General features: G+C 32.7%; 2 protein-coding genes and 1 long non-coding RNA gene across 3 annotated transcripts; 1 reads left to right on the top strand and 2 right to left on the bottom strand.

The window, feature by feature from the left end:
- Positions 1–20,857: 20,857 nt before the first annotated feature.
- LOC143244559 (uncharacterized) lies at positions 20,858–23,541 on the bottom strand. The gene is made up of 2 exons (XR_013025204.1): positions 22,527–23,541; positions 20,858–21,951 (listed from the first exon to the last, which is right to left on the bottom strand). It is a non-coding gene; the product is annotated as an uncharacterized LOC143244559 (long non-coding RNA).
- Positions 23,542–47,249: 23,708 nt separating this feature from the next.
- Positions 47,250–91,541, top strand: LOC143244556 (glycerol-3-phosphate phosphatase-like). Its single transcript, XM_076489477.1, is given in 9 exon segments — positions 47,250–47,402; positions 64,044–64,111; positions 67,709–67,723; positions 67,725–67,802; positions 72,309–72,446; positions 74,162–74,230; positions 86,307–86,457; positions 87,195–87,339; positions 89,867–91,541. Coding segments are annotated over 9 exon segments (933 nt in total). The 5' UTR covers positions 47,250–47,320; the 3' UTR covers positions 90,054–91,541.
- LOC143244550 (rab GDP dissociation inhibitor beta-like) lies at positions 90,479–120,187 on the bottom strand. The gene is made up of 10 exons (XM_076489467.1): positions 119,761–120,187; positions 109,102–109,309; positions 106,437–106,571; positions 105,329–105,527; positions 104,968–105,099; positions 101,762–101,930; positions 95,714–95,816; positions 94,298–94,442; positions 93,661–93,715; positions 90,479–92,783 (listed from the first exon to the last, which is right to left on the bottom strand). Exons 1-10 carry the CDS (start codon positions 119,803–119,805, stop codon positions 92,649–92,651), a joined length of 1,326 nt encoding a protein of 441 aa, XP_076345582.1. The 5' UTR covers positions 119,806–120,187; the 3' UTR covers positions 90,479–92,648.
- Between the last annotated feature and the right edge of the window lie 6,318 nt (positions 120,188–126,505).

The raw sequence follows: 126,505 nt of genomic DNA, 5'->3' as shown, positions 1-126,505 counted from the left end.
AAGGTTGTAACCTACGTATATAAGTCAACTGTGATGTTATAAATTATAATAAAAGGCCAAGTAATTATGAAAGGTATCCATTAAACTAGGTTACGTTTATATTATAGTAAAATACACAGTCAAGTGATATCTAATAATCAACTGATCAAATTAACGAAAATTAAAATAGTCTGAAATTAAAATAAAATATATTTGTGTTTGTTTTTCAGCCACCGTTTCGCCATTACGACTTCGTCAGGACTAGTAGCACAATAATTACTTTTTCGTAATAAGCCCACACAATGTTCGTACCTCCATCGAACAACGGGTTTCTTGTTTGTAATCCCATCACAAACAGTCTCTTTAATTTGTGCAACATAAGCTACAATTATAGCTATAGAGATGTTATGTTGTCAAAAGGTTAATGAACAAAACATTCAGATGCAAATAACAAGCGAAGAAATATTCAGTATTTGTAGACTTGTTCTTGTTTGTTTAGAATTAAGAGCAAAGCTTCACAATGAGCGATCTGCGCTCTGTCCACCACAGGTATCGAAGCCTAATTTCTAGCGCTGTGAGTCTGCAGACATGGGGGGGGGGAGTTACACATGTTTATATCTGTGTTAATGCAATTATCCTTTAACTTATAACTTGATTGTCTTAATTAGCGCAATTTCTACCAGTTTTTACGGGGAAAATATTTATTTTGGACAGCATTCTATTAAAATGTGTGAAAACAAAAGAAAATCATAATTTACTAAATAATTTAAACAAATAAAAGGGAACTAAATTAACAAATTAGTCATTTTTAAACCATACACTGATTTTTAAGACTGTCTAACTGAGTCTAAATCGCTTCGTTCTCTTCAGAAAGAGATAGTTTTTGATATCAAAAGACTATGGTATATATATATATACATATATATATAGTAATTTCACCTATTGCAAAAGCCAGTATATAAATGGTTTTATAGCTGTCACGTTTTTCTGAGACCCAGCATGGCCTGGTGGTTAAGGCGCTCGATTACCTGAGGTTCGCGGGTTCGAATCCCCGTCACACCAAACATGCTCTCTCTTTCAGCTATGGAGGCGTCATAATGTTACAGCCAATCCCACTATTCGTTGGTAAAAGAGTAGCCCAAGAATTGGCGGTGGATGGTAATGACTAGCTGCCCTCCCTCTAGTCTTACACTACTGAATTAGGGACGGCTAGCGCAGGTAGCCCTCGAGTAGCTTTGCGCGAAATTTCAAAAGCAAATAAAACAAATAAACCTTCCCAAAAGTAATCAATTTTCTATGACATCGTACTACCTAAAAAATACCAAATAATTTCGAACTGTAGTTCTGATATATTTCTTTCCACCGCAACTTTATACTGACTGTAGTTGTCACGGGACTTACTGATTTCCATATTCAGATTCGTTTTAATATATCGTATTCAACCCTCTGTACTAAAGAAGTGAATAGAGAAGAAACAGTGAACTGAGGACGTATTGTACGGCCGGCTATGAATCGTACAATCTTATAGAAAGAAGAGATTGATAACTCAGAAAGAAATTTGAATACGAGTTGTTATGACGTGTAAGCATTATTCAAATATACATTGATTAAAGCCCGTCTTTGAAGCTAAACAATTTTATTTTTATTATAATTTAATTGTATATTAATGAGGCCGTCTTAGAAATCATGTATGGCATATTATTCCTTTCATAATTTTTACATAAATAGTTATAAATCTGTGAGGCTGATTTTTTCAGCATGAAACCTCAGGATACGTATTCACGTTTGTTAGATTAACTAATCTCGTATTATCTTAGTATTGCTATATAACCGCATTACGAAAGCACTTGTCTGGAAGTTTTATGAAAACAGTTACAAAGCTAATTAGTTTTAAAGAAAAGCATTAAACTAAGATACTGCGGCAGATGTTTTTATATATTTTTATGTAATCTTTTACATTTATGTTATAACAAATATTTCGTCTTGCTCAACAAAATATAATGTTCTGTCTGAAGAGGCAAGTAAAACGATCATCAGTAAATGTTGTAGAAAAATTCCTGGTAAAAGTAAATAAAAGATGCCTTTGTGACAAATACTAGCAAAACGGAATCCCGAATGAGGAAACTGTTTGTTTGTTTTGAGTTTTGCGCAAAGCTACTCGAGGGCTATCTGCGCTGGACGTCCCTAATTTAGCAGTGTGAGACTAGAGGGAAGGCAGCTAGTCATCACCACCCACCGTCAACTCTTGGGTTACTCTTTTACCAAAGAATAGTGGGATTGACCGTCACATTACAACGTCCCCACGGCTAAAAAGGTGAGCATGTTTGGTGCGACTGGGATTCGAACCCGCGACCCTGGGAGTACAAGTCGAACGCGATAACACGCTTGGCCATGCCGGGCTATGAGGAAGCAATTAACAACAAAAGTAGAACAATCAGAAAAACGCTGTGTTTACGTTCAAGTTGTCGCATTTGACGAAGATTGTTGTTGACTTGACAAAAGCACAAAGCTGCACAATGGACTATCAGTGCTCTGCCAAACACGGGTATCGAAACCCAGATTTTAGAGTTGTTAGTCCGCAGACATACCGCTGAGCCACTGGAGGGCGTTTGACGAAGAAAATATTAATAGCTTAACCATTTATTTAGTGCAAATGGAGAAAAGTATATCGCAACTCAAAGTAACATATAAAGTTTAGAGACGGCTCGAAACAACTGAAATACGTGTCGACAAGGTTTTGTAATCACCAGGTCTTATAATAAATTTGTAATAGTTTTTTTTCGTTATCGGTCAAAGCCGTTACTAATTTTGTATCTTGAAATGGGTTGCTCATGGTCAAATTAATCTTATACACATCCTATATGATTAAGACTTTCTAATATAGCAAAAGGCTTAACGTCTCTTGGTTGGTCAGTACTAACTTCATCACCTCATAATACTAACACTTAGAGGCCCGGCATGGCCAAGCGTGTTAACGCATGCGACTCATAATCTGAGGGTCGCGGGTTCGCATCCCGGTCGCGCCAAACACGCTTGCCCTTTAGCCGTGGATGCGTTATAATGTGATGGTCAATCCCACTCGTTGGTAAAAGAGTAGCCCAAGAGTTGGCGGTGGGTGGTGATGACTAGCTGCCTTCCATCTAGTCTTACACTACTAAATTAGGGACGGCTAGCGCAGATAGCCCTCGTGTAGCTTTGTGCGAAATTAAAAAAACAACAAACTAATTAACACTTAGGTTCGATTTGCTGCGGTAAACAGAATATAACTAGTTTTACAATAAAAATATGAAGTTACATATATTGTCCGACATTTGATCTAATTTTACATTAACTACTGTATAATTTAGTGTTTTTTGAATATATTATAAGAACAATGACATGTCAAGAAAAAGGTAAAACAAAAATATGTGCTTTGACAAGCAGGTGTGACTTATAAAACACAAAGTTATTGTTATTGTAAGAACTTTTTAAAAACATTTTTTTTGCATCATTGTAAACCAATCAGTAATCGGTATGAAGAGTTAAGAGAGGAATAATGTCTTCATCTGTAAACTTTGAATGAATGGGTATGTCGAACGTTCAATGCAAATATATTATACAATTAACAAATAACAAGAAAATAGAACTAATATTCTTAGTGATCGAACACCCTCTATTTAAATATTAAGGTAAAGCTGTAACTATTAATGAAATGTAAGTTATGTCTCTCAGATATGCTCTGGTAATTATTGACGTGTACATTTGATAAAGTATTTGCAAATAGCTTCGGAAAATTTAAATTATGACTTGTTTAGATTGAAAATGCTGAAGAAAATGAATTAATTAAACAAATCATTTTTCTCGAAGGCTTGAACGAACATTTAAAATAATGTTTTTTTTTTCAGTAAATAGAGGAAAAAACCTTTGAAATATTGAAACAAATCGTTAGGGTTATAAAAATGAACGCATTTGGTGCATTAATTATCCGTAAATACATTGAATAAAAAAAGTAAAAAGATAAAAATTTTCAAATTTAATCGCATAACGAGTTTTATTTGACAAAATATTTTGTTTTTAATAAATGAAGTGTCGTCAGTTTCGAAAGTTGCCAAAAATAACATCTTTGTGGCTGAAGCTGTTTGTTGGTTTTCTATTAAACAAAATATTTATGTCTTCCATTTGTGCCAACCCATGAAAAATGGAGTCATTAAATTGTTTCTGTCAGCGGAAAGCTACACAATAGGTTATCTTCGTAATGTTTTTTACGAAGAATCGAACCCCGATTAGTTCAGTAAATGACTCACTGGGGGACAAATGAATTGTTATCTAACAGTTTAATATCAAATTGTATATAAATCGTAAATAACATTGAATTAGATCTTGTGAGTTGTAAAGACCCTACGCATCTAACATTTCATAAAATTATTAATCGAATGAGAAGCAAAATATTAAAAACAACAGCGACCTATATGATGACAATGAAAAGAGTTCTAGAATTTAACCGTTTAATTCAAGATTTAAGACTTTAATGTTTGAAATCAGTTTAGTTGAAAGTGAAAGTACAAACGATAATTTTAAAAGTTGCAATAAAAATTATTTGTTTATTTGTAGTTCAGCACAAAGCAAAATTATGGGATAACTGTGCTGCGTACACCACTAGAATTGAAACCCAATTTTTGGCATTATAAACCCACAGACTTAACACTGAGCCCCTAGGAAGTTGAAAAGAAATAGGAGAGGTTAATAAGAAAAAGACAGAAACGCCGAGGGTTTTATGTAAACCAAGTAGTCAGGTTATGTAATGTTTTAACCTTAAATGTAATATAAATATTGTTCAATAATCCTTAAGCAGAGCGTCATACCAACAGGTCTAAGGTTTATTTGTTTTACCGAATCTACACAAGAGCCTCTCTGCGCTTTGTCAATAACAAAGAATCGAACCTTGGAATTTCGTTTTGTATATTAATAAACGTATCGCTGACTCACTGGAGAGAAGGCATTTTTTCGTTAACATATATTTCCAAAACTTCAACTGGTATCTGTTTATAATTAAACCAATAATGTTTTTTTTTTTTTTTGGTATGTTGGTTGAGAAACAATCAAAAGTTATCTTGAAAAACGTTTCAGACATTCCACTGTACTGCTTTATAGTTTGCTATAACTCACATAGTTTGGTTCTGTTTATATTTTAACACAGTGGCTGCTAACATTTTCATACGGAAATGTAAACGTTCCATGCTTCGAAATTACGAAAATATTTCATTTTTGTCGTCTTCTTAGAAAACGACCAAATAATCTGTATCGCTTAGTATACATTTTTGTGAAAATAATACAAAATATTTTTAGTAATATATAGCATTTTTATACAAAATAAATATTGTTTATTATATAAAAACGGCCACAGTTAAATACAAATATACATCAGTTCTAAGCCTGTTTCAGGTGAACGTTTCAGCATCCATGGTTAAATTGCTAATATGTACTTCCATCATTAATAGAGATTCTGAAACAAACATTGAGAAACTTTCTTCTTAAAATAATTTACTATGGGTATCACTGATGTATGGGTTTAACTCAGTGCGCATGTCAACAAACACTCCCCTTTCTTCCACACAAATGATTGGTTTAAGTAAAAGTAATAGGTAACTCTACTTCAACAATTTATTTTGGTATCTTAAAAATACAGAGTTAATTTTCTAAGGTTAGTTGAGTTTGTTTGTTTGTTTAGGAATTTCGCACAAAGCTACTCGAGGGCTATCTGTGCTAGCCGTCCCTAATTTAGCAGTGTAAGACTAGAGGGAAGGCAGCTAGTCATCACCACCCACCGCCAACTCTTGAGCTACTCTTTTACCAACGAATAGTGGGATTGACCGTCACATTATACGCCCCCACGGCTGGGAGGGCGAGCATGTTTAGCGCGACGCGGGCACGAACCCGCGACCCTCTGATTACGAGTCGCACGCCTTACGCGCTTGGCCAAGGTTAGTTGAGAGTAAATTCGCTGGCTCTACTTTGTTGCGTGCTCTCTATAACTGTTACATGTTGTAAATAAGCAACAAATTGTTTAAAACTGGGAACTGATAAGAGTAACAAGTGGCGAGTTTTGTGACGCTTATTAAATCAAACATGTCAGCACATGAAAGCAAAAGACTTTTTACCATTCAGTATTTCACAGTGTTTTAAAATTTTTAATAATATGAGTGATAAGTAGAACTTACCTCAATACCTTCACCCACTGTGGAAGACGAAAATGATTTTGGATTGAGTTTCGAACATTTTTTTTTGTTTTTTATTTCTCGCAAAGCATTGTTTTCGAATTTTGCACAAAGCTAAACGAGGGTTATCTGTGCTAGCCGTCCCTAATCTAGTAACGTAAGACTAGAGGAAAGGCAGCCATTCATCACCAACCACCACAACCTCATGATCTGTTAATTTATTAATGAATAAGGGCGAGCCTGATTGGTGTGACAGGGATTCGAACCAGAAACCTTAGAATTACGAATCGAGCGCTCTAACCACCTGCTTATTCCGGATTGTTCTTGAATATTTTTTAAACAATATTAGCAATAATAATCTTTGATTAAAATATACATTCATTAATAAATTAGCACAACCACTTCATTTATAAATCATATAAAACATTAAATGAGATATTCATTACCTATTAATCCACTAATATAATATACCAACTTTATGGGTTTGGTACTAAACATCACAAAAAATGTTACTGGCATACTTCAGTAAGATACAGAAAAAGAAAGAAAAAAGTAAAAGACAAGAAATACATAACAAAAAATCCTTACACCTTTCAAAAACACCCATCACCGAGAAAATTTAAATGTTAAAGCGCTAGGAAATATAACAAAAAACGTGCTTCCATGTTTCTAAATAAACGATTTACAGTTCTGCTATAAAAATTCTATTTTAGTGGAACAACTTTTAAAATGCCAAAAAATTTAGGATAAAATTTCTCAACAGCTTACAATACAGTAACTAACTGAAAATCTAAAAAAAAACTAATGCATTGTAAAGTTACACAAAGGCAGATAGGATATACCTTTACAGAGTGAAGTACATAGGTACCATTGGTCCCGTGAACGCTACAATAGTTTAACGGGCCCGGCATGGCCAAGCGTGTTAAGCTGCCTTCCCTCTAGTCTTACGTTGCTAAATTAGGAAGGGCTAGCGCAGGTAGCCCTCGAGTAGCTTTGTGCGAAATTTTAAAACAAACAAAGAAAATATGATAATATTTGGTATAACAAATTGTGCGAAGTGTTCTATTTTGGTGATGATGTGTTTTTTTTAATTAATTAATATTAACGCCCAGTAAGATTAAGTTATTTACTTAGAGCGAAATTAAAACCCAGGTTTGCGATAATTTTATTACTTTCCTAGTTTTGAAGATTAAATAACTGAAAGCGATACGAATGCATTATTTCATAAGTTGGGTCCCATTTCATACATTTTGAGCTTAATATCTTGAACGAACTTTCACATTAATCTCCAAAGCATAAAATATATTATTTGTTTTATCTTGTGAACTTAAAAACTGTTTTGAGTAACGTTAAGAATACAAGTGATTAAATTTTTTTGCCTCTGTTTGATAAGCAGTCATATTTTTTGTTATATTATGAAGTTTAAATCTAATTGTGTTTTTATAATAATTTCGAACCTTCTGTGTAAAGTTTACATAATTTTAGTTGATTTGTTTTTTCATTGCTCCTGGTGGTGTAAAAGAGACTTTACATAAGTTGCACATTAAAGAAAAACTGGTGTCTGGGGACAGCTTTTTCATGTCTGAAGGTTTAAAGTTAATATATTTATAAAACTACAATGTAATTCTTTGATAAACTCAAGCAACAGGAAGATGAGTAATCTAAAAAGCTGAAATCATATAAATACCTCGGCAAATTCTACACCCAAAACTATGCAGAATCACATTTCTACGATGTGTTTATTTGCCCTAAGTTCGAATCTGAAAACCATCATTCACGACATTATGGAACATCCAAATCAAACGTCAAGGTTTGATTTTCCAGATTATAAAAATATAGTTTAAAATGTTGTTGGTTTAATCAAATTGTAAAGGGCAGAAGAAAATTTTACAAATTCTTATAAATTGATCTGCAAGTAAAAACTGTCTAATGTTATCAACTACGTTTCTGGACAATGTGTAAGACTCGTGCACTAGCTTTGCAAGATCAAAAGTTTGGGTTTAGAGCCAGCGTTACCAGTTCTTTGGACTTTGAAAAACAAACAAAAGGGAAATTACAACCTTGGTGAACAACCATGACCATGCAAGCTTCCAACGTGCTTTTCACAATGTGGTACAGCAGCGAATCGGTCCTACTGATTTGATCTTTAACACACTGTTGATTTGAATAAAAAATACTGACAATGCGCCTCTTGAAACGGAAGGGGAAGGAATGTGTACAAATGTATGTGAAATCCCCCGAAAATTTAGTATTCCGCTCATCCACAGTGTATTATATTAAAACTGGTGAGGTAATGGTAAAGGTAACTTTTTCCCATGCTAAGAAGATAATACTTACTTACAAAAGATATGAATACTTATCAACATTTTTAGATAATAAAAATTCACATATTTTGTTTTGTTTTTGAATTTCGCGCAAAGCTACTCGAGGGCTATCTGTGCTAGCCGTCCCTGATTTAGCAGTGTAATACTAGAGGGAAGGCAGCTAGTCATCACCACCCACTGCCAACTCTTGGGCTACTCTTTTACCAACGAATAGTGGGATTGACCATCACATTATAACGCCCCCACGGCTTAAAGGGCGAGCGTGTTTGGTGCGAGGGATGTGCGAACACGCAACCCTCAGATTATTCACATATTTTATTATTTCCTGTGGTGACAGCTCCCGTTTATCGATGCCTATTGCTTGGTTCTAGTATTGGACATACTGATCCTGAATTTACAATTCTCCCTTTGGTATGGATGGTGCACCACAATGTACAACCACAGTGGGTCATGAAAAGTATGCGTCAATATGTCAACCATTGAACAAGTGCTTACTTTGTTCAGTTGCAAAAACGATGTAGGAACACGTAAATATTTATTACAGAAATAAAATCTGTGTCGATGAAATTGTGACGCGAAATCACACACATTCAGACACATTTCCTTCTGCACCTATAGTTATCAGAAACAACATTTGAAAACATGATGAAATATATGTGTAGTTTCTTGGCAGGTCTCCTGAATGAAAAACACTTATTACACAATACGGGTGATGCCTGCTTCCAGTTTGCTGTCAATGATTCTATTAACTGTGGAATCACTGAAGAATGTGTTATGTCTAGGTTTGTGAGATGTAGCAGACGGCAAGAAAAATGGTTTGTGTTCCCTGCTTGTACCAAAGATATCATGTAAATTGTACCAGAGCTCATGTTGTCTTAATAATAATTAAACTGAGAAGTCATAGCTAAAGTGATCACTAGAATACTGTTTACATTACATCTTGTGTTGTAAGAACATCATAGCTAAAGTGATCACTAGAATACTGTTTACATCACATCTTGTGTTGTAAGAACATCATAGCTAAAGTGATCACCAGAATACTGTTTACATCACATCTTGTGTTGTAAGAACATCATAGCTAAAGTGATCACTAGAATACTGTTTACATCACATCTTGTGTTGTAAGAACATCATAGCTAAAGTGATCACCAGAATACTGTTTACATCACATCTTGTGTTGTAAGAACATCATAGCTAAAGTGATCACCAGAATACTGTTTACATCACATCTTGTGTTGTAAGAACATCATAGCTAAAGTGATCACCAGAATACTGTTTACATCACATCTTGTGTTGTAAGAACATCATAGCTAAAGTGATCACTAGAATACTGTTTACATTACATCATGTGTTGTAAGAACATCATAGCTAAAGTGATCACTAGAATACTGTTTACATCACATCTTGTGTTGTAAGAACATCATAGCTAAAGTGATCACCAGAATACTGTTTACACCACATCATGTGTTGTAAGAACATCATAGCTAAAGTGATCACCAGAATACTGTTTACATCACATCATGTGTTGTAAGAACATCATAGCTAAAGTGATCACCAGAATACTGTTTACATCACATCTTGTGTTGTAAGAACATCATAGCTAAAGTGATCACCAGAATACTGTTTACATTACACCTTGTATTGTAAGAACATCATAGCTAAAGTGATCACCAGAATACTGTTTACATTACACCTTGTATTGTAAGAACATCATAGCTAAAGTGATCACTAGAATACTGTTTACATTACATCTTGTGTTGTAAGAACATCATAGCTAAAGTGATCACTAGAATACTGTTTACATCACATCTTGTGTTGTAAGAACATCATAGCTAAAGTGATCACTAGAATACTGTTTACATCACATCTTGTGTTGTAAGAACATCATAGCTAAAGTGATCACTAGAATACTGTTTACATCACATCTTGTGTTGTAAGAACATCATAGCTAAAGTGATCACTAGAATACTGTTTACATCACATCATGTGTTGTAAGAACATCATAGCTAAAGTGATCACCAGAATACTGTTTACATCACATCTTGTGTTGTAAGAACATCATAGCTAAAGTGATCACCAGAATACTGTTTACATTACACCTTGTATTGTAAGAACATCATAGCTAAAGTGATCACTAGAATACTGTTTACATTACATCTTGTGTTGTAAGAACATCATAGCTAAAGTGATCACCAGAATACTGTTTACATTACATCATTTGTTGTAAGAACATCATAGCTAAAGTGATCACTAGAATACTGTTTACACCACATCTTGTGTTGTAAGAACATCATAGCTAAAGAGATCACTAGAATACTGTTTACATTACATCTTGTGTTGTAAGAACATCATAGCTAAAGTGATCACTAGAATACTGTTTACATTACATCTTGTGTTGTAAGAACATCATAGCTAAAGTGATCACTAGAATACTGTTTACATCACATCTTGTGTTGTAATAATAATGTCAGGGTTTGGAAAAAACTTGAATGAACTATTTGTATCGTGTTTCCATACCTTTTTTTTTGTAGAAACAATACTGTTAGCAAATTCTGTGGGTATGTGTATTTCTGTAATATGATATGGAAAGAAACTCGCAGTAGTTGTAAAAAAAAACAGACAAAGAACATTATTTCATTAAAGGATAGCGCATAGAATAATGTTAAAGAGAACAGTTTTTAATGGATAGTTCAAACATAGATTTGAAACCAAATTTAGAAAGTCCATTAACAAGTATGTTTTAGCAAAGAGATTAAACAGTGTAATGCTAATAGTTTCGTCTAAGTGAAAATTATTATAAAGAAATTATTATAAAATTGATTCTCGGAAAAATTAGAAGTCGGGTGTTGTAAATTCGTTCCATGTTAAAGGTTTTAAGATTATATCGGTTTTATGGCTTTTAACTTGGGTATTTGAGGTGAACGAATATTCCAAGTTTTTAAAATGTTCTTCATGAAGGATAATCAAAAAGTCGTATATAAACATATATCAAAAAGTGTCTGTAAGTGTAATTCGACAAAGGTTGAAGTCGAACCATCGATTTAAGAATAGAACATTCCGACTTTGACCTTCGGGACTCCCTGGTTGACTTGTAAAGAGGGTTAAGGAGTTCCTGTACATGTTTAATAGTGAACATTCCTGACTTTAGTGCAAGGTTTCTTCGGGAAAACCAGTTATTAATTTCGATTTCATGACTTTAAAATTGTATCAATGAAATATTATTCCGCGAATTTTTATGTTTATCAGTTGTCGGGGTGTCTGGGTCAGAGAATAACTGAGAAAAACAAACAATAAATACATGAGTCATAATAAAATAATTGTTTTGCGATTCATCAATGGAAGGCCCGGCATGGGCAGGTGGATTAAGACGTTCGACTCGTAATCTGAGGGTCGCGGGTTCTAGTCTCCGTCGCACCAAACAGGCTCGCCCTTTTAGCCGAGGGAGCGTTATAATGTGCTGTCAATCCCACTATTCGTTGGTAAAGCCCAACTGTTGGCGGTGGGTGGTGATAACTACCTGCCTTCCTTCTAGTCATACACTGCCAAATTAGGGACGGCTAGCGCAGATAGCCCTTGAGTAGCTTTGCGCGAAATTTAATAAAAACAAAACAATCATCAGTGGAATTTTTTTGCAGTCGATTTAAATACAATTAGTTGATACAGAATTAATTTTATAAAAACTTAACGCCGTATTAAAATCATTAGCACGGTCAAGTCCTGACGCGGCATTGCGATTAATGTGCTCGAACTGTGTGTGACTCCAAGGGTTTAAGATTTGCGTCCCTTTGCCGCAAAACAGCACTTTACAGAATTTCATAGAAACGATTTAAGAGTGATGATCAATTCTCATTATTCTGTCAGGCGATAATAATGAGAGATTTTGACGACAGGTGCTATTGACTCTGTGCTTTCTTATTGGTCGACCATTTCAAAATTAGGGTCGTCTGTGTGCAGATAAGCCTTGTGCTGCTCTGCTCGAATAGAGAAAAATATATAAAATGTACACTTCGCATGTGCCATTATTTCTGTCTTGTCTGCTATAATCTATACTGTTGAAATGTATGTCGTCTTTATTAAATGTTTAATGAATATTATTTTGTGGAATACAGATTCTGGTTAAAGCTGACATCTTTATAATTTATTGTTTGGTTTGAGAACTTTATTAAATGCAACCGTGGAATGCTTGATAATAAAGCAACAACTATGAACATATTTAATTTATAATTCTAGGTTTTGAACTTAAACACGAAGCTTAGAATGATTTCGTTGAAAAATAGGCTATTTTTCGTCGATTTCCGTTGTACAAGAACAAATATCAATATTAAAAGTAACGTTGACTGTTTTCACGGCTAAAACGTCTTACAAAATAGTTGCAACGCTGTTTGTTAGAAAATTTGTTTGTTTTGGAATTTCGCACAAAGCTACTCGAGGGCTATCTGTGCTAGCCGTCCTTAATTTAGCAGTGTAAGACTAGAGGGAAGGCAGATAGTCATCACCACCCACCGCCAACTCTTGGGCTACTGTTTTCCCAACGAAAAGTAGGATTGACCGTCATATTATAACGCCCGCACGGCTGGGAGGGCGAGCATGTTTGGCGAGACTCGGGCGCGAACCCGCGACCCTTAGATTACGCCTTAACGCGCTAGGCCATGCCAGGCCCTTGGTAGAAAAGCCAATAATAGTTATATATGTGTTTTAAAATACGTTTCGTTCTTGGTGATTCAGCGTTCAATATGTTATCTCATAACGCTAAAATTGGGTTTCAACACCTGCGTTTGGCAGAACGTAGATAAATTATCGTATAGCTTTGTGTTTATTAACAAATTTCACTTCGTTTCAGAATGCATATGTCAATTAGCATGCTTAAGAATTAATATTTCAAGAGCTTAGTTTAGCATGTCTTTTTTTAAGCTACGAAAACGAGATTATAATCGGTTATATTTGTCGTAATGCAATTATATCAGTATTTTAGTTTTTTTAAATACAATATCGCTTATGCGGTTTCTTTAGGGTTTTCTTTTTCAAAAAGATTATAGGATATTGTTTCAACCATATTCTGTACCCCATATGCAGGAGTGGGGCGCTAACGGAACACGGTCGAAGGGCCCACATATCCACAGTGCGGCACGTTAACCAAGGAGCGAAGCTGAGCCCTATAATTAAATAATAAAATTTAATCTATTTCGTTTGTCGTGGTGCATAAGACAAGCATCGACCCAAAGTATGATCACAGACATATTGGACGTTTTTTTTATAAATTAAACATTTCTTATGCATTTTATTATATGTTTCACAATGGATTTCCGCTGCACTTTCGTGTTAGTAACCTACAGACATCAATATGTTGACGTTAGAAGGTTATTAACCTGTTCAGTGCCGTAGACGAGATAACTCGTCCAAGCCGATCGGTAACACAGTGCCTCGGACGAGTTATTTTGTTCTTAATAATACCTAACTGCAACGCTAGATGTCAGCACCATACATGCATTTGACCTACTTACAAATTGTTTCACTTTCGATCCAAAATGGCGTCACGAAAAACGTTACAAAATGAAAAAGCATTAGAGTTGTATTGTAGCAGCTGAAATACTTGGCAGTCAACATGTTAATGCTAGATGATCGTGAATATTAAATAAATCGATATTTTTCAAGCGATGTAATAAATTATATTTCCATTAAAAGTTTCATCAGCTTAGATTTTTCCAAAGATGGTTTTCATCAATTTTAATTAACTGCATACTACACGAGAACTTGTGTATTTTATTTTTACTATTATATGATGCTACTTTTGTAAACTAGCCTAGGTGTGTATCAACTGTAATATCTACAGCTGTCTCAAATGTTTAAGTTACATATTTATTTCCATTTAAGTTAGTATTTTATATGAACATATTGTATAGTTTTATACGCATAATGATATACAGATGTATCTATATAAATACTTCTACACTGATTTTTAATAGAACACAAATTATGTTTAACGAGAAAAGTAATACATATAATATGCTATTGTAAATACTGTGATATTAATTTAGCGCAGGAAACTGTTTTATTCTATGTATTTATTGCAAACGTAATATAAAACACAATTATGGGCAAAATATACCTGCCGAAAGTGAAGAGTTTTTCATAAAATTGAACCCCCAGTGGTCCAGCGGTATTTTTGCGGTCTTATAACGCTAGAAACAGAATTTCGATACCTGTCAAGGGACGAGCAGAAATAGACCATTGTGTAGCCTTGTGCTTAACTATAAATGAACTTAAAATTGAAACGAAATTCATTATTAGTATATATTGTATCAGCAATGAAACTTGTTTATAAATTACACATTGCTCTTGAAATGGAATTCTGGGAATTATTATTGTTTATTTTCACTATTTCGTGCCTAAAGTTCATTGAATCTGTCGCAATAATTTTTTTATACAATTTGTGACCCTTAACCTTAAGCGTTTACGTTTAAAAGTGACATCCAATTATTTTCTTTTAACCTGCGACCGCATCTTCAGTACTAATACTATAGAAATTCTCCTTATATTCGTTGTGGTCTCTTACGTGCTTATAAACCCTAATTGCCTCGACAAAAATAGTTGAGTTAAAACGGCTTTTTTCTAAAAAAAATTAATATCTTTAGAACTAAATAACACTAAGAAACTGTTTTTACTTTCAACAGTAATTAAGGTTTGACAAAAACAGAATACTAAAAAAGGTTTAATAGATTTAAACCTAAAGATTTGTTTCCAAAAACATAATTGTAAGATTTCAACTACTCGTAATGGTAGTTTTTATGCGATGATGTAATAAGAAAATTATGTCTGATACAGAAAATGTATCGGGAAATATCAGAGAACAAAGTCTTTAAATTATTTATGAACAGCTGCTGCGTCAGTTTGGCAAAATATGGCTAGGTAGCCTGTTTATTAAGATAATATATTGCTTTATGCTAGAAAATAACAAACAAATAGAATATAATTAAACATCTATAGAAACAACCGTCTGTACATGACCAATGGGAATTCGAGATCAAGTAGTGAGCCAAAGATCCTTATACGAATGATCGATATGCGTGATACATTATACCGTTAGTGGGTGATAAAATATTACAACGACAATTGAAATCAATTTAATCGTGTGTATGTGTGTATATATATATATATATATATGTATGTATGTATGTGTGTGCGTGTGTGTGTTTTCTCATAGTAAAGCCACATCGGGGTATCTGCTGAGTCCACTGAGGGGAATCAAACCCTGATTTTAGCGTTGTAAATCCGTAGACTTACCTCTGTACCAGCGGGTTACCAGTTTAATCGTTGTGTATTTAAGGGTAATAATTATAAATCAAACTGTGTTCGAAATGAAACTGTGTAGTCACCTTTCTTCCATTATGTATGTATGCTGAGTAATACTTTATGCGTTTAATAAATATGTAGTTTATCAAACATAAAGTTTAACGAACCATTGTTTAATCTGCAGTATCTTTTTAACATGTTAAATCACGAGCATATATCTTGATCACCTAGATATATATATATTTATCCAGCATTACAGTTTTTGTTGTTTATAAATGAACACAAAGCTACGCAATGGATTATTTGTGTTCTGCTCACCACAGGCATCGAAACCCAGGTTCAGCGTTGTAAGTTCGAAGACATACCGCTGTTCCACTGGGGGTGGGGAAGCAGCATAACATAACACTAAGCTCAATAAACGGAGGAAAACTAACAAAACTAAAGATACCATAATGTTTCTGGCCAATCATGAGTTACTACTAAAAATTAGAAGTCAATTATTCTTGAGTTTTTTAACTAATCTAAACACTCTTGTATCACAATCAAAACGTTAGTCACATGTTAATGTAAAAAGAGTAGCAGTTCTCCTTGAAAGGCTCATAAATAGACAAAATAATTAATTTGCTTGAACTTTCATGTTTTGTTTATCAAAAAATATAAATCAAAATTACATTTTTCTGAGACGATTTGTAAAAAGTAGATTGATATTTGTAAGGTTAAAACAACGCATTATGAAATTGCGTTTACTCTTAGCAGTGATTATGTTTCCGTATTTTCGACGCCAAAATCCAGCGTTCGATTTCCCACGGTAAAGAGGGTGCATATTGTCTATTGTGCAGTTTTGCGCTAAAAAGACCAACTGACATTTACAGTCTGATCTATAATCCAGTCTTCTAACCACCGACCACAGTCGTCCTTTGTAGCAACGTTATAATGATAATAAGTGTTTCTTTCTTTGTAATAAAACACAAAGCTACACTAAGTGCTGTCTGTACTCTGCATATCACGGCTATCGAAACCCGGTTTCTAGCGTTGTAAGCCTGCAGACATGCCTCTGTGTCACTGGGGGTGCTAATACGTTATTTAGTACGTTTTTTTGCTATTATATACATATATATAGTTCGTTTTTACATAAATAAAAGCAGCTTTGATGTAACATATAAAAAATGACTATGATTTAAAATATTTTAATGGTCTTCTAAACTACTATATAGTGTGATATTAGAGTACGATTTATTTATTTCATATTGTTTTTATAAATAACGAAATATATTTATATTTCATAAATATTAAAATGTTCTGGGAACAATAATAAGAAACAATTATTTCAACACATAAATACTTTAAATGACTGTTGGTTCATTCAAGTGAGTTACCAAAACTTTTTGTGATTTTCAGTCAAAATTTTTCGTTTTTTATTTGAGATATGATAAACCTGTTCATCATGGATATAGAGATTATTTTTAAAAAATTAACAAAAATATTTGCAAATGGTTTTCTTGCAGTTGAAACTGCCAACACTACCAAAAACATTATTATTTTAAAGAATTATTAAGAAAACCTTTCAACAAGTATTGCCCCATTCCTAGTAGCAGAGCATTATGTCTGTGAATTACAACACTAATATCCCCTTCTGCAGCTTTGTGCTTAATTACAAACAAACAAAACTTTCATATTTTTTGTATCACTAAAGCTGAGCTTTAAATTAGAGTCTCTTGTAAGCGAAACTGGACTTTTAAACTCAATAATATCGTCTTTTATCTTCAAAATTATTCAATCTTAAACATGCATTAGATCCCAATTAAATAAACCAGAAACTTTACAAAATTGTAAAGAAGGCTATAGTTTCATAGAAACGAAACACAATAGAAAATTTCAAAATATTTTCTTAATTCATAACAATTTCTGATCAGAATAAGTTACGCACTTAGATCGAAACTAAAAATAAACTTGGCAATAGTTACGTACTTAGATCGAAACTAAAAATAAACTTGGCAATAGTTACGTACTTAGATCGAAACTAAAAGTAAACTTGGCAATAGTTACGCACTTAGATCGAAACTACAAATAAACTTGGCAACAGTTACGTACTTAGATAGAAACTAAAAATAAACTTGACAACAGTATATATAGTCAATTAAAAATGTTTTTTTACTTATAACATTAAAATGCATTGTTTCATCAGTTGGATGCTCGTGCTGTTAACAATATGTTCCACTGTAACCGCAGTGATATTTAACGACGTTTGGCTATGTGAAAATATTTAGAAAATATGAGTTATATGAACTGTAATCTATATAACTCCTTATTCTACAATTTTCATCTTTATTATCTAGATATCTTTTTCTACTTTTGACTTACATTTTGTTATTATATATTTCATTTTTTCGCTATCAGTGAATAGTATTCTACGACCACACAGGCTGTAAGTCACTTTCACTGATTCTTATGGGAATTTTATTAGTAACTGTTTTCCTGGTCTCATATTCATTTTCTCTTTGTTTTCCTTTATTCAGTTTCCTAATTCTTTGAATACTGACGTAAGTTACAAACTTCCTGCTAACTTTGTTTTAACTCTTTTCGTTGTTTCAAAGTTTCACTTTCCAGTTCTATGCTCTTCTGTAACTCCTCCATTCTTCTATTTAGTTCTAATACAGTATGTATACATTCATTAACTCTGTTTAATGTATCTTTGTTTGTATTTATTTTTTCATTACTGCATATTTTATATATTATTTATGTATTTCGTATTCCAGTGAATCAGAGAGAATGTTAAATTCTGGGACTTGGTTTCTTGTTATGGACACAATGAAGGTAACTAATGCGTAGCTTTTTCGTTCAAACAAGCTGAATGCATTTCATCACATTCTTTCTATTGCAATAGTGTTTCATTTTTTTTAAATTTCAACATTAACCCTAATAGTCTTATACTCTTTTACTTGGTAATTTTACTTGTCGTTTTTTTACTGAATACATTTACATTTTGCTTCGTTTTATTTTGTTAACTTACAATATTGATTTCCAACAAATCCAGCACAAACGGTGTACGTTTTTATATTTCTCGGAGGAATACGTAACAAAATATGTTAATTCAAGAACTCTTCCGCGAGAACCATACAAGTAGCCAGTAATTTTTTTTCGATTAATTCACTTTGTTAAATATAGTTGCTACAAAAGTGTCAAAGTTGTTTAAAGCGAGAGAATAAGTCACTTAATATTCAGTGAGTGGATCAGTCTACTGGAGTCTGATATTAAATATGGAAAGAAAACGTTAAACAGAAATATTAGTATACTAAAAGGTGCAGATCATGGTAAGCTCGTGACTTATAAACACATTATCCACAGCCAGAAAGTTTCCAGAATATTCACATACGTTACGTAGTGATTTCTTTTTCACCAAAATATTTCATTTTAATCGTCTTAACACTTTAAATATTTTTTTATTATAATTTAACAGACCCATTTTTAAGGTGATCGTTTCATAGTCTTGTTTGTTTGCAGTTAAACACAAAGCAACACGATCTGTGCTCTGCCCACCATAGGTATCTAAACCCGGTTTCTAGAGTTATAAATCCTCAGACATACCGCTGGGGGGCCGTTTTATACACAGAAAAGTATCAAAGGTCTCAAACTAAGATCGGCTATAGCTACCTTTAATTATGTCTCTCAAGTCAAAACGTTTATATAATAATATATGTCTAACCATATATTCAATTTGAATATATCGTCCAGATTTAAATATATATATATACTATTAACAGATTATGTAACAAATCAATGAATATAAAATTCGTATTTTTTTCATAGAAAAGACGGTGGTTTGTTTTATGTTTTGTTTTGCTTTAGCCAGGGTATACTTGATTCATCTGTAGAATTTCTCAGAAGACATTTATGTCGAAATTTCTGTAATGAATTTAGTTTTCCGCTCATATTTTGTACATTAGACATATAATCAACTGTAGTGAGTTGGTATTTGAGATATTGTGTTTAGTTCCTTCTATATATTTGTTAATACTGCATGGATAGTTATTCTATAGAAAGCCACTGTATAATGCGCTGTCTCTCATCCTTTACGAAACTTCTGTCACATATGTCTTAAATGTTTTGTCTATCTCTGAGATTCGGTTATCCATAAGCCTTGTAAATAGATATACTGTCATGAGAATGTTCAAAAAATTATACTATTTTATCATTTTCCTTGGTAAATTGAGTTCTACGGTCTGTAGAGTTTTGAAGATCTCAGAAGGAAGTTAGGTGTTCGTATCTATACGATTATATGGCAAATGTGTCGTCAACAAAGCGTCTATAAAAGCTGGGTCGTTTGTCTGAGGAGTTGACGTCATATGTTCGAAGTCGTTGATGTAAATATCCCCTAGGACTAGAGACACTTGAGATCCTATGGCAAATACATCTATTTGACCAAAGAATGTGTACTTACATCGTTAGTAGGTAAACTGAACACACATTGTAATTACTTCCAGGATATGGACAACTAATGTCACTCCGGTTGAGATGGAATTGTCGTTTAGTAATCATTGAAGAGCAGATGAATAATTTTATTTAACTGAAACAAATTAAGTGAATAGATAATTTTTAATTACCTTAGAGCTACATAATTTATGAGAAATAACTACATGATTTAATATTTTTATTATTCTCAAAATAACTGCGTCAGTCAGTCTATTAAGTTACAAATTAAATATATATTAGAGGAAATAATACTTGCATATACTACATGAAGTTATTTTTCTAATCTCACAGTTAAAAACGATTACTCGCTTGCAAAAGATAAGATAGTTTCATAACAACACAAAACTAATAGCGAAACAACCTTTCGTGTGCAGTATATAAAGACTTAATAATAAGGCAGATAGATATCCAGTAGGTATACGTTTGTCAATAACTAAAATAAGCTACCTTGAAAACAATGAAATATATCTTGAGTAATGACTGATAGCCTTTTATGATTTTGCTGAAAATCATGTTTTCAAAGCAATATTTTCATTTTTTTTCTGTGATGCCTCCAAAACTTACATGAACATAATTGTTGTAAAATAATGTTGGACATGATAACATTTTAATACATTTTTATTTGTAATAGTTCTACTCCTCCTTCGAAGTGCAACATTTTTAGTCAACAGATTTAACTATGATTACCTTAAACGTAATACATGCAACTTTCAGTTCTATCTATGTGTGATGTGCCTTCTGATACCAATAACATGTCGCTACCTGTCTAGCTTGTTTCACCAGGATAAAAAACACGGATATTTTTATTTTTACGTATGGTTATAGCTGAAGTAAAGATGTTTGTTTTGTTTGTTTTTCAATTTCGCACAAAGCTACTCGAGGGCTATCTGTGCTGGCCGTCCCTAATTTAGCAGTGTAAGACTAGAGGGAAGGCAGCTAGTCATCACCACCCACTGCCAACTCTTGGGCTACTCTTTTACCAACGAATAGTGGGATTGACCGTTACATTATAATGCCCTCATGGTTGCAAGGGCGAGCATGTTTGGTGCGACGGGGATGCGAACCCGCGACCCTCAGATTACGAGTCGCACGCCTTAACACGCTTGGCCATGCCCTGGTAAGTTTCAGCTGTAACATGGGGTTCTGAGGTGCCCAGTAGGAACAACTGTAGCGATTAACTGAGCCATTTAATTTAAATGTGGCCTGATGGCTATAGATAATCTTGTTTGGAAACTGTGCATCCTCTGCAGATTTTGCCAGGTACCAGTCACAAAATTCAACTTTCCAGTCAGGATCATCTTCATTGAGGGTGTGGACTAATGCCGGAATAAAACTTTTTTCCAATTAACGCGCTTCAACATGCGATGGACGCTCGATTTTCGGATTCCTGTCTTACGGGCTGTTTGCTGAACAGATTTTCTTGGAGATCGGTAGAGACTTTCCAACAGATCAGCTTCTTGTGTAGAACTGGTGGACGGCTGCGGTGTTCCAGAACGCCTTGAACAGTTCCATTTGTTTCAAGCTTATATCTGATGTGAGTAATGGTGAGTCGTGATGGTGAGTATGTTTGAAACTCCCTTATAAACCGTCTTTGCACTTCAGCTACGTTCTCACACTTCCAGTAGCACTTTAAGATAAATTTTCTTTTATCAAATCTTAGTCTTGCTTCTGCTATTGGTTCAAATCAGATGAACCTGTAAAAAAAGAAAGTTTGAGCGAGTTATAATCATTCAAATCAGCTTTTCTACTATAACCATTCATCAGTTATTCTAGCATATCCCTCCATCAACTATTCTAGCATAACCCTCCATCAGCTATTCTAGCCTAACCATCCATCAGCTTTTCTAGTATAACCATTCATCAGCTATTCTAGCATAACCATCCATCAACTATTCTAGCATAACCTTCCATCAGCTATTCTGGCCTAACCATCCATCAGCGATTCTAGCCTACCATCCATCAGGTATTCCACCCTAACCATCCATCAGTTATTCTAGTATAACCCTTCAGGATTGTTAGATTGAGGTTAACACTCTCCAATCTTCAGTTTTGTGAATGTGTTTCATTATATTTTTTTCTTTCAGTTAATAAATTTGGTACAACGTTCTTCCTGAAAATAAAAAAAAAGTTATGTGCATAATTTTATCTTTATTTGTACCATAGCTTTTAATTCATCTGACTTCTATTAAAATTTGATAAGTTTATAAGTATGACATACATTCTAAGGCAAACGTTATTACATTTTCTCATAAAAAATAAACATACATACACTTGTTTATTATCAGTTGCTGCTGTTTTCTAGGCCTAAGGTGAATTCGCCTGTGAATCGAAGTTTACTTACATACTTGCACAAGACAACACAACGTAACACACGTCCTGGGGCAAATTATGTCAGATCTTTTTAATTTTTTCCAATGAAATTATCCAATTCTCTGTTATGTGTAACTTTTTGTTACACAAAAGGAATTACCTGTTCACATACGAGAAAATAGAACACAGAATAGGTTCTGAACAAACTTTATTAGATTTTTCAATTTTGTTCTGTGATTACTTTTGGAAGTTGGCTTTGTATTTTCACAGATGACCCGCAGCTTGTCTTTTGAAGAAACAATAGAACACAGTTTAAGACCTGGGGCGACACGTATTATATTCATTACACATATACGACAGTTATATGTCAATCTTAGTGTTCCTCCTGCATTTGAACTTTAACACTGTTATTGTCTGATTTTCAACATGGCTGAATAGTGTAAGCCATCCTGAATGCAATGTATTCCAACCTTATCATCTAGTAAATAGACAAATGATTGCCATTTTCTTTCAACATGGACGGGCATGGTCAGGTGGTTAAGGTATTCGACTCGTAGTGTAAGGGTTATGGGTCCAACTCCCCGTCACACCTAACAAGCTCGCCCTTTCAGCCATTGGGGCGTTATAATATGACGGTCAAACTCACTATTCGTTGGTAAAAGAGTAGCTCAAGTGTTGGCGGTGGGTGGTGATGACTAGTTGCCTTCTCCCTAGTCTTACACTGGTAAATTTGAGACGGCTAGCTCAGATAGCCCGCGTGTAGCTTTACGCAAAATTCATAAACAAAACAAACAATTCATTCAACACTGAGAATGCTCAAAATGTTCCTATTTTAATGTTCAATATGTAGAAGCATTAATTTATCTGCACGAGACATTTTCTTTATTTCTTTATTCATTAGAATATTAGCTCTATGAAATAATCTTTACTTGCAGTTATAACCTAAGCTTTAGGTGTAAGGTTAAGAACTTATCTTCAGTACTTATTAAACTGAAACCTTGGCTTTCTGCCTTATATACTTGCTTGGGAGCATACATTTACACATATATTTGTTTCTTTATCAAGAAGGTGTTCAAGTGGCGACTATGAATAATCAAATACATCATGTGTTTATCTTACTTCGGTCTAAAATGACTACTTAATTTTGGCTGTTTTGCTCATTATTTGTAAATACTTGTAAATATGGGTCAGCACCAAAATAACTGTCACGAGACCTTGTAATTCTTTGCGATATTTTAATTTTTCTTTAACTATCTTGTTTGGTAAAGATAGAACTAAATAATGACAATCATTAATTTACACGTGAGCTAAATTTTACCGTTTGAATGACACGACACTGTTCAATATTTAATCTAGCACACAGCTCACCACTGTCATTGTGTTTGTTTGTTTGTTTTGGAATTTCGCACAAAGCTACTCGAGGGCTGTCTGTGCTAGCCGTTCCTAATTTAGCAGTGTAAGACTATGAGGCAGCTAGTCATCACCACCCACCGCCAACATGGGCTACTCTTTACCAACGAATAGTGGGATTGACCGTCATTATAACGCCCCCACGGCTGTGAGGGCGAGCATTTAATCTCAGATTACGAAGCGCACGCCTCACCACTGTCATTGTGAACTTCACATTTCTACCACGTCTGTGAGCCCAGAATGAACTGGAGTATTGCAACTGTTTTCATTATAATAAAGAACTGTATGCTTTACAAAAAATATTTTCTAGAGTGACAGATCCAGTACTCAAGAATTTACAATAAATCTAGGAAACTACAATTCTAATGAAACATCGCGTGAGATGAAAAAAATGGTTTGAATTGGTTACTTAAATGTCCCACGTCTCAACAATTAAACGTTTTCGTTTCTGTCTGAAATTATATTAAATATTTGAAATGTATACGTATACATACTTTATGAGATACTTAGCAATCAATCAGAAATCTTATCTATTTCAGAATCTACAACTGTTTAATATATTGCAAATATATTTATATCTAAATATGAGTTGTTTCAATACCCGTGATGAGCAGAGTACAGATACCATATTGTGGTGGGGAGTGCATTTCATGGAGATGATTTGATCTATTTCAGAGAGGACTGAACATTGCTCAGTGGTTAGCGTGCCCAGACTATAAATCTAAGGGCTCGCTGCTTGCGTCTCATTGCCGCAACGCACTTCATAATTTGGAGCCGTGTGCTACAAGGATCATTGTCAGCTTCTACTATTCGATCATATAACACTAGCCCAATTATCCCTAGTAGATAATGATGACCAGCCGTCTCCTTTCCGGTTTATCTAGTAAAAAAAAGGAGATAAAAGGTTTCTTTAGATAGCTCTTGTGTAGCTTAAAATAAAACAAACTATTTGACAACAAAACTCAAAATATTTCACTAAGAACAACACTAAGTTATTAATGAAAAATTGCCAAAAAACAATAAACTTCACTGACAGTTAATTACAAAAAAAAACAATCATTATTTTATCATATATATATAAGGTTTTCCTTACAAAATATAGTTCATATCATTACTGTCTTATAAAATTAACATGAAAAAATCAGGACCTTAATATATATTTATGTCTGTGTTTTCTTATTGCAAAGCCATAGCGGGCTATCTGCTGAGCCCACCGAAGGGAATCCAGCCCTGATTTTAACGTTCTAAATCAGTAGACTTATCGCTGTAATAGCGGGGGGCACCTTAATATAACCTGATATAATGTTTAGTGATATCAAGGGACGTGTTGATTCATTTCGACTATCTCATCCTGAAAGCCAAACTAAAGATGTTAAATAAATAAAACGTAAAACCATCATTTACACATGTGTTGAGCTTTCTTTTCAATTCAATCCAACTTACTGCCTTCACAATATTCGAAGTCAATCCATCCCAAGGCCAACCACCTTATTCAAAAAATAAAAAAATGTCTGAGCTGATGAGATCTTCTACTTTGCCCCGGCCCGGCATGGCCAAGCGCGTTAAGGCGTGCGACTCGTAATCTGAGGTTCGCGGGTTCGCATTTCCGTCGCGCCAAACATGCTCGCCCTTTCAGTCGCGGGGGCGTTATAATGGGACGGTCAATCCCACTATTCGTTGGTAAAAGAGTAGCCCAAGAGTTGGCGGTGAGTGGTGATGACTAGCTGCCTTCTTTCTAGTCTTACACTGCTAAATTAGGGATGGCTAGCGCAGATAGCCCTCTAGTAGCTTTGCGCGAAATTCAAAACAAAAGAAGAAGCTGTGTGATACCTCCAAAATTAATCGCTTTTAAGAAAAGCATCTTAACTCTCTTTCCAAAACAATATATTCATTTATTCAATAATAAATATTTGTCCAGGTAAAGTATTTAGAATGTCCAAAATATGAGAAATCTCTTGCACTTAACTGTATTGGACAATAATGGTGTGGGTCAACTTGGGGTACCAAGACTGTCCAGAAAGAATACTTGCAACATATTGTACCTTAGCTGTGGTAAGCAAAGTGTGATGTCTTGTAAAAGATAAAAATCTACGAACATAAATTAAAATTTATAGCTCATGTTAAAATGTAGCTTTGTATAACCTTAGTCAACTACATGACTTCATTTCTCTGTCAATTTTTTGTGATTGAAAAATATTTTAATTTCCTAAACCTAATATTTTGCTTCAGTCTTTGTTATCTACTGGTAGGAAGAGATTACACTTTCGTATTTAAAATAAATATAAAACGTAGCAAATTTATTCTTAAATGTAAATTGTTGAATTTTTAATTTTCAACTTTAAGTTGTGATAATTCACGTCTTAGTGAACGCTGGTAAACAAATTTCGCCACTTTATGACTATAACTTACGCTTACTGCTAAACGAGAGAAAGCCCCCTAATGCACCATAATGACAATTAATCACACTGTAAACTACAAGCACGTGATTGTACATTTATGTAGTTCATTTTCACACGCTTAAGAAATACCATTCCCACACTATCGCTTTTCGTACAAATTACCGTCACTGTTTCTGTAATTATTACCAACACTATAAAAGAATGTTTTTCGCTTACATAATGCTAAAAATAATTTAATCTCAGTACTTCCCTTTAGAGAAAATAATATTAGCGAGTTTTGTTTTATTTGATATTCTATGAACAATGACACTTCACAATATTCATTTAAAAGCTACAAAGTTAACTGACTTTATCTTTAGTTAAATAACAAATAGTTGTGTGAAAACGTATAATTTTGGCCACTAGCAAATTAGTTTTTATTATGTGTGTGTTTTCTTATAGCAAAGTCACATCGAGCTATCTGCTCAGCCCACCTAAGGGAATCGAATCTCTGATTGTAGCGTTGTAAATCCGAAGACATACCGCTGTACTGGCGAGGGGCGTAGTTTTTATTAATTTGTTCTCTATATAATTTACTTTGCGAAAGTCAAAATATAATAAATTTAGATTTAATATGAAACAAATAATTATTGTGTAAATATAAGACAATTATACTGGGCACTTAGAGCGTTTATAATCAATAGGTTATATTCACTAATAGAGTGTTCTTGGAACAGTTATCTGTCGTGTTTTAATATACGGACCGTAATTTTATATGTCTGTTTTTTATTAATACAATCCACGAATTTTAACAATGAGATGCAACTATAAAAGTTTATTAATCATATTTGATAATTTTAAATTATAGGTAATTTGAACTTCATGAAATGAAGTCATGTAGTTGACTAAGGTTATACAAAGCTACATTTTAACATGAGCTATAAATTTTAATTTATGTTCGTAGATTTTTATCTGTTGCAAGACATCACACTTTGCTTACCATAGCTAAGGAACAATATGTTACAAGTACTCTTTCTGGACAGTCTTGGTACCCCAAGTTGACCCACACCATTATTTTCCAATACAGTTAAGTGCAAGGGATTTCTCATTTTTGAGACATTCTAAATCCTTCATCTGGACAAACATTTACGATTTCAATAAATGAATATATTGTTTTGGAAAGAGAGTTAAGATGCTTTTCTTAAAAGTGATTAAGTTTGGAGGTATCACGATACGCCGAACAATGTCCAAATTCAATTTTGATAGATACCATTTCCCTGTGACTTTTTATCAATATTGAGTTTCTTGTGACTTGCAGATTTACATATTAATAATAATTCAAAAATGACGTACAACTCTCTAACTTTTCTCTAGCTTTATTAGTTGTCACTTGTCATTACAATGTTATATATATTTTTGAATATACGACAACCAGGCTGGGTTCAATTAAATTGAATATACGACAATCAGGCTGGGTTCAATTAAAACTAGGATGGTTATTTTAACGTAATTATTTTAATCAATGTGCTATCTAGCATTTTTGTAACACAAGTTTTGGTTTTCAAAGTTTTATTAGCTTCAACATATATTATTCTAGAAATACCACTTGTTATACTGTAATACATTATTCAAGAAATACGACACACAAGTGTTTCACAAAATATCAGCTGAGAACTACAGAGACAAAGCAACTTCCAAAGATGTCCACTCGGACTTACATCAGAGAAACCTGAGATGACAACAGAAGATAGTGTAATACTTTCTGCAACAAATTTAGGCAACTTAAGAGTCCTAAATAGGTTTGTTTGTTTATTTTCAATTTTGCGCAAAGCTACTCGAGGGCTATCTTTGCTCGCTGTCCCGAATTTACCAGTGTAAGACTAGTGGGAAGGCAACTAGTTATCACCACTCACCGCCAAATCTTGGGCTACTCTTTTACCAACGAGTAGTGGGATTGACCGTCACATTATAACGTCCCACGGATGAAAGGGCGAGCATCTTTGGTGCGACAGGGATTCGAACCCTCGACCCTCAGATTACGAGTCGAACGCCTTAACCTATCTGGTCATCCTGAGACATTCCTGAATATGATCAGAAGCAAAATTTAAGTACAATTTTCTGTCGTCTTTAAACACCGTGTCAATGAAACAGTTTTTGATAAAGAAGTTGTTGTCAGATGACGATCTATTATCATACACGTTCAGTGTATTAGAGATCAATGCTTTTAACCATTTTCTTGAAGGCAAATTTAACTGGAAATAAAGGGCTCTAACAATTAGCTGGCTTGTTGTATAATTAGTTTGTGTTGGGTATATACATAAATAAAACTGGATGTTACAAATGGATGTTTCTATGGAGGGTGTTATGAGAAACTTACTACTTAGTGTTTTTACCAGCTAAACTATTTGTATTTATATATTTTTCAGTGTAGATATTGTTTGTTTCTTTGTTTTTTTTAATTTTGCGCAATGCTACTAAAGGGCTACTGCGCTTGCCGTCCCTAATTTAGCAGTGTAAGACCAGAGAGAAGGCAGCTAGTCTTCAACACCCACCGCCAACTCTTGAGCTACTCTTCTACCAACGAATAGTGGGATTGACCGTCACATTATAACACTTCCACGGCTGAAAAGGTGAGCATGTTTGGTGTGACCGGGATTCGAACCCACGACCCTCTGATTACGAGTCGAACGCCTTAACCCATCTGGCCATGCCGGACCTTAAAACTACACAAGACGCTCTGCCCATTACGGGTATCGAAACCCAGTTTTTAGCGTTGTAAGTCCGCAGTCATACCGCTGAGCCACTGATGGGGTGATATTGTTCAAACCGGCTAACTTTATCGCTAACATAAATGGTTGTTAGGAATAAAACTGGTAAGACAATGCAATTCTATTTCTTTACATAATTAAAAGTAATCGATCAAAGTCATTCCTATAACGGAACCCCATTTAATATTTTAAAATACTTTAGCATTGCCATGACTTATTAATGTCTTCAAATCTTCAGAAATTTTTGGTGATGTGTAAAAAAAGTTCCTTTGTAATATAACCTTACTCATACGTTTACAACAAATCTTCCTGTGATGTTTTCGGATAAATTTCTTTCAGTTGAATTTGGGGATTAAGTTTTATCTTTATTTCGTTAACAATATCACTTATATTGGTTTGTTTTGAATTTTGCGCAAAGCTACACGAGGGTTATCTGCGCTAACCGTCCATAATTTAGCAGTATAATCCTAGAGTGAAGGCAACTAGTCATCACCACTCACCGCCAACTATTGGTTGGACTACTCTTTTACCAAAGAATAGTGGGATTCACCGTCCCATTATAACGTCCCTAGGGCTGAAAAGGCGAGCATGTTTGGTGCGACTGGGATATTTATGTTACGAACCTTTTAACACTTATGGAATGAAAAGTTCACGAACGGCGTCAGTATCAGCTAACAAGTTTTATGGAGGAAATATTAATTAAATAGAAGGTTTTACATCAAGAGTCAATGGAAACTGCTGACATTCAAACGTATTTAGATTATTTTGTTATTATTACTAAACATGACTCGTCGGTGATTTCTTTAGGCTTAGATAATCTCTGAAGCAAGCGTGTGCTCCAGATAAACAAAATTTAGACCTTCGAACATTAGGCTTTGTTTATCAGTTGAAACACAGCTATTAGTGAATGTAAACAATGACTTAAGAAAACATTTATTAGTAAATAGATTTGATCTAAGTTGTTCCCGTTGATATATAATAATGTAAACAGATTTATGTTTACGTTGTTGTTTTTCAGGCAAAAGTTTCCCTACGTTAACATTGCATAACGAGAAGTCGAGTTAGAATAACGGCACATTAGTTTATGATGTGGCTTTTAGCAATTAAGATGGTTGTAATGAATTATCAAAATACTTTAAAATGTATTCTTTATCATTATAAATGTATTTTTTCAGGCAAAACAACTATTTGACACAGAACTTTTTAGATATTATAAATATTTTTATTCTTGATGTTAGGACCATTTTACCTATAAAATTGTAAAAGATGGTTTACAATTGCTTTCATATAACTCATAATAAATTCAATTTAGCAACTGCATTAAAATCACTTAAATTATCATCGAATTGCATTCAGCAGGAATCAGAAAGGCCATGCAATCTTCACATTATAGGACACTGCCACAAACATACATGAAGAGAAACATAAGTAATATTGTGGGTTAAGACGTATACATTTCGTGATAAGACTCACCTCACGAGGGGTGAAATGTCTTACCCTATACCACTCATCATAAAACAATCGCACGTTATGAAAGAAATCAGTAAATCTTAACTGTATTTTTTCACAGAATATTCGTGTGTCAATAATTACTCACTGTTTAAAACCAACATCGTGAAATTTCCTTAAATGTCTAATTTGTAACCATAAAAATTTAAAAGTGCTTAGCTCAAAGTTCTTCAAAAACAAATATTCTGAGTAGCACGTCGATTGTTTAGATTCGCTCTCGTCTGTCAGTCTGTTTCGACATGGGTTCATGTCAGCAAAATCACTGCACAACAGAGTGTTTTGCTTCTTGAACACTGTTGGGTGTTCCTTATAGATTTTTGGCTGCTGATCACGAAAATCACATCCAAATTTACCCATCACGTACCGTTTCATCGAAATCTTCAGTTTTGCTACAATGGAAAAACGATATCAGAGCAACTGGAATCTGTCAATGCTTGGTGACTACTGTTGGACACTGCAACATGATGCACCGGACATTGAATACAATCGAAAATCAGGAGCAAAACACTTTTAATTATGTTGAACTTAATAGCGTATTAGAAACATAAACGCAATTAATTACGTTATTGCCGGTAAACAGTCAACTGTTATTTCTCAGAGTTCCTACGCGATGAAGCAAAACCAAAACTATACTTGTGCATACCCACCTGTCACAATCAGCAAACACTTTTCAGGAAGCAAAACTTTTCAAAAAAACTTGTTGTGCAGTGTAATTAAATATAATTCACTTAGATGACAGAACATCATAACTAATTATATTCAGTTTGCTTGTTTTAAATTTCGCTTAAAGCTACGCGACTGCTACTCTCTGCTAGCCGTCCCAAATTTAGCAGCGTAAGACTTGAGGAAAAGCAACTAGTCACTACCACCCACCGCCAACTCTTGGGTTTCTCTTTTTCCAACGAATAGAGGAATTGACTCACTTTATAACGCCTCCATGGCTGAAAGGGCGAGCGTATTTGGTATGACGGAAATTCAAACCCGCAACCCCCATATTACAAGTCTACTTACTGCCCTAACCGCCGAGTCGAAAGGAATTCCAACCCACGACCCAAGGATTGCGAGTAGAGTGCCCTAACCACTTGATTATGTCTGGTCGATTACACTCAGTGCGGTCGTTTTACAAAGGGAACAGTTTCACTTCACTTTTACTTGCAAAGCATAATATATTCGTTCATAAAAATCTATAAAGTTATATACCTCTAAAATTTAAATTCATAGCAATCTATCCATTTAAATTGTGACTAGAGAAAGATCAGTTTTTATTTTTATTTTCATCAATATCAATAGCAAACAGGATAATGTTTGCATACAAGGGAGCAGTTCGCACTTAATTTTATAAAATAAAAACATGATTAAAATTCTACAACAAATATCTTTATTACAGATTTCTTGGTCGTGTTAAAGCAATTACAAATTATACGATAATCATTATATCGTGGAATATCAGTCGTTGTTTTTTTGTCATACGATTCAAACAGTATAGTGCTCTTGAAGGGTGTGTGTGTGTGTGTTTTCTTACAGCAATGTCGCACCGGGCTATCTGCTGAGCCCACTAATGGGAATCGAACCCCTAATTGTAACGTTATAAATCCGTAGACTTACCGCTGTACTAGCGGGAGACCCTCTCAAAGGGTAAAAATAATTGTAATTTCTTATTTTGAATTAGAATTTGTCTTCGCAATAAACGAACCCTAATAGAAATGAAGACCTGGCATGGCGAAGCGCGTAAGGCGTGCGACTCGTAATCCGAGGGTCGTGGGTTCGCGCACGCGTCGCGCCAAACATACTCGCCCTCCCAGCCGTAAGGGCGTTATAATGTGACGGTCAATCCCTCTATTCGTTGGTAAAAGAGTAGCCCAAGAGTTGGCGGTGGGTGGTGATGACTAGCTGCCTTCCCTCTAGTCTTACACTGCTAAATTAGGGACGGCTCGGTGCAGTGGGCTAACAACCTACTCACTTAAATACTTGTTGAAGAATCCGCAAGCGATTGCGGCCCTATGTTCCTAGATGGAATCTAACGGTGATAACTAACTAACTAAACCAATAGAAATGAAATTAAACCCCAGTTACTGACAGTTCATCCCACACTAATTGTATAATAGCTTATTACTTCATTACAACCCTGATTTTATAATGTAATATTTTACATTTCTTTTACAGTCTTGCTCGCTAGTAGGACATTTACAGAAAGTTGTTACAAACAGATTAGTACATAGAAAATGGTCGCTGTAGAGTGATGAATTACACTAAACACTGGCAACGTTTACTTACACAGTTCATTCAGATTCAACACACGTATAATAACGTTAATTAATCAAAGTGTTTACGTGAACAATATGCAAATAAGTGTGAAACATCTTTGCTCTTAAATTGCAAAATTCACTGAGTATTTTCCATACCATTTGCATTTTGTGCAGGAATAAAATTTGTCAGAAGGTGTTGTTTATAAAAATACAGTGACACAGTTTCGTTGTTTTATTACTGTCATCTCTCAGACTGCAACTAATTCCGGAATTTCAGCTTCACACTTCTGATCCCCACGAAGATTGTTGTTTTTCTGTAGTGAGGCTGTTATCTCCATGTTCTGCAGTATCTTAATATCTGACCACAGTTTGGTGTTATGTGACACTCCAGAGTCATTCCAATTGTTCTTCAGTGATTCAGATTTACAATTAACAAATGCCTACCAACGAACCAGTTCATTCTCCTTTATCTAATCACTTGCTTCAGGAATCACCATCTCTTTAACTGTTTCCAAAATAAGTTGTTACATCTACTTTTGACTTCACAATGATCAAGTGTGATCACGATCTAAACATTAGGTTACAACATCGACTCTCAGAATTTCTGAGAAACAAACGAGCCATCGTATTTTTAATGTGTACACATAAGGAGTCCTACTATAAAATATATAAATAAAATTATAAAACGGATATACGTAAAAATTAAAAAAAATAATTACATCGTTTCGTCAAATTTAATAGTCATCATCAGGTACGTTGCACAAATGTGTGGCTGGAACATAGATATGAAAATATAACAGTTTGAGTGAGCTATTCAGATTTGTTTGTTTGTTTGGGAATTTCGCACAAAGCTACTCGAGGGCTATCTGTGCTAGCCGTCCCTAATTTAGCAGTGTAAGACTAGAGGGAAGGCAGCTAGTCATCACCACCCACCGCCAACTCTTGGGCTACTCTTTTACCAACGAATAGTGGGATTGATCGTCACATTATACACCCCCACGGCTGGGAGGGCGAGCATGTTTAGCGCGACGCGGGCGCGAACCCGCGAATTACGAGTCGCACGCTTTACGCGCTAGGCCATGCCGGGCCTAAAGCTATTCAGAAAGCAGCTGAAATACCATTGCTAATAAATAGTCTGTAATCAACTCTTTATAAAGGCTTATTTCTATTACTAGTAGTGCCTATTTGATTTTTATTGTATGGGTGTTGTTTCCCAAAAATTACGTGAAATTGAAGAGAAGAGATGTGGCGAGATTCCTGCTGATTTTGATAAACGTTAGACTGTGGATGAAAATGCTTGTTTATTGTCCTTGTTACTTTTACGTAGTTTACCGTACACTGACGATATCAGTAATCAAAAATAACGATACTAATATAGTAGCCTATCGCATAGGTTTGTGCAGGACAACAACCCAAACCGCACCTCTTACAGTTATTGTTCAAAACCTAAAGGTATTAATTTAATTACCTTGAGCATGATCTAATATACCAATATTGTGCTGTTAATACGCCTATACTTTAAAATAAATTTCAACCCCAATGATACTTCATAATATTTGTAGGTTTTAAAATTTATAATGTATATAAATAAATAAAAACTATTTAATAAGGATTTTGTTTCGTTGTACCAAATAATAATTACAATAAATTTATAACAGGCTCAACTTTCATTATAAAGTACCTAAAGTAATAATTTAAATTAAACTGCTTTAGGCTTGCAATCAAAATCGTTCTACACAGATTATTATTGTACACAGATTATTATTGTACATAGATTATTGTTATACAGAGATTATTGTTGTACACAGATTATTGTCATACACAGATTATTATTGTACACAGATTATTGTTGTACACAGATTATTGTTATACAGAGATTATTGTTGTACACAGATTATTGTCATACACAGATTATTATTGTACACAGATTATTGTTGTACACAGATTATTGTCATACACAGATTATTATTGTACACAGATTATTGTTGTACACAGATTATTGTCATACACAGATTATTATTGTACACAGATTATTGTTGTACACATATTATTGTTGTACACAGATTATTGTCATACACAGATTATTATTGTACACAGATTATTGTTGTACACAGATTATTGTCATACACAGATTATTATTGTACATAGATTATTGTTATACAGAGATTATTGTTGTACACAGATTATTGTCATACACAGATTATTATTGTACACAGATTATTGTTGTACACAGATTATTGTTATACAGAGATTATTGTTGTACACAGATTATTGTCATACACAGATTATTATTGTACATAGATTATTGTTATACAGAGATTATTGTTGTACACAGATTATTGTCATACACAGATTATTATTGTACACAGATTATTGTTGTACACAGATTATTGTTATACAGAGATTATTGTTGTACACAGATTATTGTCATACACAGATTATTATTGTACACAGATTATTGTTGTACACAGATTATTGTCATACACAGATTATTATTGTACACAGATTATTGTCATACACAGATTATTATTGTACACAGATTATTGTTGTACACATATTATTGTTGTACACAGATTATTGTCATACACAGATTATTATTGTACACAGATTATTGTTGTACACAGATTATTATTGTACACAGATTATTATTGTACACAGATTATTGTTGTACACAGATTATTGTGTACACAGATTATTATTGTACACAGATTATTGTTGTACACAGATTATTGTCATACACAGATTATTATTGTACACAGATTATTGTTGTACACAGATTATTGTCATACACAGATTATTATTGTACACAGATTATTGTTGTACACAGATTATTGTCATACACAGATTATTATTGTACACAGATTATTGTTGTACACAGATTATTGTCATACACAGATTATTATTGTACATAGATTATTGTTATACAGAGATTATTATTGTACACAGATTATTGTCATACACAGATTATTGTTGTACACAGATTATTGTTGTACACAGATTATTGTTATACAGAGATTATTGTTGTACACAGATTATTGTCATACACAGATTATTATTGTACACAGATTATTGTTGTACACAGATTATTGTCATACACAGATTATTATTGTACACAGATTATTGTTGTACACAGATTATTGTCATACACAGATTATTATTGTACACAGATTATTGTTGTACACATATTATTGTTGTACACAGATTATTGTCATACACAGATTATTATTGTACACAGATTATTGTTGTACACAGATTATTATTGTACACAGATTATTATTGTACACAGATTATTGTTGTACACAGATTATTGTCATACACAGATTATTATTGTACACAGATTATTGTTGTACACAGATTATTGTCATACACAGATTATTATTGTACACAGATTATTGTTGTACACAGATTATTGTCATACACAGATTATTATTGTACACAGATTATTGTTGTACACAGATTATTGTCATACACAGATTATTATTGTACACAGATTATTGTTGTACACAGATTATTGTCATACACAGAGTATTATTGTACACAGATTATTGTTGTACACAGATTATTGTCATACACAGATTATTATTGTACACAGATTATTGTTGTACACAGATTATTGTCATACACAGATTATTATTGTACACAGATTATTGTTGTACACAGATTATTATTGTACACAGATTATTATTGTACACAGATTATTGTTTGTACACAGATTATTGTCATACACAGATTATTATTGTACACAGATTATTGTTGTACACAGATTATTGTCATACACAGAGTATTATTGTACACAGATTATTGTTGTACACAGATTATTGTCATACACAGATTATTATTGTACGTAGATTATTGTTATACAGAGATTATTGTTGTACACAGATTATTGTCATACACAGATTATTATTGTACACAGATTATTGTTGTACACAGATTATTGTCATACACAGATTATTATTGTACACAGATTATTGTTGTACACAGATTATTATTGTACACAGATTATTATTGTACACAGATTATTGTTGTACACAGATTATTGTCATACACAGATTATTATTGTACACAGATTATTGTTGTACACAGATTATTGTCATACACAGAGTATTATTGTACACAGATTATTGTTGTACACAGATTATTGTCATACACAGATTATTATTGTACATAGATTATTGTTATACAGAGATTATTGTTGTACACAGATTATTGTCATACACAGAGTATTATTGTACACAGATTATTGTTGTACACAGATTAACCTTCTTTTTCAAGAGCAGTATAACATGAAATATTCGTCGATGGAAATGTCTGAAAAAAATATTAGATAGTAAAATTGTTTTGCTGGGGTTCAATAGTCGTTGTCAGATTATCAGTAACTTGTAATAAGCTAAGATTACAGAACACGGACTAAAAGTGTCTTATGACATGTTAAAATTAATTCTATATAACAAACCGACTGGAGGTGCATTAGATCCATGAATCAGAAATTTCAGTGTTTGTACGTCTTCACTAATAAATATAGATATTTTCAACCACATTTTAAATATCTGATACGCACACTCACATATAATATAAGATACGTTGTAAATACTGACATTAAAAACTTCCTTCAGTCGCACAGTTTGTGAGACTAAAGGAATAAATAATGTACGATGCTAACAAGTATGCATTAAAAGCTTGAAACAATCAAACACAAGTCAACAGAATAATTTTCCATTATGTAAGTAGCTACTATAATAAAGAAATTGTTTGTCTGTTTTCCTTGACGATCTTTGATCTCCATGTTATTGTACCAAAATTTCTGTGTCTCTTTAAAAATAAAATTATTTAAGCAAGAGTTTGACTTCTAATTGTATGATTAAAGAAACAAAGATGAAAGATGCAAGTCAATAAGTTCGTCATTTATTTATGTTTTCGAATATAACGACTTTTCTTTGTCTTGTCTTTCAATTCCTTGGCATCAAATTCTGATTTCAACAAAATTTCATATTCTGGAGTACACTGTTCAATTTCTTTTTTTTTTCACAATGAGTTTCATAAAACTTTCTAGCGCATTTATTGTTTCATAAAACTATTTTATGAAGGAAATTTCACAACGAAGAACCGACGTTCTTTGTTACACGTGTGTCTACTTTTTTTGCCAGCAGTCAAAATCAACAGATATCCCATAAAATGAGAGTAAATATATTTCAGTGTAAAAAAATAGAATGCCCATAGTTCAAAATGCATATAGTTGGTATAAAACAGCAACAAATACGAAGATATCCAACTTATTTATATTCTATCTAAAGAATTCACCAAATTCAAACTTTCAAATATTAAGAATCTGAATAGTAGAAAAAAGGCTTATTGGGACATCAAAGTAAAAATTACCTATTCATAAATTTCAACAATCCCGTTTTTGTTCAACTCAGAGATTTATTTATAGAAGCCTAGAAGATAACGGTCACATTTTTATATACCTTCATGTATATCCATCTTAAAAAGATATAACAATTTTAAATCACAAACGAATATAGTTGCTTATTCGTCCCATATCCTCACATGCCTTGACAAGTTGCTTTATACGATGTCATTAGTCCTTGGTAGTTGCCTTGATAAGATTGTATCGTATACTTGATGACAGAATGTTTAATCTAGTCATAAAATATACAGATAGTTGAACGAGCAGGCAGTTTGAATGTATCACTCATTAAGTCGGGGGATCATCGTAGCTCTTGCGAGGGCTTCGCGGAAAGACAGAATTACATTTGGGAAAGGCAGTAATAACTCTTTCCGAAGTAAAGAATTCTTGCACATAGGGCACAAAGATGTTTTCAAATCGAGGATTTAGAAGAGTATATCTCTTAAACTTAATGGCATTGTAAAACAAAAGAATATAGATAAACTTGACTCGTCAGAACCAACCACACAGTTTGTTTTGAATTTCGCACAAAGCTACTCGAGGGCTATCTACGATAACCGTCCCTAATTTAGCAGTGTAAGACTAGAGGGAAGGCAGCTAGTCATCACCACACATCGCCATCTTTTGGGCTACTCTTTTACCAACAAATAGTGGGATTGACCGTAACATTATAACGCCCCCACAGCTGAAAGGATGAGCAAGTTTGGTGTGACGGAGACTCGAACCCGCGACCCTCAGATTACCAGTTGAGTGCCTTAACTACCTGGCCATGCCGGGCCCATCCAACCAGACAGAAACCTGCAACAAGACGTATCCTAGCTGTGGTAAGCAAAGTCCACCGTCTTTTAACTAGTGAGAATCCACAAACTAAAAGTTTAGTGGTGGAAGCACCTCAAGTTCTCCATGCAACAGTATGCAACATAATTAAGAAATATTTCCGTTTATAAACGAGGTGAATAGAATATCGGTTCACCAAGATAAGGCTTTCAGTCATATCATACCTCAAACAATTTGGGAAATAAACAGGTATTCATGATATTCCATACCAAGAATTTTAGTATTTTGCAGTGAAAACGACGCTGTAGTCGTTATGACAGGACATGATGAGTTGGACTGTAACGACGTGGCTAAGATCCAAACTCATTCTAATTTTCCGTGCTCAAACTCTGTATTTTAACTGAATAAATACAATTTTAGGAATCAAATCGAAATAAATATCAGAGACGACAACGCTTGCTTTATAGTATTTAGATAACACAAAGTGAAGATTATAGATCATAATCCTCAAATTAATTTTCTATAACGAATGACAATTTATTAACGCCAACCTAATTGTAATTTAGCATAATCATCAGATAAATTTCAGTTAGGACGTTTTGTCATCTAGTAACGGCATCACCCTGAGGTTTTAACGACTAGAAGTTTTTAGTTCTATAAATTGATGTAACTTAAAATTATCCTAAGAAATAATGCAATTTTATGGCTTTGGTGTTAACGAAAACAGAGAAGTAATTTTAACATGACTCCAGCTAACACGGATGTTTTATGATTTCCTTACCGGAAGATCTCATTCAAGCGATCAAACTCCTCCTGGCAACAAGCAGCTAAAATTCGAAGGCACAATCATTTCCAAGTCGTCCTTTGTAATCAATATTAACCTGTTGACTGCCAAGTATTTCAGCTGCTACAATACAACTCTAATGCTTCATTTTGTAACCTTTTTCGTGATGTCATTTTGGATCGAAAGTGAAACAATTTGTAAGTAGGTCAAATGCATGTATGGTGCTGACATCTAACGTTGAAGTGAGGTATTATTGAGAACGAATTAACTCGTCCGTGGCATTGTGTTACCGATCGGCTTGGACTAGTTATCTCGTCTGCGGCACTGAACAGGTTAAAATTATTATATAACCATGGCATTTATTTGTTCCATGGGATAAAAAAACAGGTCTCATGATTTATGTCTCTTATTAATCACGTTAAGACGCCAACACGACTGTGAAGTATTTTATTAATAATAAAACACATTTATATCAGTATTGAAAAGACAGCCATTTATAATGCATATCAAATCAAATTATGCTAAGCGGATTCACTTCAAAGCTATTGAGTAAAATTAATTACAATAACAGACATAAATGGAAACGTGTTTGAATAAAAATGGATATATTAAATCTATAGGTGTTTCATTTATTCCTAACGTTAAATACAATATTTTAGTTTAGCTGTTTAAATAAGAAGTAACAACACCACGACTAATTAATTTATTAATATTATAAATTGAGAGTTGCAATTTATGCCATTATCTGCACTAAATATCTCCACTCAACTTAACCAACAGTTCCACAAGTAATTCTTCTAATAACTTGTTCTACATTTTACCTTCTGTGACGTAGTATAACTTGGTTGCCTTGTAGGTTATACAATACTTCTCACGTTCTGTTAATTCATACCTAAACTGTTAATTGTTATAAAGCAAGCTCACGATAAACTGAGTTCAATTTCATGTAAGCTTTTTATATTAATTATAAATCATGTGTTATATAAAATAAAATATTTATATGGATATATACTCTGAATGGCAAGACTATTTGGAAGTATGAAAAGCTTGCTAGTCTGAATTATTGGTAAATTTGAATGTGATGAATATTTAGCCTAATTCTATCTTCACAATTAAGAGCTGAAAAAATATGAAATAACTAGATGTAATTTGACTTACTCAAATGTGCCTTTCATAGAAATGATAATAAGGAGAGTTAACCCTAACTTGGTCGAGCTGAAATTCTCTTATGAATATTCATAACAAAACTGGTGTTAACCCTAACTTGGTCGAGCTGAAATCCTCTTATGAATATTCATAACAAAACTGGTGTTAACCCTAACTTGGTCGAGCTGAAATCCTCTTATGAATATTCATAACAAAACTGGTTGAATATTTATCAACGAGGAATAAACGTTCTCATCTTCTGTTTATTGATTTAGATCTTGAATTCTATATTTATAAATCCAAACTTATTCGAAATCCAAACAGATTTCTTTATCAGTTCATTTTCACTTTCCAGTTATTTTACGTATCGAAACCCGCTTTTACCATTGTAAGTCAGCAGATTTACCGCTGAACAATTGGGAGAAATGAGTACTATTCTGATTTGAATGATTGAGTAGTGGTTGTTACTGTTATCGCTGCTAAATCATAATTATTAATCATAAAGTATTTAAATACAAATCCGTGAAACTGGCAAATTGAAACAAATGCACAATAGAACAGAAGTGCATTTTTTATTGAGTAGACTAAGACACAGCGAACTTATTAATAAGTTACTTAGAAGTATATTCAAGATAAAATATTGAAAAAAAAGTGAATCCTTAAACATAATTTTCGAACTGTAAAGTCTTCACTCGTTGCACAGTTGTAAGTCTCAGGACTTACAGTACTAAAATTCGAAATTCAATACTTCCGGTGGACACAGTAGAAATAACTCCTTATGTAAATTTACGCTTAGCAACAACAAACGAAAAAATATATATAAAATGATTTATTAAAGTAAAATTACACAAGAAGAAGACGACAGAAAATACAAGAAAGAATATTTCGCTGATAAAAATTTTTATTATGGGAGGTTTAAATTCATGTGGGGTTTAAACTGGCGAGGATTGCTGTGAATTTCATTTCATACGAAAGTATTTGTCGACCCGGTGTACAACTTCAGAATTGCCAGAAAATACAGGTAATAACGACCAATACAAAAAATACACTTACAAACTAATTGCAATCATATACGATTCGTTAGCGCCATCTATACACGATAAAATAAGTAAACAATGCGTGTAATTCTTCAAAAATCAGAAAAATGTTAGCTCAACCTAGTTAGCTCAATGTTAGCTTCACCTAGTGATGAAAAGTTTTGTAGATATATGAAAGGACGCTTGCAAGAGTTTATCAAGTTTTACCCCCCACCAACAGATGTCCTCAGCATCACAAAAGTTATATTTCTTATAACTTAATATATTTAGAAGTTGTAATTAAAAATCTCAATTCCTGTTTAGCAGTATAAGACTACAGGAAAAGCAGCTAGCTATCACCACTCACCGCTAACTCTTAGGCTACTTTTTTTTACCAACGCATAGCGGGAATTATCGTGCATTATAATGCCCCCATACATGAAAAGACGAGCCTGTGTGGTGTGATGGAGATTCGAACCCACAACCCGAAGATTACGAGAGAAGTATTCTAATCGCCTGTCCATGCCGTGCCACGGTACCATCCTCTTTCAGTAATACCTAAAATGAAACGGTAAGAACATGATGATAAACACTTATAATTACGTGATTGTTACCGTTAACAGTCAAAACATGATTAAGAGTTAATTCTGCGTTTAATGCTAAAAGAAACTTACAGTCAGCAAGAAGTTCCAACGGCCAGAAATATCGATCAATACACCACCCACAATTTTTTTATATCAAATGAAAAAGAAAATTCCACAATTGCTGAACCCTATCATTTTAAATAATCTGCTGTCTTTAATCATCAAGTCCAACTTACGAAATCTGGTTCTAAACGAAAGGCCTCTTTGCACATTGATTTTTAGAAGACAAAGGAGAGACATGAGAGAGTTTGAATACGTAACGGTGATGTGAAGAGAAATGTACTAGAAAACAACTACAGTAAAATCTGTCTAAAGTGGAATCGCACGGATTTTATTAAAGTAAAATTTCCGGCTTAAGCAGGTTTTGGGCTTAGACGTAGTGATCATGCTTGACTTATAGTTGCTTGACTCAAGGGAAGTAAGACGTTTCTAAATAAAGTTTTATACTTTTTATGTCATATTTATTAGAATAAGAATAAAAATAGACATTCAAAATATACATAAGTACACAAAATCTTAATCAAATTTATTTAAAGAAAGTGTCCAATTTCAACTGTTTCCTTTTTTTAATAGGCTTTTTCATGCGGTTTAAAGAGAACGCCAATTCTATGGCCTTTTCATGACGTTCATTTTTTCCCTTTGTCTTTGCATACAATTTGATAGCATTAATATAACTTAACACTTGCGATAAAGTAGGAATTTTTATTTACTCACTATCTTTTACATTTTGTTAATCTTCTGAAACTCTCACACTGTTACCATCTTGTGATTCTATTAGAGATTTTAAATAAGTTTCATTAGTTTCTGTTAAAACATTCTTGTCATCGTTCACAAAACATTCTACATTCACAGAATCATCTGCATCAATTTTCTCAATCAGAGTTTGGATTTCACTAGAATCGTCATAACAAACAACTTCTCCACAATCTTTACCATTATCAAGAATAAATCCATAGTTTCGAAAGCACTTATTATGCACTCATCTTTTACGCATTTGATTGAATGACTTAAAAATGCAATTGGATTGCATCTAACTCGTCAATTTTCATGATCATTTCAGGTACTCTCTTATAGTCATCCATATTTGCAATAATATGCTGAAGCATCAATTTTCTGTATAATTCCATTATCTAGTGGCTGTAGAACTGGTGTTATACATGGAGGTAGAAAGACTAAATGAACATTTGAAAGTTAAACTTTGGGTGACAAATTGCATTATCTATTAGAATATTCTTATTTTATTATTTCATTCCTTTGTTTAATTTGTTCAAAAATTCCTCGAATATAGCACTTGTCATCCACGCTTTATAATTCGCTTTCCATTATACAGAAAGTTGATTCTTGCTTAAATGTTTGAAATAGCACAGATTTTTACTTTTACCTATTACCAATGGTTTCTCTAATCTTCCATCAAAAACATATTACACCATGTAACAAAATTTTTACTTTTTCTTGTTCCTGGAGAGAAAGTGTTATTTCCCAATAGTTTATGCCCATTTTTCTCTTCAAACTTTGCTTTTGTGACCTGGGTAATGAAATTTTCAAAGTTACTCACTTTCCAGAACATTCCAGGTAGATTCAGTGCTAAGTAGCTGATAAAGAATTTTCTCGAACTTACAAGAATTTCCGCAAACTTTCCGGAATGTTGCAGAACTTACGAGAATTTTCAAGAACCTTTTAGAATTTTCTAGAACTTTCCATAGTAATATATATACAGGGGCCTACCACTCACCACTTCAGTTTAGTTTTAGCTGCCTAAGTGAACACATAGACCAATCTGATTTTATCAGATACGGTATCAAGAAGCTGCAAGCATTCTCCAAATGCATTCTGCTATTTACATAGCCAATTTATTAAGATAAGAGCGAAAAAGTACTCTGCGACAGCATCTGCTAAAACGTGTGAAGTATACAAGGCATATTTCGACATGCCTGTCGAGATTCAAGACAAATCCTGGGCACCTCATTTTATCTGCGAGCACTGCAAAAAACCTCTAGAAGGTAAGACGGACAATTTTTACTTGCTTGAATAGTAATATTCTATATTATACAAATTTTAGACCTTCTAAAATTTAAATATCTTTTAATTTATTTTTTAAATTTCCAACAGTGTACATTTGCGTAAACCTCTTACACATTAGTTGTGAATGAAATAAATTTATTCTTCATAATAACAATTTTATTTTGCTCTTTAACAGAATGGTACAGATGGGAAAAGAAAGCCATGATGTTCGCTATTCCAAGAAATTGAAGTGTACCCACTGACCACTCAAACAATTGCTTCTTCTGCATGGTGGACCCTTCCAAACGTCAGGCTGGCAAAAATGCATCTTCTACCATGTATCCAGACCTTCCATCATCCATCGCTCCCGTGCCACTCTGTCCTGAGCTCCCTCTACCCACTCTGCGAGAGAGACAACAGCCATCCTCAGAAAAGGAGGTAGACGTTAAAGATCCAGATTACAATTTCAGAGGTGCAACTGGTGAGAGAAACCCATACTACCAGAACCAAAGAGACCTCAATGACTTGATCAGAGATCTTGGTCTAACAAAGCTGAATACCGAACTTTTGACATCTGGACTCAAGGAGTGGTATTTGTTAGATGAAAGGGTGTAAGTCGCAAGTCAGTGGAAACATCACAGACTTTTTCAAGCTTCTTCACTCGTCAAGATGAGCTCTGCTTCCGCTACAACATATCTGGTCTGTGCGAGGCAATTGGAATTGCCTGTAACCCGAACGAGTGGCGCCTCTCCATTGATAGCTCATCCAAAGCCTAAAAGCTGAGCTGCTCCATAACGGGAATAAGTATCCGTCTCTTCCCTGGCTCATACGGTGCACCTCAAAGAGCAAGGCGAGCGCTTTCACCAAGATATACTGGACTTTGAATGCCGCTATCAATATGATGGGAGACTATATTAGGGGCTGATACGTGAAAGTGATTTACATGACAGTCGCAAATCTCGAAAACTACTCACTTCTAAACATTTTTGTTCATTTTTATACAACTTTAGTATAAATACATGTAAATCATGGGTTGTTTTATTCAGACCTTATGTAAATAAAAATGTAAAAATTTGTCCATTTTTACTAAGAAAATAGGCTAATTTCTAAATTTTATTATCCAGGTCACAAAAGCAAAGTTTGAAGGGAATAATGACTATTTTCTGTACTTTTACAACATAAGCAATTAAGAAATAACACATAGTATCCAGGAACAAAATTTGTGTCACATGATATTATTAATTAAACAAGAATATATTAATATTTAAAGAAATTATTACTTAAATAAGAAATGAATATTTAATCAAGAACATTTTTTACGCTTTACTCAGGTTCCAATCCCACTTGATGATAGATAAGGGAGGTAAAAGATTGTTTGTTTGTTTTTTTAATTTTGCGCAAAGCTACACGAGAACTATCTGCGCTAGCCGTCCCTAAGTTAGCAGTGTGGGACTAGAGGGAAGGCATCTAGTCTTCACCACCCACCGCCAACTCTTGGGCTACTATTTTACCAACGAGTAGTGGGATTGATCGTAACATTATAACGCCCCCATGGCTGAAAGAGCGAGTATGTTTAGTGTGACGGGGATTCGAAACCGCGACCTTCGGATTACGAGTCGAGTGCCTCAGCCACCTGGCCATGCCGGACCACGTGAAAGATAGTTTTCCTTTTCCGTCCGCGTTATGCAAGTTCTGCCATACAGAGGATCTTTCATGAAATAAATCTTAAGAAAATGCTGCAAATTTTGATATTTCCGTGTTGTACAGATTTTCATCCTATACAGTTTCCGGTTTAAACAGGTTTTACTATACAACAAAAACATTTGCAGAAAAATACATTTTTATGATAAATATTAGGCTTATTGATATTTATTTAAACACAACTTGCAACAGTAAACTATAAATATTTAGCTAAATGTAAGTTAAAATCCTCTATTTCTTTTGCTTAATAATCACATTAAAAAACAATTTACTGAACACTTGTACGCGTATATTTGGTTAATAAATTTTCTGAAGGTTTAAAATGCTAAAAATCGGATCACAATACCTTTACTTGGCACAGCACATATAGCACATTGTAAAGTTATGTACTTAATAAAAGTCAAAAAAATTAATAGGATATTGACTATTGTTTAATACATTATAAATTATTATGAAAAAAAACACTCTTAAATTCCAGTCTCTTGGTTGATCTGCAATAAATTCAAATAGTTACATTGCTAAAACCCAGGGCTCGATTTCCCACGGTGTACACAGCAGCTATCCCGATAACAGTTTACTCCAAACCAAATAGGACCGGCATAGCGAGGTGGTTAAGGTGCTTGATTCGTAATCCGAGGGCCGTGTGTTTGAATGCTCATCGCACCAAACATGCTCGCCCTTTCAGCCGTGGGGTTGTTATAAAGTGAATATCAATCCCACTATTCTTTGGTAAAAGAGTAGCCCAAGAGTTGGCGGTGGGTGGTGATGACTAGCTGCCTTCCCTTTAGTCTTACACTGCTAAATTAGGGACGGCAAGCGCAGATAGCCCTCGTGTAACTTTGCGCGAAATTAAAAACAAACAAACAAAAACAAATAAGCAAACAATGTACTCACGAATAATTTAAACATTTCTTCAAGTAAGACAGCTGTACGTGACAGGGGGAGCTGTTTGTATGCGGCCACCTCATGATGGCGAGGAGACTTGATGCATCTGATGTAGACCGTGGATTTTTGGATTCTTTTGACTTCGTTCTGACGGATTGTGATGGTAAATGATATAATATTTATAAATAGAAAGAAAGAGAATAGTAAGATTTACTCTCTTTACCTTTTGGTTTTGATGCACGACTCGATTGACTTTTTGACTTCCTACTCATAGGTTCCAGTTAAGGGGATTTTATTTAACACTACAACTTACTTAAAGAATGAGCTGCTATTTATAGCAGTAAAGACTGGCATTTTACAAGTCTAAATTGTGTAATCAAAAATTGGTTGAAAAAAAAGTTTAAGTTTCAATTTTCCTCGATAGTTGGTGGGATGGGACATATGAAACATTTTTATTTCCGTTTTCCTTTTTAAATCACCTAACACCGAGTGGACTGTAACTCCTAAGTATATCATTGTAATTTATATACATTATTAATAATTAAAACGACTGTGAACTACAAAGAATTCTTGGAATATTTCAATGTTTTTTAAGAAAGCGTAAAGCCGGAAAATGTGCATAACAAATCAATAACTTCGACAAAACCCTAAAAGCAAATTTGAAAGGCAAAACGACCACTTGTTATCCATATGTCAATTCAATAATTGTTAATAATGTTATACTTGAGCCGAACTATCGAGGAAAATTGAAACTTAAACTTTTTTTCAACCAATTTTTGATTACACAATTTAGACTTGTAAAATGCCAGTCTTTACTGCTATAAATAGCAGCTCATTCTTTAAGTAAGTTGTAGTGTTAAATAAAATCCCCTTAACTGGAACCTATGAGTAGGAAACGAAAAGTCTGAACAGAAAGTAAAGAGCAAAATGCTTACATTTTTATACAGCTTGCATAGAACGTTTTTGTGCAGGTGTCTTTCCTGAGGCTTAGATAACAGTTACTAAACTGATATTATGAAGCTATTGTTCTCACATTTTGTTTTCTTCAGATTGTGATATTAAAAAAAATCAGAGACCTTTATCAAATTGATGACCTGAATAATCACTTGAAAGCTAGTGAGATCACATTTTAATCTTATTTTCTGAAGGAAAGTAAGTAAAGATTGCATAAGTAATAGTTGGGTACTAGTTTTTTTTCAAAGGTTATATACAAGACGGTTATGGATCTGTTAGTTACTCATATATCTACATAAGATATAGAAGACCAGTGTATAAGGGGATATATTCATATTTATATGCATTTTAGTATGAACACTTTGTAGTATTGTATATGTAGGTAAGGTATTAGTGTCATAATCCTAGTGATTTTGTTACCTTGACCAGTTTTTTCTTTCTCGTGTGTGCAGTATGTGTCTGGTGAAATCAAATGTATGATTGATTTTTCATTAGTAAAAGTGAAGAAGAAATATTAATTGTTTACCTTTGCACAGTTGCCCCCAAAAACTTTAATTGGTAGAAATAAATATATTATATATTTTTGTAATTTTTGTCTTCTAAGTTAGATTTTTTTTTTCTTCTGTCAGATTATGACCGACTAGGTATGGTCAGTATATAGCTTACATAGGTAAGTTGACACTAGTAATGTTATATGATCGAATGTGGTTGTGCTTGTATAGTCAAAACCATAACTTGCTTTTACAGTGGTTGTACACATATATATGTATGTTGTAGTTATTTTTATTTGGCTATATACATGCATAGTTATGTTTATTTCATTATATATATAATGACCATTTTTAACTTGTTTCTGTGATTAAAAACAGAATGCTTTCTCAATAGTCTGATCAACATAATTGCCATTATGTTATGATCATTTTCTTCAGTCATATTACTGAATGGATTTCCATGTATTTTAATTGTGTGATCCAAGTTATGATAACCCAAGCACATTACCTTACACTTACTATCATTAAGGGTCATTACCACATATTTGTCTGACTAGTCAAATTGATCCGAGTAGTTCTGTAATGCTCTATCATCCTCAATACAGCCAACATTATTCAAGTTTAATATGATCCGTGTACTTCAGCATTTAACTAGCTATTCCTCTAACAGTATCATAAATGTAAATAAGGAAGTAAGGCTGAAGCATGTTGTTGGATTCAAGGGTCCAGTTTGACCCTTTGATGTAATATTCTTACTTGTATTCTGTATGACACTATATCAAAAAACTTTTTGAAAATTTAAGTTCATCACATGTTCTCACTTTTTCCATCATTGAGATGGTAAATAATTTATTGAAACAAGTTTAACAGAGTAGTGTGGAAGGATTTCCCTTTATCGAATTAGGGGTGGCTCTCTTTTATGACATCATATCTCACTAAATGATTTTGTTGACGTCACTGAATGTTTTCCAGACCTTACAGAAACAAGATTAACTACTGTATTTGTCCAAATATAATGGACACTGTTTTTCCCTCCAAATACCTCCTAAAAAATTGACTGTGCATTATACTTGTGCACATTCAATTCTATTCGGTATTTTACTAGCAGCTACCAACAAAAATTATTAATGCATTATTAAATGTTTAAAACGTTACATTTCAATGTAGGTCATGTGATGGATGATGAAATGCTATGCGAGTGAGAAGAGGATGGGGGAAAGGCTTAAGGAAACAAGCCCAATTAATCTTATCATAGCAGAAATTTTAGTGTGATGAAGATTTATGTGAAGATGAATTATTAGCAAGTGTTTACCATGTATAAAGTTTTTGGTAATTTTTTTTAAATATGACACACAAAAATTTCAGTGAAAAATTTCCATAGATGTTAAATAGTTGTTTATTGTAATTAGAAACTATTCAATACATTTTGTATGACTGATGTGTAAAAAAATAAATTTTCTTCAATCTAATTTTCAGTATTGGTTGCACATTATACTTGGGCAAATACAGCACGTACATTTTGTAGCTAATTCACTGGTAGCCTGTCACAGGTAACATGGTAAATAGTTTAATTTTGTTTGTACTTTTCTTTAAATATCTAATATAAAAATGTATTCTTATTTTCAACAACCTAATTATACTTTAAGATTAACTGTGCCTTTTGCAATGAGAGAAAGATGGTTAACAGTAAGTAGAAATGTAAGAAAAGTATATTTAATTAGCTGTACTGTTAACTACATTGTTTTTTAGTTCCATTCTGAGTTGGTAACTTTCTCTGATTGAAGGTTAATGTTATTAGGAAAGTTGGATAGCTATCTGCTTAAAATATCTAAATTGTTGGCATGACTAAATACATGATCAGTAATGTTCCAAAATAAACCATTGAGAGCCCTTTCTGGTTTTATTCTTAAAATCAGGAAAACACTAATTTATCAGTACCTTTTTTCTTACATTAATCCAGTTTTATTTTGTAACAACTTTACCATTTATCCCATAAATGTTGCCCAGTTATTATAATTACAAGTGTTGTGAAGCTGTTTTCATCAACACTATATGAATTGCACTACACATTATCAACAGAAATGTTCCAATTTGAAAAATGATTTTCAATCGTAAGCCCTTTCTAAAAACAGTGATGACTCAATACCAGCTTTCCCAAGAATTTTGTAAATTACTCCAGGCAGTGGCTTTAGACAGTTTGCGACAACACAAGTGAAAACTAAAAAGTGTGTAGTTTTTCTGTTTCTACTTCTTCCTCTGATTTGTTCTTTTCTAAAACAAGAATTTTCTTGTTACCAAAACTTGAGAAATAATAGCTGAAATTCCTTATTAGGTTTGTTAAGCTTCTTCAAGGTTTTAGGATAAGCTGTATTAAGACCACAAACTTTTTACTTTCTTAATAAAGTTTCTCAGGTTTATCTCTTTCAAACAGCTTATTTTTCCAATGCTAATAGCATTTCAAAAACCATCTTTCTAACTTTTCCAAAAACAATTTATGGCATTCACAGTTTCATTTTATTTACTGTAAGGAAAAAAAACAGTAGTAAATAATTACATAGGACTTCCTTTATAACAAGCTCCTCTCGAAATTGCTTTTATATGTGTTTATAAAAGTGTAAAGAAATAAAACATTACTTAGATGGTTTGCTAACAGAACTGTGATGTCATAAAGAGAGAAAGAATGTACAAAAGTGAATGATGTGTGTTTGTTAAAAGCCAGAATTTTTTGGCAGATTGTGTTACTGTTGTAACTAGCTAATCAGATTTTGGAACACCTAGATCAGTAAGAATATTTTATGTAACAATACAGAAAAATTTTACCACCATATTTATTCCGGTAAATCTCATTTTGAATGACTTTACTTTCTAATTAGTGAGTTTGGCTATTTAAGCCACACCCATTGCTAACAGGTGCATAAAATCAAGCATACAGCCATGCAATCTCTGTAAACAAACATTGGTAGTGGAACAGATCTTACTGATGAGCTCAGTGACTTTCAACGTGGCACTGTCATAGGATGCCACCTTTCCAACAAGTCAGTTCATCAAATTTCTGTCCTGCTAGAGCTACTCCGGTCAACTGTAAGTGTTGTTGTTGTGAAGTGGAAATGTCTAGGAGCAACAACTGCTCAGCCACGAAGTGGTAGGCCACACAAGCTCACAGAAAGGGACCGCCGAGTGGTGAGGCACGTAGCTTATAAAAACCATTTGTCCACAGTTGCAACACTCACTACCAAGTTTCAAACTACCTCTGGAAGCAAAGTCAGCACAAGAACTGTTCATCGGGAACTTGCTTCATGAAATGGGTTTACATGGCTAAGGGATCCGCACACAAGTTTAAGATCGCCATGTGCAATGCCAAGCGTCAGCTGAAGTGGTGTAAAGCACACTGTCATTGGACTCTGGAGCAGTGGAAATGCGTTCTCTGGAGTGATGAATCACCCTGCACTATCTGGCAGTCTGGCGGATGAATCTGGGTTTGGCCGATGCCAGGAGAACTCTACCTGCCTGAATACATAATTCCAACTGTAAAGTTTTGTGGAGGAGGAATAATGGTCTGGGGCTGATTTTTGTGGTTTGGGCTAGGCTTTTTAGTTCTAGTGAAGGAAAATCTTAACACTACAGCATACAATGACATTCTATAGAATTGTGTGCTTTCAACTTTATGGCACTTTTTTATAAAGACATGGTTTGCCGAGATTGGTGTGGAAAACTTGACTGGCTTGCACATAGTCCTAACCTCAAGCCCAATAAACATCTTTGGGATGAATTGGAATGCCGACTACGAGTCAGGCCTTCTTACCCAGACATCAGTGCCCAACCTCACAAATGCTCTTGTGGCTGAATAGGAGCAAATCCCCATAGCCATGTTCCAAAATCTAGTGAAAAGCCTTCCCAGAAGAGTGGAGGTTGTTATAGCAGCAAAGGAGGGACCAACTCCATATTAATGCCCATGGTTTTGGAATGAGATGTGTGATGGTCAGGTGTCCACATACTTTTAGCCATGTAATGTATATGTACTGTAAACTTTTCTAAAGTCTCAGTTGTAGCATAAGAAAACTTTGTTTTGTAATTATATGTACAAATATGTACTTTTAATATGTTAGTGTTATACAAAAGATAGATCTCATTTTTTCAAAAAACCTCTTGCAAGCAACATATTTTAATAACTTAATGTGTTCTATTAAATAAAGCTAGTTATCTGAATTTTTGTAAGCATCTTAGTTCTGAGTTTTGGACCATCTATACCACATGGATTTAAAAAAACATAGCAGTTCATCTCTTTTGACAGATCAGATTGATAATTACACATGCAGAGAAAGCATTAGGTTATTTGCAGGAATACTGAAATGAACAAGAAAACACTTTCTGTTCATGGCATAGATAATCATGGGTCTAAGAGGCCTATTAACATCTGCCTGTTATGTTTTCCTAAATTCATTGCATCAAATGAGAGACAGTTTGCCACACATAATGAACCAAGTTCTACAAAGCTTGTACATTACTATGGATCATTGTCTATTTCAATTGACATTAAATAATTTGATATTGTTAGAGAATCATAGTTTGAGAAACTGTTACTTTATAAAGGGTAAGAGTATATTTCTCCAAAATCAACTGAAACAAGCATTGTTAGAAAAAAAAGAAAAACAGTTTCATATTCTGTCTAACAGTAATGTTACTATAAACATAATTTCTCTATTTGTTATGATGTTGACTTTTCCTTTACCTTGGATAATTTATAGTTGTGATAATGAGCTTACTATAAAGCTTACTCGTGTGAATAACAAGGGAGAAGCATTGTCAATAAATAAACACATAGTTACTGTGATTGAATATTTTTGGAAGGGAAATGTTTTGGGGTCTTTTTTGTTTCCCAATAGTTGGTTGAGTTATAGTATAAAAATGTTTTCTGTAGACCTTGTGAAGGCTATACTGCAGTTACAGCTTATTTTTATAAAATTAGTCACAGACTTAAGTTTTTTTTTATAATATTACAGTAATGCAGTTTTTTTCATTGGGTGGGTTCTCTGAAATTATTTTATGAATATATTTCTTCAAGCTTGTACGCTGTTGTAAAATGTAAGACTAAGTATGCAAATGACATTTGGATGGAAATACCTCTCCCACAGTACTACCACTAATGCAAAGATAAACTTAATACAGTTTTGTAGCTAGTTGGTCAAATATTTGAATATAGACAATCACTAATACTCATTCATATTTTTCAATGATGCTTTACTGCTGGTTCAGAGCAGAACACATACTGATTCAGTGCTTTACTGATTTTTATATCATAACCTGTGTTCATCACTTGATACTTTAATTTACTGGAGTTCTGTGATGTTAACTTTAAAACATTTTAGACTCAGCTTCATGAGCTTAGTTGATCTTAGTATCTTGTGCTCTTTTGTTATATAGCCAAATTAAAACATTGAAAATACAGTCTACAATTACTCCCCTTCTTAGCTTGTGAATCTCTTGGACAGTCCTAATACAGGAATAACACATTGCACAAAACTGTCTATTCACCAAATATTTCTTGTGGTTTTCTCTTTCAGGTCCTACAACATACAGATGCAATGTCCTCTGTTGTCATTGGCTGTCCTCTCGATGCAATTTTGGAGTTCATCATTTCTTGTGATTAAAATTTCCAACCCTCCAGTACAACCTTGATAAAATCCAATTACAGGTTTCTTCATAGTGTTGAATTTTGTTACATCTATGGTATAGACAATTCATTTTTTTTTTTAAGATTTGTCTTCTTGGGTTTTGAGTTTGTTGTTTACTTTATTTTACAAAGAAATATTTATTTCTAAGATTATTTTTATATGAATTCACAACTTTACATCTCTGACAATGAGTTGCCTAGTGCTCCTACTCTGCTATCTCTGAAGTATAGCATTACCTGAGTATTGGGGGGAAAGGGGAGAGGCAGCAGACTCATTTTTCATGGAGGATATCCAGTGCCTTATATGTAGAGGTGGAGTCTTACATGAGGTCTGATGTTTTTTATCCTGTTAGCCTAGAGGCTGAGCTTGTGAGGGGTCAAAGGCAGACTGATGAAAATTTGGACTCTGTTTTTCTTTACTTGGACAGCCTAGGATGATCATTGTACCTTCTGCACTGTTTCAGTGACCAGTATGTCAAATTTGTAATATTTTGAGTTTTTCTTCTGTAGCTTCTGACTCATCTCCTTTGACAATCGTTCAACTGATTACATGATCTTTCTACTTTCAGTAGACGTTGTGCATAATGTGATTTTCTTCTCTGTTATGAGAGAGTGTTGCAATGTCTTTTCCTCCCTTTTAGGAGATAAGCATGCCTTAGTTTTCAAGCACTTTGAGAATCCACATTTTGATTCTTCCTCTTTGGGGTTCTAGCCCTAATGCCACTGTTTTCGAGTCCCTGGTTCTGTTCTTGCTTGTAAAATCTCTTTGAGTTCTCTGTCATTCATTGATGTCCTTTCTACAGTGATTCTCCATGTCTTATCTCATCCACCTTTGATCCTTTGGTGTCATGTTTCTTTTAAGTGTTATTTTCTTCTGTTGTTGGCTATCAGACATCAACATTTGAATATGTTTTTAATTCATTTTTATAGGACACTACCATTTTACTTGTGTTCAGTTGCATCCCAATAGGATCTTTCTACACAAAACTTTTATGTCTAATGTAAAGGATGCAATTTTCTCTTCTATTCATCTTCTTTCCATTTCTCTGTTTGATGGCTACTTGGATGTAGATCATCACTTATGACCAGTTCAGGCTGTTTGAAATTATGTTGTGTGCACTAAAGAGTTTTGGGGTTAATATCAATGTCTGCCCCTACACTGGGATTCTTAGGTGTTAAGTGTCTTATCTCCTTTAACTTTGGCTGGTTGGTTTTGTCAGTTAGGTTTCATTGCTTTATCTTGGCTTATGTTGATAGGTAGGGACTTCTTTGAGTTTCATCCAGTTCACCATATCTCAATACCTCTAGCAACTCAGTTCCATCCTCCACTGGAGGAGGTTGTACAGACTGGTATGTCGATCATACCTCATACATTTATATTTCATGTACATAAAGTTTTTGCTACTCCTATGGCTATTTCCCACACCCAAGCTACTTTGCCAGAATGGTAAGTGACTTCATTTCTTTTGTGTTTACTTCTATTCTTTTTCAAGGACCTCTGTGTCATTTTCATTTGAAACTCATTCAGTGGTGAATCTTGCCTGGTGATATTTGCTTCCTTCCAAATTTGCACTAGATTTCAATCAACTGATAAAAGTTATCCTGATAGCAATGAGCTCTGTTCAGATGGGTATTCAATAAAACTCTCTTTTGTGCTTTCGAAGTGGTAAATAATTGTATATATTACCAAATTATTAGGAGTAAAGCTAAAGGGGATTTTGCCCATACCTGCTGACTCCTAGAACTGTGTAAATTATCTGTTAGCATCAGATATAACAGATGTACATGGTTGATATTATTGGATATTTTAATTTAATTTAACTAATGGGTTTGTAGGAGTATCCTATGAATTTATGTATTCTCACTTTCCCAAGTTCTCTCATTACTACACAAATTTAACTTACAACTATCTATATTTTTAGAAATATCTTTAGAGCTTCCTTTATCCTACAAAAACATAGTCTTTTGAAGTAAAGTTTTTCTGTAGTACAATTCACCGTTATTCTGTTGCTCAAAGCATATCATTAATAATCTTTCATTGAGTGAGTAATCTTGCTGAGTAATAAATTTTTTAATCTTGTTTGAAGAGCACTCTTGAGAGGACTATCCATAAATCATTGAAGATTTTTTAAAGCAGCTTCTCTGATTTACAGTTTCCAACTTGAGTTTTTTTCAATTTGAAACAAAAAGAAAGTGCCTCTGAGTGCTAATAACATAACTGTCAACAAACTTGTCAATGCCTTGTACATTAACACTTGGCAAGCCAATTCTAGTCCTCGTCTTTCTGTCCTCTTTCTTCTTCTACATATAACTGTGTACGTAGTTCAACTATTCTGTTATTTAAACCTCATATTTGTCTTGTTATTGCAAGCAAGCAATAGAGCTGTGCAATTTAATTAATTAATCAATATAGTTGATTAACTAAGAGCAGTGATTATGTAAACTAATCAATATATCAAAATTATGATTAGATGATTTAAATGAAGATTTTTTCTGATTATTTCTGTTTTTAATCATCCCGACAAGTGATTAATCAAAATTGCAAATAAGTCAATTCTTATGAAATTATTTAACTTAAAAAAATGAGGTTTTTCAATTATTAAAAACTGATTATTCCAACTGTCTAATTTATTGGATAGTTATGCTTATATAATGAAACCCACTTATCTTGGTAAACTGACAGTATTTCATTTTATAAAAACATGCTGTAGGTATTTGAATTCCATGTAACATGTGCATTTTGTACAATTTTCAAACATAGCTTAATCCTGATACCTGTTGCACAATATAAACCCAGACTCATTATACTTGTAATTATATTGAAGTTTTACTAATTATTGTTCTCTTGTCTATAGTTTACCCAGCTATTATTAATATATATTTAGATAATTGTGTAATTAACAATTTATGTATTATGCTTTAGATAAATCTAACGAGTATTGTAGCAACAATTTGCATGTGTGTCTAATTGCTAAATTGATAATTTAAACAATTTTAACTCTTAAATAAAAGCTTAAAGCAACTTGTACACATTTCTTTTAGAATTCTTTGCAATAAATACAATCCCACTCCAGGAGGGCTGAATACAGAAACAGAACTAAGCAAATACAGTTATGTTATTATAATTGTAGTGTGACGAAGACCAGTTCATGTTTGTGACCTTTCCACATCTGATAACGAAGATGAAAAATTGTAAAAAAAATGGCTGAATATATGTCCAGGTAAAGATGTATTCTTCATTGCACAATGAAGAGTAGAATGTGATGTTTCTAATGAGTACATTTTGGTGTGCTATATATTTACATGTGGTTTTCAAGATGATAGTGTTCATCATCATTAGGTAGCTGAATGCTTTGAGCTCAGTAATTATGGCTTATTCAATATTGTATTAAGTTTGATACAACATGTATATTGTAATAAAAATCAAGGTTATAAGAAGATATTTTTCCCACTGTATTTATTTCTCCATCTAGGACAGGGGTTCCCAAATGGTGGGTCACGACCCCCCAAGGGGTCGCAAAGCCTTGGCAAGGGAGTCGCGTAGCCTTGTTAGAAGTAGCTTGGGATAACATTAATTTTATTTCATCAATTACATTTTCATGTCGCGAGTGCCAAAAGGTTGGGAACCCCTGATCTAGGAAAACAGTGCAACAAAACCAAAACTTCACGTGCTGTAGCCTTTTTTCATCATACACCTATTTAGCAAACATTTAAATGACCTTAAATCTATAACAAATGCTGCATTATTAGGCAAATTATGGCTCAAGCTTATAACATAAATAATTTCACAGGACAAGCAATCTAGATCTACAATGTTTTCAAAGCTGAAACTTGTTACCCTTAACCATTTACATTTATATTTTTCATATTTTGCCACTGAAACAAAAATATAGGCAAATGGTACAAAACCCTAACAGTTTTAAGCATTAAGAGTATAAATGTATTTCATTTTATATTTGTTTTCCTTGTGTGATGAATATAAAAGTGTAAATACAGTGATATGCTACCATTTCCACCCAAGTGGTTTCTTCCATTTTGTGGTTTCATGTTAAGGTACAAGAAGAAAAGAAGCTTTAATCTTTAACCCTTTCATTGATATGAATTCATTTATCATTGTTTTCTAAGTTACTTAAAGGATGAGGCAAGTATGTTGATTTTCTATTAAATTTGTGTAAGTTACCCATGAGTCAAAAGAAAACATTACAGTACATACAATGCAACTAACAATTATTAAGAAAACTAGGATCTATATAGGTTTGCTGTATAAAGATATATTGAATTTTATCAATAGTTAGTTTGACCATATTGAATTTGTATGGCATTTAGTATGCAGAAGTTTATTTAGGTAGAACTGCAGTGTAATGTGTTGAGAATGATTCTGGTAGCAATGGTGCATTTTCTATTAGGATTAAGAGAAAATAAAATAACTGATGTTTAATTGTTGATAACACTAAAGAAGAAACAGAAGTTTAGAAAATGTGGAATTAAGTAAAAAGCAAAACCAAATAGCTGAAAATAAATGAAATTAGAAACAAGTGACAAAGTTGACTGCAAGAAGATTTCGTTTGATGCTGGAAATGCAAACTTGACACATTCAAGTGTTGATGCTTTAAGCTGCATATCTGGTATTTAAGTTGAGATAGCAGGATTTCACCAATTTGATTCTTTCAACCTGGAAACCCTATAATTTGTTTGAAAAGTGAAACAAACAATTTTTCAGGGAGAATAATCTGAGAGTGTGCCTCATGTATGTAACAACTGAGAAAGTTCTGATATGGTACATCACCTCCCCTCACATAGCAGCTGTTCTCAGTCAGTACTGCCCTCTATATGCAGAAAAAGTTTTATGGATGCCACATGCCTTTTATCACCCCTCTGTTGGAATTGACTCATTCCAGTGTGTGTCTTGTACAAATAAATGTGCAGCAACCCTCTACCAATAACAGAGCTACATATTCTCATTCCTATCAAACTATCACTTCTCATTTAGCAGAACTTATGTTCAGAATTTTTTTTTTTTTCTCTTTTGGTGCTTTTATTGTGAATTTTGATTTTCATAGTAGCTTTTCTAAAGTGGAATTTCTTATTTTTTTTTCCTTTATATTGGAGAAATCTTGTACTTTAACATAATTTACCAGTGTTCACTTTTTTGTCTCACACTCGCATATTTTGCATCAAACACTTTTGTTTGATTTCTCTATTTTTACAATGATTTTTAAGGTTCATGTTCCTGCTCTCAGTGTTATACCTTTATCATTATTTTCACGTTACAGCAGTGGGAAACCTGTTGTTGGATTTCTCTGCTATTATCCACCATGAGATTGATTGCTATATGTGTCAACTTCCTTCTGAACTTGCCCCACTAATACTCCTAAATAAATGGAACTTGTTGGGCCAATGAAGATTTGATAGTCTTTATTACATCACTGAATTTTGCTGAGTCTTTCTCTACCCTCCTGCAGAATCAGTTAGGACTAATATGGCATTTTTTAACATAATTTTTCAGGTGTGTGATGTTTTCTCCAATTCCTCTTTTTCTGTGCTTTCTTAATACCTACATGTTAGCTTGTTTATCTTCTTCAACCTCTCACTTTATACTCATGGTTTTACTGTTATTGGGATCTTCTGTGCTACAGCGATAGTGGGCTGGTTAATCAAATTGGAGAAGTTTTACTGCAGTGTGTCCAATGTCATGTCCATTTTATTGGTTTTCTTTTTCAATACCCATCTCATATGAGCCTACCCTTCTTTTATTTAACTTTGTTCAATGAGTTTTCAGTTCTATTACAGCTTATAATGTTCTGTCACTTCCAAGACAACCTTTATTCCCTTAGGTCAGACTCATATGGTGGCTTTTCCTAACCAGTGAAATATCACAAGGGATCCTTTATCAGCTCTTATTTCCCTCTCTCATACCTTTGTTGATGATTGACAATGGTGGTTAGACATGAGTCATATCTTGTGAGGTGTAACACTTCCTTCTCCTCATCCAAAGTTGCACATTTCAAGGATAAAGACATGGATCGATCAACAGGAAGCTTTGACGTTTTGGCTTGTGGCCAAGATGTCTTATTGTATCAACATTTTGATGCTCCTTGCTGTAAGTTGTGTTTTGGTTTGTTTTCTTTATTTAGCCAGAAACTATCTAGTAATCAATCCTTGTATTTTTTTTCAGTGGTTGCTTATCCTAATTACCAGGGCAACACTCATTTTTCATCCCTTTGTATCTAAATGCTGGATATTCACATGCTTAATATTCATATCATTGTGTCATGCTCCTTGTGCTTTTTTCATGGATTGAATTTCCATGAAGACAAGTCTGTGTGATGGAATGATTTCTTGATCCTTTTGTTTTCCAGTAGTGGCTTTGACTTCAGTGAGGTATTCCTCACACTAAAGCTTTTGCTGTGTCTCTTAACCACAAATTGCCTTGGTTTTGGTCTCTAATCCTTAATCATTTTTTCCTGACTTTCAATCTTTTCATCCAGAAATGGATCAACACATTTGTCTATCCCCTCATTCTCTCTTCTGTAGATGTTTTTGATCATTCTTGACATTTATTTGTTCAGTTCTTTTGATAACTCCTTCCTAGCCATATCAGCTGTGGCTTTCCTCAGTCACCAGTGTTTCAAACAGACCTTCCTGTCTTCCATCTTTATACCTGGTTTTCTTCTAGTCATTAGAGAGAAAATACACAGTTTCTTAACACAAATGGAACATATTTCCATTGTAAGTTTCTGGATCCACAGTTTTTCTCTGATCAACCCATGGTTATTCATTTTGCAGATTTCCTCAATTGACTTTTGGATTGTGGGTTTTCTGTCTCCCCAACATTGGATTTTCAGGCAGCCCTGTCCCACATCTTTTGTTTTATTTCTCTCACACTTTAGCTGTTGTTGTATAACTTCCAAATTTGTTGTCCACTGTGGTGGGCTGCCCTTCTAGATGGGGTATTAATGTGATCCTTCTTTGCCTTATATTACCTTCAAACCAATCTCCCAATGTTTCTTGTTTCCTCTTATGTTTTACTTCCTTTTCCTATTCACCTGTGGATGTCCATGATCTCTTTATGTGCCATTGATGTTTCATGTACTCTTTATCCTTCTATATGTTTTCTTATTTCTCCAGATTATTTTTTCTCCATTACTCTTCAGAGACTCAAGAGGATAACTCCTTCAATTACCTGCTTTACCTTCCATTTCATACCTTTATCCTAGGCCTGATCTGAATTGACTGCTATTTTTATCCTGTATATGCTCTTCTCTGTTATATTGGACATACAGTTTTTCTTTGTTTTCCATTCTCACTTCTTCCTTAGAACCCATCCTCTGTTTGTGATTTTTCTCTTGCCACCTTTATCAGTTGGGTTCGGCTTTTAATTCAGTTAGCTTTTTTATCTTTATCATCTTCATCCTGTACTTTGTTCAATGTGTCTCTTTATCCAATTTTATATCTTACTATTTCATTTGCACTTCACCTTCATTGTCACCTTGGAGGTACTTTACCTGTCTAGCATCTGGACTACCCATAATATGTTTTTCTCTCACTACTAACATCTGATCATGGTTTCTTCATCTTTGGACTATCATTTTCCACCTCTAGCTGTTCTTCAGAATTCATGGTAAATTCTTTTTTCTTTTCAGGTGCCCTCTTCCCTTTATTATTTTTCATTGTTTAGATTCCATTTCGTTGCAAGTGGTGCCTGAACCAGATATTCTTTAACAGATCTAGTTCACACTATAAGGCCATGTCAACTTACATATTTCCATGACCATGCAACACACACTGCAGAGATGGGGTGTTTCACAAGATTGCAGGTAGGTTTATCCTTGAGATGAAATTTAACAAAAACTTTTGCCTGCCTTGGACTGTAATTGTCCATGGACTATGTGGGTAAAGGTTTCATGGTCACCCATTGCACTGTTTAAGGTGTTGTCATTCCTTTGGACTCTCCATCACATTTTCCCCCTTTTTTCTAGTAGAGTTTGAGAGTCCTTACCACTTTCTAATTCCAAGCCACTGGGGTGGCATCCTCCTGAATAGGTTAATGAGATATAAAATACAAATAGAATATAGAAATGATTATACAGTCACTCAGTTGAGAGTAGGGTGGCAGAGACCTGCTGGTGTAGATAATGTGACATCTTCCATCATTAAACAAATATAAATGGGAGTGAGCCAACAAAATTGCAGTTTACCACTTTAATTTGGATACCTCATTTTACCCTACCAGAATGTCAACTCCCAGTGACTGGGTTTTGGATTTAGCATTAAACTAATTAACACTAGTTTTCATACTTGTATTACAGATGCTTATTTTCCTCAGTTGATCATAATCATTTTTCTTCATCTGTGTTGTGGGCCACAGTGTAGGTGCTTTCAATGCTTATTATTCTGAGAATGTTACTGAGCTTTGGATGGTTCTGGTAAATTTCCTTTTGTTTTGAGGGAGGTGCCTTACATTATGTAGTCATCTTTTTAATACTGAATGTCAGTTTCTCAGATCAATCAATCACTTCCTTATATTAACGCGTCCCGTTCATGGGTCTGGGGATCTTCATTCCACCTGGCCTCATAAACTTGAGGTAAAGACAATATTATCCTCCTTTCTATTCCCACCATATGTGTGGGTTTTGTATTGTAGGTGATTTATCAGTTGTATGATTCTCATCCTGCCCCTGTGTGGATGTCGATTTTAAGTGGCATGAATTTTGGATGTAATTGACCAGGTGTGTATGGTCTGTCACAGTGTAGTCTCTCTGCACTTCAGATACAACCTTTTAATTTTACTCACTTTTATAGTTTCTGTGACACAGTTGTATAAATATTATATGGTTCTGATCACTATTTGACCTTAGTCCTCTTGAATTTGTTTGTGTTCCCACATTTTCCATCCATATGTGAGACATTTTCTGTGATTGGTGAAGAATATACCTGGTTTAGAAGTGGTACTGTCACCCACATTGGACTTTATAATATGACTGTCTATTCTTAGAGATTGTTCTTTGGATACTTCATTTTTTCTCTCAAACCACTTCCTCCATCAATTCAGTGTAGGATTCTAGCCTGTTATTGAGAAATGGTAATGCACTGTATCAGAAGTCATAATTTTTCTCCACTAAAAATGTGTTTCCTGTAGATACTTATCTCGTTTCACACTTTTCAACCTTCCTTTACACTGAAAAACCAATACTACCATATTCTGCCAAGACTTGATGTGATAGTTTGGTAAAATTGAATAGAGAGACTCACATATATCACAAGAATATATTGCAGTTTATTGATGGTGTGTTGATGAATGATTATTTGCATGAGAGATACACTGAAGTCAGTCAATTCCAATTGAGAGGAGATTAAAGGCATGTGGCATGTATAAAAAAAATACAGATAGAGGGCAGCAGTGAACAAGAATAGCTGTTTGTATAAGAGAAGGTAAGTGCTTACTGGCAATACATTTTTGAGTATTATTCAGAATATATATATATCCTGTGTAGAGGGTTACAAAGTGTGTCAAAGTGAGAAAGTCAATACTTATGTCTAGTATGAAGACATTTTATGTCTTTATGTGGTACATTATTTAAGATACTTTCATCATGAATCTTCTGGTTAATTGAAATAAATTATATTATATGGCAGTTTAGTGGCTTTTATTTGTTTTGTGTGAATATGAATTTTCTCTCATTGCTAGGAGTACTTTGGAATGGAAACGAAGTAATTCCAGGAGCAAAAGAAACTATAAATGCTCTTCAAGACATGGTAATGAAGAACCTTCTCTGTATATTTATTTTGGAAATCTCTGTTGCTTTAAAATACCAAAATCATTTGTTATTAGCATCAAGTGTCCATGAAATGTTATTGATTTTTATCTGTGTTTTTTATATCATCAAGGATAAAAAAACAACACTGATTTCTTCTCTGTGTCATAGGGATGCCAGTAAAAAATATAAAGTATATACTTAACATTAAATGCACTTTAAAAGTTTGTATTGTAATAAATAACTTATGCATACGAGAGTAATGATAAAGTCTTATTGTGAGGATTTTTCTCTGATGTGTGATTTTTTTCCAGAAATTGGTGGACTTTCTAACAGTTGTAAAAGTTAAATTGTTGTACTGTGATATAGTTAAAGTTTATGTTTTTGATGTGTATAAATTTCAAAACAGACTTTAATGTCACACAAAAGGCTGTCTCAATTGTTGGCTGCTCTCTGACCATTGTTAAAATAATTTTAACTAATGTCTTTATACCCAACCAGTTTCATTGACATTTCTAAGCATGTACACACCATGTGTATGCTTTCTACTCATAATGTAGTACCTCCTGTAACAGCTTACCTACCTCTATGTGTTATTCCTGTTCAATCCCCAATTTTTCAATTGGCACAATACATTTTAGATGTGTGTTAATTTTTCTGAGTGCAACTACAGTATTTCAGTGTGCTTTGTTTTCATTATGGCTTCAAGATTTAATATGGTGGACAATGATATTCCTACCACAGACAACAATGCACATAGTACATCTTCCCAAAACATGGGATTGACTTTATATGCTGAGGAAGTTCATGCTTTGATTCCTAAGGAGATAAAGTTTTACACTTGCTTAGCAACTTGTTTCTCCTTGTCAACCTGATCATGTTTCTGAGGAAGAAAATTTGTACTGTTTATCTGGCATTTTCCTTTTTTGTTCTATCCCAATTTAAATCCATTCAAAACATTTTGCTTGCTCTCTTCTTATAACTTGTCAATCAGGTATATCATATTTTAGATGTTTCGCCTTATAGCAAAATGGTTCCTTATTTATCTTATTGGATGAAAGACTATCTTCCAATTATTATGTTTTTCTCCTCCTGATATTAGTGTTCTTTCTTGAAACTTTTCTGATCAACTATGGTCAAATATAGGCATGCCTCATCTCTCCCAAGCCTCCAAGGAAATCTCTGGCATGCCTCTTTATTATATGATTCTTTCATCAGTGGTCATCCACATTCCCTATAATCATGGAATGATGGAACAAGGTTATATTTCTCCTTTGTCACATTTTTTTTCATCCTTGTATTACCTTCTGAGATTCTGTCGTTCTTCAGCTATGTGTTTTATTGAATGGTTTGTTTATTGGTTCATTACCTTCACTCACTAGTTTTTCAAACTTATTAATATGTAGATGAATGGCTCCATACCATTCCCATTTGCAATCAATGACTTATAGACATTTGCTTCTTTTGGAAGCAATAAAGGTGGTTTTCTGATCAAAGTGGAAAAATATGTTCTTATCCATACTCAGTACATGTTTTGTTTGGGGTTTTTCTTTAATTCATATCTCAGTCTGCCTTGACCTTCTCTTATTTGCCTGTACCTCTCCTCTCACAACTTGAGAGTGTCTATCTCATTTAGAAATGTGGATTTCCTTGGAAGCTCTTATTTTCATGGGTTGAATTCATATGTGTTACCATTAGTTGACACTTCTTAATTGGTGGAATTTCTCACTGGATCCCTTAAATCATCCTATTGCTCTTCCTTCTGTGATCAGGGTGGATCCAATTTGGCGACTCCACAGGGATCAGACCACAGTGGGAATTCCCATTTTCCCATCTCATCCAGAGTTGCATCTGTTCACAGATGCATCTTTTATGGTTGGGGACTTTCTCAACTATTAAGAGATTTCTGGTCTGTGGTTTGCATAGAAATCTGCATTCCACATAAATATCCTTGAACTTTTGGCAGATTGGATTTTGATCCATTTCCTTCCATTCCTGTGTGGTTGGGGGTTAAAAGCCTGCTTAAACAATTCAGTTGTTATCCATTATATCACCAAGTAAGGTGGAAATAACAGATTTCTATTTTCAGATTCTAGATCTCCTTTTCTGGGCCCATTATCATAATGTGGTGGTACTAGTTTGCCTTGTTTCTGGAACCATGAATCTGTGGGCTAATAATTTATCTTTTCTGAACCAGGTTTTCTCCATGGAGTAGTCCTTTCATCTGTAGATTTTTTTGGTGCATGTGTTCTTAACTAGGGACACCACTTATTGATACCTTTGCTACACACTGCAACCCAACCTTTCTTCCTTTTGGTCTCCTGTTCCACACTCCTCATTAGACATACACAGTCTGGAGTTGACAAGTCTTCACATCTATATATGTTACCCATCTGATCTGACTTCTACCCAGAATTCTATCCCTCATTCAGACCACTGCTTGCCTTGTCCTGTTGGATGTTCTCTATTGGCCTGCACAGCATTGGTTCCCTCTGCTTTTGTCATTACTTGTGTAACATCCTCTGCCCTTATCTCTTGGACTCTCATTTGTCAACCTTGATCAGTCATTGTTTGTCCCGACAGCACCATGCTCTATTTTTGCACCAAGCCCGATCTTCATGCTTGAAATTTGTCTGGTTCCTTGCCTCAGTTCAAGACTGACTTGTTATGTATCACTTTTCTTTTACTGAAGAAACTTTGTTCTCAACTGCCTTAACTGTTTACCAATGGCATTTTTCTAACTTCCAGTGTTGGTTTATTTGCTATGGCTTCTTCCCTTGTGTTCTTCTGAACTTCAGCTTTCCTAATTCTTCACCTGGTTGTGTATCTATTTTGGCTTTGTTCTGTTATCGGGTGGCCCCATTGAACATCTTTTATTTTTTCCAGTTCTGTAACATTTTCTTCTCTGTCATCTCCTTCCATACTGCTTATCCTCCATGTCCCTTTGTTATACAGATTTGAATCTTAATGTGGTTCTTTATGTTTTTTCTCTTTCTTCTTTTAAACCCCCTGCTATGTGTTCCTTGTACCGTCTTTTCCTTAAGATTTGTTTCCTTCTCATTCTTGAGAAGACATTAATCTTTCTAGTACCTCTTACCATTCTTGTGTGTTCCTCTACTCTGTCCAACCCTTTTTGCCTAAGATCTAAATAACCCAGAAAGGTGATTTGTCTTTCTTACTCGTTTCCTTACCTTTATTTATCCACCTGTACTTTTCTCACATTTGGGATAGGCTTCTTTGTCCAGTTCAATCCATGAAATGTTATGTTACTTGTACTGACTCCTTTTGGGGTTTCCTTTTCTGACTGTTTATTCTTTGGAACAAATCTGTTTCCTGTGATTTTTCACCAGTAACTCTGACTGGTTGATTTTTGTTGTCTTTTCAGGATGGCATATTTGGACTTGTCCATGAAAGGTCACCATTTCCGCAGACTGGTTAGACTAAAACTCTTAACAATGCTTAGAAAACAGTCAGTGATTGAAATAGCCTTTTGTGTGAGTTAAATACTTTTTTGAAACTACGTTTTCAACATAAGAAAATATTGACTTGTATAAGACTATTAATCGTAATTCTCATGTGCTTTCTATACTTGTAACAGGGAAAGACTGTGATTTTTTGTTACAAACAACAGTACTAAGGCAAGGAATGAGTACAATCAGAAGTGTGAGATGCTAGGTTTTAAAGCAAGTATGGTGAGTTATGAATAAATATGTGTGTAATATAATGATTCAATGACATTTAATGCATAATCTAATGATTCTGTGTTTAATTAGAAAAAAAAAACTGTAGTAATATCAGTTTCATATTTTCATTTATAATTAGATTGAACTAAAGAACTAATTCACTATAGTTTATCATAAACAGGCTTTCTTAAACCTGAAATAATTATTGTGAATACCTTGTTTCTGTATTGTGCTATTGGGTAATGGAACTGAAAGGATCTGTAACTTCCAGTTTTTACAGATATACTCATGTGTTCAAATGCTCAAACCTTAATATTACACTTGACCTTAATCTCTGCACGTGTACAAGTATATGAGATGTGAACAGTGGGCAGTCAGCACACTACCTTTGTAGCAAAAAGCTAGCACTCTTCACCTTCTATAACTGTAACTTGCGCAGGATAATTTGAAACCTAAAAACTGACAGCCTTTAATTCTTGGTGAGGATAAACCCACTTGAAGTAAAAATTTATCTCAGAACAGCTGGTATGGGTATTAACTCTTTTACTAATAAAATAGAGAACAACGTTTCAACCTTCCTAGGTTATCTTTATTAACCTGAAGATGACCAACGAGGGTCAAAACATTGTTCTCTGCTTTATTAGTAAAAATGTTAATATCCATACCAGCTGTTATAAAATACATTTTGACAGCTGTTAAAGAATTCTTTTGTAACAAAAATATGATCATCACATGTCTTGTAAAAGGAAGAGTTAAAGGGGATCTGATTGAAGTGTTTAAACTTTAAAAGGAATTGATCAACATTTTTCATACTTAACAGTGAATATCATAGCACTATGGGACATACAAATATAGATTTAAAGAAGGTAGAAGCTGTCTTTAGCTAACAGTTTTATTTTTCAAATAGGGTGGTTGGCCTATGGGATAGTTTGCCTTCAGATGTTATGAAAGCAGTAAATTTTGGTGAGTGTAAGAAAAAGCTTGATAGATATATGAATGGTGAGAGCTGGCTTTAATTTTTTTAAATTTATTTTAGTGTGGCTCAGAGGATGGGACATTGAGAACAGATCCTTTGTTCTCCTTAAACATTATGTTATATGTTGTGTGAAACATTGCATGTTATCTTATGACTGGATAAAGAAAACAGAGTTGTTATCCTGAACAAAGTTGGCTGTGTTGAAAAAAAACAAAAACACTTGATGTTCTTCATCACTGCAGTAAGCTTAAACTTATAGACAAGGAATCATTATCTCATGTTTTACAACTTGAAGGTAAAACTCAAAGATTCCTGATATGTCTCAGCAAAATCAGTATTATTTTTCATTGTGTTTAGAACAGTTTGTATCTTACATGCTTTCACCCTGGAATATTATATAACCTGTTGAAAATTCACAAACCAGATACCTCACTTGGACCTATACTTTCTGTTTTGGCCATTTGCAGATATAACTTACCTATATTTCTTGTGCCCATCTGAAAACCTTTTACTGTTTGATCTGCCAAATATCCCTTCCTTAACAATCACCCGAAGGGCTAACTTTGGTGTTACTTTTTACTAATATTCCCCTGGACAAAACCATTAATATCACATTTTCTTATCTCTTTGCTAAATATATTCTTGTCAATGGACCTTCTAAACCTGGCTTCAAATTTATGTTTGAACTTTCAACAAAAGACCCTCTTTAAAAACTCTATATGTGCAGATGGCATTGCTGTGGGCTCTCTCCAGGCTTTAATGCTTGCTAACATTTTCCTCTCTCACCCCAAACATAACTTCCTTTAAGATTTAATTTGTTCTACAGAAGATATGTTGATGATACTTTCCACCATAAAGATCATATGTAACACTTTTATATTTTAATTCAAAATGCCCCTCCACAAACTTTGCTCATGAAATAAGGATGAATAACTATTTCTTTTATTGGACTTTCTTGTTAATCATGATGCTACTGATTTTAAAACTTGTGCCTAATGAAGAAACACATTTACTGGCCTTTCATGCAGTTTGAGAGCTCTATACCATTTTCTTTCAAACATATTTTTATTCTCTGTCAACTAAACAGGGCCTACAACAACTTTAGCTTTTCTTACCCAGCTCTTGACAAGTAAATTTCTTTCAAAGAAAGCATTATTTCTGAAAATAGCTACCAAAAGCACTTCTTGGGGAAAATAACCTACTAATTCTTAAGTAATTTGTTTGTAAAGCTATCTAAGATGCCTACCGTACCAAAATATCCTACACCTGTTGAACATATCTTTCAAGACAGAGCTCCCTTATCATAAAAAAGTTAAAAACACTTATGTAATTCACACTATTCTCAAATTGAGGTAAAAGTTATTTTTGATCCTGATTTCAGACTAACAGATTTTTCCACTAGAAAGATCATGCACTTACTGCAGATTGTCCACATCTTGTTTACTGTGGAGAATGTAGGGACTCGTATGTTAGTGAAACTAAATGTTACCGTAATGTATGAGCTTTTGAACACATGGGCATATCTATTAAAACTAGAATTAGTTACAAACCATCTCAAATCTGTTATCTACCAGAATGATACAGAAACAAGACTCTGATTTTTTTATTTTAAAATTTCCTTAACAACCAAACATACTGAAATTTTAATAAAAGAGATGTTGCATATAAAATCTCTTCTTTTGTCTAAATAATACATGTTCTTTATTAGATTGAAATGTTTTTCAATGTAACTATTTCATTTGTGCTAAGTATTATTTATTTTCTCTTCTTCTAGTTTTATATTCAAATTTATTTCCTCTTACATATCAAAGTTATATTTATGTTATAATTACCATTGTGTATGTTTTTATCTCTTGATTACTCAAGATGGAATTTTGAAGATTCCAAAACACATAGATGCTTCATACTACTATCTTTGTCTTTTTTCAATTAGCCCTGTTCTTTGTGTTTATTTCAATGCTCTCTATATTCTCCAAGTCAGAAATTTTGTTAAAGATTTTGGAAATTTTTTATTAAAATTTAATTAATTAAAGCCATTTAAGGAACCTTTAAAAATTATAGAAAACATTTTTTTCTTTACTTTCAAAAATTTAAGAGCTTAAAACTTATTTTCTTGAAATAGGCCTATATTTGACTTGCTGGACCTCTGTTGTATAAAATTGAAGATTTCTATTCTACCCAATATTCTAATTTTGTTTGCAGGACATACAACCACCTGTGTGTTACATACACGTATATTCTTATAATACCTATTTGTAGTTTATCAGATGTTTCTGTTTATTTTAATATTGCACGTTGCTTAGACATACGTGTCATTTTAAGCTTTCTAAAGCTATTTTTCAGCCATCTGCAGATAGGACTTGGTAACTCACCACCCTATCTGCCCAACAAAAGAAGTAGAATTCCTCTGCAGATGTTCCCATTATACTCTAGGTTTTAATTTGTTTTCATGACTAGTGTGCTCAAAACAACATGTTTATGACATGGCCACCATGTTTAAACTAGCTTGTACCAAATATAAATTACCCTGAAAAACAACTATTATATGCTAAGGTATGTAAAATTAATGAATTATATGATTACACAGCTATAAATTTCTTTTGTCCAAATGAAACGTATCTGATAAACAGAACTACTTCTTTGTTTTTATGTATCACATTTTTAATTATAACACTAGAATCATCCAACTTCCATGTAGAATAGACTTAAAACTCTGATATAAAATATAAAACCTCTTAACTAGTTCTGCTAGAATTAGTAATCACTGTGCTTTTATAGAAATTTTCTGATGAAGGAAATAAAAATGCTTTTTTGATGTGGTGGTGTAGGAAAACAACATTTAGAAAAGCAATTTCATAAAACTTAGTGGTGAGGGAGTTGATGTAACAGTTCACAGTAGGTACTGGTAGTTTACCATGGTGTGTCGTGAAACTGCTGTGTATTGGAAAGCAGCCATAAATTGTATGTGTATAAAGAATAACAATACAGTGCACAACGTTAAAATGAAAACATTTACATTCATAGAACTACGAATAGGTACATGCCCTGCTGACTGTTTCTTGTGTTTATGAGGTATAGTGAAACAATGAAAAGTAATGTATATTTAAACCCTTATTTTCATATATTTTAGCCTTTATTTTCAAAATATTTAAACATAATTGTATAAGGGCTTGATGTTCAAGCCCTAATTGACAAAGTGCAAATTAAGATTTATCATTTATGATTTTGACTTATTCAATGATTTGATTAATCATAAAAATCTTGATGAAGCTAAACCAAGAGCAGAGGAACATGTCATGTAAGACGGACAATGTTGTTTTTTTATCATTTCATTTGTGGAAGTTATTTGGAGCTGCATTATAAAAGCAATTTTTTAATCACTGACATTGTACAAAATGAACATGCAGGTGAAATTTAAAATGTATATTCCAAACAAGAAATGTTGGAATAATTCTTTGTAAATCATTGTTATTTTATGGTCTTGTTTTTTATTTGAAAATGGTGTTTACCAAACATGCTTGATTTCATTCACTGAATAGGATAAAATATTTCCAACTTCCTACTGTGTCGCAGTATATTTGAAGTCGATAGAATTCAGAAAAAAGGTTTATGTCTTTGGAAGTACTGGTATCACAGGGGAGCTAGAAAAGGCTGGGATCCAATTTTTGCCCATTGGAGTGAGTAAATATCCTGATTTTAAAATATCAATTGAATATTAAACTTCAGGTTATCTGTGAACAGTGAGTTCTAATGCTTAAACCAGATATCACAAAAGGGTTCTGTTTATTTTTTGTTTTCAGTTGATAATCTAGGCTTGATTAAGAATAGTCGTAAACAATAAACTAAATACTAAAATAGTAATTTGCTAGCACAAAATTTATGGGAAAACTACAGTATAATGATCAACCTATTAGCCTTTCTAGCAACTTGGTGTATGTTTTTCTCATGTATCTTTCAGTGGAATTCCCCAATGTTTAAGTAAAAACATATTCAAGCAGTGTTTACATTTTTTAATCGTATCTTATTTTTCTTTCATTTTATAATTAAAATTATTATCAACAATACAATCTAAACATTTGATAGAATATTCAAAAATTCTAAATCAAAAATTGTGTCAACCAACGAATTATATATCTGCTAATGGCCTGTAATTGTTTTATTCACTGTTTGACACATTTGTGAGTAACATTCAAAATAGCTGGGAATACTTGTCAGAGATTAAAAATAAGTTATTTTCAAGCTTAGGTTTAGAAAACAATAGGTACATGTATTTTTCCAGATACCCACATAAAGCTTGGCTTGCTTGAGTACATGTACAACTCATGTTTTCTTTGTCAATCAAAGTACTAATTTGTTTTTAAACTGTATTCACTAAATCAGTGTTTCTCAACCACTAGTTCATGGACAAGTGCTCATTGTCACAACCTTCTTGTTTATCCATGGGATTTCATATAAGCAAACAAAGCTGACAGAATACTTTTATGATGATTCTTTATTGTACTTATATTTTATTGGTTTGCAACAATTTAAGTAGGAAGCAAACTGGTTCCTAGTTTGAAAAAGGTTGAGAAATGGCATACTAAATGTTTAAGAGTAATATTGTGATTTAACATATATGGTGTAATGACTGTCTTTAATTTGCATTTGACAGTAAGTGGAAAATTTGAAACAGCTAACCTAAATTTTCATCAGGTCTACTGACATTGAGGAATGTTTTAAGTAATGTGAACTATGAGTAGGATGTAGAATGATGATGTAAACAAAATTGTAATGATTTATGGCTGTAACAAGGTATTGGTATTAGGCCTATTAGAATTTTTGATACTACATTCTGTATTCAGTCCTCTAGGGCTTTTCAAGAAAAGTGTATAATAGTATTACAGCCACTATATCTACCACATTGGTTTTTCAGTACAGAGCTCACGAGGCTGTCTTGAGCACAACAAAAGCAATTATGGTTAGAACACTATTTATATAAACCATTTGCCACAACATTTGTGTAGAAAATGAACTTGCATCATAATGTTAATCTGTTATAGTAAAACAGTTGATGATCATTAAAATTCTCTAATTTCTAACATAATAATTTTGATAGTTAATAATGATTGTGGATTCTCCTTTATTAAAATTTATAAATCTTCACATGAGAGTGAAATCTTGATTTGTTTTTCTAATCTCTTACTTGACTACTATTTCTCCAGCTTATTGTATGATTATACTCTTTAATGTGGGAATACCACATCACTGTGTACGAAATACATTAATGTGAGAACATTAGTATCTTGACTGATGGGCACAGCACTGAAAACCTGTCGTGTAGCTTTGTTTTTAACTCAGAATAGATTAATATATCTTGAACTGAAATTTCCATTTAAAAAATGTCTTCTCTTAGCCAGATATACTACCTGAAGGAGAAAATTGGCATGAGTGGGTAACAAAAGATTTGAAGTTAGATCCTGAGGTAAGTTCATACATGTATGTATAATTATGAAACAAAATATAACCTGTCATGTATTCTCTTTTACTTTTTCGCATAAAAAATTATTTTGTAGTAAACATAAGTATGATATTGTTTGGAAAGACTTAAAGCATGATAGTAAAAGGTTTCGAAACTCAGTGTGATATAAGTTTTTTTTCTCTACATTATGTTTACCTGTTCAGTAAAGATCATAGTTGTTTTCAATTATTTTGAAGATAAATTACTTAATTTGTAATATCATTCTTTAAAAAACAATCTACCAATACTCTTTTCGTAGACTGATAGTGGTTTCTATCAAAAATAATAACCAGTTACAAGCATTATTAGTATATACTGTTAAAGTTCTGTAGTACTGAGGAATTGTATGGTAAATGGAAAACTGAAGGTGTTCAGTTTAAATAAGTTTACTGTAACTGTGTAATAATGTTATACTTACACACATATAAGGAGGAAAAACAAGCCAAAATAAAAATGTTGCACTATTTGAAAGAATCCCAGGATACAAGCTATAATGTAGAATGTAAAATGTATCCTAGGTTTTAGAGGTGACTGCAGAATGGGACCTATATTGCGATGGGGATATACCATCTATCAGTATTAATATTATCTAAAAATAGAGAATATCAATACTGATATTTTTTATTATTTTAATGCATAATGTTTATAAATTGAAAGGCAGTGTTGTATATTTATAGTAAATAAAACAATTAAATTACCTGCCTGGACTTTGTATAAGAGATTAGGTACATAGTTCTGAACAAACCTGATACCTGATGACTATATGAAGCATCTCGATGGCTATGAGGTTAAACCTATTCCAAAGTGTAATGTCCAACAAAAACCTAAGGTTAAATGGTATAATAAAAAATAACAAACTGATCACCTTATCTGGTGAGAGAAACTAGACCTAGCAATGCTTTCAAAACTTTGATATCAGGGCCAAATATTAAAACTAAACAGAATGATGAGACCAGCTACACATTCATTCCTCAAACACAACTGAGGATTTATAGTGGTTCATCAATGCTTATTTTGGATATATGTCATCTGGGTTAATTTCACAGAACTAGTGATTTTGTTTGTGTGTGGGTGGTATAATTCCCTGAACCTTAGAGTTACCAGTAAGTTTAGTACAGATCCAACCAGATTTTTAAATATACTTTTCCAAAACTGTTTATGCACAAACAAACAAACTTATAGATCCATGACTTTGTTACTTAATAACACACAAGTCATACAAAACTTAAATCATCAGTGCTGTAGGGGTTTTCTCTGCAGTTCTACTAAAATTTTTTGGTTAGTTTTTTTTTGACTGAATATTGTAACAGAAAACATCACAGTTAAAGAGAAGCTTAAACTGTTGTAAATGATAAAAGGATTTTTAAAAGAATGTAATTTTTACATGGAAGAGATACATCAGCTAACAGTGAGTTTCAGGAAGTGATAAACAATATTATTAGGGCTAAAAAGACATTTTTTTTGTAATGAGCATGTTCTATGGAGCAAAACTTTCATTTTTTTGTAATGAGCATGATCTATGGAGCAAAACTTTCATTTTTTGTAATGTTCTATTGAGCAAAACTTTCATTTTTTTGTAATGTTCTATTGAGCAAAACTTTCATTTTTTTGTAATGTTCTATGGAGCAAAACTTTCATTTTTTTGTAATGTTCTATGGAGCAAAACTTTCATTTTTTTGTAATGTTCTATTGAGCAAAACTTTCATTTTTTTGTAATGTTCTATGAAGCAAAACTTTCATTTTTTGTAATGTTCTATGGAGCAAAACTTTCATTTTTTTTTTGTAATGTTCTATGAGCAAAACTTTCATTTTTTTGTAATGTTCTATGGACAAACTTTCATTTTTTTGTAATGTTCTATGGAGCAAAACTTTCATTTTTTTGTAATGTTCTATTGAGCAAAACTTTCATTTTTTGTAATGTTCTATGGAGCAAAACTTTCATTTTTTTTAATGTAATGTTCTATTGACAAAACTTTCTTTTTTTGTAATGTTCTATGGACAAAACTTTCATTTTTTGTAATGTTCTATGGAGCAAAACTTTCATTTTTTTGTAATGTTCTATTGAGCAAAACTTTCATTTTTTTGTAATGTTCTATGGAGCAAAACTTTCATTTTTTTGTAATGTTCTATGGAGCAAAACTTTCATTTTTTTGTAATGTTCTATTGAGCAAAACTTTCATTTTTTTGTAATATTCTATTGAGCAAAACTTTCATTTTTTTGTAATGTTCTATGGACAAAACTTTCATGTTCTATGGACAAAACTTTTTTTTTGTAATGTTCTATTGAGCAAAACTCATTTTTTTGTAATGTTCTATGGAGCAAAACTTTCATTTTTTTGTAATGTTCTATTGAGCAAAACTTTCATTTTTTTGTAATGTTCTATTGAGCAAAACTCATTTTTTTGTAATGTTCTATGGAGCAAAACTTTCATTTTTTTGTAATGTTCTATTGAGCAAAACTTTCATTTTTTTGTAATGTTCTATGGAGCAAAACTTTCATTTTTTTGTAATGTTCTATTGAGCAAAACTCATTTTTTTGTAATGTTCTATGGAGCAAAACTTTCAGTCCTTGACTTGTGTAGATGAGGAGCTATTAGAAGGAATGAAAACAAAAGGAACAAAGAAGGATATGAATGATAAACTTATATTTCTAGGTAATCTTTGAATGTGGATAGTGTGTGGGATAAACAGGAAGAAAAGAAACAGATTATGTTTCCCAGGGGCATGAGTGGAGGATATAAGTAACAAAGCAAGAGGCATAGTAAAAGGGGGCAAACAGTGATGCAGTTTTGTTGTTTGTTTAAGGCTAATGATGCAGGAAAACGTAGGTCAGAAGAGCTAATTAATGAATACAAGGGATTGATGAAGGCATTTAGAGAAGAGGATAGTAACTTAATTAAATTGTGTCACGGATACTGCTGAAAATTAGTTGTGTGGATGATTTTATCAGTGGGTCACTAGGGCTGTATGCTAGGGTTAGGTTAATACATAAGGATGAACAAGTTGGCTGTTGGATTTGTGGAATTAGTTTAATGGAAGAAGAGAGCTTTTTGGAATGGATGGTTTACATTTAAGTTGGGTAGGTGCTGGTTTGTTTGTAAGGACTATTACCTCAGCTGTAAAGAAAGTTTTAAACTAGGACTAGACAGTAGTAGAGCAGGATAAACTAAAATAAATGTTGAGAAAAGTTTAATGTATGAAATGGTGTAAGAATTACTTCTAAGGGTAGGTTTAATTGTGACTGTTGTAATAATAGAAGTATTTAGTATAAAACAGATGACTGTAGAACAACAATAGTATTAGTGTGAATAGAAGAGTTTGATGTAATGGGAACAACTGAAACATGGCTAGGTGATCTTGATGACAGAAATATCTTTTAAACACAGAGTTATAGGTTATTTAATTGTGATATAACACTAGAGAGAAGGGAGAAGTGACTATATGTAACATGCAAGTTACATCCTATTGAAGTCGATGATATTAAAGATAACAGCAAGGAGATTGGATCCGTTTAAGTATTTGTTAGTCTATATGAACAGAAAAGGTTTTTAGTAGTAATTTATCACAGAACATCAAATAATACTGATGAAATGAATGAGAAACTATACAGTGGTGTTAAATGGTTTTTATTTCAGGCATATAGATTGAGAAATGCTAGTCAGAACAGACCTTGGAAACTTCCAGATTGTTAATTTCACAAACTGATCAAGTTACCTACAAGAAACCATGCTATTTTGAATTTAGTGTTAATTTCTAATATAGAAATGGAGATCAGGAATACAATTTTGGTTACAAATTTTCAAAATAGCAAATTTTGAAGAGATGTGACAAGAATTATCTATTGTGAACTAGGCAACTGAATTATTAGGAGACACTGATCAAATATGGACAATTCTTAAAAGATATATTTCTAAATATTCAAGATAAACATATTTTGCATACAAAGAAAAACGGTGTCTGTAAGTAAAAGGCAGGCTGGCTTACAAAGGATAAAATTAATGAAAAGCATTATAAATGCAAGAAATTTAACTGGTATGATGAAAGACTTAGAATATTATAGAAGATCAAGTCAGTTGGTCACACAGGAAGTTAGGACATCAGAAAGGATGTATGAGAAAATATTGTTTGAGAATGTAAAATTTACAGAAGGGATTTCTTTAACCTGTTGACTGTCAAGTATTTCAGCTGCTACGACAACACCGAACCAAGTTCAAAATACAACTCTAATGCTTCATCATTTTGAAACTTTTTTCGTGATGCCATTTTGGAGCGAAGGTGAAACAATTTGTAAGTAGGTCAAATGCGTGTATGATGCTGCCATCTAGCGTTGAAGTTAGGTATTATTGAGAACGAATTAACTCGTCCGTGGCACTGTGTTACCGATCTGCTTGGACAAGTGATCTCGTGTATGGCACTGAACAGGTTAAATACATTATAGGAAAACAAAATGTCAGGATGGCAGCAGGATTTTTGATGGATGATACAGAAAGGCTTACATCTGATCGTTAGGATATGGCAAGGTTATTAAATTCTGCTTTTTCTTCAGGATTTGCTTATGAAGATGTAAATAGCATTCCTCATTTTGAACAATTTATAGACAATCACATTAATTTTGAGCTTGTTAATAAAAAATTGGAAAGTTTAAAGAATGATAAGGCTCTTGGGCCAGAAAATATTTCCTCAAGGGTTTTGAGGGATATTGAGGATTGTATGTGTCAGAACTTTCTACTATTTTCAGTAAATCCTTAAATAGCAGACAGGTGCCAAAGGATTTGGAGTTAGCTATTATAACACCTGTTTTCAAGAGAAATGATAAAAACTGTACCATTGATAATATACGTATCAGTCTTACCTCAATTGTGGAAAAAGTTTTTGAAAGTCTTATTTTTTTTTCAAATTGATTTAAAAAGGCTTAGAATTTTACTGTATAGTCAACATGGTTTCACTAAGGGAAAATCTTGCCTACAAATATTTTGATGTTCTTTGAAGAGGTTACTGTTTATATAGATGAGGGTAAGAGTGTAGATTTGGTGTATCTTGAACTTCAACAAGCATTTGACAAGATGCCAAATAAAAAAAACTTGTAAAAATATATTTCTCTAGGTATGAGGAATAAGTTAGCTAACTGTATAGATGAACAAAAGAGTGGTTGGATGGTAGAAGGTAGAGAGTTGTTATGAATGGAGCTCAGCCACAATGGATTAATGTGACAAGTGGGGTACCTCAGGGTTCAATTTTGAGACAGTTGCTCTTTTTTGATTCACATCAATGATACATGTGAGTGAATGGTCAGTAAATTACTTAAATTCGCTGATGATATGAAGGTCTTGAGTGTTGCTGGCTGTAAAGAGAGTGCTGCTGATCTACACGAGGATTTGAATCATTTAGTACATTGGGCAAATAAATTGCAGATGTGTTTTAATTATGATATATGCAAGACATTGTCTGTGGGTTATCATAATTTGAATAACCGTAAAATGTTATGAAATAAAGATATCTTGATGTAGTGATTGATCAGTCTCTTAAGCCATCCAAGCAATGTGCTGTTGTTATTGGTAAGTCAAATAAGATTTTAGGTTCTATCTACAGAAAAACTAAATACAAATTTTATTGCACATGTTGTGAGTTAGGCTATATTTGGATTATTTAGTTTAGTTTAGGGCTCTTCTTGTATTGTTAGAAAGGGTTCAGAGGAGGGCTATTAGAATCATGCCTAGGATTGAGGGGTTGTCATATATGGAGAGGTTATCTGAAATTGTGTTTTCCTTAAACAAGAGGAGTTATAGGAGATCTGATTAAGATATTTAAGATTATAAAGGGAATCGATAGAGTTGATACATCATCCTTTTTTGTATTTAATAATGAGAATTGTAGCAGCAGGGAATACTAATATAAACTTTGGCAGGGTGGGAGCCATCTCCAGCTAAGACAGTTTTATTTTTGCAACAGGATTTTTAGCCTATGGAACTGGTTCCCTTCAGATGTTGTGGAGGCAGTGAATTTAAGTAATTTTAAGAGAAAACTTGATAACTATATGAATAATAAGGGCTGTCTTAGATGTTTTTTTGATAGTTCAGGTGATGGGACATCCTTGATGGATGAATAGATCTCTTGTTGTTCCTAAACTTTCTGTTAAGATTGCTAAAAATAATGTAATTAATTATGTGGACTCCAATGCTGTTAAATGGCATGCAAATAAATCTGAATAATATTTTATACAAAAAGAATGTACTTTATATTCAGTTTTAAAATTGCTAAGTAATATTAAATTCTACTCTGAGCAGAACTGAAAATATCAACCTGGTGGTGAACATAGTTAATGCAATGTACTTGTTGTAAATATTAGAATGCACTGCTTTATCAGTTTGGTACTGTTGTTGTTAACTCTAATTTTGGCTACAATTCTAATAATATCCTACAAGGCTTATTTGACTTAGGAGTTTTAGATTAGTCCTAAATATAATAAAAATATAGTAATGAAAAATAAAATTCAAAATTAATAAAGTATGTTACATATTCTAGTCAATACAGTCAATGAAAGTAATACTAAAGAAATTTCAGAATGTACTTTAATTGTGAAACACACACATTTACTAGTTTATTCACTAAAATATTGACACATATTTAACTTTTGTTGAACAATGTAGCATAAATATAAACTGCATATATGCTGAACCTTCCACAGCTTTTTTCTAAAAACGTTTCTTGGCCAGTAAAAACCCATTAAACATCTCTAATGCTTAAGAGAAGAGTATCATGTGAGACAAATTACTGTGACACATGCTGTTGTTCATGTGTGGAGTCAAGTAGCAGGACTTCACCAGTAGTACAGCCAAAGACTAATGTGTATGAAGATGCAAATTAATAAAAAATTAAGTTAATACCTGAATCATACAATAAATAGAATATTGGTTCTGTAATGAATATATTCTATGTTAAATGTGGTTAACAATATATTCTACTTTTAATCTCTGTAACTTTGCAAAAAAACACATTGAATAAGTAAAAGTAAAAGTTATATATTCTGTAAAAATAAGAATGTAAAGTGATAAGTGTCTAGAAAGTCCAATAGTAATAAAAAGACTTAGGAAAGTTACAACATTTATAAATATGTCATAAAAGTAACTGCAAAAATTACTGTAATTAAACGAGTGATATAAAGTTGTACTAACTGTAATTAAACTAGTGATATAAAGTTGTACTAACTGTAATTAAACTAGTGATATAAAGTTGTACTAACTGTAATTAAACTAGTGATATAAAGTTGTACTAACTGTAATTAAACTAGTGATATAAAGTTGTACTAAGTACAGAACTTCTATATAGCTAGTTTCTCTTTAGCTTTTGCTTGCAAAATCATGTTTAATGGGAAATATTGGTCATTGTCATAGAAAATTCTGCATTAACTGATACAAGGTATTAATTACCAGAATCATTAAAGTCTTAACTTTTAATGAAATTATTTTATGTTTTAATAGGAAGCTTATGGTGAAATCAAAAGCTTCTATTCTTTTAGCCTAAGAGCCTTTAATTTTACTTTTAGATTCAATGGAGTTACTAATGGTAATGACCAGGTTAATGCTGGTTCTCTCTTTGTTATTTTTACAGTATTTTAGTACATCTTCTGTAATACATCTACTATTTGAAATAACTAATTCTTAGTTTTTAACTTCAGAGCTAAACTATCACTGTAGTGTCTTGTATAGTTTTGGAACCCAGAATATATATGTAAAAATGGCTGGTATGGGTTGAGAAAATTCTATGTAGAGGAGTGAACAACGTTTTGACCTTCTTCAGTCATCATCAGGTTCACAAAGAAAGAAAGGGTTACTGACTGGTAGCTGATTACATGTTTGAAGGGGGTTGTGTAATTGAGTGTAGAAATGTAGAGGGCGTGCTTAGATGTTTGATTATATATATTAATATAGGTATAATAATGTTCCTTTGTATTGGTTTATTTTGGGCTCGAATTGTTCTATAAGTAAGGCTTCTTTAATCTTGCGTTTGTTTATGTTTGTTTCTTTATTTAGTATTTGGGTGTTTTTATGGTTATGTTGTGTTTATTTTATTTGCAGTGTTTGAAAACATGTGAAGGTGATTTTTTGTGTTCTTTGAATCTGGTTTCAATTTTTCTACTTGACACCAACACAATAAACCGTTGACTAACCTCATAATTAACAGATCCAACCGACAATTAAACATAGATGAGATACATCTACTTAACAAAGGACTCAACTTTGCAATAGCACCTAGGTACATTCCAACCTTAGAAATCAAAACATGTTTAGAAGACCTGGCCAGGATACTTGTGATACTTTCAACAGAAAACAAAAACAAGAAAACAACCAAAAGAAAGAAAAAAACTTCAAAAGTTTTATTGACATTCAACAGCCAAACTTCCCAGAAAAGATTAAAAATTTATATTTTCCAGAAACTCTTAAAGACAACATCTTAAATGATATTTTCAAAGAATTTTCTCACAAAATCATCAACACAATTTCACAAACACTTTATTCCTACCTAGGAATAAACTCACGCACACCACAAATATACGGCATCCCCAAACCTCATAAACCAGATTGTCCATTATGACCAATAATGTCCACATATGAATCATTTAATTACAATCATGGTAAATACATAGCATGGGCATTCTCCAAATATGTAACATCAGCCAGCTTATTCATCAAAGACTCTTTTAATTTCAAGTCTAATCTTAATCATAAAGCCTTAATGGCCAGTTACGATATTATATCCCTCCATACAGAAGTCCCAACTGCTGAATCCTACAAGATAGCTTTAGAACTCTATATCTGAGTCCCCAACCCATCAATAGACATTCCCAGCCACCCTCACAGAATTCACCACGATGTAGACAAACTTCATGTTTGACAACCACAACTATATACAAACAAATGGGCATGGGCAACCCAGTATCACCAGTTCTACCAATATTTTTATGCCCCAAGTTGAAACACAAGCAATTAACACAACATGACATCCACCACTATACTTATACAGACATGTAGATGACACGATTGCTGGATTCACATGTGCGTAGCACTCATTTAATTTTTTAATCACATTAACTCTATATATCCCAACATTAACTTCACATGTGAACAGGAAGAAAGCAATCAAATATCATTTCTTAACCTCAAAATTACAAGAACCAATACACAATTTAAAATGGAAATCCACCGGAAAATCACCCATACCAGACTATATATTCCTTGGGACTCAGCACATGAAACAAAACAAAAACTCAACATACTAAGAAACCAAATAAACACAGCCATAAAACTATGCTCACCAGATAAAATTAACTATGAATTAGACAAAATAAAACAATACTTCATTAACATCAATAAGTTTCCTCCACAAACCTTAGAAAACATTATACGCACACACCTAAACAGAAAGCAAAATCAACCAACAAAAGTAAATAAATCTCACAAATCAAAAAATCACAAAACCATATACTGCTGTATACCATATATTTCTGACATCAGCAGACAAATAACCAACATTTGGCAAAAACTAGTAACAAAATATGACATTCCAGTTAATACCAAGTTTATTCAAAAATCAGGTACAAAACTAAAGTATATACTATGTAAAAAGTACACTGACAAACACCACACCAACATTATTTATAAAATACAATGTGATAACTGCCACGACTTCTATATTGGAGAAACAAGTAGAAAAATGGAAACCAGATTCAAAGAACATAAAAAGTCACCTTCACACATTTTCAAACACTGCAAGTCAAATAAACAGCATAATCATAGAAAACACTCAAATACTAAATAAAGAAACAAACATAAACAAATGCAAAATTAAAGAAGCCTTACTTATACAACAAGTCAAGCCCAAAATAAACCAAAACAAAGTAACACCTTTATACCTATATTAATAAATATAATCAAACATCTAATCACGCCCTCTACATTCCTACACTCAATTACACAACCACCTTCAAACATGTGGTCAGCTATTGGTTGGTTACCTCTTTCTTTCTTTGTGAACCTGACAATGACTGAAGAAAATCGAAACATTGTTCGCTCCTCTACATAGTGTTTTATCAATCCATACCAGCCATTTTACATATATATTTTTCTCTACAAGTAGGTTTTCTCATCATCATGGAACACAGAATAGTTTAAATATTACATTATGAGATTAATCAGAAAACCTTCCAAAGTCTGATAAAATTAATTGTGTTTCTGTATTATATGGTAAATATTACTCAGTTTGATTTTTCTAATACTTTAGTTTTATAATGTAATTCTTACTTGTTGCATGAGTGATGTTGTCATAGAAGTTTTCGTGATAAGGAGAAACTCGAAGTACAAATGTATTCCCAAGATGACTGGTATGGGTATTAAAACTTTAATTAAAATAAAGTACAGAACAACGTTTTGACTTTCTTAGGTCAAAATCAGGTTAACAAAGAGTCTTAAGAATACATAGAACGTTTTGTTTACTGACACAAAACAGTAGTTTATCGAAATCATCAAAAACCCGGAAAATGTTGATGAGAGACAATTTGTATTTTATCTGTAAGGAAACTAATGTAAAGATCTTAAATCAAATATTTGTATTGTTACAGCTCAAGAATCTCTAATTTTTCTCTGTACATTCATTAGAATTACCACTGCTAATTAACAGATTAACTCTCTGGTAACATTACAGTAATTTTTTAAGTGCTCTATATTCCAGACCATTACTACTTAAAACTGACATATCTTTAGTTGCCTTTCGTAGCTATGGCAACTGTATACATGTAGTTAATGTAAAGTTTGAATAATTTAGTCTTCACATTAGGTAGTATTTTTGCCAGTTTGAAATTTTGTCCCTTTGCCATAAATACGTCTATATCACATATGTATCAATTAAACATAGACGAGATACATCTACTTGACAAAGGACTCAACTTTACAATAGCACCTAGGTACATTCCAACCTTAGAAATTAAAACATGTTTAGAAGACCTAGCCAGGATACTTATGATACTTTCCACAGAAAACAAAAATAAGAAAACAACCAATGCCCCAAGTTGAAACACAAGCAATTAACACAACATTACATCCAAAACAAGAAAACAACCAATGCCCCAAGTTGAAACACAAGCAATTAACACAACATTACATCCACCACTATACTTATACAGACATGTATACGAAACGATTCCTGGATTCACATGTACGTGGCACTCACTTAATTTTTTTAATCACATTGTTTCAGAAAATTAAAATAAAACAAAATCTTGAAATTAGATTAGAAAACACTTAATCAAATGTTTGCAGAAAATAATGAATAAAAAGGAGAAAGTCAAACGGGTTAATACCTAACACCTGAAAATGATGTTATCTACTTCAAAGACACATGGAACTGCATACCTTAAATGAAGTTATTATACATATTTAAATTCAGAAGTAGTGCTTGTTTACAATAGTAAAGATTTTATTCACATGTTTGTAGCTGAATTAGTTGACCCTTAGTTGTATTTGAATTAGTAGCTGGGCCCTTCTATAAAACAAAAAAAAAAGAAACATCAAATATATGCTGTGTTCTCCATTCATCTAACTTCTTTCTGAGTTGAGATTATGATTATAAAACTATCGTATCAGTATATAAAATGATGAAAAGTCCTATAATGGGATGAAATATTTTTAAACTGCTATCTTGCAACATAATAAAATTTTATTAATTTATTTAACCCATTTCTGTATGTATTAGTATATTTTAGAAGAGTCTGTATTATGTATTATTCATAATGTGGGAACTTCTGAACAAAATATGTTTTGTTACAAAAAATAAAAGCTGACAATCAAACATTAATATCTGTATTTACCTTGAGATTAACAGTGACCTATCCATACATTAATTTCATGTATATTCATTATGAGAACCTGGAAGCAGGGTCAGTTTTTATTCTCTGTATGTAGTTATAATAATCTTCATATTTACTGGATTTGGTGTTTAAAAAAAAAAACTAAGAGTGACTTTATTTATTTATTCCCTTGTATGCCAGGTAGGAGCTGTGGTTGTGGGCTTTGATCAACATGTCAGCTATCCTAAGCTAGTCAAAGCTGCCAGTTACCTCAAAAATCCTGATTGTTTATTTATAGCCACCAATACTGATGAAAAGTTCCCAACAGAGATTAAGCATTTACTTATTCCTGGTTAGAAAACTTCCTTACTGTGCTTCATCTAAATTTTCATTGAAAACTATCATACCTATACGTCTAATGAATATTTTTAATATCATTTATTTACTGTAGTTCTTTCATTGACATTTGGATGAACTCCACTGGGAAGAACACTTAGTTTATTTGTTCTCAACTGCATTCGGAGTATCTTTGGCCACTAAGTTTATGATCATGCTTGTTTTGCACACCTCTTTAAAACCAATTTCATTTACACAGGTTTAAAAGTAACTGACAAGAAGTATAGTTTGTTATTTTTAGCCTGTCCTTAATTCTTGAATTTGCCATATGTTGATTGTAAAGTAAATGCAAATATTTAAGAAAGGTACATCTACATAAATCTATGTTGGCAATTTAAAAATCGATCAATGCAAAATTAATTTATTCTTTTATAAATGATGTTTTGTGAGATTGACACTTACTAAGTATTTCTTGCTTTTTTGTTAGTATAAATCAATTTTTTTCATTATATATTATTACATTTTTTCATATTCTGACCTTTGTTTCTGTGTCATGATTCCACCTATGAATGTATTGTATTTTCATTTTAAATTTTTGGCTTAAGTTATTACATGTAATAGTTGAGTACTTGTTTTCATTTATTTAAGTTAATATCTACTATAAATTTATGTCCCTTTATTGCTTTTTAAAATATAGTAATCTAATCACAGTTCTTGGAAGTCTGAGTTTCAAGTTGAACTGTATTTCTGCAGGAACAGGAACCTTTGTTCGAGCAGTAGAAACCGTTTCTGGAAGGGCTCCTATTATTCTTGGGAAACCAGCAAAATTCATGTATGACTGCATTAAGTATCAATTCCCAGATTTGGATCCAGCAAAAGCCATTATGATTGGAGACCGGTAAGTATTTTTACATAATTTGGGGTTTGTAACATACATGTGGGTCAAGTTGTTGATTACATTAGGTTGATTTTTGTAGATCTGGTTTTCTTTTGTCAAGTATCTGAAATCAGCTTCATAAATTTTAAGATCACTGTTGAGGTATATGTTTAAAAAGAAACATGAAAAAAATTTTAAAAAACCTACTTACAGCAGACACGTTTAACCTTTTTCCAAATTAATGGATACTCAGATCATTCAGTGAGTTCCTATAAACAAACTTTCAAAATTTAAATAAAAAATCTAAAATGTAATTATATTTAACCATTTTTTACTCATATATATTTCAGAATCAACATCTTAATATCATGTTCATCTCGTTTACTTTACAAAATTTTAAAAAACAAAAAACCTTCAAACTTTCATTGCTGTCATCTTTGTATGTCTGAACCTAGAAATTGTTCTTCTAGATTTATTAGTAATTTAGTTGCTGGCTTCTGAACTTACATTTATATTTCCCAGTCAGATATTAATATTTCTTATTAGCTCGACACTTAGTTGATGACTAGATGCTTCCTATTAATCCAGCTGCAAATTACTGATTGAAGCCATGGTTATTGCACTGCCTGTAGAAATCTTAAGACCTTTAAATGTGGATATTCTAAACTTTCATACTTCTCTGTGGAATGTAATTTTCTTTTTCAAAACAGTAAGGTTAGTGAAGAAACCTTAATATCAAGTTTTGCAATTCTTTTTACAATTACCGATTTTTTTTCATTATAAGACATCATGTAATTTTGGAGAAAACAATATGATGAGATATGCACACAAGTCAGTTACAGTTACACTAATAGTTGCAAGACTGATTTGAAAACATTGTATTAACTTAAATATTTGCCATATTACTAAGCAACTGGTAATTGTTGAAACATTATTGTAGCAATATTTTACTCTCTAACAAATTACCTTTTCTGGCTGCCATTTATTTCGAAGATTGTCGTAGAAAAGCAGCTGAAAGCTTGTTACAAATAATTAAACTACTGATACAGGAGAAACATGTACTTCATTTTATCATCTACAGATGTGTCAGTGTATTTTTGCCAAAACCATATAAATATCAGTGTCGCTCTTGAAACTCCTTTTCACTGGAGCATCAGTATAAAAGCTTATGAGCCTCTTGCAGATCAGGGCAGGTTTCTTAGACCCATCCTTGACTGAGGTGGAGATGTTTACATTTTAGTGCAGTACAGTGAACTCTAGTCATGTAAAATTTCATGAGTTTTTTATAAATAAGTTTATATTTAACTGTGTCTTGTTCTGCAAACCATAGTTTAAGAACTGTTTCTACAGAAAAGGAGATTTGTAGGGTAAGAGGTATATGGTTACTTCACACAATTAATATTTGTTCAGTTCATATTCTGTTAAATAAAATTAAAAACAAACACGTGTGATAACTTCAGTTTAGTACCAATAAAAATTTGTTATTCATGATCTAATACAAAATATTTGTAAATTCTGCTAAAATTTCAGACGATGGTGTTTTAGCCTAAAGAAGAACACAGATCAAAGCATAAGATTGTTTTTGATCGTATCGTATTTTATTATGTGTGTGCGAGACTTCCTGTTCTCATGCACTGTATTCTTCCTACATTTGCTCGAGTTGCTCACGTTTATAAAGTAAGACAACTTTTCAGAATTTGTATTTTTTTATTACAGAAGTGTTTTCTACAATGACAATATGTGAAAACGTGAAGAGTTTTATATTTTTTAAACTTGAATTTTGTTAAAGCATTAGGCTTGTTTATGTAGTAACATTAATGAGGACCAAATTCTAACATTTTTTTTAAACCTAATGATTGAGTTCAGATATAAATGTATATAAATAAAATTATGAACCTCCTGTACTATGTTTGTTTAATTATTTTCTTATCTGAAATAAAAACTGAACCCAATAGCTACAAATGAAACAAACATAAACACACTAGGTTTTGAATTTTCTCTATTCAGTATTTAGTTTCGTTAATTTCAAGTCCGATGTATTCTTAAAAGTATAAGTATGAAAGAAAGTTGCCTCAACTGTTTTGTAAACTATTGTGTTTATCTGTTGTATTAAACCTTTCTGTTAGTATTGATTGTGTGATGAAAATAGTTATGAACAAACATATGTTTAGGAATTATAACACTGCAAAAATGGAATACAGAAAGTTATTACAAGTCCATATTTATTTGAATAAAGTGAAGTACAATCTTTTTCTAATCCAGAAAGGTCCATTTATTGAGTAAATTATCATAATTCCAAATTTAATTTGGTACTACCTAACTTCACCTACCTGTAACACCTTTAAATTAGTGTTTTTTGAACAAGATGGATGATAACTTTATTTTAAGCACATTATTGTACTATATTACTGGGGAAAACAATTTTTATTTCAGATAAAATTTTCACGAGATATTTTGTCTTTCATTATGCCTACAAATGTTTGAATCTTTCATATATAAATGATTAGTGTGGTTGTTGCTTGAAGATACCAAAAACTTTGTGTTTCAGGCTTAACACTGACATCCTTCTCGGGAAGAGTGCTGGATTAAGGACGTTGCTGGTTCTGACAGGTATTAGTGATCTTAAGGAAGTTGAAAGATGCAGTAAGAGTGAATGTGAGAATGACCAAAATATGGTTCCTGATTATTATCTCCCAAGTTTAGCTGACCTGGGACAACTGATGGGAGTATTCTGATAAAATATTCTAGTAGAAAATAGGTTTTTGGTTCTGCACTCATCTACAAAGTTTTACTAAGTTTGATCTTATGAAAGGAATTTTCTGCTTTTAGTATTTAATAGCATCATATTTTCATTAAGAAATCACTTAAATTATTAAACATGATGATTTTGTTAGTCTATTAAATTATATATTGTACCTCAAGTGTGGGGAAGTATAGGTTCTTGGCAAATGCAACTTTATCAGAACACATGAATTGTGTGTTTAGTTAGTGATATAGTAGTTTCAACTTACCTAGTCTTCTATCATATTAATGTGTGGTTTTTAAAAAGAGAACATGCCATACACCAGATGCATGACTGTTATTTCTTGAGAAGCCTGATGTATTGATAAGATTATAAAATATATTTATGTATCAGATAAAAAGAATGAATGCTAAAAAATATTTGCAACTGATATTTCATTTTTCAAGACATTTTTATATTACATCAGGTGACTGTAGAAATCACAAATTTGACCTAATAGTGTTACACATACAGGTTGTAGATAAAGCTTACAGCACAATTTGATATTTAAATTGCAAATGACAACTGTGTGAACTCCACTCTCTTTACAAGATTTAAAAGCACACTTTAAACACCAAATGTATCATTTATAAACAAGATACAAAGCCCAACAACGTAACACTTTAGTTACTTGCATGCTTTTCTAATACTGACCCAGTTTACCAACTCTTAAAAATACCCAGTGTAAGAAAAAAAAAAATCATTCAACAAATATCTCCAAATTCTAACAAACATGACAGCACAAATGTATAGCCATTTACATGTTTTATTTAAAAATCTAACTCTTTATTAAATATAAATACTCAAGTTGCTTTTTCTTTTGTAATATGAGATCAGAAAGTTTTACATTACATTAGACAATTAGGTTGTGAGGATAACTTTTTATTCACTACAGCTTAAATACTATGTTCTTTTATTCCTGTGTAATCACAAACCAATTTACATCATTGACGGAACCACCCCTATTAAAAAAACATTTGTCCAGAAGTGTTAATTTCATATTGTAACTTTACAGCAGATTAATTATTTAATACATTTTAATTTCAACCCAAGGAAAGATCCAGTGCAACTGTAACACTTGTTTACATAATTCAGCTAAAGATACAATTAACACAAAGTCAAACAGTTTGGAAATTACATTTTAATTGAGTAAGCACAGTCCTTTATACAAACTTAACTAACATGTTTAATATATTTTTGAATGTTGTACTAGAAATAATAGATAACTAATTATACATGGACTGAAATACTGCTAACTCAATGTACTTCACAAAGTTCCCATTGAATCTTCAGTTAATTTTGAAGAATCAAACAATATTTTACACTTGTTTGGAATCCTATAATGTGTTAAATATACCATGATATATTAATCAAATGTGTTGTTTATATTTTGTAATTTATTATTAGAATTATGATAAACTAATGAAATATTCAAATCAAACTGCCATGAAGGTAACATTTTTGAAACCTTTAAGAAACCTGTAACACAGAACAATGTGTTTCTTTCATTCATCAATGTCTTGAGACAGTAATTTTTACCAACAGCCCTAGTGTATAAAGTAGGAACACTATGAAACTGACAGTACACAGTACTTTATTATTTAAAAAATATACCAGGTTTATCTGACAAATGGAATCAGTACTAGTTTTACTGTGCACTTTTAATATTTTGGTACTTATTTTAGGCATAAGACTTATCTTTTACCATATTCACCAGTTTATAATTAATATATAATACAGTACACATAATTTAAATTTTAACACTTCCTAATTATAATTATAATAAAATCAAAATATAGTTAAAAAAATTCACAACATAGTTCGAAAGAACAATAATACGTTAAGTATAAGTGAAGTGTTTTGGTATTTTTCTAATATCATAAAACATTTGTCACTAAGCCTGAAGGAAAGTCATGTAAAACACATAAGTGCTATCTTAAATAGTGGATTTATTGAGTATTTATGGTTTCAAGTGCAACAATCTATAAAAAAAATTTACCAAACCCTCAATTGAAGACAACAGTTTTACAACATAAACAAAGTAAACCAGTTTTTTTTTTTATTTTAGAAACTACATAGGTGCTGCAGTGAAGTGAAAGGTACAGCCCAGTCATGTTAAAAATTGGAATGGTCGTGTCTTACCATCAAGTTTCATCAAAAATGTTTTCAATTACATCAATTTGTAATCATATTACCAATTCAATCATCTTCTAACCTGAAATTCCATTATCACCAACATATTAATACATGTTTAGACACAACACGAAGTGTTACCTGCACAATTTTTGATTTAACAGTATTACAAAATTACAAGCTGAAAATTTAGTACATAAAACAGATTCCTAAGACATGCCTGAAATGGTATTAAACTCTCTAGACAAGAAAGTGGCAGTAAAACTGCGAGCATACTGTGTTTTAGAAGTTGTTTGTTGTGTCATCATAATGGTCTAAAGTCAGCTCTTAGGGATACTTTATCAAGAAAAATGTTCTTTTTACAAACAGAGACAAAGAAAGATATCCTGAAAAAGCTGATACTTATCAGTTATTCTTATTCATCTCCAAGATTATGATGTACTTTAGAAAAATCAAAATCTTCTCCTGTTCCTCTGCGAAAAATATCCAGAACATCCAAACATGTGGTCTCGAAGTGAGTTGTTGCATCAAAAGTCTCTGATATGAATACCTCAAAAGAAACAACCCAAATTCAGACGAAATATCTGTACAAATTAGTTTTCAAAAATCTAACTCAACTTCAAAACGTGCTCTAATAAATTAAATAAATAATTTAATTTTGCTCTGAAAAAATTTAACAAAAATACCAACGTTTCAAACAAACTAACTTTGTAATACTGATGGGATAATTATTTTAAAGTTGCTGCACCCAAGAGTATTAGCATATCAACTACTTTGTTTCCTGTTGTAATGACATGGTTTCCAACTTGGATCTTCTCCAAGGAGATCTGCCATTCTAGTCTTCCTGTGAGGTTAGATTATTTCAGTCAATGCACTTTTACACCCAAACCAAAGCCTGCAATTTCTTTACTGTGATTTATATACTGTCAACATATTTATGTGTATGACCATATAAAAGGCAAGGAGGGGCATGAAATGGGGGCTTTGGGCCAAAACATTTGGAGGCTATTGACTTGACTTGTTTGTAAAATGTATTTGATTTTGACCATTAAAATTAAAGATTACCTTTGTCAACTAGACAACAATGCTTCTTTTACAGTTATTTCACCATACAATGTGAGGAATTTATGTACAGTTTTTTATAAAAAATACTGAAAATATTACATTGAAGTTATAAAACAGGGAAAACAATATTTTAAACAAATAGGATATAAAATATTAGAACTGAAACATTGTAACCTGCAATTAGCAAGATTTTGTTAAAAGCTTTTACTTATTTTCCTATACAAATAAACAGTTTTATCACACACACAATTTAAAATCCTGATGTTTTTAAATTAAACATTATAACCTCACTAGCTCTTCTAAGATTATTCAGTATTATCGTATTACACAAAATTGTTTTGGTAGCAATTTGCAATACATACCTGGCTTTCTCGCCCGTCTTTCTTTGGTTTATAAACATCACTAACACTTACAAACCTTTAATGAAAGAAAATATTGCTACATGAATGCATAAAAGTAATTGTTTAAAATTCATTTTCAAATCATAATCAAAGGTTTATCACATAACAAGTATAAGCTACAGTAAATTGTTAATAAAAAACCTCAAAACCAGTACAAACAAGTGTTATTTATTGCAGTCAGTTTTGGTTCAACTGGTATATATAACATGCAGGAGCCAGAAATGTTTCCTGTGACTATTGGATAATCTCATTCATTCATTTTTTTATCATGAATTCTACATTCATGTACATATAAGAGAAACAAATGCAAAAGATGAGTTGTAACTAACTTAAAACTAAGAACCATGTGTGCACATAACTGACAGTGTCAACATAACTGGTTTAATAGCACATAAAATGAAGACTCCAATGAAAATAATTAATCATAGAAAGTATATTATACATCCAATTCATACAAAATATACTGAACTTCACAAATCTGTAATACTGTCCTATTTTCAAATAACAAGATATATTTAATTTTTAATACACTTTTCCACTACACAATATGACTGAAAAATGATCTTATACATAATATAGATCAAGAGCACCAACTTACTTTTGTTTGATTGGTCCCAAAAGATCAAGACCTGGCTTTATCTCTTCTTCAGGGTTAGGGGTCTCCACTGTTGTGCTAACCATAGCTACAAACCAGCCTTTTGCTGCTACTTGATGTGTATATGAAACCATTGATACATAGATGTCTAGAAAATATGAAGGAACAGTTGAACTTGTGTTAACTGTTCATTGTATGTTATACAGATTATGTACTCATATTTGTTACATTCATCCACAACTTTTGATCACTTAGTACTACTGCAGATGTTTTTATAAATAAGTGCATTATAAAGTGTACCAACACATGGCATCTATAACATATAATCTCTGGATGAGGTAAATACTGCAGTACACATTTGTGTACATGTACATAAAAAGGTTATATATTTAACAAGTATATATTCTAGATACCATGTGTTGATATCTAGAACATATATTATAATCTCTGGATGAGGTAAATACTGCAGTACACATCTGTGCACATGTACATAAATGAAGGTTATATATTTAACAAGAATATATTCTAGATACCATGTGTTGGTATCTAGAACATATATTATAATCTCTGGATGAGGTAAATACTGCAGTACACATCTGTGCACATGTACATAAATGAAGGTTATATATTTAACAAGTACTAAACTGCACTACTCGTTCACATCAGTTTTTTGTTCTATTTTTATATATATAAAAGAATATAATTGAAATAATTTTGATTAATACCAAAAAGTGAGATTCTTAAAAATTCTTTCGATTTGAGACAATGGGTTGTAATATTTAGTAAGTGATTGGGAACATTTTTTGAAATTACTAGTGATATGACAGGATCAATTATATTTGTATCCCCACAAGTTGTAAACAATGGTCAGAATTATTACATAATGAATAATGAAGTGTTACACGTGCAACATTTATGGACTTGTTGCTCATCGTGCACACACATTTTTCAATGAGATCCTTTAAGTTTAAAATAGCAAATACAAACTAAGCTGTATTTCGTTGCTGTTATTTGTAATATATTTTTTCCTTTTCATATTAGGAGACGTAATTAATTACTATAAAAAACATCTATAACTTGATAATATATTAAAATATGAAATATAAAAACATGATCCTTTCTAGTTATAACCATTAAGGGCACACAGTTCATGAGTTTTTATTTTAGCTAACATGACTTCCACTTTTGTGTGTAACTTTCAAATATTTGCTAATAGCCAAAAGGGTAAGTCTTGTCACAAGTACTTGTGAAAAAGATTCGACCAAAATAGAAGCTTTGAAACATAGAAGGTAATTTCAACTAATTTTAATTAGGTTATTAAAACACCAACACTGAATAAAACGTAAGTGACACTGGCACTTTGTAATAAATATTTACAAAATAACAAAAGGGGCAATCGGAGAGTGATAAAAGTTTTACCAGAATGGCGTCCAACTTGCTTCTGAGGAATGATAATCTGACAAGACAAAGCATCCTTTGTGTTGGGGATTGGATGGTTCATCAAACAGATGCACCTGATTACCTAGGGGAGAAAAACAAGAAAAGTCTGATAATCTGGTTTTACCTTCATGCAACAAAATGTGAGATTGATCATTTGAATGAATCAAGTAAATTTTTCTTGCATAACTAGCCTGGCAAAAAAAAAAAATAAATAAAAGATTTTTAATTACAGAGTTGGATCACCAGGATGAAAAAATAAATTATTTATTTTAAAATTCCAAAAATTAATTTTTAAATTTTTTTAATACTTTTATTTAAATACAATGTTAAAATGGTTTTCTTTTTAAACCATTTTATTATTTAGGTACAATGACAGTTACATATTAAATGGTTCATTTTATTTTTTCACCAGTTTTCAATGTCTTAAAAAAAAAACATGTTTAGCTTCCTTTTTAGTTCCAAATCTGTTCCACACTTCCAACTGAATTAATCCACAGAGAAAAAAAAGGTGTTCCAATTCTACTGTTCAGGTAGCTGGTGAACAACATCAAGTACTGCTGGATTAATTTCATTTTTTAATGATTTTTACAAGTTAATTGCTCAAACATCCATAACCTGTTCAGTGCCGTAGACGAGATAACTTGTCCAAGCTGATCGGTAACACAGTGCCACGGACGAGTTAATTCGTTCTCAATAATACCTAACTTCAACACTAGATGTCAGCATCATACATGCATTTGACCTACTTACATATTGTTTCACTTTCGAACCAAAATAGCGTCACGAAAAAGGCTATAAGATGAAGAAGTATTAGAGTTGTATTTTGAACTTGGTTTGAAGTTGCCGTAGCAGCTGAAATACTTAGCAGTCAACAGGTTAAAGATGTTTTCTTTAAACATGAGTTGGTTGAGAATGTCTTGAGCTCTGTATTTAATAATGGTTGGAAAAAGACAAAAGATTTTCACACATGTCTGCAACAAAGTTTATAGCAGATTGCACTTCCTCTGACATGAATGAATTAAATTTGCTACTCAATGAGCTGGATAGAGTTTGTGCTTGCCAGTTGAAGAATTTTAATATCTATAGGAACTTCAGTGTTTGTAAGGTCTTGCAAAAGAACTTTCCATGCTTCTACAGCATAAGCAACAGTACTTTGAACACACTGAACCTTATGTAAGTAAACAGATGGGCTTGAGTGTATTTAGTACGTCTTATGTTTCATTTGAGGCTCATATTCTTGATCAAATTTCAAATGTTACAATTATACCATCACAAATTTGTTCACGTACCACCACTCACCAGCTTTTAATGTACACTTTAAAACAACCAGAAAATGTATTCCAATAAACTTCACCTGGGAAAATTCTGTTTTCCACTGACATTATACAATGAAGCAGCAAATTTATTATTTCAGAAGTATCTTATTACTTGTACAACACTTGTCTTAACGCAAACAATCCCAGTATCATTTGTTAGGAAGTTTAACAGATGATCTGACTATTCTTATGTAACAGGCTGATCTCTTTCTGCATCTTCTTCTAATATGTGCCTCATTTTATTTTACAATGCCTACATCATTAGTTACAACAGTTCTTACTTTTCATTCCAACATAGCTTTCTAACCTCCAAGAAAGATTTAGTCAGTTTACTAAGACACTCAGCATTGCATGGGTGTTCAGATGTATCGGATGTGTCAATTAGTTACAACTCTCTATCAGTGCTAATGACGCAGGTCTGAGAAATCTCAATATACTGTTCTACTCATGCAGACTGTGAAGGGCTTATGCTACTTTAGAGTTTAGAGCATCTTTTGATGTAAATAGTGTCCAACACTTCATTTTCTATTTGATTTAAACTAGTTGGCTTATAAACACAGTCTTAGCATTCACACAAACACTTGGTGTTCCATATACTGAAATTTGGTGTTTATTGTATGAATGACAGTTACAATTTCTTCTTCCAGTTCTTTTTCCTGTGAATTTGATGAAACGCTGGATGAGGCTTTTCGTTTCTTAGATACTAGTGGATCTTAAATTTCTGTTTGTGTCTGTAATATCTGTTTCTTCACTATCATCACCTTTTACATGCTGTTAAGTGCTGCTTCATTCAAGCCACAAGACTTTCTAACACTGTGCATTTTACTCTCTTTCAACTTTTAACAGTTGCCAGTTTTTTTAAACAATAAAACAAGAATTTTGTACCAGCTTATGTGGTAGCAAACTCATTTAGTTGAGGAGTACATGTTCAAAACACCAATGCAAAGTTTAAGAATTAGTGCCAAACCATGCATTTCTGAGACCTCATAATGTGGAAAATCACAGAAACAAGTAATTTTAAGACTAAAAGGTTTGAAATAACTTTTTAAAAAAATTCTTTCTGCAGTGAGGTTTTTTTTTTTATTTAAGTCAAGAAATCTGATTTCTATTTTCCAAATTTAATAAATTAGTAGTTTTATATCAAACTGGTTTAAATTAATCCATTTTGTGGATAAGCAAATCCAAATTAAAGTAGCATGGTCCTCTCACTAAAATTAATAACAGCTTTGAAATATCTGTAAATAAAAATACTGCTTCAACTAAAGATAGAAGTACTGTAAAAACAAAAGGTGTGTAATACATACAAAATCATATTTTGTTTGGAAGCAATAGGACCAATAACCTGTGACAATTTACACAAGTTTATGCAATACAATAAATAAACACTAACAAAAAGTAGTTTCTCTGCACATCTAAAATCACTTTTAAAAAAAAAAAATTTTCAAAAGAGAAAGCAAAGATCAATTTGTACTTCAGTTTGAACTCCGTGCTCATTTCAGTTTCTATGCTAAACATTTACAAATTACATAATATAGAAACAGTTTAACGATCAGTTTTAAGGTGTTTATCAGCAATCATATGCATAACTTTACCCTTTGAAAATTTCTAATTATTATACAAATATCTGAAGTTAGGTTTACAAAGATGGCTACAGGAAACACTGCAGAAATTAGACTGTTTACATAACTGAAACCTTCTTTAAACAAATATCCCAGAATTCCACTCCATCTTCAACAATTATAATTAGTATAACTCTACATTTTTTAAGTCTAAGTACCACAATCAGTGTTAAATACTTGTAATTCAACTTTGAAATCAGTAATTTTTCTACAATGTAGCATCATACTTTTAATTGTTTAAACAATATAATCTTTCCATTTGGAAGCTCTTCCCACTATTACATTTAACTGACTGACAGTTTAAACACCAAAGTCATAAATACATGTACTTGTGCCTGTTGTGAGTTTTGATACAATATATGGTTTGTGATCACAGTACCAGCATTATCATTTATCACTACACGTGCAGAGAAATAGGTCACTTTTGAGCAGATGACAGTACCTGTATGGAATGGAATCATTTGAAGACAAGAAGATAAATGTAGCAAGGAAGAATTAATGATGGCAAACATTTGTGAGAAAGATACGTGTTGCACAATGCCATACTATGTTAAAAACAAATATTGTGACATAATATCTGAGACAATGAAAAAGAAGTGGTAACATACAATTTCAAGTGGAAAGACACCACACAAAACACACAATTTGCTCAAAGTATTTTTCAGAAAAGATAATACTCGAATATCATTGATAAGTAGGTTAATTTGTTTTACTTAAGATCATGCACACTGAATTAATATTATCTTGAAATCAAAGGAAACCACTTACTTAAGAAAGTGAAACTGAAACTCAATGTAACAATGAATACAGCTAAATGTATTGTTGTCTTATGTTCTTCCTCATGAAGCTCAATGTATTGTTTCATCAATTAAGTATCTTTGCTGTTAATGATGGTTTCAAACTTTAAAAGATTAAAATTATATGCTACCCAACATCAGGTGTGACAATGATACAAGAATATTGTATTAAAATATAAATTTAAAGATCTTATGCTAGAGAAGAGACTTTACTCTATTACATAACTTAATCACACTGATTATTAAAAGTTAACAGGTACTCAAATTTTCAATGTTGCAAGAACAAACTATGCAATAATAAATGCATATGAAGTCATATGTAACATATATAATGTATTCAAAGAGTAAAAAAGAAAATGTTATGCTAAAATTCAATGTCTTCAACATACAACAGAAACTAACTTAAACAGTTTATTAATTTAATCAAACAAGATTTTAGGTTATAATAATTATGGTATGCCTGAACAATGACAACATAATTACGAGTAATTTACATTAAATTTCATACTTTTGAGGATTGATTTAAATTTCATAAATTGAGGATTGGTTTAAATATTAACTTTTAAAATTAAAAACCTAAAATTTATATAATATTGAAATTTTCATCATTGCTGTGTTTTGATATCAATGTTCTTATGCCATGATAACAAAATATATTAATTAAATTTTGAATGTAACTCAGTGAAATCTCATAACATGCACAAACAAGGAACCCAATAAGTGCAATGTACTTTTAAAATTCCTAGCTGTAAACGTTACAAAGTTACATTCAAAATTTAAACAACTTTGCTATCTATGTATATCAATGAAATTAACATTGAACTGTATGTTATAATTTGAAGTTTTATATTACCTCAGTTTTAATTCCTGTTTCAAGAAACCTTAAAAAACAACTTAAATTTCGTTTTTGTTGTCATGTGACCTGCTTTCACACACACACTATTTTGATTTATATAATGCCAATCCTTTAGATGTGTGTCAAGACAATAAGTACCTTTACTTGCCCTATTGGCCTAAGTTTCAAAATTCTTTGACTGAATTGAGTAGAAATATGTAACAAGTTTTGCCAACAATTTGACAGGTGCCACACACACCTTATATACTTAACTTTGACATTTACAAACTATACTTATTGATTTGACATTTTGGTTTAAAACCATTATAAAAAGCTGATTTTACACTATAATCCACCAGTTATTTTGAAAATGATTTGCAGTTGTTGTCAATGGATAGATATAACAACCTATAGTATTGTTAGCTGCTTTATCCATGATAGCAATTATGTTTTTTTTACCTAAATATGTTATAGTTAGAGACAGTTAAACTGTATTTAGGTTTCACTTTTATATTTTAGTTAATTATATATTATTTGTGCTTTGAAATTCATATTTTAAAGATTTAATGATTTTTTTAAATATTATTCAAAGCTTTGGTTTCCTCAACAAGTCTTTCCCAACTTGTAGAAGTGTAAGATATTTTGCCAAATACTAAACAGTATCAGCTGATGATAACCTTATATTTCCTGAACACACACTAAGATCTGTTGACAAAAATAATCAAAAATAGAGAACATGAGATAAAATAAACATTAAAAATAAATTATAAGTCATAAAGATGTGAAACTATGCATCTTACCCAAAGGAGATATTTTAAGATTATTCTACAAAGACATAAAAAGTATGTATATATTTCCATCTCTTGATTTCAAACATTTTACTGCACTGCATACTGATGATAATGACACAGTAGATAAAATGGAAAATATAAACACTTAGCATAGAAAAATTTATGTCCATTTAGAAGTTTCTAGAAATTAAATAATGCATCAACATTATCATTTCCCATAACAATCTTAAACACCTCAACTTCGTTTTTGAGAGAAAATTTCAGAGATCTTAACATGTTCTCATACAACAGTCTCTCCATCTCAATTATCACCCTAACATCTCTGCTCAGAAGATCAGATCAAAAATTATTCTGCTACAGATTAACACACACAAAAAAAAACAAAAAAAATTTACAACTACTCAATTCACTGATACTGAAGTACCATTTGGTAAATGTTTGACAAAAATTTATAAAAAGTAAGGAATCTATAAAAACTTTTATTTAGAATTATATTACAAAGAATGATCTTCAATTCAAATATAATTCTGTTTCACTATATTTTCCTTTGACCTTTAGAATCTCTACAATGTGCTGTAGAATTAGTTATTTTTATAACATATTTATAAGTAAAAATGTAAGTAAATTAAATGTGCATTTTGAAAAAAAAATATTTATGACTTGACTTACCTGGCCTACTTTTTCTACCTGGTCAGGAACATATGAAGGATCACAGTAAACTTGCTTACACTTTGCGGTTTCTTCTCCAGAACGAACACCAACAACCTTTCCATTCTCCATCACAATTTCATCAATTGGTTTGTCCAACATGTAGGTGCCTCCATAAATAGCACTTAGTCTATAGCAGTGAAAAATGTTTACATTGCATCTCAAATATAATAGTTACAATCAGTAACTGATACACTATTTCATACCTTCTAAAAAAAAAACCTTTAATTATAATCACTATTTAATGATTTATGATGTAATTCAGAACCTTACGTTAAGATTAATAAATTTATGAAAACATAGTGGTATGGGAGAGAATTCTACAGCTTAAATGATTTGTTTTAAGTCTCCAACTGTATGTTCTGTTACAATGACAATCATTTTGATTAATCACAAAACAAAGAACTCAAAAATGCTGGTGAACTAAAAGATTTAAATGATTTTAAATTATGAAAAATTATCCTAATACTTAACTAACTGAATAACCATCCACACATGGCATGGAGACTTCCAGTTACCTCTGTAGTACAGAAACTTTAGGAAAACTTTAAAGTTAAAATAGGGAAAATCAAAAATGCTCCCTGTGACATGAGTTGGAAAGTACTTATTGGCATCTCATATAATGTTACCATATGGTTTCCCTCAATGCTCTCAACTCAGTCTTTCAGTAACTAATAGGATTATGGCAGTTGTGTGCAGACAATGCCTGTGTTGCTAGAGCAGCAAGTTATAACTCTAATTACTGTGTAAATGTGCTTGATATGCTTGACTAAAATAGCTTTAAAGATAGTGAGTTCAATGGTGTTCAAATATGTGATGATGAAAAGGAAATGAGACAGGAGGATGATAGTTTTCAATCTACAGGGTGTTCGGAAAGTCACATATTTATTAACAGACATGTTTCAATGTAGAATACAGGAGGTAAATATGAATGACAATTATAAACAATGTTGAAAGTGACCCCCGTCGGCATCAATACAGGCTTGGATACTTCTTATTTTGTTTTAAACACCACAATCAGTTGCTGGCTTGAAATAGACTGAATGAATGCTGTTATTACTGCTTTCAAAACTGCACAGTGACTTTCCGAACACCCTGTAGTCCAAATGATGAACCTGGACCCAACAGAGGAAAACAAAGAATGTTAACAACAGGAAATGCTTGTCCCAGTTGTACTGTGAGAGGTATGGGAACATCAGGAAATACATCTTCCAACTGAAATGGATGGGTTAAAGATTTGTCTTATAAAAGGCACTAAAACAGAAGAGACTAGTTAATTATAAGTGATAATGAAGAAATATAAAATAAACTGCTTGTAGATTTTGAAATACTTCAAATTCTTAATGGATTTATCTTGTTTGTGCCTTGATTGGATGGCTGCCATATTTTCTAAATCATCAACTATATTCGATTTAGTTCTGTAAACTGAATAACTGTAATGATATAATCTGTTTCCATCACAGAAAATGTTCTTACATAAACTATAAAATAACCTAAAATAAATCAAGTTTCGCATTACAGTAATACTGAGATGAATTATTTGGATAGTATTTGGCAAATACAAAAATATTCATATCAATTTGAAACAATGCAAGTTATTATATGGCAAAACATTACTCTTAAAAACTGATACATTTTTAATATGTTGCACAAAACATCTACTGAAGCTGTGGTGTAAGGGTAAAGTTAGGTACACACACAGATTTTATAATGAGAGATTGAAAGTATATGGAGCTGATTTGAGCAGTTCCCATGCTGTGAAAGACAGATCGATCTAGGGGTGAGCTGAGGGGAAATATCCCTCAAAAAATTAATATAGTAGTAAAATTTATAACTATTATAAAATTAAATATGTATAAGTGGTTTTGATACCTTTGTACTGTAACATAATTACTTTAACATCTACTCAGATAGGAAAGTACATGCATGTTTTCAGCACAGACAAAAATTGGGAATTTTTACAATAGAAGATATAACCATCACACACACCACTGACAGGAAGTATATAATGTGATTAATCAGTACATAAAAAACATAACAAAACTTGTGTTAATTAAAATAAATTGATTTATTACAAACTTTCAGAATTAAGCCTAATAACATCTTCTGAGGTTCAACAAGTTTAGGAGATTTAGCCTAGTCTTAAGTCCATATACTTAGCCAACAATGTAACATGATTTTATTTATAAAAATTTGTGATAATAATAGACAGCATTCAAAACCCTTTTAAACATCAATCCAATGTGACATTATGTTTAGTCTTTCAAATGTAGAATTGTAACTAACACAAGCCAAACTTTTATAGGTTATTAACTTCTGCCACCAGACTCAATTTAGTAATACAACACATTTTAATTTAAGTTGCAACCAGAATGTTACACTTGTAAGAATTTAATAATAACATTATTGTAATAATAAAAGAATTTGATTTGGTTTTACTTATTTCATCTTTTTAACTTTGTTAAACCGAAACTGTTTAGGAGTAATATTAGTGAAGATAACTTGTTTCCCCCAAATGAAACAGTAGCAACAGAAAAAGTCCTTATTAGTACAATTTACAAACGTGCATTATAACAAGAAAAAACATTATAAAATTGTATAATCCTATTCCTACCCTGAGGTTATGATATCACAAAAACAAGATGACACTGAAAGACAAGATAACAAAATAATTCCATATATATATTATTTTTATGAATAAGGCATTTAAAATGTAACGAACAACTATTTTAAAACAAGTAACAACACAATACTTAAGTTGTATGAATAATTATCTAAACAGCGTGTATAGCAAATGTTCAGTTATTTACTAAACATTTATGATAAGTAGCAAAGGGCTTCTCTGGGCAAGTTAAAAAAATATTTTATTACCATCTTATACTGAACCCATGACATTTAGTTTTGTCACTAAATAGCTTTATACAAGATATAACTAGCACAGTTTAGCACACCAAATTCTTTTAGGTTTTCACTATACCATTCTAGAATAACTGCTTTTCTTACAAAAAATATGTGCACTTTGTTTGCAACTTCTGGCTGAATTGAATGCTAAACTTATTATGTGCAAATGTCTTCACTCTATAATTTCTTCCCACATGTACTGTAAACCCGACAACACCTTTTATCACTGCAGCTCAAACATGTTCCTTGCCATTTTTAAAACCAACCTTGCAAATCCTTGTGGTAACTCTCCCAGTCCATAAAGAGGATAGAGATACGGGCTTTTTCCATATCGAGCTAAGGAATCACTATAAAGCTTGATTCTTTCAATAATCTCTAGGCAAGGCTTGTTCAGGTGCCTCAAAAGAGTAGAAACAAAATAAATGAATAAATACATTATCTCATCTTAAATGATAGCACCAATTTCTTAAAATAATAAAACATTATACATATTCAAGGTACAAATAAAGTTTATTAAACAGTGTGAAACAACCTTATAAAAGGTCCAGACCACAATGTTTGTCAGTTATACCATTTCTTAAAAAAAACGGAAAAGGAAAAAGCTGTTATAACAGACTGATTACTCACTCATCATCTCTATATAATGCAAGTGCATGGCCTGTAAAATCAGCAGTATCTTTATCTAGGCCAAACTTTTCATACAACTGAGCTACAGTCATTTGTTTAGGGTCAACATCTTTCCAGGTCTTAGGATCTTCCAAGATAAAGTCCTGGATAAACACTAAGAAATTACGAAATCTCCTCTTCTCAAACATTCCCATCAAACCTTAAAATAAAAAGACCATATTGTGATTAAAATAATACCATAACCTGGTATATCTGGTAAATATGAACACATTTTGTAGTACATAATAGTACAAATACCTGTTACAGTTAATGGTCAACTTTTCTGTCAATAAAAATTACATTACTGTAAGAAATAGCCAAACATCTTGGTAATATTAATATATCAAGATAGTATTACCATTTTTATAAGCCTAAAATATTTAACAACATCACAGCATAAACATAGATTTGTTTACTACATATTCCTTCTAGTGACTTGCTAATTTTGTAATTGAACTTTCTCTACCAAAACATGGGTACATTGTTACATTCTGCAAACTTTATACAATAAAATTTTGTCAAGTGTAATGTTTGTTCTTTAGAATTTCTAAATTTGAGAATAAAATATTTTTATTAAAAACATTTATTTTTTTTCTGGTATAGATGGTTTTATTTCAGATAAATTATGTGTATAATAAACGACTGCATTCGTTAATAGAAAACAATAATAGCCAAACATTATCCATTTATATATTACCCTATATTAACAGCATTACCATATGAGAATATTCCTAAAATGTTATACTTTAAAATTGTGACAATAATACTTAAAATAAGCATTTTTAATGGTGTTTTTCACAGTGGCATATGAAATATTTAAATGTAACTTACACTTGAAATACAAAAATTAGCAGAATTTCACAAATTATTTAGTAGCATTTGTTTTCAAACAAATATGGTATAACAAAGCAAAAATGTGTATAATTAAAAGAAATACGTTGAACTTGATATTATTCTTTTCCCAACAGTAACTTTACATGTATTTTGCATAATTTCATATTCAATATAAATTAACAATGAATTCAGCATGAATTAATAAGAGTTCCAGAGAAACCTGGTCTATCCTTACTTGAAGCTAAAGCTTCTTTCTCATCTGCAGGAACCTTAGAAATCTTTCCCCCTTTGTAAACATAACTACCTTCAACAGACTTGAACTCCAAGTATCGAGTCACACCTGTATGAATGAGTAACTTCACCAGTTGGCCTAAAGAAACAAATTCAAAAAATATTGAAAAAGTCACAAAACATATAAATACTTAGAGAAATAAAGATTACACAACAATATGGCACATTTAAACTTTGCTAAATATACATAACAGTGCTATTATATCAATGTATTATAGTGTAATATCCTCTAAAATCCTTCAAGTTTTTCCCATTTTGATATATTCACGTACATCAAAATACATAGTAGCATGTTGAATGGTTGAAGCATACTTCACGTACCAAATGTCAAGGCCATCTATTACAAAATATCTGAAATACAACACTTCAATTTTGATTTGAGTTTCCTCTTCTTTCCTCGTACCAAACACATGGAAGCTTTATTTGATATAAACACATACTTAGATGACATATTAAAACCGGACAACCTGGGATGTGATTGAGGTGGAATCAATTGATCCAGAACCCCAGTCAGCATCAAGCAAGCAAGACGAATGAACAAAATCAGTACATAAGGCATGGTAAGAGATGAGTAGTTCCAATATATATAAAATGAATAAAAATAATATTCAAGAAGGAAATGAAAGATAAACAAAAATAAATTGAATTTTGCATTGCAGTTACCCCATGTGATGCTAAATGTATAGGGGTGGCCCAAGAAAACGGACTGATGGTGAAAAAGAACCGACTCCAAGACCCAATTAGCAATGGATAATAAAAAAACAGCAGTGTCCCACCATACAAAATCCTATAAGCAAAGAAGCCAAGTGTGAAGGGAAGAACCTGAAGATGACAATCATCACAATATGATGGGAAAAAGGAGGTAGTATGCCAAAATAAAGTAAGTGGCACACCAGAGAAAGGAGATTGAAGATAAACATTAACTATAGGAGTATCAATAGGGTAAAACAAGAAAACAAAAACTAGGTAGGGAATAGAATGAACAGGATTAACAGATACTCAATTCACATAAATCATAAAGAAAATTTGCCTGATGGTAAGCTAAGACAAAATGAATTAAAGCCTATAAAGGGGTCAGGCTTGCAAGTAACCAATCTCAAAGAAAAACCAAAAGATAATCATGAAACAACGTCATGAGAAAGGGAATACATATGACAACAAATAAAAAAATAACTTTGTTAGGCCGTGCATCTTCTGCAGTAGAGGCCTGGATGGAACAGATTAAAAAGGTGAAGATAAACTGACAAAATCCAAGTTGTTTGAAAACAGGTTCAGCAGTTATAAGAGAAAAGCAAGCAATAATGGAAGCAGGTAGGGTAGACCCTGACCCCAAAGGACCCTCAGCAATGAAATTAATGGTAGTTATAAACTATAAACACAAAAGTAAAATAATTGATATTGTGGAAATTTTAAGAAATTTTGTAGTTAAATAAACATATGAATGTGATGTTTTGTGTTGAAGAAAAGATAATTAACCTAAATACTAATGATGCATAAAGAGAACCATATATAACGAGAAAATATCAGACACTAATCAAAACTGTATTCAACCTAATATCAATAAAGCTGGAAGTAAAACTCAAGATAAACCAAAAATAAACACTTATGAAGCCTAATTGAATAATATATAACAAAGAATATCACTAAACATAAAAAGAAAACTTAACCAGACAATAAGGATATACAATAAAAATATGTTTATATGGAGCCATACCCATGGGTTCTACACAAACCAAGTAAATATGAAGAGAATAAAAAATAAATAATAATGAAAATAAAATACATATAATTGTATAAAACTGAAGTGTGTAGTAACAACAACCTATGTATGAGACATGATATGGAGGAAAAAACCAAATAGTGAAATTAATGGTAGATATGCCAGTAAGATGAAATACAGATAATCCTAAAATAACAAAGACCATGGTAACAAAACATATGTTATGGAAACCAAATAATGACAAATCATTAAACTAACAATAAAAGTAAACAAACCATAATAGTATTACAACATATTTTAAAAGTTGATACTCTATATTTCAAATGCATGGGCCCCCAAAACTTGGGGCAAGACCAGACGAAAGTCAGTTCATCAGACAATCAATTTCCTTACTAAACAAAGCTGAAATAAAATATACTGACCTAAAGCTTGCATAAATGCACTAACAGAAAGTGGTAATATAGAAATCATAATGAAATATGAATAACCAAATACATACTGCACAAAAAATTTCTATCTACCTGAGCTTGTGACAAAACTATCTTTGGTACTTAAATTTTAGAACATGAATAATAATTCATTGTACTAATAAATTTATGTTGATGCAAAAAATTATTTTAAAAAACAAAATAACAAATCAAGGACTTAAACTTCAAAATTTTTTGTTAAATATATATATGCTTAGAAAAACTGTATTCTTCTAATGTACAGTGTACATCTGAAAAACAAATATACAATGTAAATGTGGAGAAAACACAATGATGATAAAAACAGCTTCAAATACACATTAATTTATGTAAAAAAAAAATAAGAAATTTTAATTAATGGATAAAATTAACAACATACACTATAACAGCAAGGTACTTAAATCATATTTATTCATATATACCATTAGCCATTAAAAACTTTGGTATAAGATCTACATTCCAGTCCCTAGATCGACCATATTCTTCCAGATGAGTGGCAGGCATATTAAACTTTGAAAAAAGTTCTTCTAATGGTGTAATTGATGCACTTTCACCTCCATAATACTTGTTCCTATCTATGTGCAAGACTTTCTTCCCACTTACAGACAGCATTCCACTTAAAATGCATTCCTGTAAAATGATAATATTAACAGTTAGTACCTTTTGTATACATTTGATAAAGAATAAAAAACTTCAATTATTTCCCTTTATCTTCTTCACAGTGATATATTTTGTTCCATTCTGATTAATGTGTGTGTGTACTTCTAAAGATTACACATTACAACTTAGTATATGAACATTCAGATACTTAAACAGTATAATCCCTATAATTCAGTTCACAAATTAAGAATAAAGTAACTTGGTTATAATTGCATTATTAAAAGAAATACCATATAATTTTACTAGGTCTTATACACCACCTGTACCTGACCCAAATGAGATAAAAAGTTCAATACTTGAAGAAAACCATCCATTAGTTTTTAGATTTATTGACAGTTGGTCGGTTGGCTGGTTGTTTAGTGTTAACTGGCACAAAGTAACTAAGCTATCTATGCAAAAGAACTGGTAAAAAAAAAATTAAAAATATGTGAAATCATGTTAAAACAAAGCAAAGGACAATTTTTGAATTAAAAACTTATAATAGGGTTAAAAAGGTCAATGGCCTTCAAAATCTTAAAAACACAACTGAGGTGGGACAATGTAACCATCACATATGTTAAGGGTGAAAAAAATGTCTAAAATGGTGCATTCACTCACTGCCATAATGAAAGCATGACAGTAAAATGTAGGCTATTGTTAATTGACAGCAACACAGACTACACATTAATACATCAGTACCAGATAAAAGAAAACTATTAGTTAAAAAACTCTACCCTATGCACAGCCAAGCCAAGACAACTTCCTCCTTCAGATCCTTATGGAAGCAAAATGGCCAAAGAGCAACAGAAGATTTGATTTGGAAAAGCTTTTTAATACATTGCACCTCCAGTTACTGCCAACTGGAGCAGAGCCAAGACTTGAACACAGTATCATAATGATAGCACAACAGTGGACAGACTCAGCTGGAGTGTCAGCAAGCTTATTTCCATGAATACCAACATAGCTCAGTATCCAGAAATGGGTAATAAAGAAAAATGGGCCAGCCAGTTTTGAATATTGATTAGAAAAGGATGAGAACTAATGTGAAGCGACTCCATAGCCAGTAGAGAGCTAAGCAAATCAGTACCAATAGTACAGTTTGTGTACTGTATAGCTTCTATTGATCCAGGACAAGAGAAATGATGTACCTAATTCAGCCAACTGCTCCAGGATACAAAGACCAAAAGGGATAATGGTATACTATCTATTTTGAAAAAGAATGACTCACTGAGAAAGGAAAACACAACCCCAGGTGGGATGCTGTGGTCAGGACTGAAGTTTTGCAGCATACAGACAGCTACAAATGGACAGGGTCCAACATCTTCAAGGCCAAAGTCCTGGCAGAGCCACAGACCCATAGTCCACTTTTGATTGAAAGAGGACATGATAGATTTTTAGCACAGAACATTGATCTGTTGCCCAAAAGATGGAAGAGAGGACATGAAGGATGTTCAGTGCTCTTGTACACTTGACACTTAGCTCCTTGCTGTGTGGAATACAGGTCAGCTGAGAATCAAAAGTAAGCCTCAAGAACTTTGCCTTAGGGACCACAGGAAGCCTATAAGCCACAGGACCCATAACTTCTCCCAGATGGAGCTCAAGATCAAGGTGAATAACCCACTGGCAGCAGAAATAAATGCAAATGGTTTTACAGAGAGAAAAGGTAAAACAGTATGCTGCAGTCAAGTTCAATAAATGATTGAGAAAAGTCAATAAATGCCGCTCAATAAACTGATGCTAGATGATTGGCATGACAAGTGTCATCGACACAGAACCCGTTTGTAACTGTAAGGGGGACTTGTCCAGTGATGGCATTAGTCTTTATAATGAAAAGTGCAATACTTGAGACACAGCCTCAAGACTCTAAGTTCCTGTGGGAAAGCGTCGAATCCACACGGACCTGGAATCACTAGTCCATTAAAAATGTTTCATCAAAATGGGTAACTAGCCTTGCATCCTGTACGAGTGGAGGTCTCATAGGATGACATATTTCCATGTAGCATCATAAGCATTCTCAAAGTAAAAAATCCAGATACAAGATGGTGTCACTTGAGAAAAGCTTCCCTGATTGATGTTTCTAATCAAATCAGGTGGGCCATGGTGGAGCGCTGTCATTGAACCACACTGGGTGGGCGAGAGAAGGTTGTCTGATTTGAGGAACTAAACAAAACAGGCATTAACTATCTCATCTAAAATTGTACAGAGACAGCTCATCAAAGCAATTGTACAGCACTTTAAATGAATCTTGGGATTCTTCCCATGTTTATAAAAATGGTGGACAATGGCATGGTGACAAGCATCAGGAAAAAAACATTCTCCTGACATATCCAATTAAAAACAAAAATAGGAGAGAGATGGTGCAACATCTCATAGTGAATATCATCAGTTCTGATTGATGTATTACCACACCAATGAAGAGTAAGCTTGAATTCAACCAGTGTAAAGAGGTGATTATACTCATAGAGGTGATCAGCCCAACAGAAAGAGATGATCACTCTCACTGAGTCTTGATGGCTAAGAAGGTGGGGGATGAGGCTGAAGTGCTAGATGCACAAGAAAAGCTTTTGCTAAAAGTACTAGCAATGCTTCAGGCAACAGCAAGTTCTTGGCCACTGAAGAGCAAAATGGAAAGATGGGGCAGAAGTATACTGCCCACTGACCTTCTGAATCTTGTCCAATGACTTCAAAACTGGTGATAGAAAAGATGCTTGTCATGAACTTAATCCAAGATTCCTTCTGACTTTGTTGTCTTACCTGCTGAACATGTGCATGGGACCACTGGAAAGCAATGCAGTTTGAAAGTGTAGAATACCTACAAAAGGTGTCCAGGCCTGCTTTGGAGCATTCTGTGTTATGTGGCAGGCAGGATTCCACCATGGATGAGGATACTGTGGTAAATGTGTCGAGGTTATAGGAATACACTGAGCATCTGCCTGGACAATAGAGTCAGTCACTGCTAACATACATCATCTATCGATGGCTTACAGATGACTGCAAGATCAAATTCATAATGAGAAGTGAAAGAAGGCTAACTAACCGGGTCCAGCTTCCATCGTGGTATGTGGATCAGATGGCATCAACCACTGCCAATCTCTCTCAAAATGACACAACAATGATCACTGCCAACCCCCCCAAGAGAAATGACAGAAAATTAAAGGGGAGCAGATAGAGAGATCAATAGCAGTAAAAGACTGACTAAGTGCATGAAAATAGGTGTAAGTACCAATACTTAAGAGAGAAAAGTCATGATGCAAGAGCATATGCTCTACAGAACAACCCCTCTTATCAATATCAATACCACCCCAAAGGGATTAAGCCCATTAAGGTCTCCCGGGATTAAAAAGGGAGATGGCAAATGTTCAATGGGAGCATCAAGGTGTGATTGATCATAGGACTCTTCAAGAGACAGGTAGAGAGAAGAAACAGTCATGCTATGACCCATATATCTATCCATCACACAACCTGTCATTTCTATATGAAGAAAACTGACGAAAGGTGACTGTATTGGCAGGTTTGGAAAATGTTTCCTGTAAGGAAAGATACACAGGATGTTAAGAATCATTCAGTACTCTGATGTTATCCAAACTGGAATGCAAACCTCAAAATTTCCACTGTATCAAAGTGTCCATTTTCACTTATGTGAAGAAGAATTGGGAAGAGTGCCCTTCTCTTTTTGACCATGATGTTTCTCATTAACAGAAAGTCTATCAATCTCCATATATCCTGCCCCGAGTCGAGTGGGCAGGTCTCTTTTGGTAGATGAAGATTCCAGTGACTGAGCGTATAAACAGTCATTTTACACCTCGGGGCTGAAGAAGGACCCAAGAAAACATCAGAAGCCAGAGAAAGTGGATCCAGGGAGCCACTGGAAGGAATAGTGGGATAGAGATAGGTGTTAATTATGGAGGGCAAAAGATTCTTTATGTGATTTGAAAATTACTCTGTCAGAGACACAGAGAAATTTATCTGCAATCCCAAAGTAGCAACAGAATAGAGTGAAGCAGCATATGTCTGAGATGGAGTGGTGAAAAATAATTTTCTGGCCTCAGAGTAAGAAATGTTGTGAACAGATTTTAAACAGTGTACCTCTTTTTATCTCACCCACCTAGGGTAAGAAAGAAAGTAAGAGGAGTAAGAACCATTACAATTAACACATTGACAGTCCATTTCACACTGATAGGCATCATGGTCCTTGCCACAACAACAAGCAGATGTCAAGAAACCCCAAGATGTTGTCTTTGAGTGGCCTAACCTCTGACATTGGAAACATCCGAGAAGTTTTGAAATATATGGCCATACATTGTAATTTAGATAACCTGACTTGATAGTGACAAGTGGATGTTGTAATGTAAACTTCAAAATTGGGACACTGGTTGGCATCATAAATTCATCTTTGTGAATGGAGATGCATCTCACTGCAGAAACTCCTTGCATTTAGGAACCAGCAAGAATTTCTAACTCAAGTATGTTCTTTCTACAATAATGCCTCATAATGAATTCAAAGTAGCATGGGGAGTAACCTTAATGGGTATATCCCCAATGGCCTTCAAATGCAAGAGGAGTTCACTGTGTTTTGGAATTGATGTTTCCACCAGAATGTAACCAGAACATAGCTTTCTGTCTGACCTGGGAGAGCCAGTTGGCTATTCTAATTTGTCCTAAATATCTGTCTGATAAAGAGTGCAATATCAGAAAATGAGGTACAGGCATTGAAGAAGTTGAAGATTCCTGTTCAGAATCTTCAAGATGTCATTTACCTATGGTCTGTTTTTCTATTATTTTATTTTTAGTTGGAGGGTCCATAATAAGGAAAGAATATTCCACTACCCACTGAACCCACTCACCACAGAGCCCTATGAGGGGACACATTACAATGCCTAACAGGGACAGTGCAGCAATGACATGGCTTTGTGACCACTATACCCAAACACCAGCATCAGACGCAATGTCCACAACACCAATCGAGAACATCAAACATTGGTACTCGGATGACTATAGCCCAAGTGAACCATCTAACTGACTCTGGGGATAGGTGGGGCACCTCAAGGCCATCTGCCTACAGGAATGCAAGGCCAAAGTGGTGTGTTAGGGCTGGACCCCTCAACTACCAGGTAAAGGAATAGTAAAATGCAATTTCAGAAAAGAATTTATCTAAGGAAAGTCAATTTGCTAAAGATCCCAAGATTCCTGTTAAAGACATTTTATAGTGAATAAAGATATGCCAGTGAATTCAAAAGATCACCTACCGAGCACTAACAGTGATAAGTCAATACCTTTCTCTATGAGATAAGAGATCATTTCACCTCGTTACCACCAAAAGAATCTCAGTAAATGAAGAATTTAGAGTACTAAATGTGTATACTAAAACTATTCACAGAATTTCAAAGTCCAACATTGTAAATTATGTTTTCCATGTTATAACTTCTTATTTTCTAGAGGGTAGTGAGAGCTGCTAATCATAAGAAATAAAATGTGTAAATATATATATATGATTTATAAATACAAGTAATTAGTTATTCAGTGAATTTAGTAACACAAAGTAATAAATATTTTCAGGGTTAAGTTAGAATTACCATGCCAATTCAGTTACTCAAATAATTAGCAAAGAAATTCTATAAATATATTTGTGAATTGTGTGTTCTTGCTGTTAATCAAAGAAATTTCTGTTAAATATTACGAAAGTTATAGGGCTACAGTAGTGTCAGTTAAAAAGTTTTTATCTGAAGTTAGGCATACAGGTGAAAGTGGGTGTGGCAAATGTTAAAGAAATATTATTGGTATATGAAATGGACTTCACATTTTTATAATAATCCAAAAGAAACAAACACTTTCCAAAAATAAAACACATTACAACAATATGATGTTTATGGACAGCATGGGTCCTATTGGTTCACCTAGACTGGCCTTTTCTCCAAACTAAAACCATTTTAAAAAACTCACATTTACTGTCTTGACAACATCTGACGGCAACCCATTCCAAAGTCTAATCACCCTGTTAGAAAAATAAAACTGTCCCACATCAATCTGACCCTTAGCCTATGAGATTTATATCAATGTCCTAGTCCTACCATTCTCATTATTAAGTAAAAAATAAAGATGATACGTAAACACTATTAGTTCCCTATGCAATCATATAAAACTCAATAAGATTCCCTTAACTCCTCTTTCTTCAAGAAAATAATTTCAGTGATCTGATCCTCATATGACAAACACTCATCTCAAGCACCATTCTACAGGGTGACCCGTAAGTCCCTACCCATCCATATGTTATTATGTTATATTCAATTATGCATGTATTATAAACTTGTTTCATTTTTTCAGAGAAATATGGCCGATGTAAGCCCATTTACACTTGAAGAGCATATTGTGCATAATATTATGCAGCGAGAATGAGGGACAGCACACAGATACACTGGATACATAAGATATATGGATGGGTAGGGACTTACAGGCCACCCTGTACATCCCCTTCTCTGAAACTTTTCCATCAAATCAGTATCCTTCATAATATCCCTTACTTTTGTAATACTGTTAACCCTTTTGCAACATACACAAGTGTTTCTACACATGTGCACACTTTTAATACAGCATGTGAATCTTCACAAAGTTTAGTACACTTTTAGTAAAAATTAAAAGTTTTTGTACACATAAAAATCAATTTTTAATGAAATATTTTTACCAAAAATTTGTTTATGAAAACAGTTTGTTTTCTTACTATTCTGACTACGAAGTGACTTCATCTTATTATTGAAAATAACTATTCTTCATCTCAAAAATCCCAAATATTATTTTTCTGATATTTAAAACCTTCTAAATACATTTCAAATTATTGTTTGCAGTAAGACTATATTTTGTTATTTTCTATACCCTAACTATATTGGTCAACTGATCAACCTAATACCCATTATAAAAAATGTAAGAAGCATAAATTATGCTTTTTGTCATGTTGTAATGATTACATAATATAACAAAAATACAAATGTTTAGTTTAAGTACCTTAAATCTCTTAACATTATATATTTATTATACTGACCTTCCAGTCATGCTTAGCTAACATTACATAACTTGCATTAATGTGGTGAATGTGCACTCATGTTTGCATATACAATAATATAAAACTGGTCTTTAGTTTTCCCTGTCTTTCAATTATTGTACATTATATATCTATACAGATTGTTACTATTTAAAAATAATTTAAATTTATTTTATTTAAAATACAGAAATGTAAAGCAAACAGTTGTCTCTTCTAGCTACAACTTCTGAACTTGGTTGCTGCTGGATACAGGTTGCCAAGCCTTTTGAAATTTCACATGTGAAAGATATCAAACATGATCACAAATATCTATATTGATAACATAAAATGTCACTAATTTATTAACCTCAGTAATTATGCTGCATTGAGGTTTAAAAATAATTGAAACTTCAAGTAGATTGAAGACATAACTGACCTTCTTGAATTCTTGGTTTGCTGGTTTTTTTACAGAATGCCTGAAAAAACTACTCTGAGGACATTGAGTTTTTGATTAGTTATTCATATGTCATATATTGAATTAAGTTTATATAAGGAACCCTTTCCAAGCATGGAAATAGGTGAATAGGGCCACTGTGTTTGATTCAATACCTAAGCCATATCTCAATAAAATAAAAATAATTGAAGTTCTTACTTTAAAATCTAGCTTGTTAATATTGGTAATTAGAATTTTTAATTAGTACAAAACTAGAGACTCTGTATTTTGACATCACAAACATCTAATTTGAAACAGCACTACATTCAACATACTACCCAACACACAAAAACTGATATTTAGGTGTGATTACTATTTCATTTTAAATCAAGAAATTATTGTACAAAATAAAAATGTGACTTACAATCTAGTTTGATACCACATTTAATGACATAAATTCATTTGGTGCTTGATGACTCTCCTTAAACACATTCAAGAGAAAAGTAAAACAAGCAATTTTATTTGGAATTCATGATTGTCCTCTTGAAGTCTTGTAAAGTTCCAGCCTCTAATACAGTTGATAATGACCCATTCCATAACCCAACTACCCTGTTATAAAAATTAAACTAACTACAACAGCCTTATTCCAAACACAAAATGTGTTCTCTCATCCTACTGTTTTCAGAAGACAGCACAAAGAAATAAGATGTCTTTAACCCTTCAATTCTCCAGATAACATAATAAACTTTTAATAAGTTCATCTGTTCTCCCTTTTATTAATTGAAAATAAGTGATCTTTACCAATTAATTTTTTAAAGATAACCTACACACTAATTAAATAGCCCCTTTGTTCTTACATCTTCTTAAAATCATTAAGTTTGTAGAATTATATCTTATGATGTGTTATTGATTAAGCCTCCCTTCAAATTACCTAGGCATCTGTAATAATATTCTATAACTCAAGCCTAGAGAAATACAGTTGATGAATTATAACATTTGATCATGTGTTATTGTAATAAAATAATGAAACTAACAACTACAGAATCACATTTAATGCAATTAATATTAAAATTTTAACAATACATAACATACATTATGGACAATACAAAACAATCTGATCCTTCATAGTGTCCCTGTACAACTAACCCTAGAGAAAAATCAAAAATCAAACCTAAAAACTAACTATTTTAAAAAAATTACTGGCCCTTTTACACTCTTGCGAAGTAATGATGTCCACTAATGCCTAAAATACATTGCTTCGTAAAGCCAAACACCTTTACCACATTGTCTATTACGATTGCTAATTTAAAAAAAAAAAAAAAACTTCCACCATTAAAACCATTGACTTTAAACCCATACTGATTCAAACTCATGACTATTTATTTTGACTTCATTTCAAACAAACTAGAGTATAAAATAAGAGCCCCATATCTTTTTTTTTACTGAGATATGGATCACATACTGAATCAAACACAGTGGCCCCATTAACCTCTTTCCATTTTTGAAAACAGTCACTTACATACACCTACTTCAACATACAACATATGAATAACCAATCACCAGCTTAAAATATCTCCAGAGTGGTTTTGTCAGCCATTTCAATCTCTAAAAATGTTACCACGTTCTTTCGATCCAAGATTTCATGAAGGTAGATTGTGCCTTTGGTCTGATCAAAGTTTCATATATTTTTAAATCTAGGTAGATCTTAGTTACTGAGCTTAATAAATAATAGTGGAATTCTATGGTATAAGTACTATTAATTATGATTTTTTGGTTATTTAACTTTATATAAAAATCTTTAAAATGCATATCAACACATTTCCAGCAGCAATCAACTACACTGGTCATAGCAAGAAGAGATAATTATTAGCTTTACTTTTTGATTTATTGTTCTATATTTTAAGAAAAATAAATGTAATAATTTATTTCTAAATAGTAATGATTTATAAACATATATAATGTAGAATAATTGAAATGTAACTGTATATTACAAAATACTAGTCCATGAAAACACAGCCAAAACAGGGAAGACTAACGGTCAGTTTTATATTACATCAGTCCAAGTTACGTAAACTAGACATGTCTGGAAGGCCAAAAAAATAAAAATGTATAGACAAACTTGTGTATATTATACCAAGCTCATTGCAAAATGATTAAACCATACATCCTGTTCAGTGATTCATTCTAACAACTAACCCAAAGAGGCACACCCGAAAGGGTCATTCATCTGCTTTTATCCCTTAACCTCTGAAGTTCTTTATACATTTTAAGTAGCTCTTCTGATCTGCAACTTCCATCATTACTTGCTCTTACATGCAACACAAAAAGAGGACACTTCCTTTTACCAAAAACTATTTCTTGCTTCCCTCACTTGTTACTAATTTCCTATTCTCTCCATTTAAGAGCATAACGTTACCCAAATTATAATTTAATCAAGACTTTCCAAGACTCCTAAAGCTGCAATGCACCCAGTAATTCTCAAACGTAATCCAATCCTGGAACCTATCATATGCCACTTACACATAAAACCTTTAACTCATACTAAATTTGTGCTAATATTGTACTGAAACAGAAGTTGAGTCCCTTTTAAGGTATTACTGTTAGTATTAACAGTAACAGAATAAATACCCGCTCTCGAGAAGGCTATTGGGTCTTTCGCCTTCACTTGAAATGTCCGACTGTTCTATAACAATGTACTCATACTTGGCATTAAATTATGTTCACCATCCATGATAAACAAAATTTTATTGAAATTTTAATTTATACATAAACTACTGTCACAGCATTACATAACAATGCATTTTACTGAAGTATTTCTTTGTAGGTGCAGTTATTTCTCGTAAGCTGAATTACATTAGTTACGAATTACAGCTTGCATTTAATCGTAACTTATAGACTACCGCTCGGTACGAGTCTCCGACATTAAGCTTAAGCCATCTCCTACAGAACCAACACTATTACTAATCAAGCGTACACGAAATAGAAATGCCTTCTAACCTTTAAACCGGTTCCTAAAACGATTACGTCGTACTCTTCATCCATTACTGAAAATTAAGGAGTGGTCCTTACCCAAACTATGACCTCAAGCTAAAAGAAAAATAACCACCAAAAAGCTATAAACCGGTACTCTAAACAGAAAATCTACCCTACACCCCTTTCCACGTCCTTCTCTCTCAGAACTCGGCGATGACAAAACAAACGTTGGCTACGCTATACTGAGCAGCTGACTTGCAAGAAATGATAACATCTTCAGCGTCCGCTGAAACATATAGTTCGTTTTATTGAAATTGTCGTTTAGTAATAATACATTTAATGACACCTGCTTATTAAATATATTTCGTGACAGTAAACGATTACGATGTTTTTAACTTAAAGTCGTATATTTCATCAGGTATCAATGAGTAAGGTTAGAATCCGTCTACATAATAACAATTAATTAATTTTAAATGCTGTCACGAGAGGGAGACCAAAAATACAATTTATTTCCAAAATGAACAATGTGTTGTAATTTTTAATATTATATATCTGTACATATAAATGGAGACACAGACAGATATATATCATGCTTCTCTTAAAATTGTGTACTATTGTTATCATTTTTACATTCTTGATAATTTGTTAACTACATATGATGTAGCAACAAGTGTATGTATTTTAATTCTTTATTTACAAAAAATCAAAAGTCGTAATTGATGCTGACGTGGAATGATGATTCGTAACGCAAGCAAGTAAAAAAAGTGATATAATCATTGCTGTATTATATTACAAGTTTTCTGAAAATGAACGAAAAGCCGTAAGTCATTATAATTTTTCTTCTGGTCATTGAAACAGCTTTAAAATGTTTAAGATCCCCGATACTGGTAGTTAAATTTAAATCTTTTCGTATTTTTCGTCTTATCTCATCACTTTGAAAATTTTATGATGTATTGTAGAAGTAACAAATTAATTTGGATAAAGCATAAACATAAAGATGAACTACATATTCTTTAGATTTCATTCATATATTGGTGCAGCACAGCAAACTTACAATAGTTTAATCTGTTATTGACTATGTTTTTTAAAATTTTAATAATGAAAGTTTGAATTATTTGTTACATAGAGTTTTGGAAGAACGTAGTGATAACAAATAATGTATAGAACTTCTCTTAGTTTTTAAATTTGTCGTGACCGCTTGAATTGTTGCGATATTTATGGAAAAGAAGCTGTCATATACAAAATCACGAGTGAGATATTTTGAAGTTGGAGAATTAATAAGTGAGTTAGTCAGTCAGTAAGTGATTAGTTAGCGGATCTGTTAATGTGTTATTTGATCCAGTATCGACTGTATTAGTTATCTAGTTTTATGATATCTTTTGCTATCGTTGAGTAGACTTGAATTTGCATTATTTTTGCTGATTAATGTAAAATAAACTGAACAATGATAGAAGCCGTTACATAACTTGTGTGAAAAGTATAGTTATTTTGCTGAAATTAAAATAGAATCAAATTATGTACCAGAGATGACACTGGAAATTTGCTGAAGTTATCGAGACAGAGGAAAGTTGACCAAAAACAAAGAAACAGAAAATTAGAAGAGATGAATTGAAAAAGAGATGTGGTAGATATGGTATCCAAAGAAGAACTAAGAACAAAAATAAACGCAACTTGAAAAGTATATGTGAATAATAAAAACAAGACTGAAGAAGCATAGAAATATTATAGCAACAAAATAAAAAATGTTTGTTTGTTTTTTTTAATTTCGCGCTAAGCTACTCGAGGGCTATCTGCGCTAGCCGTCCCTAATTTAGCAGTGTAAGACTAGAGGGAAGGCAGCTAGTCATCACCACTCACCGCCAACTCTTGGGCTACTCTTTTACCAACGAATAGTGGGATTGACCGAAACTTTATAACGCCACCACGGCTGAGAGGGCGAGCATATTTGGTGCGACCTGGATTTGAACCCGCGACTCTTGGATTACGAGTCGAACTCCTTAACACACTTCGCCATGCTGCGCCCAAAATTAAAAAAGCAAATAGACATTTTTTTTTGAAGTACAGGAAAATTGTAATAGCAAAATCAATGGAATAGAAAGCGCATTGTTGTAAACTATATTTTAAATATTTTAATTTAAACGTTTATTTGCTACAGGGAGTTAATCATGCTGGTGATGCCATATACCTAGAAAGTAAATTGAAGTAAAGGCCTGTGTAGGATATAGTAATCTTGGTCAACGTTTTTGTAACGTTTATTTTCAGTTGTTTTTATTTTTTTTAATTAGATGCTTGATAGATGGAGCAAATCCTCGTAATGATGATGTAATAATAATGAAACCTTTAATATGGCATAAATTGGAATACAGCTTTAAAATATGAAGTACTTATTTGTTTGCAATTGAGCACAAAGCTACACAGATGGGTCACCTATGTCTCGAAATTCAATTTCTGGTATTGAAGTCTAGAGACATGACAGCTTCCTCTGTGTTGGTATTTGAGTAATTATGTGGAATACCCAGGAGGGTCAGGTGCACTAGACCTCTTCCTCCATCCCGTACTTTGATGGCGTCTATACGTAGGGTGCGGTATTTGGTATAACTTTGGGCCAGAGCCGTTTCAGGGCAGTGTCCATGTATAGTGGTGAAAAAGTGTTGTTTTTTTTTTCCTTTCCTTCCTTTTTTGTTTTGTTTTCTTTTATTTGTTTCCTTTCTTTTTCCATATATATGAAATACTACGACTAATAATAAGAATAATAATGATAAAATAAAACTAGTTTTAAGTGTCTTGTGCATGGTGGCCAGCTTGTTTCATATATCTTAAATATATGTTAAAAGGAGAGAAGTACTTCGGACTATGTTCATCATGTACGTGGTATCTGTCGAGATCACTCATTAGTCATTTTTTGTCAATTCTTATTAAAATAGTTTAGTGCATGATGCAAGAGTCTATCAGATATTGTTTCTATGTTCGCATACTTGTGCATGAATGTGGATGAAGTGCGACGTGGTACTTTATATAGGCTGAAGTTAAAACTGAATTTTGTATTCGTTGTAGTGTCTGTAATTGTTTGGGTGCTATGTTTATCCAGGCAGGAGATGCGTATTCTATTATGGGTCTGATGTATGTTTTGTAGATTTTTATTATATTGTCAGGTGATGTTCCTTGGTTTTTTACCTGAAAGACTTCTTGCATAATTTGCTCTTTTCCAGATTCGTATCAGGATATTGTTTGTATGCTGTATCCACGTTAATTTGGTGTCATAAATTAAACCTAGAAATTTTGCAGAAGTAACAGTCAATAACAGTGATCCATTCATGTATAGCTTGGGTGAATTGTTTTTTAGTTTATTTAATCTGCTGAATACTATTACTTGGGTTTACGGAATATTAATTTTTATTCTATATTTCTGGCAGTATTCTTCTATAATACTTAGGACTGGTTGGAGGTTTGTTGCTGCAATTGAAGGAGTGGGGACACTTTTCCAGACTACTACATCGTCAGCAAATTGTGATGCAAAACCTAAATTTAAGTCCGACAGAAGCATATTACTTACATACATGATAAATAATATAGAGCTAACTACCCCTCCCTGCGGAACTCCTGCCTCGGGTGAAAAGGACCCTCAATGGGCCCCATTCACATCTACTTTACACTTTCTGTTTTCCAGAAAGTTGGATAGCCAGTGAATAATTCCCTGGGGTAAAGCCATTTCCTTTAACCGATGACGTAATCCATTATGCCACACTGTGTCAAATGCTTTCTCAATGTCGAGAAAGCAAGATACAGTTCATTCATTTTCATTGAAGCTGTCTGTAATTGAATCTGTTAGTCAAATTTTGAATTTCGGGTAATTTTGCATTTACTTCTAAGTATATACATAGACGATTACTAATTATCCTTTCTAAAAATTTTGCCGATACAACTAGTTAGGCTAATTGGGTAGTAGTTGTTTGGTTTTAATTGGGTAGTAGTTGTTTGGTTTATTCGCTGGCTTTTAGAGACATGACATTATGTTACTTGGGTTTTGTTTTGAATTTCGCGCAAAGCTACACGAGGCCTATCTGCGCTAGCCGTCTCTAATTTAGAGGAAAAGTAACAAGTCATCGCCACCCACGAACAGTGAAGTTCACAATAACATTACAACGCCCCCACGACTGAAAGGGAGAGCATGTTTGGTGTGACAGTGATTCGAACCCTCGACCCTCGGATTACGAGTCGAGTGCTTTAACCACCTGGACATGCCGGGCCTGTAACTTGGGAGAGGGGAAATATAGGGTAATCAGTTAGTACAGTGATTGAGAATTCAATTAAGTATTCAGTAAGTTTTCAGGCCAGGCATAAGTAGGTGGGTTAAGGCGTTCGCCTCGTAATCTGAATATCGCGGGTTCGAATCTCGGTAGCACCAAACATGCTCACCATTTCAACCGTGGGGGCGTCATAATGTTACGGTCAATCCCACCATTCTTTGGTAAAAAAGTAGCCCAATAGTTGGCGGTGGGTGGTGATGATTAGCTGCCTTCCCTCTAGTCTTACACTGCTAAATTAGGACGGCAAGCGCAGATACCCCTCGTGTAGCTTTTCGCGAAATTTCAAAAGACAAAATGAGCTTTTAGTTCATTTTTAGAAAGGCTACTTAGTGAGATTTATTTATTTAGTTATTTATTTTTATTTTTATTATTTATTTATTTAGTATCTTTCAGAAGCTGATTTGCTCACTAGGACACTGGACGATTGTCTGATGGGTCACAAGTCTGATGCATTTTTTGGAAAGCAATTTTATAATTTAATTAGTTGAATATTTCCCAAACTAGTCCTTTAGAGTCAATCCTCCTCTGATTACTCGAATGACGATTGAAGACATTCTGTATGTCTATTTGTGAGTTAGGAGTATTTACCATTAATCAATAAATTCCTGTTAAATGTTATTAGAGTATTCAGCCTACAATAGTAATGGTAATAATTGAAAAAGTTTGTATCTTAACTAAGGACCATTGGTGAAAGTGGCTTGTCAAGCGTTAATGAAGAAATATATTTATTACTCTTACACAGACTGGATTTCACATTATTATCATGCGGAAGCACTGTTTCAGAAGTGCGAATATTTTGGTAAAAATAAAATACAACTTTGATTGAGATTCAAATTGGGCAGTCAATGTTTCATCAAAAATTAAATACTCATATCTTGACTTATTAAGAATAAATATGCATCTAATGACTGAAAGACAAGAGATCCAAATACTTCAGCACGTACTCAGCAACAAATGATTGGATGAATGTTCATAAATCTAAAGAATAAGATATCATCATTAAGACCACGAACACTGTTATGTATTGTAATTTATCTCACACGAGTCTCCGATAAATTTATGTTACGTATTACAATTTCAAATAACTGGAAATTTGAATTTGAATTTAAATGTTAATGTGTATCAAATTTATGATATTTGTCAACAAAATCGATACACACAGTTTTCTTTCTTAACACAGATCTATTTTAATACACATATTATAATACAATTCATAATAAATATTATTACAAATGATGGTTTATGTACAAGAGTTTTACAAACTTATACACTATACTAACTCTTACATCTCGTCGATAACTGAATATTTTATGGACGTTCCTGGTCCACGACGAACAAATTAATTCTGAGTTGATATTGCTACACCTCGCTTAAGGTAGCTAGCTTAACTGGTATCACTCCACTTGTATGCTGTCCTTCTAGAAATAATAAAATCCGAAATAATTCACTGAAGATGAATTGCTTATAATGTTCGAAATGTATAAACATTCCTGGTCAAATTCTGTAGTTTTCCTATTAATAAGCGTTCACCGTAATTATAGCTTCCGGAACTTATATTGCACTGTCTGTAGATGACCAATAATAACAATTTCTCTTTGCTCATTGATTTGTGTAGTTTGAAACGAGACTTGCGAAGTTCAGTAATGTTAAAAACACATGAACGACATATTATTGACTCTTGCTTTCGAGAATCCACGAATTTAGAGAACAGGCGAGATTTGTGTAATGCACATCCAACAATATACGTCACATGCATAAAAAAATAATACACTGAAAGAAAAGTTGGTACTAAAATAAATATATAATGGTAAATTTGTTACACTTCCCTTCTTAGAGAATTATTAATTGACATTAGACAAGTTTTAACTAAAATATACATATAAATTGATAACAAATCATTGTCAAAGATTTCTACAATTTCAAAAATCATGATAATACATAACACAATCAATAAAAATAGTCTCATGATTATAAAATTACATTGCACGAAAAAGTATATATATTTTTTATTTTAACACAGCCAATAATAACACGACTGTGGTGTTATTTAAAAGCTGGGGTAGGTTTCATAGAAGTAACAGGAATTTTCTTATTAGGTTTCTCCAGTCAATTGACAGATATGACAAGTTTTACAAACTGAGAAACATCTTACCTAATTTTTAGCCTAAAGAAACGTCTCATAATTGTTAACTACTGATTTTTTTTAACTCCCAGTTCTAACATAACCAATGGTATCATCATCCCTAAAAGTGAGTTTTCTTACCGAAGTAGAGTGTGGCTTTAAAAAGTACAGGGTGAAACAGGAATTACCAGCCAATAATAGGTTGTTTGTTTGTTTTTTGAATTTCGCGCAAAGCTACTCGAGGGCTATCTGCACTAGCCGTCCCTAATTTAGCAGTGTGAGACTAGAGGGAAGGCAGCTAATCATCACCACCTACCGCCAACACTTGGGCTACTCTTTT

The sequence above is a fragment of the Tachypleus tridentatus genome, chromosome 1 (genome assembly GCF_004210375.1).
Source record: "Tachypleus tridentatus isolate NWPU-2018 chromosome 1, ASM421037v1, whole genome shotgun sequence".
Classification (NCBI taxonomy): domain Eukaryota; kingdom Metazoa; phylum Arthropoda; class Merostomata; order Xiphosura; family Limulidae; genus Tachypleus; species Tachypleus tridentatus.
Note: the sequence above shows the minus strand (reverse complement) of the source record. Positions and strands in the feature narration are given on the sequence as shown.

Bases quoted from the DNA above. Each gene is read 5' to 3' on its own strand.
- LOC143244550 (XM_076489467.1), bottom strand. From the start codon at position 119,805: ATGGATGAAGAGTACGACGTAATCGTTTTAGGAACCGGTTTAAAG. The intron at 106,572-109,101 runs GTATATATGAAT...TTGTTTCTTTAG, and splicing joins AAAGTTTTTAATGGCTAATG to GCCAACTGGTGAAGTTACTC. The intron at 92,784-93,660 runs GTATGTATTGCA...GTTTCTTTTGAG, and splicing joins AAGACGGGCGAGAAAGCCAG to GTATTCATATCAGAGACTTT.